General features: G+C 39.4%; 1 protein-coding gene across 1 annotated transcript; it reads right to left on the minus strand.

Annotated features, from left to right (window-relative positions):
• Positions 1 to 960: 960 nt before the first annotated feature.
• Positions 961 to 107,825, minus strand: TNRC6A (trinucleotide repeat containing adaptor 6A). The gene is made up of 26 exons (XM_090279391.1): positions 107,814 to 107,825; positions 105,909 to 106,060; positions 105,551 to 105,598; positions 80,214 to 80,298; positions 70,850 to 70,871; positions 42,554 to 42,943; positions 28,964 to 31,552; positions 27,507 to 27,683; positions 26,435 to 26,610; positions 25,262 to 25,294; positions 23,646 to 23,726; positions 23,302 to 23,353; positions 20,541 to 20,683; positions 20,016 to 20,162; positions 19,727 to 19,864; positions 19,159 to 19,287; positions 18,743 to 18,817; positions 18,274 to 18,484; positions 15,495 to 15,626; positions 8,636 to 8,794; positions 7,932 to 8,072; positions 6,206 to 6,313; positions 4,522 to 4,743; positions 2,916 to 2,986; positions 2,009 to 2,148; positions 961 to 1,617 (listed from the first exon to the last, which is right to left on the minus strand). Exons 1-26 carry the CDS (start codon positions 107,823 to 107,825, stop codon positions 1,242 to 1,244), a joined length of 6,009 nt encoding a protein of 2,002 aa, XP_090135517.1. The 3' UTR covers positions 961 to 1,241.
• Between the last annotated feature and the right edge of the window lie 36,354 nt (positions 107,826 to 144,179).

Consider the following 144,179-nt stretch of genomic DNA (forward strand, 5'->3'; position numbering starts at 1 on the left):
ACTGATTTCGGCTTTAAGGTACAACAGTTAAACATTAACACAGTCACGAGAGCAGGAACAGAGAGAGCCACTTGATGGAATTACAAAAATTACCTATTGATTATTAGCAAACCATCATCACTCACTAATAAAAAGAGAGCATCTGAAAGCAGAATGTCAAACTCCAGCTTGAAGCGTTTTTTTTTGTTTTTTTCTTTTTCTTTTTTGGCAGAGAAAATTCTTTAACAGAGCAATATGTAGTATCAGTGCTAAAAGTTGGGTTTTTTTCTTTTTTCCTATAAGAAACTACAAGGAATTTTTTTTTCTTTAAACTGGGGAACTGGTTTTCCTGAGAACCATGCTCTTTGATTTAGGACAGGAATAGAAAACAAAAGAACATGGCCAAATGCTGCTCCTTTTTCCCAGAGATAGAAAGCATCTTTTAAATCACCCTCCTTTTTTTTGTCTTTTAAATTTTTTTTAAATGATGGAAGAGTAAACATTTTTTTTCTTCAAAAAACAAACAAACAAAAAAATCTGTAAACAAGAAGGTTCAACGTGGGAGCCTTCAAAACAAAATGGAAAGCCTATTGAAAGTGCAGGGCCCGTCCTGGGTGGCAGGTGGGCTGCAAGTCACAGCTGTGGCCACAGTTTTTCAAACTGCAGAGCGAAATTCTTTAGTTTTATAACATGAAGAAACGGTGCAATACTTTCACTTATAGTCCTAAGTCAGCATCATAACGTGATCTCAAACTCCATGACACCACAGTAAGGTAGGCGGACATCAAGGCATAGTAGAGCGCGCACACCTTAAGAACATCCTTGAGTAAACATTACACCGGAACAGCTGCCCCCCCCATATTGCCGATTAGATGGAGAGAACATCATTCAGTGCAAAGGTAAAAGCTCATACATCATCAGCCCAAACAATGTTTTTTTGGGGGGTGGGGGGTGGGAGGGGGAGGTGAGGACAGGAAAAAAAAAGAACCCAAAGGCTAAACATGATGAATACGCACAAGTGAGCTCACTACGCGGGTCAACACGTATGGCGCCAGTGGGAGTGTAACTAGAGACACCTTCACATTATAATATTGGCCTGCATGATTCAAGTATTCAAACTGATATGTTTCGGGGAAAACAAAGTGGAAAATGTGCAGAGAAGAGCTGTTCCCACAGGTGGCCCCGGCTGCAGGCGGCGAGCTCAACTTAGTGCCCCTTTCCTTCGTATCTTGAGGTCACGGTTGCAAGTCTACATCTACCTGTCATATGGACTCTCCAGCCCCACCCAGGTGGTCAACAGAAAGAAAAGCATTAATGGGGGATGGGCTGCTCATTCCACGGGAGTCACTGCTGCTTGGAGGACCCCACAGGCTTGTGGAATAGTGTGGGGTCCCCCAGAGGGAAGTGCCATGAAGGTCTCCACAGTTAGTTCCCGCCAGCCCAGCACCATTCCAGTGATTGAGATCAGTCCGGCTGGAGAACGAGTGGGAACAGTCGAGGGAGCCCAGCCGGCTCTGGCTGGACCCGAGGGACTGCCAGCCGGGAGAAGGGGTCAGAGACTGACTTTGTGCAAAGAAACGACTGATCTCCTCTTCACTGGCAAACTCAGCAAGAATAGTAGTGTTCCCCAATACACACCTGGGGAGAGAAGTGGGCATGGTGAAGACTCAGCAACCTGAGGATCTGATTCAAAAGTGAAGGTAATACTAAAGTATCCAGGGCACACCAGGTACTCAGCATGTCCTCCTGACCTCCCCTCTGTGAGAACATGCCTGAAGAACACCCCACTCCCCACCCCATGCAACTGTGCCTTCCACAGCCTTTCTGTCCCCTCCGGGCAACGTAAGGGATTTCTTAGGGCCACCTGATCAGGGTGATGCTTCCCCTTATGAGTACCAAGCATGGAAGCCAAGGAACAGTGAAGCCACAGCTGTGAGGAAGTGCCCTCACTAGGGGGCCATGCTGCCTGGAGGTGGTGCTCTCCTACGGAAGTTCTCATCAGGTGTCACACACGGAACAGCTAACTTACATGTGCAGAGACTTCTGTGCCTTCACTACCTCTTCTTTTGAACTGTAACGGACCAAAGCATTTCCATGTGGGAGGTTCAGGTGGAATGTTATTAGTGGGCCATGTTGCATGCACAGGGTGCGCAGAGTTGAGCCATCAATCTAGGACAAAGTGGGGAGCGGCCAGTTAGCTGTGCTGCCATGAGGACCACCCAAGGAGATCGTCCCAGGATGGGACTCTCGCCCTCTTTCTCTTGCCCAAGGTTCTTCACGCCTGATGCCACTTTTCACTGGGACTCACTATGACGGGGTACAGTGCCCCCCTCCCCACCTCCACTGGTCCCAGAGCCATACCTCTGTGGCCTCTAGACTCCGGGACATTCCCCAGATCCCCAATTCCTTAGTTAGCCATTGCCCCTGCTGTTGCTTCAAGTCTTCTCTCTTCCCTGCCCTGAGGACAGGATTCATCAAGGCACTGCTCCCTGGGAGAGGAGGGGTGGGTTCTTAACATCCAGCCTCCAGAAGGGGCGGTCCAGGGACTGAGAAAATGTTCTACCTGGAAAGGGCAGCCCAGGGCTTCTCAAAGTGTAATACGAGGGCTGCCTGCACCAAATTTATCTGAATGCCCTTGTGAAAACACAGAGCCCCAATCCTAGCCCACATCCACTACACCAGAGTTTGATCAGGGGATCTATGTTTCTGGAAGGCTCCCACACACGTTATACAGGGTAAGAATGGCTGGACCAGACCACACCCTGCCTGAGGACCTGAAGACTGTCCTCTGCCATCTCCTCTGCCCAGCCTTGACTGCTACTTAGCACCAGTTAAGTAGGCCTGGGCAGCCCTCACCTCAACTCAAACAAGTCTGAAACCTTCACTCCCATGCCACCTGGTATATCTGTATAAACCAGAATACCTGGTATTATTACCTGAGGTGTAAGGTTTTTTAGAACAAGCCAGTTTGTTATTCTCCCTGAGCTGCTCTCGCCCCAGCTGGACCCTAAACAAGGAAGAAAAAGGTCAAGTCAGTTTTCAGAGACTGTAGCCTGAAAGATGATGTAGAACAAGTATATCCCAGTCAAATTATAGGTATGTGGGAGGGTCATGGGGTGGGCTCCTGGCTAGTGATCCACAAAGAAAGATATTTCTTTGGGACCTTTTCATTTATGAAGCTAGAACTATCTCAAAACAGTACCATCTGGGGGAAGGCCTCAGTTGTGGTCCTCTCAGGTGTCATTTGATGAATTGGCATGCATGTCCCACAGGGGTGAAGCTCTGAGGGGACATAAGAGCTGGCAATTGCGCGGGCATCCACAGGAGCTTGCCACCTGGTCTTCCTGCTTTCTCTCCCCACAGCAGATCTTGAAAAAGTGACCAAGTCAGCCCCGTTTACAACTATTTAAAGGTGCCTCACATACACTTCAGTGCAGCTTATGACACAGCTCATGCCTACTCATTTCTGCCTAAACACTGCCCCCACCCCAAAACCTCTTCTAAGTCCAACAGGGAGCCCTAGCGCTTCCCAGGCTCTGTGCCTTGGCACGTGCAGTTTCCTCTGCTTTGCTTGGCTTAGGGCTTTCTGATCCCACTCAACCCTACCAACCCTGCTCAGGGTGGGGGTTCGCAGGCCACTGCTATTACATCCCCTCACTTTATACTACCCTACGTCTGGCACCCAGGTGTCTGTGGCCTGAAAAAATGACTTATAAGTAACACTCATTACATTATTTTGTAGTTAGTAGCTTAAAACAGACTCAAATATTTTCATATAATCAAAACCTCCCCCCATAGGGAACACTGTAAGTTTTATTTTAGCCAATCACCTGTCTAAAGATCAGGTTGTTTGGGGGCAGGGCATAACGAAGATAAGACTGTTTTTACTGGGAGAACTGGTAGATAGCTCTGGGGCTGCATGTGTTGGGAAGGCGGGCAGGGGCATGATACCAGTACAAGTCCAGTGCTAGGAAGTTATAGGAGTAGAGGTAGGAGAACTTGTCCCAGTTTCCTAAGACAGTCTACTACATGCCAGCTGGCCCTGTAGGATTAACAGCACCTGTCACTCTCAAATGTCTAAGTAATATATTTTATGTTAATCTGTGTCTAGGCCAAGCTTTCACCCAGAAAGGCCTCATTATTCAAGGCCCAAATGAGCTGCTCCCACCCTCCCTGTCATCACATAACAGCTTCCACTGTGTGTGACATGGTGTATTCTGAAAGCCTGCCATGAGCAAGAAGTCACTACCTATTTTAAAATGAGCAGCTGAGGAACTTCTGAAAGGAGACCCCACTCCATTCACTTACCACTGAGTGCTGTGCATCTTTAAGTAAGTGTTCTTAGGTAAACCAGGCAAAATGTAAAGTAAAACTTAAGACTCTCACAGACATATGACAATGCACTAGGAGCAGCATGTTTACTTAAGTCCTAACCCTACTTTACAGTGGGTACTGCTTAGGTCTCTGTTACACCGGACTGCTGGTGCTGGTCAGTGTTCAGCAAAAAAGTGACAAGAAACCATTTCATGTACCTCATCTTACCTGGGGTATACCTGGCATCAGAATTTCCCCATCCTCCACCTACACGAAGGGGAGAATTATCCCACGTAGACAAGGGTGGCTTCTGACCAGTGAGCCCGGGGGGCGGGCGGGATGGAGCAGTGATGTTTTTAGGTGGCAAAGGGACCTTCCACAGCTCATGGGCCAGAGAGGTGTTTGTGACTGAACCTGGAGACCATGTCAATTTGGAATCACTATTCCTGGCTACACAAAAAGGGGAAAAAAAGTTGGAGGGTGGAGATAATGCTTTTAGAAAACAGAAAATTTAAATAAAGATAACATCTACTTTTCCACTGAAACCAAATCAGCTTCCAGGCACCTCTCCCACTTCTGCACTGGACTGGCGCCCCTCTAGCTGCTGCCCTGGCTGTGGTTCCCAGAGTGGGTGGGTCTGCGGATGTTTTAGGACCATTGGGGTCCTTTAAACACGTGGACTCTGCTGAGAGACCAGCAGTTTTTGCCTCCACCCCAACCCCCACTGGTCTGCTCAGTCAGAGGCAATGAGGCTTGATTCCCCCCCCCCACCCCCCCCACCCCCGGTGCTGGGACCGTGAGCTTCGAGGTCCAATGAGGGAACAGGATTTGAGAGATGAAGTGATTTGCCCAAAGCCACACAGATGTCACCAGCCCTCCAGAGTGAGGGATCTACACCTTCAGTATGATGGATCCTCTCCTGAAGACATTCCACAGACAATTTTAGAAAGAAAATTTGACTACAAAAACTGCTTTCACATCTAGTTTTGATCAATTATACGATAAAATGATGATGAGAAAAGTCCTCAAAGGGAAACATTTTGCCGATGTGGAAGAGGTGGAAAAAAAAAAGCAGAACCACTAAAAGACATCAAAATCGCTGAGTTTAAAAATTGTTTTGAGAAGTGGGAAAAACATATCTTGACGGGTGTATTGCATCAAATGGAGAGTACTTTAAAGGTGACTGAAGTTTAAACATGTAAGAATACACATTTTTTAATACAAAACAAACAAAAAAAAACACCCCAAATCAAATTAACAAAATGAAACTCTATTAAAAACCCCTAAATCAAACCAAAGTGCCAAAGAAAAGCCAAAAGCCAAAAGGAAAGTGCTCCTTCACCTCAAAACCCCCAGACTACTCATCTGTTACATAAGTTTAAGACCTGTGAGATTCTTCTTAGTCCAGTGTACAAAACTTACTTTAACTGAAATCAAAACAAAGCAAAAAATACTGCTTTGAATTGCTCTGAAATAACAATTGGGGTGTCACTCAAGATTGTCACATAGGCCATTAAACAGATTTTAGAGCTTTGTTGCTTACTCATGGAAAAAAGGACTACAAAGATAGCTCCCATTCACAAAGTCATCACAGCAGGTATCACCAGGTACCTCTCTGTGCCAAAGGCACCTGGCATCTACTCTCAAATCCTGACACACATACTAAGGGTCACAGCAGTTAAGCCACTTGCTTATGGGTCCAGAGCCAGGATTCAAATGCAGGCTCATCTGGCTTTAAAAAAAAAAAATTACACAAAACAAAAACAAAACAAGAGAGCACGCATGCAGAAGCAAGGTGTGGGTGATCAGGCACACAGCAAGCACTTAACAGTGGAGCTGAAAGCTCTCAGTGAAAGCTGGTTATTTCAGCAGATAAGGAAGACGAACTACACAACCGCCCAGACTGGCCCACCTGAAGTGCTTTGTGCTGTACTGCTGAGGGGAACGTTGTAGTTGGAGGCACGAATGGATGACCAGGCACTAGTTGAAGGCAGCGTGGTGTTCAAGGATGAGGATGACCCTACGTGGGGGAAGAGCCCAATTAGTTATCCCCAGAACAAGAGACATGACATTTGAGGACAAGCAAAAGCATCCAGTAAAACTGCAACTTCACAACATGCCACAAGAAAGGGAAGAGGTATGCTCAGGGTCACAGATGGTACCCAAGACTGCACCTTCTTTCTTGCCCCCAAAACAGCATGCTGAAAGGTGGCTCACTGTTCTCACCATGGCTCAGAGAGGCACCTTCTCTTGTACTCCTGTTTTCTCACAATGGTCTGTGAGAATACGCTCCAACAGTGATTATGGCCTTGAGACACCCTTGGCTTTATCCCTCCCCTCGCTCCCCACAGGACTGGGCTGCAAAAGGATGGCTATTCTGACTGCTCACAATTCCTGTCTTTAAACCCCAATGCCTTCTTACTGGAGAGTTCACCACGGCTCCCAAGCACTACCAGTTAGCCAGGCCTTTATCCTTCTCCATCATGCCCCATATTCGGCCTCTAAAACCTTTTGCCCTGTTTTCTAGTTTAGCTCCAGACTTGACCATCATCTGTTCACTGTAACAGCTCCTAACTGATCTCCCACTGCAATCCATCTGTTCGCCACTGTCAGGTTACCCACCTTAAATGTCAATTCTTCTACTCAAAACCTTAAGTGGTTTGTTTCTCTTAATATCAAACCTGAATTCCTCTCCTGACTTTCAGAATCTTCTGACAAGAAGCCCAAGTTCCTGCGTGCACCCGAGTCTTTCATAAACTACCAGGACATGAGTGAGGGTGCCTGCTGGGCTCTATCCCCGACTCCTTTCTCCTGTGAATGTAGTGGCTTTAACTACTTCTGCATAGCTGTCTGCTAAACCCAGTCGTGTTAGAATGACGGCAATTCTTTCTTACCACCGTGATATGGCAAACACCGGCTCACCAATTATACATTTAATTTAAGATGCTAACCGGTGGACATTTTGTTTATTATAACTTATTTTAAGGGACAGATGGAAGGAAGATGTTACAGAAACAGAAAATATTCTCATTCATTTCATTCTCCTTTCTTACAGAGCATGCAAGAAATACCTGCAAATGCCTGTGGTGAAAAATAACCACATGGTAGGTAGTAGGATGATTTTATTTGATAATCCATTAAAAAGTGCATCTAGTCTACAGGGATCCTTAATATTGTATTATTTTCACTCTCTGGGACATAGAAAGCCAAACTGCTTCTCCAGATAAAGTTCTTTAATAACCAGAGTATAAACAAATAATAACAAAGTATCTCTTACAAAAAAACACCCATTTCTTAATAACCTCAATACTGCAAGTTGTTATAAAGTAGGCAACAACCCGCAGCTGCTAATACAATTACTCAAAAGCAAATTGTGTTGGTCCTCTGTTAAACGCTATTAACTTTTTAAGTTCATACGCATGTTTACCATATCAAGTGATAATAAATCTTCATCATTTAAAAAGTGGCTTAAAGTCACCCATGAGAAAACTAATAATTCCGTTCTCACTGTCATGACTTCCCTGGCTGTCAGGTGTTGTGAGGTGCTGGAGTGACTTTTGCTGCTGAAGGTTTCACACCTCCTTTGAGCCATTCTTAAACCACGCTGTCCAGAAACTGATGTGTGCCCGCCTACATACCACTGTTCCTGTCCCTGAGGTGGTCAACTTCCCGCACAGTATTAATTGAAAGATTGTTTATGACACTGCCAGGAGTGACGTAAGGGTCAGTTTCAGGGTCAATGTTTGGATAACCTTTCCATGGTTCACCAGGGCGAAATTCTGAAAATGAAAATTTAAAATTAGTTGCAGCTTAATCACCCTTTTAAAACCCATTATTAAATATGTAAAACTTTACTACTAAGGTCTGCAAGTCTCAAATATTTTGATTCATAATAAAATGAATAAGCTATTACTTATTAACAACTTGCAAGTTTTTATAATAGAAATCAATGATTTATGTTTATGGATTTTGAACAGTAACATCCTAAAGTGCTTTCTTACAAGTCACAAAGCCCCAAAGCCACAGCAACTTGAGTAGGACAATGCAGGCCATGGGAGCATCTCTGCTAATTCCTTAGCACAATTGAGACAATATCAAGGTGGTTTCATGACACAGCTGAAGAGGGACAACAAATGAAGGTTTTTATATTATCCTTCACACCAGCCCAGGGGACCAGTCCCACTTTCACTGTTGGGAGCATAAAGGCACTGGTAAGAGGACAGACTTGATGCTTGACTTTTCATTGTCCTTGCTTCACTTCGTATCATGAGCACAGTCAGTCCAATCAGATAGAACTGGGCTAAATCACTAATAAGTCATGAAGAAAGCTGTTGCATGTTACCTGGTGGCCAATTAACACTGCTAGAGCCATTGGGTGATTTGGCACGTGGCCAGCCATCTCCCACTGAACCGGGAGGACTGGCTGGTGAAGTACTGCTGTTCATGAAGTCGTAGGGAACAAACGGAGACTCTTCCAGCCTAAAACCACTTGAAATAGCACCTAAAAGGGGGAAAATGACCATGAGATGGGACCAAATATATGACCAATGTATTTCCTGTGTTCTGTGGTTGTGTGAAGAGGCAGAGAGGAAAGAAAGGTCTGCCTTCTCTTGCAGACCTTCACCACTTTGACTCTCTTATGGCTGAGATCTAATATTATCATGGTTCACTGTATTTAAAGAAAGATGTTAAGTGACCGGAATGAGTACAAAATTATTTTCAAATCATGAAAACACTTGTATGGTGGCCTAAACTGAGAACAAGCACAGTGCGCCCTTTTGTGGGACGATTCACTGAGGAGCACTGGGTTCAGGAAGAAAGGGCTGTGGTAGAGAACATCCTGAGTGACAAAGAGCAGTGCCTAGGAACCCAAGATATTGCTACACCCACAATATAATGTGCAGGTAGTAAGACAATGAAGGTCTTTCCCATCAGGACATTTACATTTCTACCCTACACTCCACCCTGCAAAACTACACAGCATTGATAAAAGATATCTGTTACTAGAATTGGTGAGAAAGCCCATAAAAACACAACTTACACTTAGAAATGATTACCTGTGTTGTGATTTATTCTCTATACCCATCACTGAGTGCATCTTAGAATGATTAATGCTTTACACAAGTGGCAAACATAGCATTTTCTCATTTGGACAGTCCAGTCACAGAAAGCTGAGTGAGATGAATGGGGTCCTTGCCCTAAATGACAGTATGTTCTAACAAAAATGTGACAGATAGTAGGGACAGAGTATAAGGAAAGGAGGGGCAGAGCTAGCATGCAAAGAAAGGGTTGGGGAGGGATTCTAGGTGGTGGGTATAGACTCCTAAGACCTGAAGAGAGAAACAGCTCAGCACACCTGAGGAACTGAAATACAATTTTGTGAACAACATGAAGGATGGGGTCCTGATTTTGAAGGGAGGGATGACCAACTATGTTCTGTTTTAAATGTTTGGAATCAAAAGCTGCAGGTATGGTGTGCATACTCAAACTGCAGACTGGCCTATTCCTAGAAGGCACCAGAATCTGCAATACTCTCCAGCAGGACTCTGCAGGATGCAGCAAGGAGGACTTTATGTCAAAGGGTTTTAAGAGAAATGATACTGCTGGGTTTATTTTGAGATCACTTTGCTGCATTGTAAAAATTGAAAGGAACGTGAATGTGGAAGCGGGGAGACATCAGTAGGCTGTGCAGACAGTAAAACACAATGGATGCCTGCACTATGCATTTGGGAAGTGAGAGGAACAGTAGTCACAGGTGGGACTGGATGTGGGAGGTGGGAGAAAGGAAGAACTCAAGAAAATCTCCTAGATCCAAACAGCCATCGACTGCTGAACGCATTAACAATAAATAGTAAAACGGAATGAAGTGCTTAGGCATGTTACAGCATGAATGAACCTTAAAAACACTATGCTAAGCCAAAATGCTTGTCACAAAGGATCAGACAGTACCTGCTGCCATTTATATAGAATAACCAGTATAGACAAATCTATTGAACACAGAAAGATGAGCTCTTACAGCTACAGCTAGGAGAGATGAAAAAGTAGAGGTGGGAGGAGTGGTAACTGAGGGTCCTTGTGGGGTCAAGAAAATGTTCGGAAATTGATTGTGGTGACAGATACATAAATCTGAGAATATATTAAGAGCCACTGAATCATACTTTAAACGAAGTTGTATTATATGTAAATTATCTCAATAAACTTTTATTAAAAAGAGAATGCCTCTAAGTTTCTAGCTTCAATAATAACTTAATGGAAGGAGATACAATTTATTGAAATGGGAGAAGTGAGGGCGAAAAAGAAGAACTAAGTATCTGGTCCACTCACGTAGAATTTAAAATAGGTAGGGAAAAGCCCTGGTTCGCGGAGGACTCAAGCCCACTCTAGCTTGAGCTTCTGGTAAAAGACAACAGAGCCCTGAAGGCTGTTTTAGCCTTGTTCACTTGTGACACCGGTTCTCCTGGAGGCAGGTTACAACATCCAAACTTTTGTTATCAGTCACTCAGAGATGACAGAGCAGGACCACTACGGGCCCTCATGCCCCTAACCAGTGGATATTTACCTACCCCTGACCTGATGTAGTCATTCCACCAACTCCCTTTCCTCTCTTCTCTGGCTTCCTCATCTGGCTAACTTTCATTTGAGTAAACCACATTTCTTGAGTAAACGACGTTTCTTTTGTAAGCAGAATTAAAACCACTTGGGAGTGAAGTGGGATAGAAATAAAAGTAGCAGGTGCAAGTAATACAGTAATTAAGCATAGTTGCCAAATTTCAAGTAATCAATTTTTATGTAGGAACCCGAGATAATAACAGTATTCTGCCCCCCCCTTTTTAGTAATAAACAATCTCTATTTATTAGAACTTCATTTTATTAAAAAAGAAAACAGGCCTGGCATAAAAAGTAACTACAGGCCCTGGCCAGGTAGCTCCACTGGTTAGAACATTGTCCTGATACGCCAAGGTTGCAGGTTTAATCCCTGATCAGGGCACATATAAGAATTAACCAATGAATGCATAACTAAGTGGAACAACAAAACCCATGTCTTGGTACTGGGAGACTTCCGACCAAGATGGAGGCTTAGACTGACGCTCTGTCTCCCTCCACAACTAAGAAGGACTACAACTACCACAAAACCAGAAATGACCAGAAGTTCCAGAAAATAAAGCTACATGGAAGTCCAGCATACGAAGTTATAAACAAGTGGTGCTTGTCCAAATGGGTAGGAGGGGCAAAGCCAGGGTGGAGAGACCAAGCTGTGCTGGCAGTGGCAGAATAGCGACGAGTGGCAGGACTGCAATAAGCACAGACACCCGTATTTAAGGGGAGGCGAGAATCACCTGGGGAGCACCCCCGGCTGCAGTCCAGACCCATCAGCTCACGATTCCAATGCCGGGGAAGGCAGACCCCCATTGCCTCTGACTGTGAGGCCCAGAGGGCGTGGGGACGGAGGAGAAGGCTCCCAGACTCTCAGCGGAGAGTAACGGCAGGAATCCATTTTGGACCCCCGCCCCCACACAAAGCACCACAGCGGGGTGAGAAAGGTCACCTGGTAGTGACAAGTGTGCAGGGCTCTGCCCCCGATAGTGTAGGAGGTGTGACAGTCCCGCCCAAGAAGGAAAAGATAAATGAAAACGGTCACGATGGCAGGAATCATGATTGAAATACCAATCACGCAGCTGACCAATAAGCAACACGTGAATTAACCGATGACCAAATAGATAATCTTTCTGAGGCTCCATTCAGAGCTACAGTCATAAGGCAGCTTACAGAATTAATAAAAGATATTGAACAAGATGGGGAAGGAATGAAGGCTAGTCCTGCTGAAATGAATGAGAACACATATGAGACAAGTGATGAGGAAACGAAAACCAGGAATCAAATCAACAAATCGGAACATAGGGAAGGAACAAACAGTCGACCAGTGCAGAAAGAGGAAACAAAAAGGGAGGAATATGAGGAGAGGGTCAGAAACCTCTGGGACAGGTATAAGCGAACGATCACCTGAATTATAGGATTGCCAGAAGGTGAAGAAGAACTAGAAATTGAAAAATTATGTGAAAAGATAATGAAGCAGAGCTTCCCTAACTTGGGGAAGGAAATAGACTTGCAGGTCCAGGAAACACAGAGAGTTCCAGAAAAACTGGACCCAGGGAGAACCACTCTAAGACACATTATAATCAAAATATCAAAAATTAAGGATAAAGAGAGAATCTTAAAAGCAGCGAGAGAAGAAAAGAATCATGTACAAAGGAGTCCCAATTAGACTATGAGTGATTTCTCAAAGGAGACCCTGCAGGTAAGAAGGGACTGGCAAGAAATATTCAAAGTAATGAAGATCAAAAACCTACAGCCATGATTCCTCTATCCAGTGAAGTTGTCCTTCAGAATAGAAGGGCAGAGAAAGTGCTTCCAGGACAAAGTAAAACTGAAGGAGTTCATTAGATCCAAATGACTGTTATGTGACATGTTAAAGGGACTTGTTTAGAAGAAGGAGGATCAAAACTATGAACACTGAAGTGAAGACTGTATCACAACAACCAACAACAGAAGCTAGGAAACTAAAACAAAGGCAAACTAAGTAGGCAGCGAGAGTGGAAAAAGAATTATAGGTATGGGGAATATATTGGGGGGAAGTCATCAGGGAAGGGGAAGGGTGAAAAGGGAGGGAGATGATACAGGAATTAAGAAGTATAGTAGGAGGGAATGGAGTAGACAGGAAGATGTTGAGAAGAACTCTATGCACAACCAATGGGCATGGACTAAGGGGGGGACGACTAAGGGGGGAGGGTCAACTGGAGAAGGGGGTCACTGGGTGGAGGGGAGCAGAAGGAAAAGAAATTGGAACAACTGTAACAGCATAATCAATAAAACATATTTAAATAAATAAATAATCCCTCCAAAAAAACAAAACACCATGTCTCTCCCCACCTGCCCTTTTATGTTCTCAAATCAATAAAAAAAAAAAAATTAATAAAGCAATCACAGTCCAACTATATTCTACTGCTGACTGAATGAAATGTAAAATGTATGCAGTAGGTTTAGCTTAAGGAAACAGTTGTGTTAGAGGCAGGCAGGCATCTCCTGAGGTAACAGTGAAGCCAAGAACAAGAATGAAGACTGCCCCAGGTAAGTGTACTGAGCACTTGAGAATATAGCCGATGTTGGAACAACATGAGTTTGAATCATGTGGGTCTACGTATATGGGGATATTTTTCAAATAAATACTGTAAAATGCATTTTCTCTTCCTTATGATTAGTAATATTTTTTCTCTAGCTTACTTTATTGTAAGAATACAGATATAATATACGTGTTAATCAACCATTATCTGTAAGGCAGCCTATCAATAAATTTCAGAGGAGTCAAAAGTTATACATGGACTTTCAACTGCACAGTGGCAAGGGGGTGGGGTTGGTGCCTCACCCCCGTGTTGTTCAAGGGTCAACAGTAGATGATATACATTACATTTACAACAGTTAAAGGGATTATTCCATTTTTACAAAGAAGCTGAGGTTCATATATGCAAAACAGACATGGAAAACTTATTTTAGCCCTAGAAGACAGAAAACTGTATGGTAGAAACATTTTCTGGGTCTCCATGTCCTATTTCCCTAGACATTGCTTTTCAGGTTTCTTCAGTACCTCTAGTTCTTTTCTCTCTATGCTCCCTCCTTCTGGGCAACCTTATCCATGGCCATGACCTCAATATCCTGATGAACACCAAATCTTATTTTAGCCCAGATTTTCCTTCTGAGTAGTAGGCCTCTATCTCTAATTTCTTACTGGGCTTTTCCACACTGAGCTCTCCCCCTGAACACCACACTCAATAAGTCTAACATCAATTCATTATCTGTCACACCAGGCCTGCTTTCCTTTCTGCATTTACTCTGCCATTAATTGCATTACCATCCACTCATCCTCTCATCCAGCAAATGTTCCCTGAGTGCTGAACTGTGCTCAATGGGGCTGCAGAATAAGCAAAGCCTGGGCATGCCCCTCCAGGAGTTAATGGCCTGTGAACGAGACAGACCTAAATGAATACATACAAGATAAGAGATATATAAAGAGCATGGAGCCTGGAGAATACTTCCCGGAAATGATTTTTGAACTAAGTCTTAAAAGATATAGGAGTTACACTGAAGGGAGTTGGAGGCATAAGAGGCACATTACAGACACGTTAACATTTGCAGTTCAGTTAGTCTGAATTCCAGCACTTTCTTCGATGCACTCCCCTGTGCCCACCACCCCCTTCCTCTCACTTACACTTCTTTAAGTCTTACATGCCTCTAAATAGCAAGCCACCCTTTTCATGTTTAAAATAATCAGTGACATAAAAGTTCTCCATTATTTGTTTTATACCTACTATTCCAGCTTCATCTTCCTTCTTTCTTTCACTGATGAAATTTCATCTCTAGATATGCCCACACAGAACACTTACCATGCTGCCCTGTCTTTGACCTTTTCATGTGCTATACTCTATTTATTGTCTTCTCTCTACTCATTCATTTGGTGAACTCAAAGGCTCTGCTCACGATTGCTCACAATATGCCTCTCTAAGCCTCTGAAGACCCGCCACACCTGTGGTTGTTATTCCCAACTTAATCCTCCAGTGGGTTTCACATTATTATACTACATGTATCGAAATTTTTACTTGCTTACATAGACTCAATTGTGCATTCCAGGTACTTAGACAGTCCTGGGAAAGCAGAAAATACTCCATTAACATTGCCTAGATGAATGGATAATATTAAATAAAAGGAAAATGACATTTCAAAACACAACTGAAGAAAATATTGAATCTGTGATTTACACATATCAACAAAATATATAAAGAAAACGTATCGATATATAAAAAACTGATAGAAATCAAATTGTGGTGACTGTTTTTAATACCCCACATCAGATTAAATTGTATAAATGTGAACAAGTAGAACGTTAGAACAATGAAGCCAATTGCAAACACCTACAAGACCATCAAAAAGGAAATTAAAAAAAAAAGTATAATCTGATTTCTATTTTGTACAATAACATAAGAAAGTTTAATTTTGCTTTTTTTGTTTTTAACTAAGATTTACTAATGAAGCATTTTTAAAAACGAGGAAAGGTTCTAAGAGATTTCAGCTTTTAAAAAATATATATTTACTATAAAGGCCTAAATTTAGTATTCCACAGGTTTGTTTTTAAGAAAGAATGTATTTTATACCATGTTTGCTGGAGTTCTGATCCAAAGATGTGTTCACAGAAATGCTGTCCACTGTAGTCCACTTCCTTAGTCTTGACTGTGGCTCTTTAATACTGTTCATGTCCATATTTACATTCAAGTTTGAGTTCAAGCCTTAAAAATAACATAACAATTTTTAAAAACTTTATAAAATATAGCATATTCTTCTTCTGCTATAACTTCTACTTCCTAGAAAAATATATGTAATAATTTAACATTTTCAATCCTGCCTAAGTCCCTTAATAAATGTGGCCCAGCCAAATGATGACAAGATATCTGGGACTCCCATCCAAGGTCATGCAGAAACAGGATGGGGAAAGAGTCACAGCTGGGTTACCAAAAAGCAACATACAGAAATCCCAAGTAGCTATTCTGACAGTCAATACAATATTTTCAAACCACAAAACTGTTACTATTCTAAAACTGCTTTAACTGTGGGAAACTATTTCTCTATATAATTTTGATTTTTAAATTCCTTGGCAAAATAAGAGAAAAAAATTTAAGAAGGCTAAATATTAAGGCTTATAAATTTATCTCTAATAAGACATATCTCTTTAGCTACTTCCCAAGAGTACCAAGCAAGAATTATTATCTATGATCACTTCCAGCTCTTATCTTTTGCTTGCAAACTGAACAATTTTCAACTGACTGATGATCAGCTAAAGACTGTCATTCAAAAATAAAACTGTCCTGCTCTAACAATTGTGCCTCAGGGTCAGATCCACATAACCTAAGGTGCAATTTACTCCAACTCTGAAGATGACAAGTCAGACTTATTCTCATGGAACAAGGATAAAGATTTCTATCTTCAGTACTGTGGTCAGAAAACTGACCCATTACTCCAGAGTTTCTTAAAATGTGATCCAGGGAAAATCAATACCAGAATCATTTGAGATGCTTATTAAAAATAAAGCCAGAATCTTGTAAAATTTCAAAACACATGGTTTTAAATACTTCCATCTGAGAGTCCCTGGGATATTAAGTCAGTGAGACTTAAGAACTTTAATAATACAAACTCTCTAATATCATACCTATTTTTTTAAAAATGTTTATTGACTAGAGAAAGAGGAAGGGGAAGAGAAAGAGAAACATCAGTGTGAGACAGAAACACTGATTGGTGGCTCCCATACATGTCCCAACTGGGGATCGAACTTACAACGTAGGTATGTGCCCTGACTGGGAATCGAACCCCCAACCTTTTTGGTGTACCAGATGAAGCTCTGACCAACTGAACCACACCACCCAGGGCTCATACCTACTTTTGAAGAGATCAATTACAGTTGCTGCTCTTTGGACCCATCAATTAGACCCAAGAGTTGGCAAATTCCTTTAATGATTCAGAGAGTAAATATCTCAGGCTCAGCAGGCCACAAGGTCTCCATGTTTCTATTGTGACTCTGTTTTTATAGCACAAAAGTAGCCATAGAAGATACATTAACAAAAGAGCATGTGTAGCCCTGGCTGGTGAGGCTCAGTTGATTGGAGTGTCATCCTGTTGTGGGTTCAATTCCCAGTCAGGGCACAAGCCTGGGTTGTGAATTTGATCCCCAGTCCAGGTGTGTACGATTCCGTCTGGGCACGTACGGGAGGCAACTGAACAATGGTTCTCTCTCATATTGATGTTTTTCTCTCTCCCTTCCTCTCTCTAAAAGCAGTGAAAAAAACGACGTAGGGTGAAAATTAAAAAAAAGAGCATGGCTGTTATTCTAATAAAACTTTATTTACAAAATGAGGCAAGTGGCCAAATTCAGGAAACAGGCTATAGTTTTCCAATGGCTGATTTAGAGAACCATACTGGTGTTTGCATAGGTTAAGCAGCAGACTTATTTTGATCAGGAAAAAGAAGCTCTCGCTATAAAGCCTTCCTGGACAGGAAATGCATATACAGAAAGTTATCTCCTAATTGGCTCAATATATCTGTCAAATACGCAATCAAACTGTGAATTATTTCTCTTAATTGGTGAGACCAAAACCTCTCAATGTCCTTGGGTATTGTTCTGCTACCATTACATATACTGTTTGTTAGCTCTGCAAGCACCTGGTCACTGCCAAATGGCTTCTACAATATTCACCTGCAGGGGTAACTAACAAGGAAACTGCTTCTGGGACTGTAAAGAGACAGCTAAAGTCCCAAGGGCTCAAAGTGCAATTTAGGGTCCAAGAAATATTGTAAGGGAAAAGGGAAAGAAAAAGCAAAATGAACAGGATGTGAACAAACAAGGTCAGATAGAATCAAAGGGACCCAAATAAAATTCTGTAGACATAAGGAAAAAAGCAGAAAGCTATAGCAAATGTGATAAAAGGGAATCCCTTCTCTCACCCCTATTTTCTACATTTATTCAAGTAATTATTTATAAATATTTAGACAGTAATCAAATTTTCACAGTCTGAAAACTACAATGTTACCATTCTAAGTTGTTTTGCCAAAGCAGCACTGCTCAAAATCTATCTGTTGTGCTGCTTTTAAATAATAGTAACTTTGGCCTACCCCTTCATACCCTGTTATTAAGATAGCTGAATCTTAAACAGAAATATTTTCACTTTAACCTACTTCAAATACGAGTCTGGGAATTTTAAAATAGTGTGGTTTTCTTGAATGGAGAGCATGAAGCATGTTTCCTGAAGCATGAAGACAGGTTAAACCTAGAAGAGGGAACAGCTAAAGCACATGTGTGGCTTTCACAAGGGAACAGAGACGTAAAAGGATTTAAGCTTGTGAGACCCATGCATCAGCTGAGCGACTGACCAACGAGATACCCACCTATAGGAAAGTTGCTGAAAGCATTTATTGGTGATGGCCCTTTTTGCAGCTCAGGTGTAGTGTGGGGCATGACATTTTCAAGGAAAGATTTCATGGCTGGCTGATGGAGTGACTGCTGCTGAGATGGCGGCGCTTGCTGCTTCACCAACAGGTTTGGATCAAGTTGACGAGACTGTTGCATCATTTGCTGCTGCACACTAAGAGGCCGACCCTTAAAATGACAAAACAATTGGGAAAAATTATGGAGAAGCGTCTTTCCAGATACCCACATATTCTTCATTTTTTCATTCCCTTTCCTCTCCTCAGGAAGGTGAGCAGTCACCATGTACCACCAGCTGGTATAACTCTAGGCAAACAGGACTTAATAAACAACATATTTCATTATGTTTTGATAAAGGCACTTTGAGTCTTGTTACAAGGGAAGCGACATGAGTTTCAGCACAGCAAGGGGAAGGCTCTGTTGTCCTACCTGCTGGTCTTGCTGCCGGTTTCCAGAAGGCACGCTTCTCTGACTTTGCGTCCTTTGCTGCTGTGCTAACAACCGCTGCAGGGAAGATTGCAGAGATGTTGTCAGTATCATGCTACTGCAGATCAGCAATCTAAAGAGTGACTGTGGTAGGTCAGCCTTCAGCCAGTCTGCTGAATTCAGGCTTCCATTCAATCTAAACTTCCACTTCATCAGGGAAATTATTCCTGATCATCCTCCCCTCAACACCACCCTATACTCAGCTGGATTGGCTCTCATAGCCTCCTGCCCTCTGGGTTCACCATCTTCTTCAATGACAAGACTGGGAGCTTCATGAGGACCATGACTGCAATACTTCCTGTACAGCCCAGCACACCAGTGGACACGTATACTGAGTAAGAGGTTATTAGTCTACTTACCTGTAACTGGGAGATCTGAGAAAGCTGGTTTAGTTGGGATAGCTGGTTCAGCATGGCTACCTGTTGAGGGCCAAAGAGCGGATTCAGGCCACCGTTGTTTGGTGCATACTTCAGCAATGAAACTGGAACCTTAGGATCACAATGGTAAGTTAATAATTTAACAAAATAACTCAAAATACTGTGTATTTTAAATTATCAATAGATCAATTAAATTTGTGGAGCATTATTTGGGGGGTTATGTACCTTCTGTTTGCTTTACTAATTTATTGTTCACATATGCTTTCATGAGTTAAAGATGACAGAGATGAATCTTAAATCAGCAAATGTACTTTGCTATTGTCTTCCTCAAGATGTTTTATGAAAGGTAACGGTAAATTTTAAATTACCTTTGATTCATTTTCTTCACACTCCCCTATGTCCTTTTGTAATAACAGCTAATTCTGAATTAGCTGTATTTCAAAGATGCCAATAAAAATTACGATGACTAACAAGTCATCTCATTCAAATGTAAAATTATTCATGGTTCTTTTCAGGTAAATAGAAGGGAATATCATGAAAGTTTATTAACCTGAGGGGAGATTAATGGAGGAGGCACTTGAGCGCGGAGGTTAGGCTGAGATGAACTGAGAGGTTGTGCTGGAGGCTGCTGCAGGCCCCGGGGTTGTGCTGCTGTGTTTCCAACACCAAAAATACTGGGATTGCCATTCTACAAAAACCAACAGCCAGGTGTTTTTCAGGGACTACCAGCTCATTACCATTATCATAATACTGATTTAAACACAGTAACTACACATAAGAGAGAGCTTATTGCTTCTATAAATCATTCAACAGAGCCTAAAACACACACATGGACTTACCTGTCTAACAGAATTCAAGTTTTGCATACCCAGCCCTGCTATGGAGCCGAGGGCCTGGTTAGGTAGTGCACTATTTGAAGGGGGTAGCTTCATGCTCTGACTGGACATAAACTGCAAGTTTTGGGATTCATCTGCTACAATGCCATCCTGATTGGACAGACAGAAAGATGTGCAACACCAGCCAAGCAAACAAGTGGAAGGGAGAAATCATTGCAGGAACAGGAGAGAAGTCACATGACATTCCAGCATCAACAGGAAACAGGCAGAAAACAGAAGAGATCAGATTAGTGTTAATTCTAGAGTACATAAAAAGAACCAAATATATTTTATGGGATTAAGAAGAAAATATAAATTCAATCCCTATGATAAACTTAACACACAGAAAGGACAATGAATTACAAATCCAGTAAGAGGGCTTGGCAGTGGTTTATATTATATTAAATGTTCTAAAACAGTAATGAGAAAATTTTGCTATTAAGTGTATTGGTTTATTAGCCACAGAGGTAAAACAAACAAACAACTTACCTTATCAAAATAAGGACTGCGCTCCATGGAAGACTCTTTGGAAATCTGAGGCCGAGAACCAGGGCCTTTCCCGACCGTTCGATTATAATCACCGATATTTAGGCTATGTTTATCTATGTCCATTCGTTTGTCTTGTAATATTCCTAACAAATGCAGGAAACTGTCATCAAGTAGGAAGACAATTAACCTGTTTGGTTTCAGATAAATTTGCAGTGGAAATCAAACTACTACCCTCCCAGACTGAATTGACCTCTGCTGTGATAAGGACATGAGAAATGCACTTGCCTTTAGTTCATCTTGCATTCCTCACAACGAAAGCTGGGTTTAGCAAATACTGTTATTTTACTCAACCAATGAACTTGAAAATAGACCACTAAAGAGGAGGTTAAGACATTTCTGGTCATCTCATCTATATCTGGTTAATTTTATAACATAGTTCCTAGTAACCAGTAACAGCAGTAGTAGCACAGCCTACTGCTGCCTAGTAAGTGCTCACTACATGCCAGGCACCCCTCCATGTGCTTCATGCCTTCCAGTCCAGTGCCTGCAACTCCTACTACTGACCCTGCCAGCACAAACAGAGGCTGGAGGCCAAACAGGCCTTGCTCTGTCCATTAATCTCCTCATTCTGATTTCTCTGCAACAAATATGATCTCCTTTCATGGAAATCCCCATCCTGCAAAAATCACCTTTGTTTGAAACACCCTACTTCAACTAATCTTTTAAACATGAACAGTGCTCTCTGCCTCCAGGACCTTACCACACGCCCATCCTGGTTTCTTTCCTCTCTCTACAGCTGGGCCTACTTCCTTGTGTTTCTTCAATGCTGGGATATACCAAGGCTGATTCAATCAAAACAGAGACACTGAGTATACTCTCTCTCTAAAAATGTGCTTCCCTTAGACTTCTTTGCTACCAAGGTGTTGGCAGCCACTCCCATTCACGTGCTTGTCAAGTACAAACGTTGCTTTGACTTTACTCCTGAGCTCAGTCCCACATCTTTAACTGCCTGCTAATAAGCACAGCCATTTGAATGTATCACTGTCACTATCACAGGTGACACCAAGCACCTTTCCCCACAGGACCTGATCTTCCTTCACAAGACCTGAGAGTAGCATCTTTCTTCTAGTCATATAGACTTTGAAATCTCTTTCTCCATCTCCCAGGCCCTCCTTCTCCATATTTTCCATTCTCTAATTTCATCCGTCATTTTGTGGCAATTGCTGTCCTTTGAGATGTCTGTTACTACCACCACCACCACCATAATACTTCCTACCCTCATTCCAGGCAAGTGGAAAAGAAAATCTTAGAATAGGTTCATTTTAGAAATGTGGTTGGTTTCCTGAAGTACTTTATATATATTTTTTCTTTGCCAGGGTGACATGAATCTCTGTCAGTAGAGGGTGCAGGAGAGACACTGTAGGAAGAAAGGTCGTCTACTGGTTCCAGAGCTCTCTCCTACAGCACAGGCAGTCTTCTCGGCCCCTGATTCCTGCCATGCTCGCTCACCGCTGGCTAGCAGCTCCCACCAGCAGCCCCAGGTGGTTATGTAGCAGAATGCCTCCAGTGAGATACCTCTCCTAGAAGGTGGGCTTTCCATAATCCAACAGGGAGGGCACCTCAGTGACTTTTCTGTCATGCACTGAGCCAAAGCCATGTCCAAGAGTCTAGATATCACAGTCCTGAGGTGAGGCAGAGTAGGGGCAGGGACTCTCCTTGGGGATGCTAACACAGACCTAAATAAAGTTAGTGACTTCATATATTCTGTAGAGTATTCACATATTCTTTCTCTTTACCTCTTAATGGCCAAACCATTATTACTCTTAATACTATTCAATAATTCTTAATACATTTTTAAACATCCTCACCCAAGGATATGTTTATTGATTTCAGAGAGACAGGAAGGAAAGAGGGAGACAGAAAAGAAGAAGAAGGAAGAAGGAAAGAAGAAGAAGAAGGGAGTGAGGGAGGGAGAGAAGGAGAGAGAGAAAGAAAGACTGATTGGCTGCTTCCTATATATATGCGCCCCAACCCAGGATCAAACCAATAGCCTGGGCATGTGTCCTGACCAGGAATCAAACCTGTAACCTTCTGGTGTATAGGATGATGCTCTCACCAACTAAGCCACCAGGTCAGGGCTCTAATACTAATTCTTTATATTTATATTAAACTTTCCCTGTTCAAATTACTCTGTAGTTTCTCTCTCTGGCCTAGACTCAGATTTAATACAACCATTGCTAAACTGCCCAGGCAAGAACACAGGGGATAACCTTTTAACAAATCCACTCCCTCACATTCCACAACAAATTGGCTCAAGTTTTGTTGATTCTAATTGCCACATCTCCACTGAATTAGATTTTTTACACCTACCGTCTTAATTTGGAGCTTAGAAAGTTCTCACTGGTTACTGCAACAAATCTCTAACTGGTTTTGCTATGTTCAGTATCTTTCTGTCTGTCCTCTGCTGCCAATGTTTTCTGTCCAAAGATACCTTCAATCTACAGCCAAGATTATTTTCTAAAACAAATCCAAATAATGCCATTCTCCTGCTTAAAACTCTTTAATTCCATGCTTCAGACTACTGTTACCACTACCTTAGTTTTGCAGTGATTCACACTTCAAAGGCACATCAATTCTGCAATGGGAACCTAAGTTTCCTCTCTCATGCCCTAGGTGAGTGCTCTTTTAGTAGAATTATGTCACAGACATGTCTGTCCATCAAGGATGAGTACAAACTCAAACTGATTTAAGTTTTTCTTACCTCCAGGAAGGTCCACCTTATTGCTCTGCACATTTTCTTCTGGTGAATCTCTCTGAAGTTAAGGAAAAGTAGCATGTTAGCAGACCTTAATTTATCAATGAAAATAAATAAAACATCAATATTTTACTTTATTCATTATCTGTAAAATTCAAGTGAATCATAAAGCCATATTTTTCACTAATAAAATTCTTTTTAAATAAAATATGTGGTCACAGTTCTTTAGCTCAAACTATAAAAACAAAGGCTTTGTGGCCAATTTTACTCTAACTTGAAAACAAAAAAATGAAATTAAGGTAAATTTATGAAGCGCCATTAAAAGAGGAGGCTGTTAGGAAAACACTTACCGAAAAACTAATACTTGAAAACTGTTTAACAAATGGATTTATCCACGCTTCTTCTTGTTTGTTTCCACCCTTCATCATTCCCTTCATAAAATAAAAGAGTAGAAAGATGCCATAGCTATTTCTATTTATCTGGGTATAGTGATAGATTAATAAACTTCAAGACAATTCCCAACTCTCTTTTTTAGCCAATTCTCTTCCAATCAATTCTTAACAGAGTTGTTAACAATTTAAAATCAACTTATTTGGCTTTCAACTTCCTTTGCTTCAGTCCTCTGGTATAGCTGTAATGTACAGAAAAATCTCTAAAGGCAAGCAGTCAGAAGGAAAAGACAGAAGCAAAGGGCTTCAGTGATCCATAAAAAAGAGAACTATTTATGAGTTCAATTTACAAATGGACAGTGTTCTGAAGGAAAATTATACTTTGGATTTGTGGAACTCTCCAACCAAACCAAACCAAAGTTAAAACAGTCATTAGGTTTCCAGGTTAGTCCAAAGAATTTAACTTAATTTAATTATGCTATGCGCCCTACACTGAAAAAACACCACGTTTCCATATGGTATTTTAAAATTTCAGTTTGTGTTGCCAAGAACCCACTATCCCCAGCAACAACTAAAGCTGGGGTTCTTTCTACTTGGTGTTGGCTTTCTGATGGTGGTTGGGGTTTGGGCTGTACAGAATCTACATTGAAACATGTGTTGACAGAATGAATGCTCCATGATTAGCAGGGTGGTACACAGGGAGGCTAAAAGCCACAGAGACCAATGTGCCCCCACTTATGTGAAGCTCACAGGACCATTCTCTCAGTCTGCTACCTTAATTTCACTTCCCCAGTGCTACTAACTTTTCCTTCTGACTGGAACAGAACACAGCTTAATTTCCCCTCGAAAGGCAGGTCTCTGAAGCAAGCACCTAATCCTTTGTGAGGTTCTAAAGTTGTCTTTGATTCCTTTCCTCTTTTACGCCAACCCCCAGACTAACTGGTTGCCAAGGCATTCTGCCCTTCAATTACAAATGTCTCTCAAATCAGTCCCTTTCACTATGGATTCATTCTTGCTTCCCAATCCAGGCCATCCTCTCTAACCTGAGTGAATGCAGAAACTTCTCAACTTAGATCCCTAACTCTGGTCTTTCCTCTGCTTCAATACATCTTTCATTTTATCACTGGTTAACATTCTTTAAAGAAATTAACCTTAAAAATCAACTGATGTTAACTTCTATTCAGTTTCACTGGCTCCATATTTATACAAACTCAAGTTCAAATTCTTGGGCATGGTATTGAAAACCCTTTACAATCTGCACTTAATCTAACTACAGAGCCAGATCTCTCTTCTTTCCAGAAATTCTACATTTTGGTGATGTCAGGTTACTGTTTTCCTTAACACACCCAACCCCCAAGCATGTTCCAAGTTCAAGCTGACAGAGCTCACAGGGCTCCTAATGACCCAAACTGGACTCTGAGCTCCTTGATGGTGCAGCTCATATCTTAAGTGTTTTGAACCCCCAGCACCAAGCACAGTACCTGGCACACAGCAGAGGCTAAATAAATGTTTGCAGTTGCTTTCTAAAAGATTTTTACTAGTAGAAATAAAGGAGAAAGAGTAAAAAGGCTACACACCCTTTCCCTTCTCCTTTTTTTGCCACTCAGACCCTGTAAGGAAAGACAAAGTCACAAAACAGCATGGTCCAGTGGGAAGAACACAGGGTTTGGAATTGGAAGACCTAAACTTAAGTCCTTGTTCTGTCATTACTACTTATGCAACTTTGGGCAAATCACCACTTTTCCTAGTCTCAATTTCATCAGTATTGTATGTCAGTAGATTATGAAGATCAAATGATTTATGTAAAATATGGGGAAGCACTTCATAAGCTACATGGTGAGGCAACAGGCAAATTCAGCCAAATAAAAAAAATTTTTTTTTAATGAAAATGACGGGTCCTAGACTTAGAATCCCAGGATTAAAAGAGAGGGACCCTGGCATCAGCTGATTCTTAGGGTCTCTCAGAAAGGAATGGTTTTCAAACAGGGTAGGGAAGCTGTATTAGAATCACTTGGGAGACTGGGCACATATTTTGAAAAGGGTCTCCAGGAGAATAACACACCAGCATCCAACACCACCTCTAAAGAGCCAGAGCTCTAAACCCGTGGTTCTTAAGCCTGGCTCTGCAGCAGAAACATTGGACAAGAAACGTGGTTCAATTTCCAAACTACAGTAGATGTGGGATGCAGGAAGCTGTATTTTTAACAAATTCCACATGTTTCTGATGTACAGCCAGGTTTAGGAATAAGATTTGTCCATTTTAAAAGCAAAATCGAGCTTGGCTCATTCCTAGGAATTTTTGTCACAGGACCTTTGGGGATGGGACAGGGACAAAGATAACAGACAGATAAGGAGGAGGATGAATCTGGGTACAGGGGAGTTTGGGGACTCCAATGAGGAGGTGGAATGGGAGATGAACTTGGAGTGGGATGGCAAGAGTCAACATGGAGATTTGCCCTTCTCTTCTTCCTCACCACTGCAGGCACCACCCTAGGGTGAAGGGTTGTCCCAGGCAGCACTGGTGGAGGGGAGGGGGAGAGAAATCCCAAGCTGTAGCAGTGGGTTGAGAAAGGAAGTTCCTGTGGTCTTATGTCTTCCTAGGTGGCTGCCCATATAGGAGGCTATATCTAAGTTGGGGACTGCCTGAACTATACTGATTGCCATAAATGGGGAGGCAGAACATTAATTTTCTCTGGGTGAACTACCTTTGGAATTTAAAGTTTCAAGGACATTGCCCTTGAAATGTTTACCTTCGATGACATTTTCTTTGTATATGGTGGCCAATTTAAAGATGAGTTAAGATCTTGAGACGAATTACTATTCCACATTCCAATCTCCACATCCTCTTCCTCTTCCCAGCCAGTGGGGCGATTTCCAGGCAATGGCATATCATCACCACACCAGCCATCTTGCATAGATTTTGGCCCTGGTTGTGGATTTGTTATACAAAGAGAAACATGCTTTAATAAAACAATTCTTTCTGGAGGATGAGCATACATTAAAGGGGGAGGGTGCAGGAACAACCTAAAAAAACCCACTTTTATTTCCCTTCCCAAATTTGCATAGCAGGAATTTATGTTTTACACTGAGTTTCAAGTTTCATCAAACAAGAATTTATTTTTATTAAAAATTCCAAAAAATATCTTCCATGCTTTTACAAATCAGTGTTTCTAAAAATGGGACTATGGTGGGTGACATTTTTGTTTACATTCACTTAATCTGGATGGTGATGCACAGGAAAAAGAGGATAGCTGAAATTTAGAAGAGTTCATTTCAGGTATATTTTCAGAAAGTATTGCAAGTCATATGCAGAAAAGTTTCCTGAGTCTATACTCGGCCTTTGCGATTTCTATGGGGTGTTCCATACACAATCTATGACACAGTGACAACGTTCATCTGAATAATGGGGTCCTTCCTAAAGTTTGCTCATTTTCTGTATAATTTTCAGGGAATCATCTGGAACCTGAGCCAGATAGTTTGCATCTATTTCCCTGTGACTATTATATTTAGTCTCTCATGCTGGATAGCCTGAAAGCTGCTTGATTATTTCCAGATAATCTAATTTGGTAAAATATAACATAATATAATGTGGTGAAGTATATGCAAATCATTAATAGTTGCAGTTCTAAGGAAAATGAGAAAAGAGAAATTCAGAAAGATAAAAGAGCAAACCATGCTACAAAATTAAAAAGCCAAATAGTATCATCTAGTACAATGATACATCAATACCTTAACAATGACACAGACATTATCCAATTAATTATATTCAATGAGAGATCACCACTGCTACAGAAGAGCTATCAGGGATTATCAATAACTTACCAGATTTGCTTAACGCTTGTGGACCAACAGAGCTGGAACCCCACGTGGATGTGCTGGATGCCACTGCAATGGGTTCCCCCCAGCTGGGACCACTGTCTATGGGTTTTCCCCATGCTGAAGTACCATTATCCACAGTTGTGGCTGGAGTAGAAGGCTCCCCCCAGGGTTCACCCCAGCCTTTAGAAAGTATGGGAAAAGAAGTCATCAGCACATGGCAGGGAGGTACAGTGGAATCAGAGGCAATAAGGAATACTCAGGGAACAAAAGATGAAGAACTTCACATTTATGTATTAAAGAGTGATGGGCAAAAAAAAAAAATGGCATCAGTTTTATGTAAAGAAGACAAATAATTTCCCAGTATTTAATTTAACTGTTTTGTGTGAATATTTTCTTCACCTCTTCTTTCATAATTGCCCTCTGGGTATAGAATAGGTTCTTTTGAATAACTTTAATTATGGCAACACATCCTTCTTTGAAGATAAATTTGATTACTGGAAAGTCAAGTCAGTCTGAACCAAACCTAGTGAATTGAAGCATGTGATCTAGCTGGGGAATAGTGAGCGTACAGAATTTTTACCATAAGTGCAAATTTCAACATCACTGTTCTGGAAAAACACATCTTACATTTACAGGTGCTGAATAATGCTTCTTAAAAATCTTGAACTATTATCACGTTGTCCAAAGCAAAGAAAGGTAAAGCCATAAACATGTTTAAAAAAACCAAAACATCCTTCCCGTTAGATACACAGATGTTTCTTTAAAGAATTAAAACTAATCAATACAATAAACTATACTCAAGGAAAAAATTAGGTGCTGAAAGGTTGGCTCATGAAAACACTCCTATCTCCATGTCTAATTAACTAAGACAGTATGTTCCAATGACACTTAATGAAAACGTCACTGTCAAGATCATCTGTGGAGACAGAAACCAGTTCTTTGTTATAAGAGGAAAGTGGGAATATACTCAAAAGGTAGTGTCAAATGTTATAGGCACACACACACATACATTGTATCTGACAGGCTTGGATTTCACGCCTTCTTAAAAAAATCCCTTCTAAGGCCAAATATAGTATAAGAGTATTTAGAGTACTGTTGTTAACACCTGTTTTGTTTCTGGGGATATTTCAGTCAAAGAATAAAAACAAAAAGTTCAACTTGACTCTGAAGAACCGAGGAAAGTGTACAGCATCCCCACTTAACACCACCTTTCCAACTATGCCTTCTGTAGCATTCCTAATAGAGAACAGAGTATGTAGGATTCACAGCTGATGCTGTCAAAGGCAGAGCTGTTTCCTGCTTGTGAACACCTTCCCTTTAATTCAAAAGCTTTTCCTGGATTGGAGTAAAATAGGCCTCTGTATGCCAAGTGAATACTCTGTTAAACACATTTCATCATAAAGTAAACTGAAAAAAGACTCAGTTCTGTGAAGGAACAACTCCACAAAGTAATAACTCACCGGAGCCACTGCCTGTCTCTGGGGTTGAGATGGCACTTGCAGATGGCAGCAGTTGGTGCACCTGTGCTTGCTGGTCTGAGCGGCTGCTGCCATTTGGGACATTTTTGTTCCACATGTTCACATTCTTGTAGTTGTATTTGCTGGGATCTCCCCAAGCTGAGGTTCCATCATCAATTTCCATTTTGCGCCGTATGGACTCTGGCGATGGTTCCTCCCAGCCTGTGGGTCCTTCTTCTTTCGTTGGGGCTGGAATAGGTCCTCCCAGCCAGCCTGTACCAGAGGGTTTGCCTGGAGCCGGAGGGACTCCCCAAGACCCAACAATGTCTGGCTGCTTGTTCCAGTCTGGAGAGCTGACTGGCTTTGCCAAGTCTCCCCAACCCAGCGACTGACTAGACTTTGGAGGATCTCCCCACCCCTGGGAAGAGTTAGGTTTAGAAGATTCATCCCATCCTGATGAATTATTTGGATTTATATTATTTCCCCAAGTAAAAGAACTAGGTTTACCAAGTTCATTCCAACCAGAAACAGACCTGTCACTGTCACTACCTCCTGAGCTAGACTTCTTGTTAGTCTCACCCCAATGGTCACTCCTTGACGTGTCTCCCCAGTTATCACTGGCAGAAATGGACCACCCTTGGTTTGATTTTTGTCCATCACCCCAGCCTTGTTTGTTCTTTTGCGAATCATTCCATGTGGACTTTTCTTCTTTGCAATTCCCCCACTGATTGCTCTTGACCATTCCTGTAGCAGCAGAATCATCTTCCCATCCCCCCTGGCAGTTTGAGCCTTTGGAATCTCCCCACCTCAGAGCAGGCTTGGGATCTCCCCACCCTGGTACAGATGAGGCATCATTATTGTTAGGGCTAGTCTTGTCTATACATGCCCCTGAGTTAAAAGTCTGTGTTTCAGAGCTCCCCCAGGCCTCTGTCCCATTGTCAGTCTTTCTTTCCCCTCTAGGTGACATCTCGGTATCCCAGGCAGTATTCTGCTTAATAGGAGTCTGTCCCCAACCAGAGTTGGACAGGACACGTGGATCTAAGTCAGTTCTGTTAACAATGCTTTGAAGTAATGTGTACTGATCAATTTTTCTTCTCTCTCTACTCTGAGTCTCACCAGTGACTTTTTCCTCGAGGTGTCCAGTGCTTTCTGTACTACCTTCACTGTCAACTGTACCTCCTGTTTTGGCCCACACACTGTTTTGCTCATTTGTCTGAGATGTGGCAGAACCCTGATCCTCTTCCTCAGTAGAATTCCATCCATTTGTAAACTTCTTACCATTGCCATTTGCACTGTCACTGGAATGCTGATTGCCAGGCAGTTTGCTCCACTCCACGCTGGGTACATTAGTGCCAGTATTTTGTGCAGGAGTTCCCCAGCCTCTTCGACTCCCTCCAGCGTTTGCACCATTTCCACTTCCCCATGATGGACTCTGGGAATTCGTGGCCCCAGACTCCCACATACTCCCTCCTTTATTTGTGTTAACTTGAAAGTTAGTGCCCACAGGCACATTTATGCCAGGCTGCATTAGAGTTGCATTCACAGTGTCACCATTAGCTTGGCTGTTAGGGCTTAAAGATTTGTCTCCAGAGTAGTTAGAACCATAGGCACCCCATGTAGTACCGTAAGAGCCTGCACTTTTTGACTCTCCATTGCTAAGGTGAGAAAGGGAAGTGCCATTCATAACCGATGGAGCCTGTATCTGAGGATGATTCATTGTGCTCACACGCCAGGCCCCCGTGTTACTAGGCAGTTCGTTATTCTGTACTGAACCAGAGTTTGGTAAACTAGAGGTCATACAGTTAGTAGTGTTATTTGGTCCAGTCACTTCAGTGGTGATATTCTGAGGTTGACCACTGAATGAAACCTTCTGTGTACCACTTACTTCAGATTCACAAGTTTCCTGAAGGCTTCCCCAGGTACCATGGGTAGAAGAACCACCCACTTTAGAGTTAATACTCTGATTGTTAGACATCTGGCCTATGGTACTGCACTGAATATTGATGCTAGAACTACTATTCCCTATAGGCCCTTTTAGGGCAAGTCCACTGTTCTCTAATACTGGCCAGGCACCATGGTTGCTAACTGAAGTCAAAGTGCTTGGATTTACCCCTCCATTTGATGAAGAGCTTACAGTGCCCCAAGCATTCACTCTATTGTTGCTACTTTCTGACTTGTTTTCAGGAGCATCCACAGAGACCTGACATGTGCTTGTTACAACTCCATGGGAGAAGCCCCAGGGCCCAGTACTACTTCCACGGCCCACACTATTGCTGCTGCCACCGCCAACCACAAATTTGTTCTGGGAGCCAAGTCCAATGCTGTTCCGAAGGCCATCTTTTTCACCACTTGTGCTCCCTGAAGCCATGATAGTGATGTTTCTTTCTGATTCAGAAATGAAGGCAGAATCAGCATCCATACATTCTGAAGCCAACTCTGGATCACTGCCAGGGACCAAGGGCCATGCTTCTTTTTCAGAGTAGTCGTTTACAACAGCATCCTGACAGTCTGTGTTACAGTCACTTGTAGAAGACACAGGTCCCTGATGCAAATTTTCATAATGAGATCCAGAAGTATTATTATGGTTTGTATCTAGAATAAAAGAAAAGCATAAAATTTTATGAACTGCTTGCAAAACTGATGACTATATGATAAATGTATGTGGTTACCCAATATCAAAAGATATACTACTTGGCAGTATGGTTACAAGGGCACTGGTTAAATCCCAGCCACTTTCAATATCCAATCAGTTCCACACAGGAAGGGAGTTCTGCACTTTGTTCACTGATGCTGTTTTGAATGCCTAGAGCAACACCTGGAACATTAAGTGCTCCTCAGTAAGTATGTGCTGAATGAATGAACTGCTAACTTATCAGAAAGTAAAAGAATATTGGTGTCAGGAAGGAAGAGGTGATAGTAATGTATTAGTATTTACGAAGCAACCCAGGCTTAGAGGCCTTACATGGGAAGAAGCGGCAGAGATGTAGATGGGTAAGAACAAGTGAACAGGCCAAATTTTTAGAAATATAGGAATGGGCAAAAGTAGATTTACAGTTGTAATAGAAATAAATAATAATTACTAAATAATAATATAAGAATAAACGCTGTTCCATACACTCACAACTATAAAACCTACTTTTGCCCACCCCTGTATATTAGGAATTCTTTTCTAGACTTTCTTTCTTACAATTGCTTTTTCACATATCTGTTTTGGGTAGTATGACAAGTTTATAAAAATTACAAAGTTTTTTCCATTATGTGTCCATTTATTAGTGGACAACCTGAAATATTCCAGACAAGTTTATGAAGTCTTTGCTATTATATTTCCATATCATTAGTGGTCATAATATTTTAAATTCTTCCCTTCTTCATAAAAATTGTTAATTATATGTTGAAAATCACAGAATTACTATAATTAAAAATCAACTGCTCACACTAAAGACAATTAACGACCAGTCATATAATCTTATAGTCTTAGACTTACTGCTATAGGTTATCTTGTTATTTTACAGCAGGTAGGGCAGGCTTCTGATTCAGTTTAAGGACTGGTACAGTTAGAAATTCCTCACAGGTAATAAGCTACAGAAGATGATTGCATGTAGATTGTCCTTAGGGGTTGCTTATATTGTCGTTCTCTTTGGAGGGGTCATCAGAATCATCATATGCAGTGCTTTTAAATAACTCACACACACACTCAAGTCATACCCTAGACCTACTGAAATCACCACTGGGTTGTAGGCCTAGAAAATAAATGTAATTCACTATTAAGAGTATTGCTAGCAGGAAAATCAGGTTCACCTCACATCATTTTTTCTCAAAGCACAATTGTTAAGCACCTAAAGGTGATGGAACTAGAAAGAATAACTGGAAAAAAGGACTAGGCAGACACCAAAAATATATATATAATTCAAATATAAATATTTTAAAGTTTAATAAGTGACTTATTTTCAATCCCTGTTAAAGAATCGTTTTTTTTAAGCAGACACAAAGTTTGTCATCTTTCAGTGCCTACAAAGTAATAAAAGAATATCATAAAGTCAGTCAATCTTACTGGATAAAAACAAATCAATATGCCAGCACCTGCACTACCAGCAACACTGCTCAACACTATGGCCCATGTGCATCATGTGCACTGTCACTGAATCCTTGAACTCAGGTACCCCCACAAGTACCTCTTCTGCCAAAGGGAAAAAAATAATTTCATGTATTTATTATTTTTCCTTTTCTCAGTAAGCTTCCTAAAACCTAAGATTTAGCCTTGATTTCTTACTATGCACACGCACACGCACACACACACGCGCGCGCACACATACACACATACACTCTCACACTCACGCAATCCAAACATCACAAGTCCCAAATTCACCCACTTTTCTCCATATCTAAAACAATGAAGCCACCACATCATCTCCTTATGGGCTATAGCAAAAGGAATTTTTAAGATTGGAAATGTTAGATAAAATTACCCAAGTCAAAAATAAAAGCAGGGGCCTGGAATTTAACAATGAAACATCAGACGCATTTCTCATAACAGGAAAAAGATGGTATATTTATTATCAACAACGTTGTGCTGGAAGTACTAACCAATGAAATGTGACCCCCAAATGAGGTAAAGATAGCAGAAAAGAAACAAATGGTTAACATGTAAAAAGCAATAGCTTTCTATACTACAGGAATAATCAACAAGAAAGTGCAATGGAAAAAAGATCCTCATTTTAACAGTCATAAAAAACTATAAAGCAACTTGGAACAAAGCTACAAACCTTTAAAGCCATATATGATTAAATTTTATTGCAGGCCATAGAAGATGACTTGATTAAGTATGGAAATTTTCTGAAAAGGAAACTGTGACAATATGTGAGTTTTAACTCAATTGTTAGAAATTGCTAACAAGCCTCTAACTTGATTAAAGTGATTTAAAAATTCATATAAAACCAAATGAAAATTTTTAAATCTCAAAAAGAGGAGTAACAGAGTGTAAAGGGGGAGGGAGAGTTATATTATCATGCAGTTAAACAGCACTGTACTATCAGAGTATATAAGCACTTCAATTAAACAGAAAAAGTAATCCAGAAATATACAAGTATGTATCAAAGATTATATGTCGCCCTGGCTGGAGTGGCTCAGTGGATTGAGTGCTGGCCTGTGAACCAGAGGGGTCACTGGTTCAGTTCCCACTCAGGGCACATGCCTGGGTTGTGGGCCGGATCCCCAGTTGGGGGTGCATGAGAGGCGACCACACATTGATGTTTCTCCCCCTCTCTTTCTCCCTCCCTTCCCCTCTCTCTAATAATAACTAAATAACTAACTGAATAAATAATATCTTTTAAAAAAAGATGAAAACATGAAGTTATCAGTGAATGAGAACTTTTTATACATAAAAGCAAAGAAAGAAACCATAAAAAAAGACTTGATTGTAAGAAAAACAAAGTTTTTTATGTCAGAATACACAAACACACACACACACACAGCCAGCAAAATACACATTTTGCAAACTAACTCTATCACCTTTAATGTTAGTGAAAATTTCTCTCAGAATCTGGTCCTGAAGGTGGTGGTGGTGGTGATCTAAATTTGTCTTCTGCAATATATTCCTATGTATTTTAGAAAAATAAGGAGAGCTACCACAGGCAATTATTTGATAAAATTCCATTTTTAATCTGGTACTTAACTTGATACTTCCAAAAAACTAAATTAAAAGACTATTGCTTTTTTTTTTTTTTTTTTTTTTTTTTTAAGATTTTTATTTATTTATTTTTAGAGAGAAGGGAAGGGAGGGAGAAAGAGACGGAGATAAACATGGATGGGTGAGAAAAACACTGACCGTTTGCCTCTCACATGCCCCCAACTGGGACCTGGCCTATAACCCAGGTATGTGCCCTGACTGGGAATTGAACCAGTGACCTTTTGGTTTGCGGGATGATGCTGAACCAACTGAGCCACAATAGGGCAAAAAGTTTTTCAAAAATTGTATTTACCAAGGATGGATCACAAGCACCTTTTTAGTTATGAAAAATGTTATAGCTTAGCTAGAAAAATCTAAGAGATGTGTGTGTGTGTGTGTGTGTGTGTAGATACTAGTCTAACTGAAGTTGTAGAAAGAATGAGACTCTTCAGCAATGACAACTAAAGTGTTTTATAGTCAGCCTACTTCAGAAATGAAAGAAGACAAATAATCCATTTCCCTTAAAGACAAGGAAGCCAAATCCCATCCCTACAAATGATCTGGAGAATAAACATATGAAAACATGATTAAGTAGAAGATGATCATTAAGCTTTTACAGGAAACAATGAGAAACAGTAAGATTGTTAAGTCCCTGTGCAGGTGCGAGCAAAGGGGACAGTCGAGTTTTACTGAGTGTACACAAAATACAAATTTTTACACTGTTCTGCCAAGGCAACTAAAGTCTAGATGACTGCACTACACTGAAGAACATCTGAAGTCCAAAATATCAGCAGCACCCTGCTCTCATACACAATTACCTTAGGACAGCAGGAGCAGCTCAAGCACTACACAGGAGAAAGGATGTGACAGTGCATTACACAGTACCTGCTTAGGAAGACCAAAGGGCATGACTTATCCAGGAAGAACTTAAATCTAGGAAAATTCATGTATTTTTCTTATTAAATTTTTATCATTTAACAAAATAGTTAAATATTATGTGCTTTCTGCCTTAAAGACTTTCAATCTCTCCAGAAAGGAAAGACCTTCAGAAATAAACAGTACTTGGGTTTTATAGCATTTCCATTAAGTATGAAATGGTATCATTGGAAATGAGAGAATTTTAGATGCACATTTCAAATATCACCTAAGTGAGAAAGTACAAAATGTTTCTTTCAGTTATTTTAGCCTCTAGTCCAGAGGTTGGCAAACTTCTGTAAAAGTCCAATTAGTAAATATTTTAGGTTTTGCTCGTAAGATGGTCTCTGTGGCAATACTCTGCCATCGGATACTCTGTCACTGTAACTTAAAAGCAGCCACAGACAGCATGCAAAGGAATGGGAGTAGTGACCAACAGGCTACAAGCCAACCTCTCTTCTAGATTAAAGAAGACAATGGCAATACCCCAACCAAGTGTAACATGTGGATCATGACTGGTTTCTGGTTTGAGAGCTGGGGTGAGGGTGGTAGGAGACAGTTACAAGACATTCTGCTGCTGTTGCTCTAGGCCAGATGGTGAGTGCCTCAGCCAAGCCAAGGGATGGTGGCAGCAGTGCAGATGGGAAAGAAAAGTTCAAAGATATTTTAGAGTTAAAATCAGCACGGCATGGCAAACCAGTGGCCTGAGATAGTAAGAAGAAAAAGGGAGAGTCAAGCAAGATTTAAAGATTTTTAGATGGGTGATTGGATGAATGGGGGTGCCAATACTTTAAACAATGGAATCCAGGAAAAACTGGCATTTGGCAAGATAATGAGTTCAGTTTTGGACATGTCGAGTATGAGGGACCCAAAATCCTCTGGAGACATCTAGACCAGAACACATGAACCTAAAAATGTGGAGTGATTTGAAACAAAGCCATGGGAGGAAATAAAATCTGAAAACCGGTCAAAGAAAAATGAAAAAAATGAAAGAGCTTTAAGAAGGAGAAAGTGATCAACAATAAAACATGCAGATATTAAGATAAAAACACAGAAGTCTGTTTACCCTATTTGAAAATAAAACGAAGTCCCCTGGCTACTGTGGCTCAGTGGATTGAGCCTCGGCCTGCGAGCCAAGTGTCGCTGGTTCGATTCCCAGTCAGGGCACATGACTAGGTTGCATGTCAGGTCGCCAGTTGGGGGCGTGAGAGGCAACCACACAGTGATGTTTCTCTCCCTCTCTTTCTCCTTTCCCCTCTCTCTAAAAATAAATAAACAAATTATAAAAAAAATAAATAAATAAAAATAAAAATAAAACGAAGTCTGTACTTGACATTCACAAGACCACTGACCTAGTAAGAGCTATGCTAGTCAAGTGAGCAGGATCTAGATTACAGAGGACTGCAGTAATGTATTAGAGGTTGCAATTATAGAATACTTCTTTCACTCAAGAGACAAAGTGGAGGAAAGAAATTCTGTAATAGCCTCGAGAGAATGGGGGTTTAAAGGAATTTATTTTAAAGGATGATAGACTTGAGTATGTTTACAGACTAAGGGGAAGGTACGAGTTGAGAACAAGTAGAAGTTACAGGACAGCAAGGATGTATACCATACGGAAAAGACAGCGAAGAGCACAGGTGGATGGAGAATACTTTAATCTTTAAACTTCACTAGAAATTTTAATGTGTACATTTTTCTTCAAAATAGTCCCAATTCTTGGCATTTCCCCATTATTGCTCAAATGTCCCTGAGCTTTTTAAAACAAGTTCAAAAGCAGAAAAGGCTATAAGGAGTAATATAAAAAACATCCACATACCACTTACCTCAAGAAATATACTACTAATTACAGTATAAAACTAGTGTAACCCCTCTGATTAGATCTCCTTCCTTCCGCACTAGGTAATCAAGTGGTAACTTCTCAAAACGCTATATTTTAATTCCTCCCTAAGCAATACATAATGTTGTTTTGCATGCTTTATATTCTATATAAGTGACACCATATTGTAAACAAACAAAAAGACATTCTTGGAAAAACCAGTGGAAATGTGAGCACAAACAATGTATTAGAGGGTGTTGTTAAGTATGACCCCCTTGGGTTGTTTATAGCATCATGGTTGTATCTGAGACTGTCCTTATTCTTAAAATTACCTGTGTAAGTACTAAAGGTGAAGAAAAATGTATACACATGCAAATGTATTGGGTTGGCCAAAAGGTTTGTTTGCTTTTTTCCATAAGATGGCTCTAGTAGCGATTAACTGTCTTTAACTTCATTTGAAGCAATTTTGTTAGATTGTATTGTGACTGCTGTCATATCAGCATACATTTAAAAAAAATCAAAATTGGTGATTTTCTGTCCAGCAATTTTAATACTGAAATGAAAAAAATACACATTTTCAGTGTATTATGCATTCTTATTTCAAGAAAGGTAAAAAAACGCAACTGAAATGCAAAGGTTTGTGCAGTGTATGGAGAAGGTGCTGTGACTGATCGAAGTTGTCAAAGTGGTTTGAGAAATTTCGTGCTGGAGATTTCTCACTGGGTCATGCTCCATTGTGGGCAACCACTCCTCGTGGTTTAAGGAATTGTAGCCCTGACCTGAGCATGGTGAGCTGCCAGCTTTCTGGTCGCGCTTGCCTCTAAGTCTCAACATAAGGCTGTGTGGGGAACATGACTGACAACCACTCAGGGGGTTGCCATGGGAATTGGATCAAAGGATGCTCATTATGCTCATTATATTTTAGAACTTGCTCTGCTTTCCTTATCAGCAATGTAGTGTGAGCTATCTTTAGCAAGGAGTATATGAAACCCTGCACCTGGTCAAGATGCTTTATGGACCCTGACACAGACTGGTCACTGCGACCCCTGTACTGGTATGTGTAATCTGTTACTGTCAAACGCCTAATGGCTATTGACGATTTATAAATTTTAGCCTTGTATCTCTTGTATGTATCCTCCTCAATAAAAGGCATGAAGAATGAAGGTTTGGCTGCTGGTCTCCACTAGAGGGGCAGTCACCTTCCTTCCCCCAGACATAATAAAGTGTCCTGGGTAAAAAGTTTGTTCCATCGTGGTCACGAAGCCTCTGCTGGACAGAGCAACTTCCAACCGAGCCTAGGGTGTGTGTGGCACCTCTGCCATACTCCATGATCAGGTAGAACAGTTGAAGTTGATAGTCATCAAATCAAGACATTGAGAACAATCAACGTTATACCACGTGGGGGATAGCCAACATTCTCAAAATCAATAAAAGTTATTGGTGAAAATGAAAAATGTGTTTTGTTTTATGGAAAAACCATTCAGACTTCTGGCTAATAAATCTGTTACAACAAAAATGTTGCATATTGTCACAATACAAACTAACAAAATTATTTCAAGAAGTTAGACAACTAAGCACTACTAGAGCTATGGTACTAAAAAAACATAGCAGACTTTTGGTGCAACTCAATATGATGGGGGTAAAGGACAGTGTGTGGTGTGCATGTGTAAAAATATGAGTAAGTACTAACAACTGATGGATTTGGGTTGGAGGGCATGTGGGGGTTTGCTGTCCTATATGTTTAAGGTCTTTGTATTTATTATGTAAATTGGGTGATAAAATGTGGGTTGGAACCCTTTGGCCCATAAAAACAATACTGTTGCTAGCCCTGTTAAGCATCATTCCCTCCAAATTCTAGTGTCATTTGTGCAGTAGCAGGGCCTGATGCCTTATTGATCTGAAGAATCAACTGTAAGAGGACTTAGAGCATTAACTGAAACCATAATTAAGTGTTTGGGCTCAGCCTGCAGAGTTGTCTAGTTTGACCAGCACATGGTTCTAAAATAGCTTAACAAGAGAATGTAAAGGTATTTTAGGCAGGGTACAAAATCAATACATTTACCCCTGTTCTCATCACTCCTTTTCATCTTTTACTTCACTTACCTGCAGGTCCATGAAGGTATTTTAAGTTTGTGACCTCTGATTTATAAATTACTCAATCTTGTGTAGGTACTATCCCTACTCCCTGACTGCACAAATGAGTAAGTGAGAAATGCATTATATGAGAAGGGAGACACATCCAGCATTTCTCATTGTTACCACAGAAACTTAAAATACATTTCTATGTAAGTATTGTATATATTAATCCAAATATCAACTCTCTTCAGGAATCAAAAAGCCAATGTAAAATACAAATAGACAAAACTAAGAACAGATCTGTCCCCACCATTCTGAACTGCATGTCGTTCACAACACGGAACTCTGGGTTTCTGGGCTACGGCTCATGCTGTCCACAGCCCTGCTCCTCACTAATCACCAGGCTAACCTCTAATCCGTGAGATGAAGGTAATTTCTGTGGTCTGAAAAATGAGGATTAAATGTAGTAATACAGTAAGTGGATCACAGTAAGCACCCCATAAGGGTTAATCACTATATTGTTTTATTAACCTTTCATGAACCAGGAAAGAGATAACTGTTTAGAAGTCTTCCCTTATTCACAGATACCCAATGGTCATTTGGTGGCTAAAGTTTCTATTATCATTCCTAGCAGTACCTACGAAGAAATTTTTATATAAATAAGTGACATAGGCTGGTAGGTGGAAATTCGCAGATGTTTAAAAAAAGGCAGAAGAACAAATCTCGTTCTTCAGTAGAATGCTTTCCTTCAGTATCTATACTCCAGTTGTTTGGGGACTTAACTACAAACCTCAGACTGTTGCACCCTCCTGACTTCCATCTTACCCTCCACATTAATGATGTTCACCCTTGTAAAGTCCTTTTAGAAGGGGTGGGATATTTTTTCCTTCTCAGACTTTTTTGAAGACTTCTTCCTATGCCACATCTTAGGCCTTCTTGTCATCTGAATTACACCTGTAACAACTTATGGATTTTTTTGACCTGTATCCATTTTTGAGAACCAAGACTCTTACACTCCTGTTGTTTCCATTTCAAAAACAGTGTTGGCCTTTCATGTCCCAAATTGAAAAGCAAATGCAACATATATCATTTCTAAATTTACCATCCACTTCTCTATTTAATTAGCATACACCTCCACTGCTTAGCTTGCAGTAGGTACTCAAACATTTGTTGTATAATAACCTCTCCTAAGGTTTTAACTGCATTTTTTATTATGCAGTATTGAATACATCTGCTTCCAATCTGACTTCCCAGATGAACTTCAAACCACAGTAATGTTTGGCATTAGATGGATTATGTCTAAAGCAGACTCTTCTCCTGAAAAGTGGAGGTTCTCTGTACAACTTTTGGAAAATCATTCCATGCCAAAATGTTCAGCACTAAGCTATTTATTTTAACATGTCACATAATCTAATACTCAAAGCAACCTTATAGGTTGGGTACTACTGTCCACACATTACAGGTTAGGAAAGAGGCTCAGGTGAGTTGATGACTTGGCTAAGCTCACTTGGTAATAAGTGTCTGAAGGGGAGAGAGTATTAAATCAGGATGATAATTCAAGTTTTTACCTTCCCAATAATAATGTGCTGCTCTAATTACCTATGCCAGAAAAACCACATTTTTGTCCTCTTCCTCCTTACCTATCACATTCAGAATGTTGCGAAGGCATAGCATGGTTGTTATGAGCAGAGCCCTGGAGTCAGACAGATCCTGCTTTAAGTCTAAACTCTGCTAGTTATTAGCTATGAAATACCGTAATATGCACAGAGTAGCTTCTGCTTTATACATAGAGCATAGAGGTAGAAAGTGAGTATCTACTTGGGACAGTTAGAAAGGACTGCTTGGGTGAGACTCAGACACATGGAGCTAGGATTTAAAAACCAGGTGCATTTGGCTCCAGAGACTTTATTCATTACCAGTATGCTAATATTTTCATGTGTGGGAACCTTGATTCTCCTCAATTCTCTATCTGGCTTGTGATAAAAGCTTCAAAATATTGGGCTGGCAAAAATGTCCATTATGTTTTTTCTGTATGATGGTTCTAATAGTGCTTAGTTGTCTTTTAACACCATTCAAAACAATTTTGTTAAGACGGTATTGTGATAGCTGTCATATCAGCATGCATTAAAAAAACTTGTCAAAACTGGTGAATTTTTACGTGCCCATTTTAATTCTGAAGCTGGAAGAGAACACATTTTGGCATATTATGCTTTATTATTTCAAGAAAGATAAAAACGCTACTGAAACACAAAAAAAAGATTTCTGCAGTGTTTCAAGAAGGTGTTGGTTGAATGTGCCAAAGTGGTTTGTAGAGTTTCTTGGTACTATTGACATTCTGATAAAATAAGTTCTTTGCTGTGGGGCTGTCTTATGCATTGGAAGATGTTTAGCAGCACCCCTGGCCTCTACCCACTAGAAGCCAAATAGCAAGAGATAGTGGACCTACACAAAATATGCAAATCAATAGTTATTAGTGAAAATAAAAAATTTGTATTTTACAGAAAAAATGTAATGGACTTTTTGGGCAACCCAATATTTTGATAAAAGAATGGACAAACCAATGAACCATCAGAATCTATCAGAACATGTCAAAACACACTGGGCTTCAAGAAAATTGTAATCACATACTGGATGTATTTTCTGCCTCACAATCATTACTGAGATGAGAAAAGCCATTCTGAGGCAAGAATTGAATGTATGTGCTGTTTGAATATAATTTTCATGAGTGGTAGTCTTTCTATGGCACATGGTAACTGAGTGATCTGTACAAGTTATTTCATGTCTTAGCACCTCAGTTTCCTCTACTGAAAAGTAGAGACAAGAGCACCTTACACCTCACAGAGTTACTCAATTTTAGCTATAGTCTTATAATCAATTTTAGCAATAAGCTGCTTATTAAAATAGGTATAACCTATTTTATAAAGAGTGATTAAAATAATCATTTTAAATATAGGATGGGCAGTGACCTTATAGGCAACATTTCAAGACTCCCTGTACAGATTCTTATTTTGCAATCCAGATACTAATGAATACAAATACATCATCCCAAAGCCATGGATTTATAAATCTGCTACACCGCTAGTGATGACAGCTAAAGTCTCAAAGAAATGCCTTCTCTCACCTGACTGGTTTTTGCTGTTCTGCACCTCTCCGTTACTTTGTGGCTGTTGATTTGTTAAAGCACTGCTTTCTGACTGGCTGCTTAACGCTTTAACAGCAGATCCCAGGTTTGCTGCTATGACAGGAAAATGCTGACCCCTCTTTAGAAGCTGTTTATGTTCCTGGTGGCGAAATCGTGGTGGTACTTCACGAGGATACCGAGGCAAGGCCTGTGGTGGCTGTGGCTGCGGCTGCTGTGGCTGCTGTGGCTGATGCCGTGGTGGTTGCAGTTGCTGCTGACTGTTGGCTGTGGCTCGCTTGGCATTATTATTAGTGCTGGTTGCTGTGGAAGTGCCGTTATTACAGTTGGCAGGCTGAGGCTCGCTTACACTGGGCTTTATCTGTTCTGGCACTGATCCCAACAAAAGAAAAGGGGTGAAAAAAATTAGCCAGTAAAGTGTACCTCCATGGTTAGCTATCTAAGTAAAAAGGCCCTAAGAAAAACAATACTAAAGGAACAGAACTTTAAGTGTGCGGGGACACCCTCATTCACAGGCTCCAGATTTCCTAGGAGAGATCATTGCCAAGAGTCAGTTTGCCTTCTGCTATCTCCCTATCCAGTGAGGTCATGGAGACTACCACACTCCTGGGCCTGTGTGACAAACCATGTTCACCATCCCTATCCCATGTTATTCCCTGATCAGAGAACAAGCATTGATTATACAACTATGGAACTCATAATAACTAAAGAACAAATATGGCAAATCAAGTTTTGGTAATCCTAAAATAATCCTCAATTTCTTGGTAACTGTTCTTAATCTGACTCATTTTTAAGGTATTTGGTCTCTATTTTTCATCTTTGACAGACAATACAAGAATAAAGGTAGAAAACAATATGTCAGTTTCCTTATAAAAAGGCAACGTTAACAATGTTTTGTTATTAAAATGTAAAATCTGAATCAAATAAACTGAGAACAGAGAAGATAATAGGATGATATCTATGAGACTAATCAAAGTTGAAGAAATAGATCTCAGAAATAGCCACTTGTGTACTGTATGAATAATCAGAAACTACAGATAGTTAATTTTTGAACTCCTGGAAGATATTAAATAAGTAAATAAACTGACAGAAATTCCTTAAGTCAGTTAAGATATGACCAATTTCTAAAACTACAGAGAGGTGGTAGGGCTATATGAAATTCTGATACCAGACGGATCTAGGTTTCCAGCCTAGGTTTGCCTTTCCTAAGCTGTGTGTCTTTGGGCAAGTAGCATAAATCTGACTGAGCCTGTATAGTTTCCTCTGTGAAATGGGGTAACTCCACGTAGAGCTGTCTTAAGGTTAAACAGGTGAAATGTTCACAGAGCACCAAACACAATGCTATATAAATAGTGGCTATTTTTTACGTGTGGCACAATACCACCTTAAACTTCTGTAGCCCTTTAACATTTCTGAGATTTTGACACATCTTCACAGATGCCATTGTCACATAAAGTGAGACGTCTCCACATGAGTGGTGAGGACACTCAGAGAAAACTCTGTTCAAGGTTTAAGAGCTCCAGGCCTGAAATTAAAATAGCCCATCTCTCACTAGCTGAGTTTTCTCTGTCTTTCTTCTTGTTTATACAGTACAGTCTTGCTCTAGTACCCAGAATGTAAACAATCAATAAACAGAAGCTATCACTGTGGCCCAAATGAAAAGTGTTTATCAAATTCCTACAATGCATATGATGCTGTAACAAAGTGTTAGTCACCTGTGTTGTTTCCAACAGTCACCCAATTTCCACTAACACACTCTCAGGTCTACAGCCTCCTCTCATTTACAGTCTAGCCCCACTAGTGTCTCCTTTCTCTGAACTGATGGATTTAGATTATATCACTAAAACTAATAATTTTTAACATATGACTTCTGGTCTCTTAATTTTTAATTGTAACTTTGACTTTTCAAAGTAACACAAACTATCGTCGTCGGCAGCCGTCCGTCTCGAGAGACGATGGTGTAGCTTCTTAAGAGTCTATCTGCACCGCCGAGAATGGCTGTGCAGTCCGACTCGGGAGTGACATGGTATCTGTCTCCTCCCGTGTTGAATCGACATCTTGTGATGACGCTGAAGCTACAGAGCCTGGGCAGGGTAATATGGAGGGTCTGCTGTTGCCCATGCAGCAGACCCCCCCTCTCTTCGCAGCTGAAGGGTCCAAGGGAAAGACGGAGTCGATACAGCTTGGGTTCAGGTGCGCCGCAGGAGTTGCCGGTGTTGACTACAACGTCAAACCGCCTTAGGGACTCCGGCTCCGGATTTTCTGTCGGGGTTTACTCCCTTAGCCTTTCCCCTGAAGAGGTATGCCGCAAGGCAGCGGAGGTTTTTTGGAGTCAGAGTTTTCCTTCTCTGATGTACCCTGACTGGAAGATCGAACCAGCGACACTTAGCTCGCAGGCCGACGCTCAATCCACTGAGCTAAACCAGCCAGGGCAAACACAAACTATAGTTCAGGAGGAATGACAATAAAATTTACATTTTCTCTATTTCTCAGAATCTTTTCTATTCATTTTAGAAGCAACTGAAAAACCTCTTATTCATCATCTGGGCCAAGTACATTCTAGGTCTAATTTCTTTATGAATGAAAATTTTGTCTCACAGGCAATTTAATGATCCCAGAATGCAGCAATAAGGTCTATTCCTTTCTCATGAAGAAAATAGGGCACTGGATATTTCTAAAGTGCCTCTAAAACCAAAATGGAAAAAAAAAAATCCAAAAGAGTATATGATTGTAATTATAAAATTATAAGGAAAATAAAAACTAACTCAGCTTTTACATGCTTAGTACTGAGCTCAGCATGGTATCGCACTTGAATATACCAAGTGTATATTCAAGGGGTATAGTTGTCCGCTGCTAAAAAAAACCAGGCTTGTCTGCCATTTTGTTAAAAGAATATGATGGTGACAGCAATTTAATACCCAAACAAGATTTTATTTGTGTGGGACAGCAACAGAAAAGCATTCTTTAATGCATCCAAGGAATCAGAAGGTGACCTACATGAAGACATGTATGAGAACGCAAACACTACATCAAAAGTAACGAGGAATTCAAAAGCAGGATTTACATGCCACACAGTAACCCACTCCTACTTCAAACAACTGCTGTTCTTATCAGGAAACTGCCACAAGGAAAATAAGGCTGAGATAGGTACTAACTCCTGGAGCCTGAAAACTTCACTGAAATCAGTAAAAAAATAAGAATGTAATTATTAATTATAAAATGAAACTAAATAAGTTGAACTAAAATATCACACTAAAATCAGTAAAAAAAAATTACAATAATGTAATTAGTAATTATAAAATGAAACTAAATAATCTGAACTAAAATCTCAGGTGTAAACATGGGATGGAGCAGTGAACAGTAAAGGAGAAGCTAACAATGCATGCAGGTGGAGGGTAAGGGTGAAGTTACTTTGTAACAAATATAAATAAATACTGTATGATATTGGCTATTCTACAATGTAGTTAATTTAGGTTAATTATGTCAGTAAATATCCAAATCACTGGGAGAAGAAAAAAATGAAAATAAGAAAACTTGATCCATTCAACAGATACAGAAACTGCAATAAAAATTATTCCAGGAGATCCAAAATGGCGGAGGAGTAAGTGGAAGCTACACTAACCTCCTCCTAGGACCAGTCTCGATTTAAAATTTAATTTTGGAGAAATCATCTGGAATAACCAACTGAACACTAGCTGGAGAGAAGTCTTATAACCACAAAGAGACAGAAAAGGCTGCTTCATCACAATGTGACTCGTAGGAAGTGCAGAGATGCGAAAGGGCTGGCTGGGCTCCCATGGGTGGCAGCTGAAGGGAATGAGAAACAGCTCAGCAGCCCCAGAGTTCCCGCTGAGAAGGGCAGAATCTAAACCCCCAGCTGGGCTTCCCAGCCTACAGCAACAGAGTGGAAAGTAAAATAGTATCGAGCTGAGAAAAGCGAAAAGCCACAGGGTTTCTTGCTAGCTGGAGAAAAAAAGTTCTTAAGTGGGTCACGTACGAAAATATTTTGGCCCCCGCTTACCCTGAGCTCAAGCAGAGGGAAGGCAGAGAGGACTAGAGACGCCTGGGGAGAATTTGGGGTAGTGGCTTTAAGAGAACTGGGGGAGCAGACGACCGGGTCCCAGTGCTGACTGACTCCCCATACTGCAGGCAGACCATTCCCCTCCAAGTGGCTTCATCCTGAGGGGAAGAAAAAGCCCTGCCTACAGGAATTAAGCTGCCACACCCACGGTCCTTAAGCCTGAAAGCTAATCACAGATTGAAGAGATTAACAACTAAAGGAGACAGACAAAGGGTGTAGATTCCTGGAAGTCTCCAACAGGCTGCCTACGGCCAGACTGGTACACTATCTGCCACCACCAGGGGCAGATCCAGGAAGTGCAGATCATTCTAAGAAACAGGAACAAACAATAAGAGTCAAAAATGAGAAGACAGAGAAACAAGCCCCCATCAAAAGGAAAGGCAGAATCCCCAGAAAGAGTGCTAAATGAAATAGAGGAAAGCAAACTATCAGATATGGAATTCAAAACGTGGATTATGGGGAAGATCAATGAGCTCACCGAGCTCAAGGAAAACTACAAAGAACTCCAGGGAAAGTACAAAGAACTCCAGGGAAACTACAAGGAACTTACTGAGAATTACACCAGCATGAAAAACGACATAGAAGCTATCAATAAGAGCCAGGAGGAAATTAAGAATACAATCTCTGAATTGAAGAACACAATAGAAGGAATTAAAATCAGGCTAGAGGAAGCAGAAGATGGAATCAGCGAGCTGGAGGACAATGTAGAAAAAAACTCCCAGACAGTGCAACAAAATGAAAAAACACTGAACAAGAATGAAGAGGTTTTAAGACAGCTGCAGGACAACATGAAACGTACTAATATCCGTATCATAGAAATTCCAGAAGGAGAAGAAGAGGACCAAGGGATAGAAAACCTGTTTGAAAAACTAAAGACAGAAAACTTCCCTAACATGATGACAGAAAGAGCCATACAAGTCCATGAAGCACAGAGGGTCCCAATGAAGATGAATCCCAACGGGCCCATTTCAAGACACATCATAATTAAAATGGCAACATTCAAAGACAAAAAGAGAATCCTAAAGGCGGCAAGAGAAAAACTAATAACATACAAGGGAGCTCCAATAAGGTTACCATCAGATTTCTTGGCAGAAACACTACAAGCCAGAAGGGAATGGCAAAAAATATTCCAAACAAAGAAAAACAAAGGCCTACAACCAAGAATACTCTACCCAGCAAGGCTCTCATTCAAAATGGAGGTGAAATAAGGAGTTTCCAAGACAAAAGAAGGCTAAAAGAATACATCTCCACCAAACCAGCACTGCAAGAGATGCTAAAGGGTCTGCTTTAAGAAGATGAAGAAACAGAGAGAGACAGAAAGGAACACAAGTACAAAAGGGGAAAAAAGACAATGAATAAGTACCTATCAGTAATAACCTTAAATGTAAATGAATTAAATGCTCCAATCAAAAGACACAGGGAAGCTGAATGATTAGAAAGCAGGAGCCACATATATGCTGTCTACAAGAGACACACCTTAGAACAAAAGATCTACACAGACTGAAAGTGAAGGGATGGAAAAAAGTATTTCAAGCAAATGGACCTGAAAAAGAAGCTGGGGTAGCAATACTTATGTCAGACAAAACAGATTTCACAGCAAAGGCCATAAAAAGAGACATAGGACATTTCATAATACTTAAGGGAAAAATCTGTCAAGAAGATATAACCCTGGTAAAAATATATGCAACCAACTCAGAAGCACCCAAATATGTAAGAAAAAATTTGAAAGACTTCAGAAATGATATAGACAGCAACACACACATAGTAGGGAACTTTAACATCCCACTGTCAACAATAGAAAGATCTTTGAAGCAAAGAAACACCAAAGATATTGAGGCATTGAACAACACTCTAGATCAAAAGGACTTAGTTGATATATATATAGAACTTTTCATCCCAAAGAAGCAGAATATACATTCTTTTCAAGTGCACATGGAACATTTTCAAAGCTAGAGCACATGGTAGGACACAAAACAAGCCTCAACAAATTGAAGAACATTGAAATTATGTCAAGGATCTTCTCAGATCACAATGGCTTAAAATTGGAAATCAACCTCCAGGAAAAAATTCAAAAACATTCAAACGCATGGAGAATGAATAACACGCTATTAAATAATGAATGGGTAACAATGACATCAAAGAAGAAATCAAAAAGTTTCTAGAAACGAATGATAATGAACACATAACAACCCAAAACCAATGGAATACAGCAAAAGCAGTCCTGAGAGCCAAGTTCATAGCAATAAAGGCCTACCTAAAAAGGACAGAAGAATCTCTAATAAAAAATTTAACCCTACAGCTACGAGAACTAGAGGGAACAACAACAAACAATGCCCAAGCCCAGTAGAAGGAAGGAAATCATCATGATCAGAGCACAATTAAATGACATAGAGACTAAACAAACAATTCAAAATATCAACAAAAGTAGGAGCTGGTTCTTTGAAAAGATAAACAAAATCGACAGGCCTTTAACCAGGCTCATCAAGAAAAAAAGAGAGGACCCAAATAAATAAAATCAGAAATGAAAGAGGAGAAATCACAACTGATACCACAGAAATACAAATGATTGTAAGAAATTATTACGAACAATTGTATGGCAAGAAATTTGACAACCTAGAGGAAATGGACAAATTTCTGGAAACATATAATATTCCAAAAGTGAATCACGAAGCAGCAGAAAGCCTGAATAGACCAATAACAACTAGTGAAATTGAAGCAGCAATCAAAAAAACTCCCGAGACATGAAAGCCCTGGGCCGGAAGGCTTCTCAGGTGAATTTTACAAAACATTTAGGAATGAACTAACTCCTATCCTCCTCAGACTATTCCAAAAAATCCAAAAAGAGGGCAGACTCCCAAACTCGTTTTATGAAGCCAGTAGTACCCTAATTCCATAACCAGGTCAAGATACAACAAAGAAAGAAAACCACCAGCCAAAACTGCTGATGAACACAGATGCTAAAATCCTCAACAAAATATTGGCAAACGGGATCTAGCAACACACTAGAAAGATTATACACCACGATCAACTGGGATTCATCTTGGGGATGCAAGGATGGTTTAATATTTGCAAGTCAATAAACGTAATAAACCACATAAACAAAATGAAGGACAAAAACCACATGATCATATCAATAAATGCAGAAAAACCATTTCATAAAGCACAGCACCCATTTATGATGAAAACTCTCAGAAAAATGGGATTAGTGGGAGCATACCTCAACCTAATAAAGGCCATATATGAGAAACCTGAAGCCAACATCATACTCAATGGGCAAAAACTGAGAGCATTCTCCAAAAGAACAGGAACAAGACAAGGTTGTCCACTGTCTCCACTCCTATTCAGCATAGACTTGGAAGTCCTAGCCACAGCAATCAGAGAAAAAAAGAAATAAAATGCACCCAAATTGAAAAAGTAGAAGTAAAACTCACTATTTGCAGATGACATGATAGGGTACATAGAAAACCCTATAGACTCCACAGAAAAACTACTCGACCTAATAAATGAATTTGGGAAAATAGCAGGGTACAAAGTCAATATTCAGAAATCAAAGGCATTTCTGTACACCAACAATAAAGTTTCAGAGATAGAAACTAAAAGAAAAATCCCATTTACCATAGTAACAAGAAAAATAAAAGCACCTAGGAATAAACTTAAACAAGGAGGTAAAAGACCTGTACTTAGAAAACTACATAACACTGAAGAAAGAAATTAGGGAAGATACAAATAAATGGAAGCATATACCATGTTCATGGATGGGAAGAATCAACATCATTAAAATGTCCATACTACCCAAAGCAATGTATAGATTCAATGCAATCCCTATTAAAATATCAATCACATATTTCACAGACCTAGAACAAATACTTAAAAAATTCATATGGAACCAAAAAAGAGCCCGAATAGCCACAGCAATCTTGAGGAAGAAGAATAGAGTAGGAGGAATCACAATACCTGATATCAAACTGTACAAGGCCACGGTAATCAAAACTGTCTGGTACTGGCATAAAAACAGACATATAGACCAGTGGAACAGAATACAGAGCCCAGAAATAAACCCCAGGTCTATATGGTCAACTAGTATTTGACAAAGGGGGAAAGAACACAAAATGGAGTGAGAAGAGCCTTTTCAACAAATGGTGTTCGAAGAACTGGACAGGGACGTGCAAAAAAATGAAACTAGACCACCAACTTACACCGTACACCAGAATAAATTTAATTCAATCAAAGACTTAAATGTAAGCTGTGGAACCATAAAAGTCCTAGAGGAAAACATAGGCAGGAAAATTTCAGATATCCCACATAGCAACATTTTCACTTAATATATCTCCTAAGGCAAGGGAAATAAGGGAAAGAATAAACAAATGGGACTACATCAAACCAGAGTTTCTGCTCAGCAGAATAAAACATCAGCAAGATGAAACGGGAACCAATTGCATGGGAAACTATATTTGCCAATGATACCTCAGACAAGGGTTTGATCTCCAAAATATATAAAGAGCTTATACGACTCAACACCAAGACAGGCAACCCAATTCAACAATGGGCAAAGGACCTGAACAAACACTTCTCCAAAAAGGACATACAGATGGTCCACAGACATATGAAAGAATAGTCAACATCACTAGTCATCAGAGAGATGCAAATAAGAACCACAATGAGATATCACCTCACACCAGTCAGAATGGCCATCATCAACAAATCAACAAACAACTTGTGCTGGCGAGGATGCGGACAAAAGGGAACCCTGGTGCCCTGCTGGTGGGAATGCAGACTGGTGCAGCCACTACGGAAAACATCATGGAATTTCCTCAAAAAACTAAAAATGGAACTGCCTTTTGAACCAGCAATTCCATTGCTAGGATTATATCTGAAGAATCTTGAAACACCAATTCAAAAGAACCTATGCACCCCAATGTTCGTAGCAGCACTATTTATAATAGCCAAGTGCTGGAAACAACCTAAGTGCCCATCTGTAGATGAGTGGATCAAAAAACTGTGGTACATTTACACAATGGAGTTCTATGTAGCAGAAGAAAGAAGGAACTTCTACCATTTGCAACAACATGGATGGAACTAGACAGAATTATGCTTAGCGAAATAAGCCAGGCAACAAAAGAAAAATACCTTATGCTATCACCTATTACAGGGGACTAATGAACAACACAAACAAATGAGCAAAACAGAACCAGAGGTATGTAAACAAGGTGTAGACTAACAATGACAAGGGGGGAGGGGGGAGGGAGAGAAGGGGAAAAGGGGAAGGGTCTAGTCAAAGATCATGTATAAATGACCCATGGACATGGACAACTGGGTAGGGACTGACTGTGGAAGAAGGGGTGGGCAGGGTGCAAGGAATCAAGAGGGGAAAAAGGTGGGACAACTGTAATGGAAAAACAAACAAAAAAATTTTTAGTGGGGGAACAAGAAAATATAAAGAATAGAAATGCAATTTTAGTGAATACTAGAAGGACAAGGATTTTCCTTCACACTGTATATTTTTCTCCCTATCTGACCCCTCCAGAGTTTGGCATTCTGAAGAAGTAAGTAATGACATAATGTTCTTTGCATAAAACTAATAAGACCAGTTGTCAATAGAGGTTTTTTTTTTTGACCAAGACTTTGACTGGAATATCATGCCTAAAGGAGACACGCTTGGGCTCTGGTTGTTACTAAAAAGTCCTGAGGAACTAAGATTGACTTTAGAAGGTAATAAAAACTCATGAGAAAAGAGGCCTGGTACCTTGGTTGGCTGTGCGGTCCATGGCAATCTTTCCAGGGAAGGAATGAAGGTTGCTTTCCTGAAAGATGGTTAGAAGGAACCTTAAGGCACAATGGAAAACCTGAAGGACTTGGAAAAGACAGGTTACAGGCAAGGCTGAATGGCAAGTATGTGGCTCAGTTTCTGTGCCCTGAAGGGCAGACTGAATGAAGGTCACCCTAAATGTTCCTTGTGTAAGTTCCAGCAAAGCAGAACTAAAGATCATAAGTGACCTTTTGCTGCTCTTGTTGTGTTTATGCAAATGAACAGGATAAATTAAAAGTGGACCTAATGCAGTCCCTTTAATGACATGGAGAGTAATCTTAGGAGAAAAATCGTGATTCAAGAAAAATCACAATTCTCTGTGTAGACTATAAAGTAGTGCAGCTAACCATCTTTAAGTTTATTTTCATTTAAAGTTTCTTTTCATTTGTAAGTTAAACTACGTCTGAGGCATCACCAAAGATGCTTAATTTACAGGCAAGAAGAATGTCAAATGCCTTGCAACTGGATGTCTTTCCAATAAGAGTCTTGCAGATTTAGAGACTGGTTTGTGAGTTATATTGCATAAGTTAACATGTGTTTTCTGTTTTCAAAGGGCATAAGCCTGTGTATGATCTCATTACCTGAGTGATTGTCTGTACATATAGGCCTCACTTAATCCTGTCTGCATTGCTGCCTCCTGAGATTCAATGGTTTGGCTGAACTAAGTGGCTGGGTTGGTGAAATATGGGATGGTCTGTGGGCTTCACTTTAAAATTGGTTTTCTTTTCTATCCTAATGCCTTCAACAGAAAGGGCCCAGAGGTCTGAGAGGAGGATAACTTAAAATATTTCCCTCATCCCAAAGTAAGTATGATGGGCCAAAGGGTTTTGGACAGGTGTGACGTGCCTGGCACACCTTCCTCCAAAGCAGCCCTTTTTCCCCGTAATGTGGGACATTGAAAAATTAATCTCTGCCTTTTTCCTCTAGTGGTTGTGGTTTTAATGATGCCTTTTAACCCTGTTGCCAAATCTGCTGCCCCCAGAATACAACAAGGACGCCAGCCTGTTAAACCAAGCATGCTGTTGTCCGGGGACAGCCAACTGACCTGGAGTCTGCCAGATCCTTCCCCATGTGGGAAGGCCACCCTCCCCTCCACACCCCCACACTTATTAGGGATTTCTGGACCCAAGGGTAGGTAGGACTGCAACCACGTCCAGCTTGAAGCAGCCAGAGGAGCACAAGAACTTCGCCCATTGTCCTTTATAAGATTGTAAAGGGTCTTAAGTCTGAGAGGGAGGGATTGTTATTTTTTATTGTTAAAAAAATAAATTATTTAGAAAACAGAAGGAAAAATAAAATAACATAGGAAAGGGTGAAGCCAGAGAACTTGTATGTACGACCCATAGGTATGCACTGAGGGGGTGGGGGGATTTCCGGGGGAGGTGTGGTGCTGGGCAGAGGAGAGCAAAGGGGAAAAAATTGGAACTGTTGTAACAATATAATCAATAAAATATACTTAAAAAAATCATTCCAAAATTGTGGTTAACATGTGACACAAAATGAGATGTTGAGCATAAGCCTGAAAACATCTGTAATCACAATAAATGTGCAATGGTTAAATTCACTTGTTTATAAAAATTCTTAAATTGGGTTAGAAAAAGAAAATTCAAACTTAAGGAATGTACTTTGCAAAAATTTCTACTGAAACAAAACAATACAGGAAAATTGGGGTAGGGGGATATAGAGACAGATATTACTAAGAAATACTAACAAAATTTAAAGAAAGCAATAGATTTTTAAAATTCAAGGAGAAAAACATTATAAGGGATGAGATATTCATATTCATAAGAGAAACCAATTATAAAGGCAAACAGCTAAGAACCTTTATATACCAAATCTTAGTCTCAAAACATGTAAAACCAAATGGAGACAAGAGAAAAACTGAAAAAAAGCAAATATACCCTGATAACAAATATTAACACCTTTTTGACAAATGCCCATGAAATAGTCATAAAAAATATAGTCTCTCTCTAAAGAAAACATCAACTGAAAAAAGTAGAAATGATACAAATATTTCTCATCACAATCTAATCACACTAGAACAAAACTATCAAGTAAAATTGCTTTAAATTTTGAGTTGAGTAAATAAATACCAAAACTGCATGGTTATCAAGAAAATAAGAGTCAAAACAATATACATAATAAATTTTGAGCTATGGCTAAAAGAAAAATTCACAGCCTTAATTACTTTCTGCAAATGAGATGGAATATAATGTAACCAGCTAAGTTAAAAACAAACCAAAGGAACCAAAAGAATTAGTAAAGATAAAAGAAGTCAGTAACTTTAAATGTGAACCAATAAATCCAAAGCATGGTTCGATTAAAAAAAAAAGAAAGAAAAAAACTTCTGGTTAACCTAATTTAAAAATGTTTTAATGGAAGAGATGATTTTCTAAAATTAAATATTTATTTAGGTTCAACTCTATAAATAATTTGAAAAGGTGGGGGAGGGATATATTTAACAACGATCCCAAAAGGAGGAAAAATACACAAATTAATTAGCATAGAAGAATTGGAGAAATTTAGAAAATCACCATCAGAAGCAGATAGTTTCAATGATCATTACAACCCTACATTCTCTATTCTTTATTAGCACTAAGATGGAACACCAATGTAACACTACTACCAATATTTCAGACAAAATTTTAAGTGTTCCCAAACAATGGGGGTGGGGGATGGGGGAAGAGAAATAGTACTAAGAATTAAAAAAAATAGAATTTCAAATGTAGAGATTCTGGAAAGACAAGAAAAACACAATGTACAATCTATGCGAATAAAACAAACCCCAGCTAAACTGAACAACATTTATAATGTGGTTGGACAAATCTTTTCTGTGAAGAGCCAGATAGTAAACATTTTGGGCTTTGCAGGTCATACAGTCTCTGATGCAGCTACTCAACTCTGCTGTTGTAGCACATGTGCACATGCGTGCATGCGTGAGCACACACACAAAACCCAGCCATAGACAACATGAATGGGTATGACTGTGTTCCAATAAAACTTCATATAAAAAAATATGCAGTGGGCTAGATTTGGCCTTCTTCAGGCTGTAGTTTTTCAGCCTCTGCTCTATAAAATACAATTTATCAAAATGAGCTTATGGGAGTCAAAGATCATATAGAAAAATAACAGCAGAAGTACTGAAAATTTCCTTTTAAGATTTACCTTCCTAAAAAGCCCCAGGCCCAGATGACTTCATAGGGAGTATGAATATAAAACCCTTAAATATGTAATATAAATCTTATATAAAATGTTCCAGAACAAAGAAGTACAATTTTGAAAGACTGGCTGGATTCAAATCTTGGCTCTGTAACTTACCAGTTGCATAACCATGAGCAAGGTATTTAAATTGCTCTGTATTGTATCTCTACTTCCTACCTGTATAACTGGGGATGGGGAGGATTAATACCTACCATGATAGGGTCGTTGTGAGGCTTTAACAAGATAATCAATACAAAGCACTCAATGAATGTCAGTGATTACTATTACTATTTAGGTTAAGAAAAGAAGGGGAAATATGGATGACCCCCAAGCAGCTGGCCTAAAATCTGCACAGACAGTGGTACTATTTACCAAAATATAAAATAGAACACAAAAATTAAGTCTGGGAAGTATTGAGAGAGAACGAGTTTAGTTTTTAATATGTTAGGTTTGTTTTTACAGTAGGACAGCAATTCTCAAATTTTTTGGTCTCAAAAGACCCTTTTACACTTCTAAAAGTTACTGAGAACACTAAAGATCTTTTATGTGGCTTACATCTATAAATATTTACCATACCAGAAACTTAAACACTTTAAAATAATAATTAATTCATTTAACACACTGCGTACCAGGGTATTTAAATGCCTTTTAGAAATGAGAATTCTTGCCACCTGTACACGATGTGTTAAAAATAAACCCTTTACATATTAAAATAAATACATTAAAAAATAACTTTCCCAAAACAAAATGTTAGTGAGAAGCTTGCACTGTTTTACATTTTGCAATCTCTTTTTAAATCCTCACTTGAGGATATGTTTATTGATTTTAGAGAGTGAGGAAGGGAAAGAGAAACATTGATGTGAGAAAGAAACATTGATTGATTGGTTGCCTCCCATAGGCACTCCAACCAGGGATTGAACCCACAATTGAAGTATGTGCCCTGCCTGACCAGGAATCAAACCTGCAACCTTTTTGGTGTACGGGAAGACAATTCAACTAACTGACCCACCTGGCTAGGGTTGTATTTTTACAATCTCTTTAATATCTAGCTTAACAAAAGGCAGGTGGATTTCCACATTTCCTTCTGAATCCAATTTATTGATATCCGTATCATGTAACCTCTAGAATACTCCACTATATACTGATGAGAGATTAGAATGAACAGAATAGTTTTTCTCATATGAAAATAATTTTGACCTTGTCAGTCTCAGGAGAGGTTTCAAGCAGCCTCTTAGGAGGTCTCAGATAAACTGAAAACCATGTTAAAGGATATCCTTGTGTAGAATACAACCGAATAGACAGTTCTAGAGTTCAGTAAAAATCTGAACTAAAAGTATGGGTTTAGGAGTCAGCATTAAGGTGGAAAAGAAGTTATTCGGTTGGCCAAAAGAGTCCGTTATGTTTTTCTCTGTACCACAGCTCTACTAGTGCTTAGTTGTCTTGAACTTCACTTGAAACAATTTTGTTAAGAATGTATTGTGACAGCTGTCATATCAGCATGCATTTTTAAAAAATTTACCAAAATTGGTGAATTTTTGTGCAGCCATTTTAATACTGAAGATGGAAGATATGCAACATTTTTGGCGCATTATGCTTTATTATTTCAAGCAAGGTAAAAACGCAACTGAAACACAAAGATTTGTGCAGTGTATGGAGAAGGTGCTGTGACTGATCACATGTGTCAAAAGTGGTTTGTGAAGTTTCTTGGTACTATTGACATTTTGGCCAACTAATTCTTTGCTGTGGGGCTGTCTTATCCAATGGCTGGAGACAGCTGACATACTCAAAACATCCAAATCAATCAAGTTATTGGTGAAAATGAGAAGTTATTTATTTCAGTTAACAGCCTCACTATCTATCTCGTTATTCAAGCAGGGATATCTTCCTCCAGTTCTCTCTATCCCACTAGATCTAGTCCGTCAACAGGTGCAGTAGGTAACTCCTTGAGAGAATCCAAATGCATGCTTCTATCTCCAATGGCACTGCTGTGATTTAGGGCTGAAACAATTTACTCTTACAAAAGCCTAACTTGTCTCCCTGGCTCAAGGCTTGATCTCTCCCTCCCTCCACACACTTTCACTTCTCCTCATATCTACCATCTCTCAGCCCCAAGTTATCTATATCATTAAAAGTGCTTTTAGAATTAATCTAAAGTCCCTAGCATGACTGCTATTTACCACTTTTCCAGATTCATATCCTGCTACACCCATTACTACATTTCCTGCTCCTCTACACCAAACACCTGCAATTCTCTTAACAGGTTATCATGCTCCTTTCATAGTATTTCTTTTGCCTAAAATGCCTTGATACCTTTCTTGCAAATCTTACTGTCCAGCTTTCCTAGGAAACAACTAATCACTCACCTTCCAGATTCAGCTAATCTTAGAAGCATTTTATGCTTGATTCCCATAAAACTTATTTTATTTTTATTGTTTTTCTATTACAATTGTCCCACTTTTTTCCCTCATTGCTAACCCCCCACCCAGCCCACCCCTTCTCCCACAGTCCATGTTCATGGGTTATTTATACTAGTTCCTTTGCTAAACCCTTTCCCTACTTACCCCATTCCCTCCCTTCCCCCTCCCCTGTGATAACTGTTACTCTGTTCCTTGTTCAATTTTGTTCATTTGTTTGTGCTGTTCATTAGTTTCCTGTATTGGGTGATAGCATATGGTATTTTTCTTTCTTTGCCTGGCTTATTTCGCTAAGCATAATTCTCTCTAGTTCCATCCATGTTGTCGCAAATGGCATAGTTCCTTCTTTCTTTCTGCTGCATAGTATTCCGTTGTGTAAATGTACCACAGTTTTTTGATCCACTCATGTACAGATGGGCACTTGGGTTGTTTCCAGCACTTGGCTATTGTAAACAGTGCTGCTATGAACATTGGGGTGCATAGGTTCTTTTGAATTGAGGTTTCAGGATTCTTCAGGTATAATCCTAGCAGTTATGCATCTCTTAAACTGCACGTGTTCCTAGCTCCTAAGCGCTGGTTTCTTATTTTACCTCTTTATCGCAGGCATTTCAAACCCTAAACACAGCAAATGCTGCAGAACTATAGGATGAATGAAAAAGGTATGAATATATGAGGTGACTGAATCCAAAGAATACAGAATGATACTGAGGATGAAACATTGCAGAACACTGACATTCAAGACACAGAATAATTAAGAACCAGTAAATGAGAGGCAGAAAGATGTTAGGAGAAGTAGAAAGGGTAAGGCAATAATGGTAGGTTATTAATATGCAGTTGAATAACGAATCTCTGCTCTAAAATAAGATAGTCAGAAGAAAACAAGTTTAGTCAGTGTGATTATTAATGTAGAGAGATACCTTGAATAGCCACAACACTGTACTGTCTATAATACCAAATATTTTGCAAGAATTTCATTCAGCTAGTATAAAATATACAAAGATCCAGTAAAATCTTTTTTACATTTTTCTTGCCATACTGTGACTTAACTTGTCTTCCGTAGAGTTTAAAGGAGATGAGCAAAATTTGAATTGACCCAGAAATAAACTTTTTAATTTTTAAGAATGAAAACATTACTCAAAGAATTTAAACCAACATTTTCCTAAATTTGCTCCAAATCAGACTCCACAATTTGTGAAACAGTGAAAGAATCAATATTACAATTAAATTATTAATTTTGCTAATTTTTGCTACCTTTATGCATTTCTGATGACATTCTTATGTAAAAACATTTTATCATTCTGTAAACCTAAAACTGTTCTAAAAAAGTCTATTAATTAAAAAAATACACAGCAATTGTCTATGTTCAAGTAAGAGTTATTTAATATCCAAAGTTCTAAGTATAACAAGTTCTAAATTTATAAAAGTAAATTATTTATTCTTACTCAATGATTAAAATTATTTTAAATTAATATTTTTCTAAATCTTTAAAGATTTTTAATAATGCCATTTTAATAAATTTATTTCAGGAAATATTAAGGAAATGAACTTCTCTTTGCCTGTAAGATTAATAGAAACAAAGAGTTAAAATATGAAACAGTCATTAGTCACCTCAGATTCCTTGCAAAGTCCCCCCAAAACATCAATCACCAGGCCTTCATACCCCAAGCCCTTCCTTGGTTCTTATCTCAAACAAATGAGATTAGGCATAATCAACAAGATAAAGGCAAAATTTCTACACTGTCATGTAATTAGGTTAAACACCAAATGCTCAATGTTTACAAAAGTCCTTATAATTGTTCAAATGCTATTCTTAAAAGCAAGTATCATCTATATATAGTCTTTAAAGTCTTTATTATTGGGAATTATTTTATGCTCTTAAAAGCCACCAAAAAAATAAAATAACTTGGAAGAAAAGTTAACATGTAACAAACAAGTATATTTAAATGTTAACTGTTAATCAGGCAATATCCATATATTTCTTTTTTCTCTGCTGTTAGTATTTCTAAAATGTACTTATAACCTCTTTAAGCCTAAACTCTCAAATCAATTATTCTAGCTGCTGTGCTAAAATAAGGTAGCTTTCCATAATATTCCCTTTAAAGAATCTACCTCAGGATCAGAAGAAGAGCAAGTATGGGTGAAGTCAATTTTTCCAGCTTTCCTGAGGAGCAGCAGCAGTATTATCACATTGGGACACAGATTTTTAAAAGGCAAAAACCTGATGAAAACTTAAAAGTACATCAGAAAATTCTCTACACCAAGAAATTTCAAAGAAAGGTGTTTCCAACTTTTGCTGCTTTTCCACTCTATGGCTTTCATTATAGACAATGGAGAAAAGGCAGGGTCATTTTATTGCTATGAGGTACTGCTTGCCAACCTGCTGGTATCTGGGGCCCAATAACCTGAATTCCGTCTGTATATTTTAAGGCGGGTAGGAGCAGAAGGAAGCCAACTGGTTGAACAATGCAAAGAGCAGTTCTATTCGATTAAAATTAGCTTGTAAACAAACTTTATTTTAAATGGGGCCAAACATTATACTACTACAAAAATCCTCTTCTTACCCATCAATAGCATACTGGATGATTTATAATATACTGTACTTCCTCTGTATACTATTCATTCCCCGTCCTGTACTAATATCAATGATTTCTAGAATGCTGAAGGGCACCGAGGGGAAAGTCTGGCTTTCAAATTGATACAGATGTAGCTGTAGAATTTTCATTGTGGATAAATGGTTGTAGTTTTAAGTGCTACTAGTCAACCTGAAAAATACCAAAATGCTTGCCAATCCATTAACTTCTGCTAATCCTTGGCAAGTAGATTGAACTAAATGGCTGTTTGAAAACTTAAAAAAAACAAAAAAGAAAAACTTCAAAACTAATAAGAAATATAACAAACTGTAAAGTCGGCCCAAATTATGCTGCTGATGTGTTAAGAACATTAACAATTAGTTAAGTCTATGATGGCTGTGTCTGTACTGAACATTTTCCTTGTCACTATTCCCTAAACAATAGAGTAAAACAACTATTTACATAGCACTTACATTGTATTAGGTACTACAAGCTATCTAGACATGATTTAAAGCCTACAGGAGGGCTTTTTTCCTCCCTGGCTACTTGAGGATTGGCTGCCATCATCAATGATACAGTCACTATCCAGACCAGGAAGTTCATGACCAACCAACTACTTCAGCTGAAAGACACAGTCAACAACAGCCTTCATGGGTACGCTTTAATACCTAAGACAGAAATTTGGGGAAAACTAGTAAAATGTCCAAGATCACACCAGATGTCATCTTCGTATTTGGAATCAGAACCAATTTTGGGGTGGTCAGACGATACAAAGAAGAACTAAAACATGGCCAATATGAGAAGAAAAACACCTTAGGAAAATAGTGAAAGAAACAAAAGAACAGAATGAAAAAGTCAGGGGAATTGCAAGGGCCATGCTAGTGCTGGCAAAAAATGGAATAAAGATTTTTCAGTGACTTTATCTACCATGACTGTGCAGATTTTTCATGAGAGGCTCAATAAACTAAAAACCTTTATGTGGAAAAATAAAAAATAAAGTACAGGGAAGGATGTGTGTAGATTATATGCACACACTATACCATTTTATCTAAGAGACTTGAGCATCCATGAATTTTAGTATCTGAGGGGATCCCCGAGGACAGTGAGAAATGACTGTATTTCTATTTTATACATGTAAAAGCAAATCTTAACATTTCTGTTGAAAGTTCCTAAGGAAAAACACAAAACAGCAAGATATCACAAATAATCAGTTCACAATTAGGTATCAAATTTAAAATAAGCATTAAGTTGAATTTAATTTTAATCCACTTCACAATTCTAGAGAAATGTTCTCTCTCCTATGCAAACATCTCCACCTGAAATTCCTAACACAGAGAAACGGCTGATTTATTTCACTATTACCCTCTAGGTTTACATCATTGAGTAAGTTATTTCCCTGAGCTACATTAATGAAATTCAGTATGAAACCAATTAACAAATTCTGCTTCCAGCAAAATATCTGAGTAAGGAATTTCTGTTCTAAAGTACAGAACTTCTTTAAGAGCTGGAGGATGCTGAACAATATTCACAATGCAGTTAACCTACCCATCAAATCTTGTTCAAACAGGTGAGATTCAGAAATGTGGACTAATGAAAGATATATTTTCAGGCAGAGGCACATGCTTTAAAAGAAAAAGAAAAAAAAAAGGCAGACTGCCCTTAAGTCTCTCTTTCATAACTTACAATTCTAGAAACAAACCCCAAATTTCTTTAATAAGAACTGCTCTATGGGGCACTTGTTAACAAAACAGATTCTACAGCCTCACAGATTTATTAAATCAGAATCTGTATTTTTTAAAACAACTGTACCACGTGGTTCTCATGTCTGAGTAAGTCTGGAAAACTCTTCTAGTAGATTCTGTAGCATCATGTAGAGAGCTTCTGATAAGACCTAACAATCAACAAAAGTGTGAGAACAAGAAAAAAGTCCCAAACACATTGAAATTTAAAAAAAAAATAAAAAAAAAGATTTTAAGAAGGGTCAAAAAGTTATACAATAAAGGAACTGTCATAAATCACTAAAGATACAAATTATTTAACAATTACAGATGGTTAATTGATGTTTTAAGTAGAAAAAGCCTCAAATATTTAAAAATAAAGTTTAGATAAATCAAATAATACTATAAAATGCTGAAATTTTTAAGTTTTAAAAAAAAGGCAAAATTTTTTTTTTCTATATCTGGAAAAATGGTAGGTTTTTTTTTTTTTAGCTAAGAGTCAAAAAATCAAAAAGAAAAAATTAAGTTTGACCAAATAAAATTATGCAGAGTGTGTGTGTGTGTGTGTGTGTGTGTGTGTGTATTTTTTTAAGGGCAGTGTGTGTGTTTACTTCAAAGTAAAAGGAAAACTGAAAAATATTTGTTCTTTGGAACAAGTTAAAGAGATGCATTCTCTCCCTTTCACTGCCCAACTGTTTTCCCTAACTAAAGGAAATGAGGGACAGTTTTGGTTAAGGCTGCCAAGCCTAACACAGGGAAGCATTCAACAGAATCACTAGAGTTCAGGACTGGAGTTCAAGCTAAGACTATAACATATAATTCTGCTTTACTTCTTCTGAACATACATTGCATTTTCTGTGTATGCATTCCTTATGGTGTCTCATATTGGGCAAAAGTTAGATATTTCTACCTTGTATTTCATCCTCAGAACAACTTCCAACATATAATATAGTCCATAGTGTTGAAAATATTTGCATCAAACACATCAGATGGAACGTTAACGAGCGTCTTATACAAGAAACTCACATAAATTGATAATAAAAACTCCAGGCCCAAGACATAAATGGGTAAAGAGCAAGAATGGGTAATTCAAAAAAGAAAAAAGGTATAAATAATTAAATACGTAATATTTCATTTTACCAATAAATAAACTAAATATCAAAGCAACAGGACACCACTTTTGGCCTACCAAATTCATAAAGATGATATATCCTATTCTTGTGTTGTAAGACATACTTCTTGTACTATGACAGAGACACTGCAACTGTGATTCACCCATGCTAGAATGGGCTCTGCTTTAATGTGAGGAAAAAGCAAGTCACTGTCTGGGTGAAGAGAAACTGAAATAACTGGGAAAACTGCTGGTATGTTGTTTCAAGGGGCTGAAAGGCTGCTAGGATACTGCAAATCAATGGTAGAAATTAAAATGTATGAAATATTAGCTGGATGCCAGACAATATAACTAATAACTCTTTATCCTCATATCATGATTCTATAAATTTGAAATATTTCCATTTTACAGATGAGAAAGCTAAAGCTCAAAAGGCTACTCATGATCAAACATCTAGTAAATGGCAGAAGTGAAATGTAACATCAAATCTGACCATCAACCCAACGTTCCTTCTTGTATAAATTAAGTTTCATCTTACTTGAAAAAGCAAATTTAAACTCTCCAAGAATAGGGGCTAATTATATGGCTCAATCACTTTGATACAAAGTCACTTAGTATCTATAAGATTAGATCTATTACATACTTAGCAACTACTACCCTCTGGATCCTGTGATTTATGTTCTACGTTATTTCATTCCCACAACATTAATAGCCTGGATTATCTTCCTTTAACAAAGTCAAAGTAAGGCTTAGAGGTTAAGGAACTTGCCCAAGTCATAGAAAATAAGAACTACAAAGGCAATAAAATTCGAGTCTATCTGACTCAGAAGCCTGGACTTTTAACTACTATGCTGAGTTTGTGCTAAAATTCCAGCGTTATCTTTAGTAGATAATTCAATGCTTTTTGCTTCTGGCCAAATCTGCCTTTAAGTACAGCAGTACCCCTCTAGCGCTCCAACTTATCTGTAGTTTTGTTTTCCATGATTTCAGTTACCTGCAATCAACCACGGTTCTAATAACATTAAATGGGAAATTAAAAAAAATAAGTAAGTTTTAAATTGCATGTTGTTCTGAGTACAGTACCTCATTTCTTCTCATCATGCAGGTATTGTATCATCTCACTTCATTACAAGTATGAGTACAGTGAAATAAGATACTTAAAGAGAAACTACCTTTCACCTAACTTTTATTACAGTATATTGTTACAACTGTTCTATTTTATTGTTGTTGTTAATCTTTTACTGTGTGTAATTTATAAATTAAACTTTATCATAGATACATATGTATAGGAACAAACATAGTATATGAGGTCTGGCCATTGTTAGTGTAACAAGAATGGTTTGCACATCGATGGAATCTGACAGCCAAGGAGAGTGGACTGGATTGCGCATGCATGAACAATGACGATTTCACTGTACTGGTCAGTGAGGGTTCTAGAGGCCATTGAGTGAGCATGTATACCATGTGGCTGTTGCATTCAAAATGAGTGAGCGAGTAGAGCAATGAATCTACATCAAATATTGCGTTAAGCTTTAACATTCCTCAGTGGAAACTATCTGGATGATTCAGAAGGCCGCAGCTACGAGCAACTGGTAATTGGTAGCTTTATGACAAGACGCCTGTGCATGTATCATGTCTCAGGTCAAGTTTTTTTGAGAAACATCAAATCACCCAGGTGACTCAGCCTCGCTACAGCCCAGATTTGGTACCCTACGACTTCTGGCTTTTCCCAAACAAAAATCACCTTTGAAAGAGAAGAGATTTCAGACCATAGGTGAGATGCAGGAAAATATGAGGGGGCAGCTGATGGCAACTGAGAACTCTGTGAGGTCCCAAGGTGACTACTTTGAAGGGGACTGAGGCATCATAGTCCTATGTATAATGTTTCTTGCATCTTCTTCAAAAAAAGTCTCTATTTTTCATATTACATGGCTGGATACCTTCTAAACAGGCCTCATATATAGGGTTCGGTACTATCTGTGGTTTCAGGCATCTACTGGGTGTCTTGGAAAAACCCCCTGCAGATAAGAGGGGACTACTGTACTGTTTTAATAAGTACATTTGTGCTAAGGATACAGCACTGACTAACAGCTCTCAGGATGCATTCTGAGGCACAACTACTATTCTTATTAAAACTAAATGAATGAAAGTGCAAATTATAACATATACAGTGTTTTTTCCCTAATTTTGAGCTTTCTCTCACCTAGTTATAACTGATAAAGCTATTCTTGCTAATCCAGTATTTAAACTAGAAGATTCCTGACTTGTTTGCTTTGAAAGTGAAGACCTACTGCAGCCAAGGTACTCTCAGTGTTCAGGACACAGCCCCAGTATGCTACCACAAGCCTCCAACAACTGTGAGCTCTTTAATCCCTAAATTAGGTTTTAAACAATAATTTAAAACTATTTTTCATAACCAAACAGCCTCACAAACACTATTTACTACACATGCCATCATGTGAACAAGGTTAGGCAATGTTCTCCCAGTAACAACCAATCTGGGCCTCAATTATCTCCTCTGAAAATCTATGTAGTACAGTAATCCCTTGTCAAGCCACTGAAGTTCCTGAATTTCCTTACTACAGGAGGCTTTCTGATTAAGAAACTTAAGACTTTACAGAGAAAATGAAGTGGTAAGCTGAGATCACAGGTACATATATTTACCTTTACTAAACAAAGACAAAGGTGAGAATAGAAGGGCAGTGGGGACAAGGACTTGGATTTGTTCTGTTCACGCACAAGAGTGTATGAAACAGGGTCAGAACACAATAAATACTTCATAAATGTTGAATGAAGAAAACAATGGTACTTTCTTGATCCTACGTTTGGGATGATCTATTACTACACAATTATTTTTCATTATTCTTTGTTTCCCAAGACAACCTCATGAAATTGTAAAAAATAGCTGATACTGGCAGTGACTATTAAAAGAAAAAGTAAGAAATACAATTTTTATTAATAAGACAGGGTAAATAAAACACTTTTCTTCCTTGAACTCCAACTGAGTCATCTCAGTAGTATTCTAAGACTTAACCTGTGTCCTATACTTTATCAAATTTATCCGTCAATAAACATTTAGAAAGGGATTACTGCCCAAGCCCATCAGAAGGTGCTTTCTATTTTTTTTAATCCTCACCAAAGGACACTTTTTCATTGCTTTCAGAGAGAGAGGAAAGGAGAGAAACATTGATGTGAGAGAGAAGCATCAATTGGTTGCCTCCCATATGCACCCGGACCAGCGATCATACTCACCCATACCTGAACCAGGGAATGAACTTGCAATCTAGGCATGTGCCCTGACCAGGGATCAAACCCTCAATCCTTTGGTTATGGGTCACCACTCCAACCAACTGAACCACACCGTCCTGGGTAGAAGGTGGCTTTCATATCTTTCTGAAGAACGCATGAAACTGAGACTATGTGACTTTTTTTGTCAAAAGTCTCTACATCTTCCTTAAACAGCTGGAGCAAGGGATTTCATTCACATTTAATGAGCAGTCAAGTTTTTCTGCTCTATACAGTATCAATTTTTAGAGAGGTGTGAGGCATGGCGAAAGCTTTTAGAATCAGCTTTTTGCTTGGTCCTCAAAACTCCTATTCTTTTTCATCAATACTCAAAGATATAAGAAACAATTTAAAAGCTTTCTCTAATGATTCCTGAAAAGCCAACCACTTCACACATGGCAAAGTTGTCAAATCCTCCCTGGCTCATAAAATTATGCTGGTGATACAATTTTATTTATTTGTGCTCAATCAGAAGAAAAATACTATAAAATCTAAGATTTTTCTGAAATATTTTAAAAAGACACTAGGTTTAGTTCATTCATTGAATATTATTAAAACATGGGCAGTGGTATAACCTTCCTATTTTAACTTGCACAAAACTACAGAGCTGTTTTCAAAGAAAAGGAAATAGTAGAGCCCAGTGAGTTAGTTACTTAATTTTTTCTTGGCCTTGACTTGACCAATAAATGGTGATACTACCTACTTTCAGAGGGCTGCTGAAGGGATTACATGCAGACTTATATTATGCTTGTACACACTGATAAAGCCCCACTTGCACTTTAGTTCTTGAATATCAACTGCATAACATCTCAAGAGCTGCCATGGTTCCTCCCCTGAGTTTTTAATCCAGAATGAGAACAGTAGTAATAAACTATGCTTTCTCATGTGACCACCAGAAAACAAAAAAATGTTTTTCTCTATTCCTGCTTCCACCCCTGGCTCCCCTCTCCTACAGGAGCTCTGGAGTTTGTTAGTCTCTGGAATATAACTTGTCTATGAAGTCACCTGAAGAAAGTACTGGGATGATAAAAAGATAGATACATAAATACAGACAAAAATAAATATTACCTGTCAAAAACTATCAGTGCATAATCTTTTAAAAGGACTGTGCAATCAGCATGCTTCCAAAACAAGCCAGTGTCAGAGCTAAAAAGCTGTTTTTTAAAAAATGACCTGTATTCTTAACCAGGTTTCCAAGGATATTCTAAAGAGGGGACATTAACTCCTTCTCTGCCTTAACATTTATCCATCTATTCCTAAACCTCATAGTATATTTTTCAGCATTTCACTCCCCTGCTGTTTCAAAGAAATACATATTTTTAAGAAAATATTTCAAATATTCAAACATTAAACCATTCATGCTCGTTACAGTATTTCATAGTTCAAGTCACAAGGTAAGAATAAAACTTTTAAAAATTTCATTGCCACTCATTATAGTAGACCACATTTTTATCAGATGAATCATGTATCCACTGCAACAAGAAGTCAACATTTAATCATGTGCATATAAGAAAGCTGATCAAGAATTTAATTTATGATATTTTACAAAAATCCAGTCTTTCATATAAACAGTTGTACCACTGAGCAGCAGCATTAGTGGGTGTTACTTAAACAGAAATAGGAGCAGCCTTAGAAAGAGCTCATTAACACAATTCCACAGGGTTGCTGCAGCCTAAGTAGTTATGCTCAATTTGAGCATTAAAATCCTGACTCAATAATCAAGAAGATTCTAAGAGCTATGTGGTCCAATAAAACTAAAATTCTGCTACTCAGTCACATTTCAAGGACTCTATAACCACATGTGCCTAAACTTGGGCTTTATATGCTAATACAGAAAGACCAAAAAAAAAAAAAAAAAAGATGTTAACAGTACAAGCTTCAAGACAAACTGCAATTTTGGATTAGGCAGGTTCTCCTGATTTTTAAATGCTGGAAATAAAAAATTTTAAGGATAATAATAATAAAAACACAGTGTAGAGACCAGAGGAGACTGGGGAGATATGACAACTAAATGCACCATCATGTATCTTGCAATGGATCCTAGAACAGAAAGACATTAATGGAAGAGATGGTGAAATCTAAATACTGTCTGGAGTTCAGTTTGTATCATTGTTGGCGTCTTAGTTTTGACAAATGTACCACAGAAATGTGTAAGATGTTAATAATGGAAAAACTGGGTGAGGTATATATAAGAAACTGTAGTATTTTTTTCAACTTTTCTGTAAATCATAAATTATTCCAAAATACAGAGTTTAGTAAACACAGTCAACTATGGGCCAAACCTGTCCCATGAGCCACCAGTTGGTAATCTCTAATTCCTGTGAACCCAAACCACAAGCGCACCACATAGATATTACATACAGCACAAATGTTAAGTAATATGCTTTCATGAATCGGAACAAACATGACCAATTATGAAGGGAGCTGCCACCAAAGTAAGAATGAAGTGAGTAAAAGAGCTGGCAAAACAACATAACGCATTTTGAAGCAACTTTTGTATACTCGGCTCAAATCTTCATTACCCTCTCTGATACTGCCTCTGTTGGTGACACTGGACACTACTGACAAAGAAATGTTCCTAAAGTGCAGCTTATAACCATGACCTCTAAATGCAGAAACCTTTGCTGGCTTTCCACTCTCTAGCCAGCATAAGCCCTCCAGTCTGCCTACTTCCAGGCCTATAATATTCTGTCATTTCTCCCAACACCCCTATAGTCACTCTTAAATATTTCATCTTCTTGTCCATCTGCCTCCTCTGCTCAGAGTACCTCGCTTTTCTCAGCTCTGTCTTTCAGCCAACACTTTCTATATGCAGTGACTGAGAGCTTTAAAAAAAGAACAAAAAACCAAACCATATCACTCCTCTACTTATACTCTTCAGTGGCTACTAATTGCCTCTAAAATAAAAGTCCCATTTCCTTGGTACGTGCAGGATATGAGGCCTTCTTTTACGTGACCCCTACCTATCTCTTCAGAGAAACCCTTCCACCTGTCCAGTTATCAATGAGTATTTATTGTTCTAGAAATTCCAACACTACATGTAACATCACATTATTTCTTATCTCTGTGCCTTCACCATGCTGATCCCTCCGACATTTCTTTTCTCTTTTTGGACTATTTCATTATTTAAGATTCATAATCTCAAGGTTTTCCTCAAGAGGACTTCCTTAACTCCCTGTGTTAAGCTAATATCACCTCGCTAGTCTCTAGGACAATGTAGGCATTTTTACTTTAATCAAATCACATATTATACTGTGTTTGAGCATGTCCTTCTATTGCTATTTTCTCCAGTAAAGCATAATCTACAACTGTTCTTGTTCACTCTTATACAATTGTTACCTTCACCAATGCTTACCTCAAGTTAAAACAGGCACTACTGACTGTGTATATCAACCAAATGCAAAGACTGTACTTTTGATACAGCTCAAAATAAAAATTCAGAATCTTTAGGTCTAAAGAGTTCAGCATCTGAGAGCCCTATACATTTCATTACCAGGTAGTTAATTCCTGAAAGAGTAAATAATTCCTGATTTAGTATCTGAGAGGAATTCAGTTCCTCCTACCTTATCTCCCTGAAGTCTTTTGCTTGCTATGTACTGGGAGCTGTTCAACCTGGTGCAATGACCAAACGGTTAGCAATCTACTATCTTCAGTGATAATAAAGAGTGGATGTCACTGTCTGCCTAAAGGAAGGAGTGGGGGACAATAGAATACAGAGAACAAGGATTAAATCAAGGAACAGGGTGAGTCCTGGAGGTAGCCCCAGGTAAGACTTTTAATGGAGGACTGTAGGAATCGCACCTATGCTCACACTTAAATCAAAGGAGTTTGTTAAGAAGTGGTGTTCATCTTCAGAGACCATTGTAAAAGAGGTCATGAGGCAGTATATTCTAAAAGCGTAATATCCACCATAATAAGAGCATGAACTCCAAAGAATGACTCCAATGTAGTGTCACTGAAGAAGTCTCCCCACCCCTGAGTCTTTCATTCTCCTTCTCTCCCACCCTAGAGGTGAATAAAAATACATATCAACAACCTTGCTTTAATGAAAAAAAAAAAAAAAAGAATAAAAAATAGCTTTAAATAACGTACCTTTGATTTTTTGTTCAGTGGCCTAAAAACAAACAAAAAACAATGTAAATATGAAACTGAAAGAAATGAGTTGTTCTGATAAAATGCTCATAGATTACTATTATATAAAACATACACTTTTATTAAATAAGGAATTTGTCATTTAGATGAACTACAAAGGAAAAGTTATGCAAAGAGAGAATGCTTTTCCCATAGATATGCTCAAGTGTCCCTGATACAATATTTAGTAATAAAACTTTTTTTAAATGCTCCCGTAGACAAAATGCAGAGAAGACATTGTATGGAGATGTACAACAAAAAAATGGGACTGCACTTTTCTCATCATTTAGTTTTTAAATGATTTGTATGTAATTGTCACCTTTTCATTATTGGATCTAATGAGTTTTGCACATGTTTAAATGGCTTCAAAAAGTTCTGTTTCAAATGATAAAAAAGTTTTCAGGAAGAAAAGCGCAAGATAACCACTTTAGCCAAACTAGTAATAATTAGGCTGCTAATACAGTTAAACACAGTTAACTTTAAAATATTTTTGATTGGAAAACTTATCAAAACAAATGACACTTCTGATACATCCGACAAGTCATTAAAATTACCATGTTCGGAAGGTAAACTCACATGGACATGAACCCTCCTTTCCATGTCTGTCCCTACCTTCCACTGTCTGTGACACAACAGGGAGAGGGGCTTAGGAACTACCTCACGGGACCTCAAAAAGAGAGACTGATTATAGACAGAGGCCACAGCAAAAATCAACTTTCTGATTAAGACCAATGGTATGGGAGTTCTATAGATACAAGGATTGGCAGGGAGTTGAGGGAAGATTGGATAATTGTATGTGATAACCAGGAATTGTTTCTAAATAAAGATAAAACATTTCTTTACTGCCTGGCATGAGGTTTGATAATTCACTTTGCTTAGTCACACAAAATTGTTAGTGAAAATACTAATTTTTAATTATATCATTATATAGCTATATGGCAATTACCCTAATATTGAAGGCACACCAAACAATTGTTCCCTGAAGAGCCAGGGTCAGTCCAGGCACTGAAGTGCTTACCAACTTTTAGAGCACTAGTGAAATGTCAAATAGTGGAGGACCATCTTTTATCTTATGTGGCAAGTGTTTTTAAAAAACTGATGGAAGGACAATGGCAAAAGACCAGTCAACTAGCTTGAACACTTAATTTATTTTTGGAGAAACTGTTTTAAAAATCTAATAGCAGTAAAACAATCTTATTAGAGAGAACCCAGTATACAAGGAGGAACACTGCCCCACCCCCCAAAAAAACCCAGAATTATCTTCTGGAGGGCAAGCCCCTTATAGCATAGGCTTCCCCGACTAGGTTAGTATTCTGGGAACTCATCTGTGCATTACCAACCGATGTTGTTGTGAAAGGCTGTGTTTGGCTTCAGTGAATTTTTTTGAAGACTCTTTCAACGTGTTTACCCATTTCATGATGGGCGTTTTACAAACACACTTGCCCACACTGCACTGCACTGTGTTCAACAGTTTTTAAACCAAAAAAACCAAAAACGAACAAAAAACCTGGCATGACTGCCATGCCCCATCCTCCCTATTTGTCTGATCTTGCTCCAAGCTATTTTTTGTTCCCCCCCACAAATGAAAAAAGTCTTCAAAGGGAAACGTTTTGCTGATGTGGAAGAGGTGAAACAAACAACAACAACAACAACAACAACAACAACAACAACAAAATGGCAGAAGCACTAAAAGGCATAAAAATCGAAGAGTTCAAAAACTGTTTGAAGCAGTGGAAAAAAAACATCTGAATAGGTATGTTGCATCAAATGGAGAGCTCTTTGAAGGTGACTTCAGTTTAAACATGCAAAAATAAACACATGATATTTTATAAATAGATACTGGGTTTTTTGGGTCCCCCCTCATATGAATACTTTTAAGTATTAGAAATGTCATATTAAACAATAACATACATAATTTTCTGAAGCCAAAATGTTAGCATAAAAACCATTTTACAAGTTGAAAAGTTTTTTTTAACTCTACTGTCTCTTCCACAGTTTACTTCCATGACTACATTACTAAATTCCTGTTCTGCAACTTCTTTGAAAAAACTTCATGTTGCTTTAGGATAATGATTAATCTCATCCAGTTTGCTGCCATCTATGGAGAATGGCACCAAAGAGACACCTGAAGGTGTATGCCCATCAGAACACTGATTAATATAGTGAATAAATGTAACAGAATCCAGGAGCTCCTGACTAAGCGAAACAGAACTGATAAGAATTCCATTTCATTAAAATAGGTTTTCGTGGGTTGGTTCAGGACCTAGTATATTACTCAAACTATTTAAGAGTGTTTGCGCTGTTCAAAATGGTAGCCACTATTTTATGTGGCTACTGACCGCTGAAAAACAGCTAGTCCAAATTGATACCTATAAAATGCATAGCAGGTTTCTATTATTTAGTGTTTAAAAAAAAGGGAAATATCAATATTTTATACTGATTAATGTTAAAATACTAATGTTTTGGTTACATATTGGGTTACATAGGGTACATTAAAATTAACTTCAACTGTTTCTTTTTTTGCTTTTAAATGACCTTGTCATTTAAACTTTCTGGGTCTCCGTTTCCTAATTCTTCAATGTAAGAAAAAAAATCTGTACTGCATACCTTTCAGGGCTATCATGAGGCTCAAGTAAAATATAAAAGCATCTTTTGTGGAAAAATATACACCTCTATTCAAATGTCCCAGCTCCTCCCTCCCTAAGCACACTTGTGGTTAAGAAGTCAGAGCCTGGTTTTGAATCCTGACTCCACCACTTATACTGTGTAACCTTGGTCAAAATCAGTTAACTTCTCTAAAGGTTGGTCTCCTCGTCTATACGGCAAGAACAAAAACACCTACCTAGTGTGGTAGTGAGGGTAAAATGGTTTAACTCATATACAGTGTCTGGCAAACAAAGAACATTGAAAAAATAATCAGTAGCTATTGCTGCTATAAGACCCACCTTGCCTATGCTTTGGCTCAGTCCTTTCTCATATTTGCAAATAACCTGACTCGAACTCACTTCCAGTTCCCAAAATCTTGCTTTTTAAAATCTTTTTCTAATCATCTACAATGTCTTACCAGTGCCAGGTATTAGAATCAGGAATTAATAGTTAAACTCACCTGTTTTAAATGACATAATAGTCAGGGAGCCTTTTCTGATTTTCTTAGCAAGCAGCACCAAGTGTAGAACCAGGTCTGCTGCATAAAAATTAGTTTAAGAAGAAAAAAGGAAAAAGAGTCACGTGCCACTTAACAATGGGGATCCATTCTGAGAACTGCGTTGTTGAGGTGAGAGGGTTGTGAAACCATAGAGGTACTTAGACAAACCTAGATGGTACAGCCTACACTGCACACCTGGGCTGTATGGTATCGGGTTGGCCAAAAAGTTTATGTTTTTTTCCATAAAATAAAAGACATTTTTCATTTTCACCAGTAACTTGATTGATTTGGATATTCTGAGTATGTCAGCTGTCTCCCACCATTGGCTTCTATCGGGTAGAGGCCAGGCTGCTGCTAAACATCTTCCAATGCGTAAGACAGCCCCACAGCTAAGAATTAGTTGGTCAAAATCTCAAGAGTACCAAGAAACTTTGCAAACCACCTTTAGACACATTCAGTCAGTCACAGCACCTTCTCCATACACTGCACAAATTTTTGCATTTCAGTAGCATTTTTACCTTTCTTGAAATAATAAAGCATAATATGCTGAAAATGTGTATTTTCTTCCATCTTCAATATTAAAATGGCTACATAAAAATTCACCAATTTTGATAAGTTTTTTAAAACACATGCTGATATGACAGCTGTTACAATACAATCTACCAAAATTGTTTTAAATGAAGTTAAAGACAACTAAGCACTACTAGAGCTATCGTACTGAAAAAAACACCAACGAACTTCTTGGCTAACCCAGTATAACCTATTGCTGTCGGAGAGGAAATGTAACTTTCCCTCTACTAGTCTAGGTTCTTAACTGAGACAACCCTGTAATACAAGACAGATTAACAAGAGAAAAACAAAAATGTTTAATAACATATACTTTCTTTATATATGGGAGAGACCCAGGAAAACCAGGTAACTCACCAAAGTAGATGAACCCACAACCTTAAATACCACCTTCAGCTAAAAATAGAAGATGTTGGGGTTGGTGGGAGTCAGTTATTGAAGTTCCCAGGAAAAGCAAAGAAAGCCAGAGTAAGGTGGTTAAGCAGACTTAAGTAATCACCATCTACACTAAGATCATCCACTCCTTCCTGTTAGAGGGAGGAAGACACCCTGATAAATGAAAATTCTCCTTACAATGTAAATGTCTTTTACATAGGGTAACTTTTACTTGGTTTTCAGAGATTCTCCCAGATCTGTTTCTTAAAATTAACCAGCCTAAAATAATCTTTATGCCACAGAGACATATTTGGGAGTGACAAATTCTGTTCCCCCATAGCTCCTAGGCTACAAACCTGTACTACATACTACTTGTACTGAAATACTGTAGGAAATTGTAACAAATGGTATCTGTGTAATATACTGTGCTACAACCATACCACCTCATAGATGATAGTAATTTTTCAACAGTCTTATGGTACCACTGTTGTATATGCAGTCAGTTGTCTATCCAAATGTCATTATGGGGCACATGATTGTAGGAAGCTGAAATAAGGGGCAGGACTGTAAGGGGCACACCAGATGAGTGCAATGCTCCAGGCTTGGTTTTATTACCGCCCAGCTTACTGGGAAAAACAAAAACAAAAACAAAAAACTGCTACTTGACTGCCGAATATGATCCCTAGCCTCAGAACAAAATGGCTTTGGGAGGCATGAAAAGTAAACTGAAATTTCCAAAAGAGAATGAAGTTGAGGTTTTTTACATCCTAAGTCTCATTTAAACTCAAACTGAGTACATATGAATCAACAAAGTCTATAAAAGTCCCTTCAGCTATTAACACAATAACAAAACTGCCTCAATAAAAAGATTCCAATTTGTATTGTTGCTTCCCTCCAGCCCTCAACAATTACATGCTTTCTAGGAACTACAATTACAAGCTAAAGGCTACAGTAAATTATACCCTCTATAATCAACCCATTTCTCAACCTCCTTTTTCCTCCTCACTGCATTCCCTCAAGATTCCTTCTAAAAATTTCTTCTATAAACAGAACCTGTAAATAAATCTATGGTAACAACCTTTTGCTACTAATGTTCCCCCTTTTTAAGTACAGAAACTATATTCCCAACGCTACATCAAATTATTTTCTAAGTCTTAGAATCAGAAGGTAAGTAAATAGCCATGCTTCTTTGATGTGAAATAAAATCTGCAAAAATAAGAAATAATTTTTTTTCAACAAAGCCATCCAGTTATTAATCTCTATCATTAGAGATGTATTGGGGCTGAAACATAATAAAAATAATGTAATTTTTGTGTAATATTTCTTTAAAGAGGAATTTAAATAAATTAATATTTAAATAAGTCAAAATAAGAAAAACTACTAAATAAAAATATTGTAGTAAGCCTTGCTGATGTCTGATTGTTTATACAAAGAGTTTTTTATTTAAAATAAAAATATAACCTGAAGTTAAATTTCCTTAAAAGTCTACAGAGTGGCTACTAGAGACCATGTTTTCTGTATTCATAACATAAAGACCTTTTAAATGCCTAATAAAATGACCATAACACATTATTTCCAGCTTAACAGTTCACCTTTAGATTGTGAAAAATAAAGCAAACGTATAAGAAGGTTCTGTACCATAAGGAGAAAGACATGGCACTGAGTTCTGGAAAAGCACCACCTGAGGGAATTACAAGATTTCAATGCTATTCTTGATAAAACCATGGTTAGCCACTTAACTAATTTTAATGCTTGGGTTCCTTATGTATATATAGTATCTGAAGTCTTTTTCAGATATAAAATATATAATTTTTAAAAAGTATACATAGAGTACATAAAACAGGCAGATTGTTTTTCCTTTAGTGGGTTTATGTTCCAACATTTAAGGAATGGGCCTGCCTACCTGGCTTATGTAGATGTCTGCCACCTACCCAGATACACCTGCTTGCTCCTACAACAGATAAGCTGGAGGAAACTTGTCTTAAAACTCCTGTGACTCAATCTTTCATATGGGCTGAAAGTGTGCCACCTTGAGTTTTTTGTTTTGTTTCATTTTTTTAAAAGCTAGTTGGTAACAGCCTATAGAAATACCAGCTGTCTTCACTTCACCAATGGTTTGCATTTAAGTTCAGTTGTAAGCTGATTATTTAGAATTTAAAGAACAGTTTTATAGCAGCAGTCTAGCCTACTAAACTTAACATCGGAGGTATTAAACTTCCCTTTATCTGTGTTGTGACTATAGGTCTTACTGTGTCTATGGGACACACAGAATATCCTACCAATGCAAAAGAAGAAAACACTTCCCCCATATCTCTAAACCTCTGATGATGGTTCTAGTGGGACATGGTTGAGATGACAGACTAGAACCATACAGTGAGGCAGGAATGGAGTTGGAGAGAATAAAAAAAGCTGTCACTTAAGATCTGGTAAGAAGCCAAATGGCACAAAAAACATCATTCACGTGTTAAGGATGCTGACTTGGTGATTTAGAAACTGGATATACAAAATATAAACTTCAACAACTCTAGCGATAATTTTTATGTTATAACCTAAAAATTATACATACATTACATATTTTAAAAACACAATATTCAAAGAAATTCTAGTGAACCCTCCTTTTCCTAGAATTTCCTCAGTGAATAAGGTCAATTCCAAATAAATATGCTTCATTACATAATACCTTAGGCCTGTTCTCTAAACATTTCACATACATCCCGACTTACCAGCTACATCTTAGAAGCAGGGATCAATAAGGCCTAATGCAACATTCAGATGCTTACCAAACTATTAACTCTATGTACGGTATACCCAAGTATCTTCCTCAATAAATCTCTTAAGTTGCTTATAAATTCTTTTCATTAAATAAATGGCCTTCACACCATGGAAGAGAGTCTGATAAGCCTTCCTCCAAACTTAAGACATACATAGGACACAACATTTTCACAACAAATCCTGAGCAAAGATTGATCGGATTGCAAAGACTATCCTGTATCAACAGGCCTCTGAAACACAATGTCAAAACTCTCTAGTACTTATGTAGGTCATTCATAGAAGCTAAACGGTGTAATATAAACTTTCAAAAAGCAGGGATACCTGCACTAGAAACCTATTCCAAACCCTAACTACAACAATTACTCATGCAGCTCTTTCCAATAACTCCTGAGAGCAACCAAAAAGCCTGAGGCTGGAGTCACCTATCATCTCAATCTTACCCCTCCTCCACAGTGCTCTGTACTCTGCCTCTCCTCAGGATTTGCTGATCACACCCTAAGCTCAGCACATTCAGAGCCAAATTACAGTAATTCCTCACTTAACGTCTTGAATAGGTTCTTGACTTTGGTATTTACCATAGGCTAACTGAAATAAACAAGAGTTAAGTTCCTACATCTCATCAACACATTGTTTCAGGACCAGCTGTATATCTCTTCTCCCCATTCTGTGTATCCCCTGAACTGGTTAACTGCTCCCAAAATGTATTGAGTCACTAAATCTGGAACCTAAGAATCAATCTAGGTTCCTCTCCCTTGGTATCCTTTCAAAAACTTCTGTGGATTTTTAAAACACTCCTTTCACCAGTATCTCAGCTTCTAGTTCCTACTCCTTCCAATCCAATTCTACAATTTGCCAAGGTAAACCCAATGGCCCAAACCCCTATAAGAGCTGACAGCTACCACCACCCTCTTCAGTCTCATCCCCTGAAATTCCCACCCCTGGCTCCCTCTCCATCAAAACCCATACTTTACCTAACAAAGGCTATGGATGCTCGCCTCTGAGGTAATTCTGCTTGGAATCCTTTCATATTCTGCTCCTTCTTCACTTGATTAATTTCTATTCTAAAAAAATTTCCCTGTCCCCTGCCCTATTTCAGGTAGAGTTAAACACTTCTCTCTGTGCTTTAACAGTTCCCTACCTACCATAGTTTTGTATCCTATGTTTTTCCACAGTAGGTATTGTTAAAGTCATAATTTTTCATTATATAGTAGTCCCTCTCTATATCGCGGTTCACTTATCACGGCCTCACTGGATCGTGTGATTTTCAAAAATATTATATTTAATTTTTCATCACGGATTTTTCGCTATATCGTGGGATTTTGCGGTACTGTATACGTATGTTGTTAAAGTTACGCAGGTTTAAGAGTGTAGAATATGTTTAAGAACATTAGTGTTTATAAAAGTGTGGAAAAGGTTAATAAGGGAATGGGAAAGGTTAATAGGGGACTGGGAACAGTTTATAAGTGTGTGGGAAGGGTTTATAAAGCCTTAAAATATATATAAATACTAAAATAAATGTAAGGCTCCTACTTCGCGGATTTTCACCTATCGTGGGGGGTGGCGTCTAGAACGTAATACCTGCAGTAAGTGAGGGAATACTGTAGTAATACAAAAATGGAAATTTACTGGATCTTTTAGAACAATGTTAAGGACCTTGAAACCTTGATACTATAAATGAAACCCAGCTTAGTTAACTGTCTTAAGTCTTAGTTTTAATTTAAAAAATTTTTATGGTTATGGACATAATCTTCTATTTTTCTTCAATTTATATTGCTTTGGTTACAGTTTCTGACAATGTACTGGCTAGAGATCTTTTGCAACAAATTATGTCTTAGATTTATTTAATATATCTTTATGTGAACTGCAAATTTGAAAATCAGTCCAGATACTAAATAAAACGTGAAAAGAAAATTAACGCTTTATTTCCTATCATGTGCATTACTATTTCCTTTATTAGTATATTCCTGTATTACTTTATTTCCAGTTGTGTATTATTATGTTCATGTATCACATTATTTCATCTAATTCTTGTTTTATATAACATAAACAAAGTTTTAAGGCCCAGAGAGGATATATAAAATTTATGGCAACACTGTCCTGCATGCCATGTGGGGGAGCCAGATTTCAAATCCCCTCTATGGAGCTACGAATTCCACACTCTTCTCACTTACAAAATGATGGATTATGAAAACCTAGCAAAAGCTAATAGAAAGATAAAGATCTTTACAAAGCACTTACCTTTGAAAAAACCACTGGCAAGATTAAATAGCTATACATTAAATTAAATTAAAATTAAATTGTATGCATTTGGCAAGTTACTATATATGCATAGTCTAAGACATTAAATGTTAAAATGAAACTCCATTAAAGTTAAAACATTAAATCAAAATTTAAAAAATTCAATTAAGAATAATTTTGAAAGTTATGTTTAAACTACTTTATATAAATAGTTTATACATATACTACCTTCTTTTGAGCAGCTTCCTTCTTTTTCTTGTCGTCTTTTTTCTTTTTCTTTTCTTCCATCAACTGTTCTTCTTGCACTAAATCCCTGAACCATACAGTTGCAATTAACTTTCCCAAAATGTATTAAGAAATAAAAATACGGTTGCATAGATTCATTTTCACTCTATTAGAAGTAAAGACATGGGAAATTATTCTTTTATCATTCACTGAAATAAACACAAATTTCAACCTAAATCTAACTATACAGCCACTAAATACATAGTACTATTCTTTAGTAAGCCACAAGTAGTATATAAAGCTTTATCTTAATGTCATATAAAGGAAGACAACCTAAAATTAGCAAATGTTATATCGGGAAACAACTCTAGAATGCAAATAACATCACGTGAGCCAGAGTTATCTTCTGGCCCCAATTTTCAATTATTAGTAGCTAATGGCAATACCTGGAACCACCCCACAATACTCTGGAGTATCTTTGGCTGTCCTTGCTCTAAAAAACTATAACTATTTTTAGAACACAAGTTATTCATACATAGATGATGTACTTCAGGATTACAATAATTTCACATTCTTTAAGCTTTCCGAACTAGTCTATAAATACTTGGGAAACTATAATGTACTCATTAAATAAGTTTGTTTCAATTTTTAAAATCACAAATACTAAAGTTGTCAAAAGAACCTCTGGCTCAGGATTTCAAAATGATAGACAGATTAGGCAAATGTGTTTGCCTCTTCCTTTCCATTCTACCATAGTGAAATGATTGGAGGAAAAAAAAAAAAAGGAGTAAATCTATTCAGAGCTGAGGAATAAACAGGACCAAAGGAAGCTCCAACCCAAGAATAAACAAAAAGTCCTAAAGGAATGTATGTGTCATCCTCTGGTGGGGCTCTAGAGGCTTCAAGATCTGGGTGGGAGAGCAGAAATTGGAATAGAGCAGAGAGACTGACTAAGGGTTAGAAAAACCGCTACTCAACTCCTTCCACACACTTTTCATTCCCATGCCTATGTAGCTAAAGATGCAGCTACATTTGAACTCAGCCTAAAACCAAACACTTTCTAAAAACCCTAAATCTTTACATTTTAAACATACTAAATTTATACTTTACTGGATAAAGATGTGTTCCCAGCTCCCAGGGTGGCATCTGTCAAATAAAGGTGTTTAAAATTTTAAAAAGAAAAAAATAAACTAGACCTTTGTCAGGCAGCAGGTTTGGTGCCCCTAGATCGAAGCCTTTCTTGTTGAAAACTACTGCCACTCCCCTTCCTTACACCCTTCACAGAGAGAATCAGCATCAGCCCTCTGGTTCATGGGAGGAGCCTAATGGATAATAAAAGCTAAGCAAAGTTAAGGGGAGCCCACTCCAGTTACTTACATTAATTGCCTAGAACCTAAACCTTTATTTGTAACATCAACAGACAACCAAAAGTCATTAGATACTTGAAGAAAATCAATAACAAAGAGAAAGTACCTAAACTCTGCCTTGAGGAAAGCTTTCCAGAAGAGACATTATGAATATCAGGCAGACAGAGAAATTAAAGGAATATGAACTAGAAGATAAGATGAGAGAGCCAGGCAAATACATAAGAATCTGTAAAGGGAGCTGTGGGTATACTGCCATGCTATTACAAGTTGGCTCTGCTTGAAGGAGGTGGAGAGTGGAGATGCAAGTAGAGTGAACAACTAAACATGTGACACTAAGTATGACTTGATGATAATTAGTACAGTGAAGTATGACTACTAAAATCAGGAGATGGCGGAAAAGTATGACAACTTGTTATATTTCATTGTCATTTGTTCTAAGTAGAACCGTCATGTGGCTAACAGAGTAGCAAAACATATTGGTGCCAACTGTAACCATGACTCACTCACCCTATTATCCTGGGAAGTCGAGGATCAAGCCAGCCACATAGCATGAGAGGAAGAGAGTGTGATTAGCAAACAAAAGTAATTGAATTATACCATTGTCATGTTACTCATCAAAAGCTAATTATAGCTCTAAGTACATAAAAGCTAATTATAGCTCTAAGTACATAACTGTCTTCAGTTTCAGTTTCTTTATTAAAATTGGGGATGTTACCGTATACATCTACTTCATAGTATCTTAATAAGGATTAAATAAGGAATGGTTACAGTGCCTCTAGGAAGCATTCAAATGCCTAGTCATGAACTCCTCTCACCAATTCTCAGTGGCACCCCCAAAACTGCATTTATTCTACTTTTCTCAGGATACTCTGGCACTTATTTTGTAGAAAGGTCAGGAATCTTCAGCACCTGTTCTTTGTTTTCCGGGAGCCATAGGCACATCCTTCACTGATCTCGTTCTGTGTCACTAATTTTACTCTATAGGACATGCCCTAACTACCTACCTGGAATTTTTTCTCCCTTCTCAAAGTTTATTTTAAAGGCTTTTTGATGAGGTTAGCAAGTGTTTTCCTGGCCAAAAATGGTCTCTTTAGTACTAAAAGAGGTACTACATTTCCTCTCAAGGAAATTACAGTAACAGTTGATACTTTTAAGCCTAGGGGGAAAACTTCTGTTCTTCAATACTATCATCAAGGCCACCTAACAACTTTTCCCACATCTCCTTCAGAAAGCCAACTGGAAAAAATATATAAATATGCCACCTGTGCTCAAACACTTCAGCTTTCAGGATTGAAATGCTAGTAGAGATTTATTTAATCCATCTGGCTCATATCATTTATGGTATCTGTCAAAAGGCTTAAGGTTGATGGACTCAATATGTCTAAGTGGTCATCATATTGATACATGCTTCACACGGACAACATTTCAGTAAGCAATCACTCATGCCAGAAGGTTAGTAGCAGGATACCTAAATCTGCAAGTTCTGGACCTAGGAATGAGAACAAACGTCTCAATAATTAAATGTGGGTACTTCATGTATATTTCCTCATTTAATTATCACTTTAAAAAATATTATGGAAACATATTTCCCTTTTACAGATGAAGAAATTGAAGCTCAAAAGGTTAAGTGACTGGTCCAAAGTCATACAGCTCGTAGAGGGTGGAGTCAGGATTCAAATTTGATTTTCAAGGTCATGGTCTTTCCTTTCCCCTCCCGAGCAAAGTACTTGCTCTGTTCAGGAGCCACAGAAAATAAATCCTTTGCATTAAGTGACACATCTTACTTATAGTAAATCTTTGTCCCAGACTGCACTTTCCAAACCTTATTTACTTCCACCTTTCATAAGAACATGTAACAGTATGCACTACAAAAACCACAAAGTATTAAAGTTCCAAGAAGCATGAAGTGTGTGATCTGGGGCAAGAACAGCAAATGAATAAAAAACAAAGACTGAAGAGCCACTGGTTTTGACAAGAGAAAAGAGGCACTGGTAGTCTTTAAAGAGAGCAATTCCAGTATTTTTTATTTTGTGAATGTCTGTGGGAGGGTGCTGTGCAAGAAACAACTAGACCAGAACTAGTGAATAGCTAAGTTGTAAGGTCCCACATTTAAAGAATTAAATGTGAAATTTAATTTAATGAGAAAAATCAGAAGCTATAAGAAATGAGCAAAAATATCCTTTTTAAAAAACTCACCGGGAAAACGGAAGGTGCGTGACCAAGTACACAGTACATATGCTACCATTTGTGTAAAAAGGAAGAGTTGCCTGTATGTATATAAAAATGATGCTGAAAAAACACCAAAGAAACTAAAAGTGATTGTGGGGGAGGAAGCAAGAGGAAAGAGGTACACTGGAGACAAGAGGCAGGGAGATCTCACTGTATAAATCAAATTGGTTATATGATTTTTGACTTTTCATTGCTGATATAATTGTCTCAAGGGATTTTCTAGCAAGTTAGTGGGTTTTCTTTTTAATAAAGGCAAATTCAAGCTGTAATGCTATACCATGCTTTTTACTTATTTTAATTGGCAAAAATGCTCAAAAGTAATAATACCCAGTGCTAGCAAGAATGAAAGAGGGTCTATTTTTTTAATATGTTTATTGATTATGCTGTTACAGTTGTCCCAATTTCTTTTCCCTTTGTTCCTCTACCCCGTGACACTCCTCCCTCCAGTTGTCTTCTGCCCCTAGTCCATGCCCACTGGTTGTGCATATAGTTCTTCTCAACATCTTCCTATCTACTGCATTCCCTCCTACTATGCTTCCTGATTCCTGTACCATCTCCCTCCATCCCCCTCCCCGCTAACCTCCCCCCATAATGTTCCCCATACCTATAATTCTTTTCCCACTTTTGTTTCCAACTTAGTCTGCCTCTGTTTCAAAAACCTAGCTTCTGTTGTTGGTTCTTGTGGTGCAGTTTTCATTTTAATGTTCATAGTTTTGATCCTCCTCCTAAACAAGTTCCTTTAACATTTCATATAATAGTGGTTTGTATCTGATGAACTCCTTCAGTTTTACTTTGTCCTGGAAGCACTTTCTCTGCCCTTCTATTCTGAATGACAGCTTCTCTGTATAGAGTAATCATGGTTGTAGGTTTTTCCTTTTCATTACTTTGAATATTTCTTGCCAGTCCCTTCTAGCCTGCAGGGTTTCTTTTGAGAAATCAGCTGAAAGTCTTATTGGGACCACTTTGTATATAATTCTCTGCTTTTCTCTTGCTGCTTTTAAGAGTCTCTTTATCCTTAATTTTTAACATTTTGATTATAATGTGTCTTGGTGTGGTTCTCCCTGGGTCCAGGTTTTTTGGAACGCTGTGCATCCTGAACCTGTAAGTCTATTTCCTTCCCCAAGTTAGGTAAGTTCTGCTTCATAATTTTTTCACATAATTTTTCAATTTCTAGTTCTTCTTTACCTTCTGGCAACCTTATGATTCAGATGTTGGCCCGCTTATAGCTGTCCCATAGGTTTCTGAGCCTCTCCTCATTTTCCTCACTTTTTGTTTCCTCCTTCTGCACTGGTTGACTGTTTGTTCCTTCCCTATGTTCCGATTTGTTGATTTCATCCCTGGTTTTCTTTCCCTCACCACTAGTTTTGTATGTGTTTTCATTCATTTCAGCAGGACTAGCCTTCATTCCTGCCCCGCTGGTAGGTCTGTAAGCATTTTTATGACCAAAGCTCTGAACTCTGCCTCAGAAAGATTTCCTATCTACTGCTTCATTAGATTAGATATTGCTGGCTGGTCAGCTGCATCACCACGATCTCTATCATGATCTGTGCCATCCTGACAGTTTTGTGTTTACCTTTGCTTCCTGGGCGGGGCTGTCACACCTCCTATGCTATAGGGGGTGGAGCCCCATGCACTCATCACAACCGGACGATCTATCTCACCACTCTGTGGTGTTTTCTGTGGGGGTGGAGGTACAAAATGGATTCCTCCCATTCCCTCTCCGCTGAGAGACTGGGAGCCGCCTCCTCCATCGCCATGCCCTCCAGGCCTCACAGTCCAAGGCAGTGGTGGTCTGCCTTCCCCGGTGTTGGAATCGCAAGCTGACGAGTCTGGTCTGTAGCTGGGGGTGCTCCCCAGGCACTTCTTGCCTCCCCTTAAATATGGGTATCTGTGCTTAGCGCCGTCCCGCTGCTGTCGCCGCAGCTGCCACTGCCAGCACAGCTTGATCTCTCTGCCCTGGCTTCACCCCTCCTACCCGTCCAGACAAGTCACTTCTTTGTAACTTCATACACTGGACTTCCATTTATTTTCTGGAACTTCTGGTTGTTTCTAGTTTTGAGGTAGTTGTATTCCTTCTTAGTTGTGGAGGGAGATGGAGCGTGTCAGTCTAGGCCTCCATCTTGGCCAGAAATCTAAGAGGGTCTCTTTTATATTGCTGGTAGAAAACTACTAAAACTTCTTGGAAAGTATTGTGGTAAGCCAGACATATTTTAACCAGCCACCCCATTCTTCAGCATGTATCTTACAATAATAAAGCGCAATTACATGAGGCCATATGTACATGAAAGTTCAAAAAGTCTAAAAAGCAGAAAAACACTAAATGTCCATCAGTATAGATGACTGTCAAATAATAGCATAGCATATTGTATTAAAAAGGAGTTGTTCTGTTTTTTAATGTGAAGGAATGGTCCTGACATATGATTAAATGGAAAAAGCAAGTTACGGAACTATGAACAATGTTATTCTATTTTTTAAGTTGTCTGTTTGTATAACTTTAAAGAAGAAATGAAGAAATGCCCTCCTGAGCTACAAACATCACAGTAACCCTTGCAGCTGGACTATGTGTTTAGGGAAATTACCATATTTTTTCGCTCAGTAAGACGCACTTTTTCCCCCTGAAAAGTGAGGGGAAATGTCTGTGCATCTTATGGAGCAAATATTGTGTCACAGACCATGATGTGTATTACCTGACCTGTCAGCGGTGGTGCCAGCTGTTAGAAGAGGAAGCGTGGGCCCATGTGAAACCTCTGGGGATGCTTAAATGTCCCACTTTACTGCTGAATCTCAGGGCAGCTGGTCAGTGGCCATCAGTCTCTGCACATCACCAGGGACCTGGGAGAGTACAGAGAGCTGCCTGACACTCCCAACTACAACCGCTGACCTGTCGAATCAGCTGAGGTTAATAAGGGGTATGAGGCACAGGGCCAATTGCCTTTTACACTGGGTGGGGTGTGTGTGTCAGTAGAACCACCTCCAATCACCAATCACTGTGTCTTAAGCTCTGCCAATCACTTCCAAAGGGTACTCTTACAAATTGCAATTGGAAGTATAGACTAGTACAGTCCTCTGGTGAGCCATTTGAAAGCATCTGTTAACACTAAATTTTTAAATGTCACTATGTTATGACCCATCAATTCCAAACTAAGCCTCTAAAAAAGGAATTGTACAAAAGATAAATACTGCAATATAAAAGCCTAAAAACCAATTAGTAGGGAAAAGTTAAATAAGGCAGAATGTATTCATACCATGGAGTACTACTCAGTAGCTAAAGAAAAGGATGGGGATTAAAGGTTCCCATGGTGTACAGAAGAGTTAACACAGCAGGTCTGTGAGGCTGGCCCTTGGCTGGTGTCATGAAACTTGGATTTCAGGGAGATTCCCACCATTCCCTAATTGATAAGGGTTAACTGTAAAAGCAATATGGTTTATGCTGAAAATCTTTCCTTCTTGGAGTCTGGAATTTTGGTACGTGTTAAACAGAGGGTGCCTACCTGACCAGCCCCCTAATACAAACCTTGGACAATGAATTTGTAATCGGCATTTCTGTAGACAATTTACACATGTCATAATGTGATGTTAAAGAAATTTAAAAATGTCTTGTGTGACACCACAGGGAGAGAACTCTTAGAAGCTTACACCTAGATGCCTCTGGATTTTGTCCCATGTGCCTGTCCCTCTGCTGATTTTTGTTTGTAATATGCTGAGTCCTATGAGTCTTCCTACTAAATAATCAAATCTGAGTGTGGTCTTGGGGACCCCAGACAAACATGGCTTTATAGAGAAAGATCTCTAGGACACATCACTGAGCCAAAGGTCAAGGTTTGAATCAATGGATAAAATAAGAATCCATGAGTCCCACCTGGTACTAATGAATGAATGATGGGTATATAAATAGGGTAAAGGGAAAGATCTTACAGTAGAATATCAAATAACAGAGAAAGAAAAATAGACTTAGAAAATCACTGTTTGGCAATCCACAGATTCATGCAAGAATCTTGATGAGAAACCAGATATCCACATAGCCTTAAAGGTCTCCCAAAAATATCACTATTGAATACAAAGGGAAAAAATACTCACTTTACAGTGACAAAACCTGACATATACACCTTAACCAAGTATAGCTGAAGTTACCATGAACGGTAATGGAATAAATAGACATCATGAACCTCCTGATCTGATCCACTAAGCAAAACACAGTATCAGTTCTGTGCTATTCCTGCCAAAAAATGCACAACCTGAATCTGATCAAGAGGAAGCAACAAATACAGACCTAAGGGAATTTATATTAAATAACTAGCCCATACTCTTTAAAAAATATTAAGGTCTTCAAAAACAAAGAAAGACTGGGAAACTGTTCCAAAATGCAAATAACTAAACAAACATGAAAAATAGATGCAACCTGTGTTCCTGCACTGAATCTCCAACCAGAAAAAATATTATTTGCTCTGAAAGCATTATTAATATAACTGGCAAAATTTGAATAAAATCTGCAATCTGCTTTAAGATTGCACCAATATTACTTTCTCAATTTTCATAATGATAATGCAGTTACTTTAAAATGTCTTTGATTTCTGAAAATAAATATTTAAACTTTTAGGGGTAAATGGTCATCATATCTCCCAGTTACTCTCAAGCAGTTTGGAGGGAAAAAAGTGTGTAAAAAGAGAGAAGGACAAAGCAGATATGGTTAAGTGTTAATAGTTGAGGAATAAAGTTGAAAGGGATTCAGGAATTCTTTGCTCTATTCTTACAAAATTTCTCTAAATCTAAAATTATTTTAAAATAAAAAGCTCAGATAGAGGACAGTTGGTGAGATTAGAAATTACACCCACCGTAATGATAGAAGTATTCTATGGTTGACAAAATGCTCTGAGATACTATCCATTTTGAACCCACAACCCTGAAACACAGACTGAAGTTATTCCCATTTGACACAAAGAAACTAAGAATCAGAAAGTCTAAGTTACTTGTATGGTAGAAGGCAGTGGTAAGGCTGACCCAAAATCTGGTTTGCTAAACTACTCTACTAAATTCTATTCCTCTTTTGAGGTTTAATTTAATTACTAGTTCCTTTCCATCTCATAACAAACCTCACCCCTGACCCCTAATTAAACAATGCTCATTTTATAATTATTTCAGATGTTAATCTCACTCTTCTAAATAAGGCTAATTGCAGCTCTGAAGTAAAAAACCACGTCTATTTGTATTGGGCACTCCACTAAATGTCAGTTCCTGCTTCTTTGCTTCTACTAACCCTCTAGCTCAGTGGTTCTCAACCTTCCTAATGCCACAACCCTTTAACACAGCTCCTCATGTTGTGGTGACCCCCAACCATAACTAAAGCATAGTGATTAATAACAAAAACAATATGTAATTATATATATGTTTTCTGATGGTCTTAGGCGACCCCTGTGAAAGGGTCATTCAACCCCCAAAGGGGTCGCGACCCACAGGTTGAGAACCGCTGCTCTACCTCCATCATGACCACAGACCATGCACTCTTCACTCTAACTTTCACTCACATTCTGCTTCTTTGAGGACCAGTTTAAATCCAATCTACCATTTAAACAAGCATTTTCCTTTAGCATAGCATGCATTTCAGAGGTCTGGCTCCAATGACAAAGAGAAGTGGGCTTACCTCTCAACTCCACTGCCTGCTGTGTTAGTGAACTGTTTATTTTCTCTGAAGTCCTCATCTCCTTCTTTATGGGAGGTGTCAAACTGTACCTCCCTTGAAGTGTTGTTGTAAAGATTAAATCAGGTAATGCAGAACCAGTGCTTAACAGGTGCACATAGTAAGTGTACACTAAATGTTAACTACAAGACACCAAATACAAAACAGTGCACTAGGCTAAGGTTGCAACCAAAGAAGGGAGAACATACAGTGGAAAATGGAATTACCACCTCTTAAAGCTGCTATAATCAAGAAATGATGCCAGAAGTATTCACAAGGATGTAGAGAAAAAGGAATTCCTTGTACACTTTTGGTGGGAATGTAAATTGGTTCACCTACTACGGAAAACAATATGAAAGTCCTCAAAAAATTTAAATGACAGCTCCCAATGACCCAGTAAACCCACTACTGCATATATATCCAAAGGAAATGAAAACAGGGTATTAGAAAGATATCTGCACTCCTACGTTTATTGCAGCATCATTCATGATGGCTAAAATATGAAAATAATCTAAATGCATGTCAATGGATGAAGAAGACACACATACATACACAATGGAATAATATTCAACCATGAGAAAGAAGGAAATTGGATGGCCCTTAAGGGCATTATGCTAAGTGAAGTAAGTCAGACAAAGGCAAATATCACTTATATGTGAAATCTACTAAAGCTGAACTTGTAGAAACTGGTGGTTACCGGGAGGTGAGGGAATTGATAAAGGGTACAAACTTGCAACTAGAAGAGGAATAAGTTCTGTAGATCCAATGCACAGAATAGTGATTAAGACAGCAAGGTATTATAGATTTCAAAGTTGCAAAGAGACTGGGTCTTAAATGTCCTCACCAAAAAAAGAAATGTTAACATTTATGTGACATGATAGAGGTATTAGCTAATGATAAGTGGTAATCATATTGAACTATTTAAATGTATCACATCACCACATCATACACTTTGAACTTACACTAAGTTAGATGTCAATTATTTCTCGAATTAAAAAAAAAAACAAAAACAAAAAACAAAAACAAACATGCCACATAAAGGCAATGCACTAACCATGGGGCTGCGGGAGGGGAACAGAATAGATGTAACTTGTTAATCATACTTTAAAAAGCTGAACAAATTTTTTTAAAAATGAAAATGGAACTCAATATGTAAAAGCAACTGTTATGAACAGAATGAGGCAAATACCAAACCAACAGCTAAAGACCCCAGATTCCAGATTCCAAATCAGACCAAACCAAAAGAAGACAAAGATCAAAAGAAAACTACAGATCTACAGATCAATAACCCTTGTACATACAAAAACAATAATCCTCAACAAAGACTAACAAATCAAATCTAGCAACATATGTAAGACAATATACCATGCCCAAGTGGGATTTATCCCAGGAATGCAGGTTGGTTTCATATGAAAGTCAACCCATATATTACAACACATTAACAGAACGAAATACAAAAACCACACAATATTTCAAAAGACAAAATCCAACACATATTCACGACAAGACAAAACACTCAAGGCATGAATAGAAGGAAATTTTAACTTAATAAAGAGCTCACATCATACTTATATTTAAGGCTGAATGCTATTCCCCTAGGATTACAGACAAGGATGTCTGCTTTTACCACTTCTATTCAATACTGTACTGTATGTACGTAGGTTCTAGTCATAAATTTGACAAGAAAAATAAATAAAAGGTATCAAGATTAGAAAGAACTTTAGAAAATTATCTCTTCACAAATGATATGATGTTACATATAGAAAGTCCTAAGCAACACACACAACATATACTACTGGAAACAATAAAGCACACAGGATTAATTGTTCAACGTGCTACAACATGGATAATTCTTTAGGATATTATGTTAAGTGAGGTAAGCTTGTCACAAAAAGACAAATACTGTGATTCCACTTATATGCAGTATGCAGAACAAATTTATAGAGACAAAGGAGAATGTGGTTGTCAGGGAAGGAGGAGAGGAGTGAATGGGGAGTTACTGTTTAATAGGTACAGAGTTTCAGTTTTGCAAGATAAAAAGACTTGTGAAGCTAGCTAGTGATGATAGTTGCACAACACTGTGAATGTGCTTGATATCTCAGAAATGTACATTCAAAAATGATTAAGATGGTAAACTAGACATACCAAAATTTAAAACTTCTGTGAAAAGGCAATCCACATAATGGGAGAAAATATTTATAAATCATATATCTAATAAATGTCTTATATCTAGAATATGTAAATAATTCTTACAACTCAACAATAAAAGCACAACCAAATTTGACTTCCAGCCAAGATGGAGGCCTAAATAGACACACACACTGCATCTCCCTCTACAACTAAGAAGGACTACAACTACCTCAAAACTAGAGACAACTAGAAGTTCCAGAAAATCGAGCTGCATGGAAGTCCAACAAACAAGATATAAAGAAGAAATACTTATCCAGACAGGTAGGAGGGGTGGAGCTGGGGCAGAAAGGACTCAGTGCGGTGGCAGCAGCAGTGGCAGCAGCACCATGCTGCCTGAAAGTGCAGTCCTAGATCTTAAAAAGTCAGAAAGGACACCTGGGGAGCGCTCTCAGCACCAGACCAGACAGCACAGCTCATGGTCCCAGCACCGGGGACAATAAACCTCATTGCTTCTGACTGTAAACCAGTGGGGCTTGGTGTGGAGGAAGAAACTGCCTGTCTCTCAGCAGTGCCTCGTGTTTAAAGGGCCATCACAGTCCTAGAACGTCCACAGACCCACCCACTCTGGGAACAACGGCCAGGGCAACAGCTAGAGGGGCACCAGTCCCATATGGAATGGGGAGAAGTGCCTGGAAAAGGGGCAAGTGCTGAGCAAGTGGCATTGATCCCTCTCAGACCCCTCCCCCACAAACAGTGCCACAACGTGGTTTAACAGATTGTCCTGTACTGACCAATACCCAAGGCTCTGCCCCTTACTATATAACAGGTGCAACAGCTCTATCTAAGACACAGAGGCAAACACAGGAGCCTGTCAAGATGAGGAGACAGAGAAGCTTGGCCCAAAAGAGGGAACGGATCAAGGTTCCAGTGGGAGAACTAAGCGAGGAGGATATACTAATCTAACAGACACAGAGTTCAAAACACTGGTGATAAAGATGCTCACAGCCTTGACAGATATGCTTAAGTATGGCAAACGCATAAGGGAAGAAGTGAAGGCTATGCTAAATGAAACGGAAGATCCACATAAAACCAATGGTGAAGGGAAGGAAATCGGGGTTCAGATCAATGATTTGCAACATAAGGAAGAAAAAAACTCCCAACGAGTACAGAGTGAGGAAACAAGAATTAAAAAATATGAGGAGAGGGTTGGGAACCTCTGGGACAACTTTTAACGTGCCAACATCCAAACCATAGCACTGCCAGAAGGAGAAGAGGAAGAGAAAAATATTGAAAGCTTATATGAGAAAATAATGAAGGAAAATTCCCCAAATTTGGCAAAGGAAATAGATATACGAGTTCAAGAAGCACAGAGTCTCAAACAAGCTAGACCCAAAGAAGACCACACCAAGACATATCACAATTAAAATGCCAAAGGTTCAGGAGAAAATCTTAAAAGCAGCAAGAGAAAAGCAGAGTTATTTAAAAACGGGTGCCTATAAGACTATCAGCTGATTTCTCAAAAGAACCTTTGCAGACAAGAAGGGGATGGTAAGAAGTATTCAAGGTGATGAAAAGCAAGGACTTACAACCAAGATTACTCTATCCAGCAAAGCTATCATTTAGAATAGAAGGGCAGATAAAGTGCTTCCCAGACATAGTAAAGCTTAAGGAGCTCATCATCACCAAACTATTATTATATGAAGTGTCAAAGGACTTACTTAAGAAAAAGATGAAAATTGTGAACATTAAATTGACAACAAACTCACAACCATCAACAACTGAAACTAAAAAATAAAAACAAAATAAATTAAGCAAACCAGAATAGGAACAGAATCATAGGTAGGGGGATCATTTAGAGGGTTATCAGCTGGGAGCGGGGAAAGGGAGAAATGGGGAAATGGTGCAGGGATTAAGAAGCATAATTGGTTGGTACAAAATAGACAAGGAAGAAGTTAAGAATAATATAGGAAAGGGTGAAGCCAAAGAACTTATATGTACAACCCATGGACATGAACTAAGGGAAGTGGGATTGCTGGAGGGAAGGGGGGCTACTGGGCAGAGGGGAGCAAATGGAAAATACATTGAGACTACTGTAACAACACAATCAATAAAATGTACTTAAAAAAAAATAGCCCACTACCAAATTTAAAAATGGGCACATTTGAATAGCCATTTCTCCAAACAAGATACACAGTGGCTAATAAGCACACAAAAAAGGTGCTTATCATTAGTTATTAAATGTAAATCAAAACCACAATGGGACCCCACTTCACACTCACTAAAATGACTATAATCAAAAAGAACAGCCCTGGCTGCGGTGCCTCAGTGGATTGAGCATTGGCCTGTGAACCAAGTGTCGCTGGTTCGATTCCCAATCAGGGCACATGGCTAGGTTGCACGCCAGATCCCCAGTTGGGGGGCGTGTGAGAGGCAACCGCACATTGATGTTTCTCTCCCTCTCCTTCTCCTTTCCCCTCTCTAAAAACAGATAAATAAAATAAAATAAAAATAAAGTAACCTTGTTAAAAAATTAAGTAAAAAAGAACAATAACAAGTGTTGGTGAGAATGTGAAGAATGAAATAGTATACATGGATGGTGGAAATGTAAAATGGTGCAGTTGCTTTGGAAACAGTCTGGGAGTTCCTCACAAGTTAAACACAGAATTACCATATGCCCTAGCAATTCCACTCCTAGGTATATGCCCAAGAGAAGTGAAAACAGATGTCCACACAAATACCTGTACACAAATATTCATGGCATCATTATTCATAATCAGCCAAACATGAAGACAACCCTAATGTTCATCAACAGATGAATGGAAACATAAAATGTAGTACATGAAATATCTTTCTCCCATGGAAAGAATGAAATAGTGACACATACTACAACATGGATGAACCTTAAAAACATGCAAAGTGAAACAAGCAAGACATAAAAGGCCACATATTATATGATTCTGTTTACATGATTCAACACGGGAGGAGACAGATACCGGTTATAAGCTCATCCGATTGGCGAAGGAAACGAGCGCCAGGGGTCTCCTCTGACGGTGGGAGAGGTCATCGCACCTCACTGGACAGCTACCGTCTCGCCATGGCTCGCCTGCCACACTGGGTGCGTGGGGATCAGAGAGGCGCCTCTCGAAAAGTGGGCCACAAAACACCCGCACCAGTTAATTCCAAGCAAACAACAAGAAAGAAGCCTCCGGCTCTTCGCCTCGCTAGCTGGAACATCAGGACCATGTGCCCCGGACTTACTGCAGACCTTCCGTGGATCAAGGGTGCCAGGAAAACCGCTGTCATCGATAGGGAACTGGCACGACTAAACATCGACATTGCGGCTCTACAGGAGACCCGGTTGGCCGACAACGGAACTATCAGAGAAACCAACTACACCTTCTACTGGCAAGGGAAGTCTCCGGACCAACCAAGACAGCACGGTGTTGGGTTCGCTGTGAAGAACACGCTTGTTAACTCCATAGAGCCACCCACAGGAGGCACAGAGAGATTACTTACCCTCCGATTGTCAACAACTTTCGGCCCAGTCAGCATTCTTAGCACGTACGCCCCAACCCTCTGCGCCACCACCGAAGAGAAAGAACAGTTCTACCATGCACTGGACAAAGCGTTATCCAAGATTCCCAGAAGTAACGCTCTCTATCTCCTTGGAGACTTCAACGCAAGAGTAGGAGCCGACCACATGGCCTGGCCCACCTGCCTTGGAAACTTTGGGAGAGGAAAGATCAATGAGAATGGTCAGCGACTGCTTGAGCTTTTGTGTCACCACGGCCTGTGCGTGACAAACACATTCTTCAAGTGCAAAGAGATCCACCAGGTGTCATGGAGGCACCCCCGCTCCCGTCATTGGCACCAGCTTGACCTCGTCATCACCAGAAGAACGGATATTGGCAGCACCCTCCTCACCCGCAGCTACCACAGTGCAGACTGCGACACGGACCATGCCCTCGTGGTAAGCAAGGTGCGCATAATGCCGAAGAGGTTGCACCACTCCAAGATGAAGGGTCGCCCACGCATCAACACCAGTTGTGCCAGCAACCCAGTTAAGATCCAGCAATTCATCAACAAGATGGAAGATGCACTCGGCGAGGGAGTGGCGGCAGATGACATTATCGAATCCAATTGGCCACGTCTCCGCGACGCCATATACAACTCCGCCATTATTGCTTACGGGAAGAAAGAGCGGAAGAACGCTGACTGGTACGAGGCTCACTGGGAAGAAATGGAACCCGTGATCGAGGCTAAGAGGAAGGCCCTACTGGCTTACAAGGTCACGCCCACTCCCAGTACACTTCAAGCTCTACGGGCTGCCAGGAACAAAGTCCAGAAGACCGCCCGCCACTGTGCCAACACCTATTGGCTAAACCTGTGCAGAAGCATTCAGGAAGCCGCCGATATAGGCAACGCACGAGGAATGTATGAGGGTATCAAGAAGGCAACAGGCCCAATCCCCTCCAAGATCACCCCCCTTAAGTCCAAGACAGGTGAGGTCATCACTGACCAGGAACAGCAAATGCAGCGGTGGACCAAGCACTACCTCGAGCTGTACGCAACGAAGAACACCGTAACAGACACTGCTCTTAACGCCATCCCAGACCTACCAGTCATGGAGGAGCTAGACCCCCCACCTACTGCGGCAGAGCTCGGCAAAGCCATCGACCGCCTTGCTTGCGGGAAAGCACCAGGAAGCGACGGAATCCCTCCAGAAATCCTAAAGAGCGGGAAACCAGTCCTGCTACAGCCGCTCCACCATCTACTCTGTCGCTGCTGGAAGGAGGGTTACATCCCCCAGGATATGAGAGACGCCAACATTATCACCATGTACAAGAACAAAGGAGACCGCAGCGACTGCAACAACTACCGGGGCATCTCTCTCCTCAGCGTCGTCGGCAAAGTATTCGCCCGGGTCGCTCTTGCCCGCCTGCAGACCCTTGCTTCCCGCGTCTACCCAGAGTCCCAGTGTGGCTTCAGAGCTGGCCGATCAACAGTGGACATGATCTTCTCCCTACGCCAGCTGCAGGAGAAGTGTCACGAGCAGCATAAACCACTCTACCTCGCCTTTATTGACCTCACGAAGGCGTTTGATCTGGTCAGTCGAAGCGGACTCTTCAGCTTGCTACGGAAGATTGGCTGTCCACCACATCTGCTTGCTGTGGTCATGTCCTTTCACGACAACATGCACAGCACGGTGTCCTACAACGGCGCAACCTCTGAGGCCTTCCCAGTCAGCAGCGGAGTAAAGCAGGGCTGCGTCCTCGCGCCTACGCTGTTCGGAATCTTCTTCTCCATGCTCCTCCAATACGCCTTTAAGGACTGCAGCGAGGGTGTCTTCATTCACACCAGATCCGATGGCAAGCTCTACAACCTGGCCCGTCTACAAGCCAAGACCAAAGTCAAAGAGGTGCTCATCCGTGAGATGCTCTTCGCCGACAACGCAGCTTTGACATCACACTCCGAAGAGGGACTCCAGCAGCTAGTCACTTGCCTTTCCCACGCATGCAAGGAGTTCGGACTAGCCATCAGCCTGACGAAGACGAATGTTATGGCTCAAGGCACGGGGACTCCCCCATGCATCACCATCGACGGATACACCCTGGAGGTTGTCAACGACTTCACTTACCTCGGGTCCACCATCTCGAGCTCTCTGTCAGTCGACTTGGAGGTCAACCGGAGAATCGCCAGGGCAGCCACAGTTATGGCCAGACTGAACCGGCGAGCGTGGAACAATTCCAGCCTCACTGAGAAAACCAGACTGCGCATCTACCAAGCCTGCGTACTCAGCACTCTCCTCTATGGCAGCGAGACGTGGACCACCTACGCAAGGCACGAAAGGAAACTCAACAGCTTCCACATGAGGTGCCTGCGACGCGTCCTGCATGTCGCCTGGCAGGATAAGGTCCCCAACACCGAGGTGCTGAAGCGAGCCAATATGAGCAGTTTGCATGCAGTTCTTAGCGAGAGACACCTCAGGTGGCTCGGCCATGTCAAAAGAATGGATGCAGGCCGTATCCCCAAAGACCTCCTCTACGGCGAGCTAGCAGAAGGCAAGAGGATGACAGGGCGCCCAAAACTGCGGTTCAAAGACATCTGCAAAAAGGACATGACACAATGCTCCATCAATCTCAACACATGGGAAGTTCAAGCAGACGACCGCCTAGCCTGGAGGCTCGCGGTCAGGCAAGGTACGTCACGCGCGGAGGCGGTCCAGAAAAGATCGAGGCGGAAGCAGCGTCAGCAGCAGCAACAACAACCATCTGCCTTCACCTGTACCAAGTGCGGCAGGGATTGTCACTCCCGAATCGGACTGCACAGCCATTCTCGGCGGTGCAGATAGACTCTCAAGAAGCTACGCCATCGTCTCTCGAGACGGACGGCTGCCGCCGACGACGACGACATGAAATGCCCAGAATAGGTAAATCCATAGAGACAGAGTGTAGATTTGTGGTTGCCAGGGGTTGGGGTTGGGGTGATATGGGGAGTAAATACTAACGGATACAGGGTTTTTGTTTGTTTGTTTACTTCAGGGGTGGAGGGGGGATGATTGAAATGTTCTGAAATTAGAGTTGTGATAATCACACAACTCTGTGACTATACAGCGCCTGTCCAGAAAGTATCCAGCCATGTACAATGAAAAAGATAAATTTAATGAAGATGATACAAGAAACATTGTACATAGGACAGTGACGCCTCAGTCCCCTTCAAAATTATGATCTCATTGAGCATATCTGGCTCATTGGTAGCTGTATGAATCAAGTCATTAGCAACTACAGCACGATGTTCCTTCTGCTCTGGTAGCAGAAGCCACAGAACGAATTTTGCCTTGACGCATTTTTATGCCATGATCCTGGGTCAAAATCTCAGACCCAGTAGTTTTTGGAATCCCTAGACCAGCTTCTAGTTCTCACAGTTGCGGATCTTTGTTGATTGCAGCCTGTACACATTCTCAGGTGTTCTACTTGTAGGCCTTCCAGACGTGGATCCCTTTCAACAGATTCTTAATCACCTTTGAAGCATTTGTGCCACACTTTTATTTGCATTGCATTCATTTCATCATCTCCCAAAATCATCCAAATAATTTCCGTGGAGGAATGTTCAAGCTTAACACAAAATTGATGCAGATTTGTTGCTCGATTCGCTCAGTCATTTTGAATGTGATGGCTACACAGTACACATACTCACTCAAAGGCGTGTACCGTCCCCATTGACTAGTAGAGTGAAGTCATAATTGTTCACGCATGTGCATACCAGGCCACTTTTCTTGGCTGCCAGGTTAGATTAATGTCACACAAACTTCTTTTTTTTCTGTTTGTTTGTTGTATTTTATTTTTTAGAGAGAGGGGAAAGGAGAAAGAGAGGGAGAGAAACATCACTGTGTGGTTGCCTCTCACTCACGCCCCCAACTGGGGACCTGACGTGCAACCTAGTCATGTGCCCTGACTAGGAATCGAACCAGTGACACTTGGCTTTCAGGCCGACGCTCAATCCACTGAGCCACAGCAGCCAGGGTAACACAAACTTATTATATTAACAATGGCTGGACTTTTTCTGGACAGACCTTATACTAAAAAGCCACTGAACTGTATTTTTTAAATGGTTAATTTTAACTCCAGAAAGCTGTTATGGGAGAAATTGAAGAGAACATTCAGAGGAAGAGGAGTTGAGGATAAGACATGAGGCAGAGAGAATAAAGCTGAAGAGGTAAGTTGAGTACAGAGTAGAGTTTGGGCTTAAATGCGACAGTCACTAGGGAGCAAGCAAAGCTCTCTAAGAAATAGTGACAAGCTCAGAAACGTTGCTTGACAATGACTAACTTGCAGCAGAGTAGAGAAGGCATACTTTATGTCCCTTCCTATCTTTACATGATAAGAGTCTCATTTGTATGCCTCACGTTACCTATGGGTTCACAAGTAGAATCTTAAGTAAAAACCTATTTCTCCAACATCCTTTGTATGGCCAGTTATCAGAGTGAAGTAATGCTTAAAAATACATTTAAAATCAGTGCATATTTAAGCACCACATAGGACTATTTCCTTGTGTTTTAGGGGACAATTTCAAAAGAATAAGAAAAAAAGAAAAAGGAACCAAAGTCAACAAAACACAGATGTCAAAATTTTGAAAGTATTCAGTACCACTGCAGCAAGCTGCTCAATAAATGCTAGCTGACTTTTAACCACTAGTAAGAACAGCAAACAAGTGACTTGGTTTAATCTTGTTTGTTATTATACAAAATCCAATCAATCACTGTTTGCAGAAAATATCTTGTAAGGGTCAAAGTATAAATTCCATAACCAGGTTTCAATCTGTTTTGAACATTCCACTGGAACCGGGAAGTCAGCTGAGTCATTGTCACATAACATACTACTGCTGCAAATTCAAAATGCTGTTCCCTAGTTTCAAGAGTAGAAATGCTAGGATTCTGCTTCACAGCCAACTCACACAGAGTATGCAAATCATTTAAAAAATAAAACTACCATAATTGAAAAACCAAAAATAAAAAATAAAACTACCTTAATAAGAAATGTAAACTATATTTTCATGTTTGTTTTGAAAAGAGAAACTATGCCTTAGTGAGATGTTACTTTCTCTCTTTTGAATCTTAAAATCTCCCCTTTACTGACACTATTCAGCTCTTCTGACATCCTCCCTATTACACAATGTTTCTTAATATTTGGGGAGCGGTGATCCTTTGCCATCTAGGTCTCTCGGTAGAATTCAGGACAAGAAACCCTGATACAATGCCACTAACTTCAATACAGCATTCTTTTGAAGAATGCCTATCACAAGCCCAGGCCCTATGTGTCTTCTTGTTCTCTTACCAGGGTTATAAGTTTATCACTAGTGAAAGCTGAAAACACGTAACTCTGATGTCCAATAGCCCCCTTCCCTATAACCCTTCAACAAGGCTGCGATCATTACAACTTATCAATTTAAACCTGAAGACCTATAATTACTGTAACCTCAACAACTTAAATTATAGCTCAACTGAAACTAAATGGCACATTGTAAAATAATAGAAACAGTGAGTTAGTGTAAAGGTAAACATACTGTGTCAACTTTGTTAATTTGCTTTAACATGGTGTTGGGGGAACAGGGGTGGGGGGATTATGCACTGAGAACAGACATATCACCTATATGATATTCCTACCAAAAAGGTCTACCTGGATCTAATCACACAAAAACAACCTGACAAATCCCAACTGAAACTTGCAAACATGACTAGTCTGAACTATTCCAAAATGTCAGTGTCATGAAAAGGAAAGAAAATGACAAGGAACTGCTCCTGATGTAAGGAATTACAGACAAGTCAACTAAATGCAGCCCTAGATTCTAAAAAACTGAGGGAAAACATATTTAAAAAGACCTTGTTGTGACAACTGGAAAAATCTGAATGTGGACCCAAGAGTCAGTAACAAAGTTAACTGACTTTCCAATGCATGATAATTACTTGTTGTTATGTAGAATGGCCTTGTTCCTGGGAAATACATGTTGTTTAGGAGTGACATGGAGTGACAAAACTAATGTGGCAAATAGCAATAATCAGTAAATATAGGTAGAGATACAGGTGTTCTTTGCACCATTCTTGCTTCTTTGCTTAGGGTTAGAATGATTTATTTTTTATTGTGAATGGCAGGACATTTTTTTTTTTTTTTGGGGGGGGGTGAGAGATGTGTCTGAGCACATACTTACTTTAGCCTTTGCAACGACAGGCAAGACTTTTGAGGTCATCATAAAACACAAGTGTAAATGACTTTACCTCATACTTGTAGACTGATGTCAGATGCCAAAGGTTACAGAATGGCACTCAGATTTTTTCATGATGTTTTTATTTAAATTTTCCAGAAAGCTGTTACGTATTTTAAAGTTAAACTTAAGAGTTTGAGATTCATTTATTCTATCAACTGACTTATTGCACAGCTGCTAAAGTAAGCAAGAAAGAAACCTATCAATATGAATTTGCCGGCCTATAAACTGTATCACAAGAAAGCAACAGGAAAGCTTAACAAAATTAGATGTTTTTTGTTTTTCCAGATAGATTGATGAATTGCAGGAGCAGGGTCCACCCTACCTAAGGAAGACTTAATGCCCTGGTTTATGTCTGTTGTTCCTCGTCTTTTCTCATTTAGCATTTGTCCCAGGCAAAAGTATCACAAATAAAAATGTCCCAGTTTAGATGCTACATTATATGGTACTATAGCATCGCTAACAATTTTTCTAATATTATGGTATTTAATAGTTGGTTTAGAAAAAACAGCTTAACATGAAACATCTAGCTTCTACTTCAGACAATAGGCCCTACATTATGGTAAATTCATTACTGGAATGGGCACAAAATATAGAGAAAAATTGTTCTTACATTTTTAAAAAGAAAGGAGAAACCAAAGTTATCTTATTTTCTATTGTGCAATGTAAAATAAAATACTGCATAGTTGGAAGAACCCTACAGTGAGAGTCAAAAAGCCTGTCACTTGTTAAGAGAATATAAGCCTAAGTTGCCAGCTCTATCTCAACCACAGCTTTCTCATTTGTAAAATGAAGGGATCAGAATGCTGACTGGGCTCTACCTAATGTAATGAACCAGCTCTAAATACTCAGTTAATTTCATGGCTTTGGCCTTCAAATATATTTTAATTAGATGAGCTGACTTAGATTTTTTTGTACCTAGAAAATGCAATTTATCATCTTCTCTCTCCAAACTCCTATTTCTGTTCTGACCCCTATTCTGTTCAGAGGCTGGGTCAATTTTCCATTCACCCAAGATCGAGAGGCATGTGTACTCCTCTCACAACTCATCCCACTTCCTCAGTACATGACACTCCTACCTTTTCTATCACCACTTCGATTCAGGTCTTCATCACCTCTTGCCTAGATAACTAGTTATCATTATTCTATCACTTCATTACTTTGCTGGAAGTACATAATAGCAGCCTACTATCTAAAGATTTATGCAAAAAGTCCTCAATCTGACATTAAGAACCTCTCCCTCTGCCCCCACCCATATATGCCAATCCAACTGAACTGCTTACTGCTATTTCAAAATTCCATGTACTTTCTGGATTGTACACCTTACTCCTGCTATGCTTACACTGCTCTTCTCTCTGTCTTTCAAAATTGATCCCATTCTTCCAAGTTCAGTTCCAATCATGATCACCCCCACCTAGACATTACAGTTCCCTCTTTTGAATGTCGATGATACTGACATAAAGATACAATTTTAATGGCCAACGGTGAAGATAGTTTACCTAGGGTGGTAAACTAAATTTATCTCTTGTGCCGATTTTGTTGATCTGGCACTGGCAACCTGGCACACTGTTTTGAGGACTTGTAACTCTTAGCAGAGGAAAAGGAGAATGGCAAGAAAACTCTAAAATTCAGAGACTATAGCTGCCAACCCGGGGGTCCACACAATGGAATTTGCACTCCCATGGTACTAAAAGATGTTCAGATTAATTTAACATTTAAAGACTTAACATTAATGTGGTTATCTTCAGGAAATACAAAGGCCTAGATAGAACAGCGGTTTTCGACTGAGGGTGATTTGGGGACCCCTGCCCAGGAGGCACGTGGTAGTATCTGAAGACATTTCTCAATGTCACAACGAGGTGGAGAGTATTACTGGCAGATACTAACAGTCTACAATACATAGGGCAGACATTACAATAAAAAACTAATCCGGTCCAATGTCAACAATGCACAGGTTCAAATTTCTCAAGATGAAGCATGTCTCTAATCAGAGACTATAGTCTGAAGCCTGACAGCTTCCCAAATTACCAGTGGTGTGGCCTCCTGAAAGTTACTTAACTATTTTGTACCACTAAGTCTTCTGTAAAACCGGAGTAATAATTGCACCTACCTCACAGAGTATTCCAAGAATCAGATGAATCCATTTTTAGTATTTGGGAAAGTATACCAGGCAGATATAAGCATTCAATAAATTTAGCTACTTTCATTCCTCTCCTCTCTAGGACCTAGTCTTGCATTTGGAACAGAGAAGATACTCAAGAAATGTTTACCAAATGAATAATTCCTGAAATTCCTGGGGAGGGTACAAATGGGTAAAGAGAGATACGTGCTCCTTACTTGGGAAAAAGGAAGAATATAAAGCTAAAGCTGAAAGGAAGCACTTGCCTAACTAACCACATCTCTCCTTCCATGGAACACTTTAATCCTTTAGGAAATAGCCCGCTGTCTCAGTCCTTAGGACACACTGCCCTAAAACCTCCTTAATACTTGCTTTTCCTTTTCGTCCCTTCTGACCAACTGAAGACCCTCAAGAATATGAATGAGATGGTATTTTCTTTGGACCGCTACCATCATCTACGCTATGTTAGTTAGTTACATACTTATACAGGCTTTCCATGGCCAGGGAAAACACCTGACTTCTTTTTATATAAACCAAGGGGTCTAGAGACCTTAGTTATTTTCTGGCCCACACCTGTAAGTGAATTGCCAAGAGTCAAGGTCATATTTTAAGTGACAGAGTTGGGATTCAAACTCTGACACATAGCTGACACAGAGACTTCAAATTCTGAGTACAATCACATATTAAAATTATACCTGTGGTAGAGATCACTTTTTAAGTCCCAGAACAACTCTGTAAGAATTATACTGATAGTTACCTGACAAAACAAAAATGGAGAGAAATAGGCCCAAACTCCAAGCTCCTTTTTGCTGCTGAAATTACACCTTAGGAACTCCATCTGTTTTGAATCTTAACATTTCCTTAACAGCTTTTGACAACAAAACTTATTTAAAAGTCCAACAAACTGTTAAGGCAGTGAAGTCAGGCTTAATTTCCTTTATATGGTCCCATAATTATTTTGAGTAACAAAAAATCTCTTATTTGGTAAGATAATGATGCCCACCGTTTCAGAAACTGAACGGAATCTTTGACGATCACCTTAACAGATTCCTATCGCAAAAACTCAAAGACCAGCAATTTGAAATGATTCCATATGGTAAAAAAAAAAAAAAAAAAAAAAAAGGCAATTTGGGTTGCGTGTAAACAACTCAGCATAAACCTAAAAGTTAAAATCATCAAGCACAAACTACATTAAGATCTGAGGCAGGAGAAATTTTATTTTATTCTGTTCGAGCAAAAGAAAGCTTCTCACTAGAAGTTTCTCTGAATGTCCCAAAACAGCAAAAGAAAGCAGCGAATAAGAAAGGAAAAGACTGTAAGGCAGGAAATGTGGAAAAAAACATTAAATACAAGGCAATGCTTTGATGCTTAAGCAATTACAGCCCAATAAAGCTAAACACGTCCATAAAGGCATCGTTTAAAAAACAAAAAACTTCCTCTGTGGTGATGATTTAAGTTAGCATTGCAAAAGTACTCCGGCCCAGTAAGAAGAATAAACACTTAGTGGGAACGAATTTTTAATTATTTTACCAGCCTATAAAAGAAACGTAGACAGGAATGTAGTTTCAAAAGAAAACAAAACGCAGGCTCTGCTTCGTAAAGTTCAAGGGCAAATCTGTTCCCAGTGCAGCACTGACTTCAGTGTTGAAAAAAATGTGAACACATAGTATCTCTTTATAAAGACAACAATTTGAGTTACAAAGTAATAACGGGGAAGCCGGAACAGTTTGACAGCCCGTCATAAGGGCCGTCTCAATCATGAGTCACACAATGCCTGCACACCTGTAACAGTGATTAATGCACAACTCCCTAATTAAACTCTAAAAGGGTGAGAATGTTTTAACTAAGTTTACAAGAATCGCCTTTAGCTGCCTCCCCCCGCGCACCCCCGAAGAAAGGCACACGCGCGTAATCACGCGCATCTCCGCATCCCTCCTTCCACGGTTCCCCGCGGCCCGGCTGCCGGGAAAGAAAATGACTCGGGGAGCCTGGGAACCGGAGCGCGGGCCAGAGTGGGAGCACGCGATTAACGGGCAGCAGGCGGCAAGCGCGCCCGTCTTACCTTCTAAGATTCCTCTCTACGTCTTTGGTAGCTTTAGCTTCCAATTCTCTGAAACAGAAAGAAAAAGGAAAAGAAGGTCGCGCGTGAAACGGAGCTGCTGCAGTGGAGGCCAGCGGCCGCGGCCGGGAGGAGGGGGGGTCGGGGCCGAGGCTGCGGGGCTGTCGCCTGACTGCGGTCAGGAAGGGCCAGACTGCAGACCCCCAGCCTAGCCCAGCCCCAGCGGCCCCTGGGCTCCCGCCCGCGTCCCCGCCCAGGCCTGAGTTCCTGGGGATGCCCCGCTCGCCGCCACCCATGGTGGCGGGCCCTGCGGCAGCACCCGAGGACCGTCCCGCCGGAGGGAGGCCCGTGTGTCCCTCACCTCATGTGTGTAAAGTGCACGAGCGAGTGGGGCGCGGTGAGTGAGGCTGCGAGACTCAAGCCCTCAGCGGCGCCGCGGGGACAAGCCCAGACCGCCACGCCAGCGCCATTTTCTACACCGACCCGCCGCCGCCGCCGCCGCCACCGCAGGCCCTAGGCCGGAAGTGAACGCTCAGCTCCACAACTTCTTCCGGGGCGCCGCGGTCAGCGGTCTCAAGATGGACGCCCTAGCAACTGGACTAGCAGCTTGAACAGGCTCATGGCAACGGCCAAGCGCGGCGCGTGGCCTCCCGCCAGGCCTCTAGGTGGTGGGGCGAGTAGGGAGGGGGCGGTGGTAGCCGCCAAGACGCCCCGCAGGGTGCTGGGGGCCCATAGAGCCCGGGCTCCAGTTTGTGTCGCAGCGCACGCTCCGATCTGACTAGAATTCTTCCCTCTTCCCCCTTCTCCTTAGCTGCGACAGGAGTTCCCTTTCCTGCCGCCCGGCCCCTCCCCCACCGAATTTTAAACACACACACACGGCCCCTCCCCCACCGAGTTTCACACACACACCGCAGCACCACAACCAGCTCCCAGCCTACCCAGTTGGCGCGCGCGCAAATCTAAACTGCAAATTCTGTCCCCGCAGCAGCCTGATGAGCCCAAGCGGTGGTGATTATGTTTGACCTTGAGCCTTGAACCGGTTATTTAATCTCTGCTCTTCAGTTCTGTCCTCGGGTAAGAAATGCATACCCGAGTGAGAATCGGAGGTTTAAAAAAGGTTTTTTCCACCTAATCTGACAGACCCTTGGACTCAGCCGTTGCATTTGCACGGGTTTCTGTCCAGAAAGTAATCTTTAATATCTACAAATATTTCACCACCCAGATATGAAGTCCTGGCATTGAGGATGGTGGTGAAACATTGTAAACGGCCAAAATGTCCAACATGATGAGGGAGTAGTAAAAACTGAAAGACTGGTATTTCTAAGGACTCCAATTTTCAACCTTTTTAATCTCCTAGCACACATAAACTAATTACTAAAATTCTGCAGCACCCCCCTGTTGTGGAGCAATTGCGAGAACCAAACGGTCAGAGACAATCAAATTAGAATTTAAAGAGCCTTTATTAGCTGGCCAGCGACTGCCCACCTGTCCACAAGCCGGACTTAGGTGGACAACCCCGACCTTAGGGATTGGGGGGTTTATAAAGTATTTCAGGTGCATTCTTGTTCCTGCAGGTGCAGAAACTTGGACAGAAATACAGCTTGTATAGACAAAAATTTCCCACTATTCCCAGGTCATTGCTCAAAGGAAAAGGTCACTGCTATTCCCTAAGTCATTGCTCAAAGGAACAGGTCACTGCTCAAAGGAATAACAGTTAGGTCAAGTTCCTTGTTCTGCTTGGTCGGAGCATGCAACCGTGGGTGTCTGGTTCCCGGGACCCAAGTTCAGCTTATTACCCTACTGGCTGGACATCTAAGAAATACCCTTTAACAACCCCCTCAATTTTTTTTACCTCTTTGACCAAGAAAAAAAAGTATAATTTTGATTAATTCACCTGAGATAGCTGTTGTCTTTTTTTTTAATCTGACATCCCAAGAGAAAAATAGGTTGGTGCCCCTGACCAAATAGTCAGGTATTGCACGTTAAAAAAATTCTGGCACACTCCTGGCACACTAGTGTGCCTGTTGTGGCAAGGCGTAACCACCTGGGGAAAATAGTTACAATAAGTGAAAAGTCAGGTTCCAAGGGAGCTCACACCAAAGGAACATACAATATTTGAGATGCTACTTATGTAGACACAATAAGATACATACGTGTAGTTATAGCGAGAAAAGAAATGCACATGTAGGTAGATACAAGGTAGAGACAAATCAACAGATTGGTAGATATACAATATACACACAGGTAAATACAATTAGATACATACATTCGTGTGCATTCTCTTACAACACTTGTTTTCCTAATCTGAAAATGATTCTTCCTCTGTGCTTAAAATCCATTCTTAATTCTCAGAAAGAAGGGATTTCTTTCTTATCCATTTTCCTCTTTTTTTAAAACTAGGTCCTTCCACTGAGTTTAAAACATGCCCAAACCTCTTCCATTATAAGGAAATAAAACCACCCCTGACTGCCCAGGTCCTATCCTCTCTCAGGGAGATGTGTAATAAAAACTTAAAGAATAAATGAATATGTGAATGCACAAAGTGTCCTAAAGCATGTGCATCAAAATGTTTATTTTCTACTCTTATCAACATTTGCACAGCTGTCAAGATTTGCTTTCTTTTTTTCTTTGAATTAGACTTAGCTTTGAATAAGTCAGTGGTTCTTAATTGGGGCAATGTGTCCCCTCCTCCCAAGGGACATTTAGCAATGTCCAGTTTTTGTTGTCACAACTGCATGCTGCTGATATCTAGTAGGTAGAGGCCAGGGATTCTGCTAAACATCCTACAAGGCACAGGACAGTCCCCACAACACAAGAATATCCGAATTGAAGTGCCAATAGCACTCAAGGCTGAGAAACCCTGGAACTAATTCCCAGCCTTAGGGAAGCCAAGAAGATACGAGTTCTTTAAGATTTTTTTCAGTGTGGTTTTTATATCCTATATGATACCTCCAGAGTTACATAATGAACTCATGCTAACTACTTTTTAAATTATCTCTTACTTAAGTTTGGTGTATAGCAGTAGCCCAAAGACGCATGACAACACACTGTAAGACCAGAACTGATTCCTTAGCAGGAACCTACTAAAGGATCTTCTCTTGTTATCTATCCTTTTTCTTTACTAAATAGTCTCTATTGAATATTTTCTATCACCATATAAACATGTTCTAGTGACTTCCACTAAAAAAAAAAAAAAACGCACACATATACACACAAAAGAAAACAAAACAAAACAAAACAAAACAAAACTTGTTGATGCCCATTCCTCTCCAGCTCCATTTTTCTGCTCTCCTTCCCAGCAAACTGAGGGTGGGGAAAAAAAAGTATTCCACACAAGCTGCTTGCAGTTGCTCACCTCCCTTTCCAATCCACTCTAACCTGACATCCCTGCTCCTACTGTTACAGAATGGGGGTCTCCAAAAATCCCCAAAGCCTGTGGGTTGGGGGATGGAGAAAAGAAAACAGCTTTTAAGATGTTTTAAATGCCTGTGGCTAGTGGCTAGTGTCTTTGTTACACAAATGGCTTTGATACTTCCAAGGCCCCAGGAAGATGGGAGGAGTTTTTGGACCAGAGAATGGTACAGAAAGAACAGACAGCCTGTGGAAGGTGCTGTGAATGGCCAGAACTGAGTGCCGTGCTCACTGCATCACAGGACACAGTCAGGAATTTAAAAATAAGCAGCAGACATTTTAGCTAGGTTCTCCATGTGGTTTTAAGAAGGGAAAATACCATGCGGCTTTAAAAGGGCAAAGGAAGAACCATGTGTGATCCAGTGCAACATAGCACATGTTTTCCTGGACTGTTTTACGGAGGCTGATGACATGGTACCCCAGATCCTGAAGGAGACAACTGACAGATAAGGGATGGGGCACTTCTGGGTATGTTTTTAGCTTCTAGCCTTTTTGGGGAGCAAGGGAAGTGCTGGGTCCCGTGGGAGAACAGGGCTCTGAGCTGAAGTGCTCACTGCCCTCCCCAGGTTGGAATACTGTAAATAAAGACCTGTTTTCCTCAACACTAGTTGTTGGGTTTTACACAAAGGCACCACATGAAAGAACCCTCCTTCGCTCTGTAACACTGCTCCAAAATTGTTCTTGTCAAGATCACAAATGACCTTGAAGATGCCAAACTCAGTGGTAACACTTCCGTCCTGATGTGGATTTCCTTATTAGCTGCATTTGCCAAAACTGACACACCACCTCCTTAAGAGAGAGACTCTTTTTTTGGCTGTCTTGACAGCACATTCTCCTGAATTTCTTTTCCCCTTTCTAACCATTCCTTTTCTGTATCCTATACATAATAAATGTTGAAGGTCCCTCAGGCTCTGTTCCAGACTTTCCCATCTCTCTCCACAGTCTCCTTGGGATGGGTAATTTCATCCATTCTTTTATTTTTAAATACTATTTAAATGCAGATGACTCTCAAATTCATTTCTTTAGCCCATATTCACCTATGTACTCCAGAATGCCAAAATGACAATTCACCCCACACAACAAATATTTACTGAGCACCTATTATGTGCCACATTCTGTGCTAGGGCCTTGTTCTCTGGCAATGTGAGGAACTATCCTAGTAGATTAAGTCTAAGAGGGCAAACAGGTTTTTTTAAGCAAACTATAAAGTGTATAATTACAAACTATGACAAGCGCACAGAAAAAAAAGGAATGTTGTTTTAGAAAGTGAAAAACAAATGAAAAATTACATAGATTGTGTGGTCAAAAAAGGTTTCTTTGAAAATGTAAAGCTTTAGGTTGAGGGGCAGCCAACCTGAGACCTTAAAGCAGAGGAGAGGTCTCAGGATGGAGGTCTAAATTTGTGGGTCCTCCTTATTGACAAAACAGTCTTCATACTTTAGATCCACTGGAACCACCATTTTTCTTTTATTTGCATAAATTAGGAACAAAACCAGAAACAGAGTTCTCTATAGAGTAATGGGTTTCATTAACACAGCTCATTTAAGTAACCAAATACCGTGTTCTACAAAAAGCACATACCCTAGATTAAATAAATATTAGAATTTTTGCAGGCCTCATGGTTGAAGTCTACAGATAGAGAATTTAATGTATGTGATGTTAAGTGCTTTTTCAATGATAACTTTTTATGGAATAGTTCAGGAAGAACCTATACCTATCTAAGGAAGATTCTTGCTTCTTCTCAGTAAGTGTAATAAGAAATATAGATTTTATAAATTTAAATTTAAATAATACCTTTTCTCTATTTGTCTTTCTTTCTTGGGTTCTTTGTTCCTTTGCTTTCTGAAGTCACCAGAATATAAATGTTCTCCAATCCTTTCTTCTTATTTTACTGAGAAAAGCAAATGACTAACCTAATAGCTGGGAAATTATGTACTTGAAAGATGATTTTTTTTTCCTCCCATGGTTTTGCCATAAAATACCATCACGAGATGTGTATGTATTTTTTAGGTAAAGCTCACTCAATGTATGTTTAAATTTAGAAAAATTTCCATAATAATGTATAAATGAAAATTGAGATGGGAACATGAACAAAATCCCTGGAGAGTGTTGGGTGTTTTAATTAAAATTTATTTGGTACTTAATATGTGCCAGTTATGCACATATTAATTACTTTACAAATATTAACTAATCATTATTATTGTCCTCATATAGTTCTATGAGGTAGGAATGCTATCCCCATTTTGGAGATGAAGATAATTAACTTGCCCAAAGTTACATACATTGTACAGTAGAGCCAGGCATTTTGGTTCCCAAGCCCAGGTCACTAACTACTACATTGTAGATCTCTTTTTCTCAATCATATTGGACCCTGCAGCCCCTTTGATAAATATTTTATAACACCACCCCTTACTATATCCAAATGGTAAACAGACAACATAATCTACCTAACACATAATTTCAAAATACATGTATGACTTATGTCTGATATAAAGGAGAAATGAGAGAAAAGTACTTTAAAAAAATGTCTTTCACTAGGTAAGTGCTTGGGGATGGTCTACACTGGAAGGTAGGCAGATGCTGGCCCCTTGGTGTAGAATCACTACTACAAACGCTGATTGACACAGCAGTGCCATGTTGATTATTCACATGCCGAGACCCGTGGTGATGTTGGAGGCATAGTTTTTCTGGAATATAGAATAATGCCCAGTCAAGTTCTGAACAACTAGGAAACGATTCTCCCTCAATTTATGTGGTAATTTCATTACTGAAAATTTCAGTATCTATTACAACTGCAAAAGTAAGGCATTAGGTCCTCAGATCATTATACACATGTCTTTTACCTATGCAAATGTCCAGTGAGAGGGGGAATTCTCCATTTTGTGGGTCTATTCTTGTCCAGCAACCATGGTTAGCACTGCCCCCCACACACTTCTTTGTGACAACCAAAAATACTTCAATGGTTTTCCCAAATCCTCTGAGGAGTAGTGGTAAAGTATTGCTTTACTGAGAGCCACTGTTATGGAGTGAGAAAAATGGAGGAATGATTCCTGAGGAAGTCTGATACTCCAGTAAAGAATCTAGCAAGATAGGAAGAAAAAAAGGTAGGGCTAGTATAATGCGCCAAATGATGCCTCCAAGGCTGACATGTCAAAACATAGCCTCCTTAAGCCTTCTTGCTCCCTTCCCCCACTACACACAAATATCCCCAAAGGGACTATTTCCCCCAGGTAAGTAATAACACTATCAGTCACTAAGCTGCCCCACCCAGAAAACTAAGAGTCAATTTTGACTCTACCCTCGCCTCATCCAATCCATCAATGAGTTCTTTTGTCTCCAAACCTCTCTTTTATTCTTCATTTCCTCTGTTTTTCTACTGTACATCCTGAAAGCTCTGCAGTTTCTCTCTTTTCCACTTCTTTTTTGTTGTGGTGGTGTAGTTTACATACAATAAAATGCACACATCTGAAGTGAAAAATTCAATGAGTTTTGACAAATAAATAAACCCATGTAATGGCTGTCACCATCGATATATAGAACACCCCCATCATCTCAGAAAATGCCTTTGTGTCTCAGTCACTCACTTGCTCTCCCCAATGCACATACCTGACACCAGGACACCACTTTTCTGATTGATATTATAAATTACCAGTCTGTTTAGAACCTTGCAAAGGATGGGGCAAAAGGTGGTTTATAGTTGTGAGTTTGCAACACAGAGTTTATCCTTGTATTATTTATTAATATTGTATTATTTTCCATATGAACAACTGTAATCCTATTTTTGCCCCACCCTGTATAAACGGAGTCATACAATATATATCCTTTTGTGTCTGGCTTCTCTTGCTGAACACAGTGTCTGTGAGAGTCATTCATATCATTGCAAGTATCAGAACTTCATTCTTTCTTTTTTTAAAAAGAATATGTTATTGATTATGCTATTACAGTTTCCCAATTATCCCAAGTTGTGTACTTGTAGCAATTTTATTGTCCATAGTTTTGACTTCTTGTCCTTAAATAAGTCCCTCTAACATTTCATATAATAATGGCTTGGTGTTGATGAACTCTTATAGTTTTACCTTGTCTGCTTTATCTGCCTTTCAATTCTAAAGGATAGACTTTGCTGGATAGAGTGATCTAGGTTGTAGTCCCTTGCTTTTCATCACTTTGAATACTTCTTGCGAGTCTCTTCTAGCCTGTAAAGTACCTTTTAAGAAGTCAGCTGACAGTCTTATGGGGTCTCCTTTGTGACAACTCTGCTTTTCTCTTGCTCCTTTTAAGATTCTCTCTTTGTCTTTAACTTAGGCATTTTTTAAAGTATATTTTATTGATTATGTTGTTACAGTAGTCCCAAATTCTTTTCCCTTTGCTCCCCTCTGCCCAGTACCTCCCTCCCTCCAGCAATCCGATCACCCCTTAGTCCATGTTCATGGGTCATGCATATAAATTCTTTGGCTGCACCATTTTCTATACTATTCTTAACTTCACCCTCTCTATTTCGTACCAACCGATTATGCTTCTTAATCCCTGCACCATTTCCCCATTTCTCCCCCTTCCCCCTCCCAGCTGATAACCTTCCAAATGATCCCCATACCTAAGATCCTGTTCCTATTCTGGTTTGCTTAGTTGGATTTTGTTTTTATTTTTTAGATTCAGTTGTTGATAGCTGTGAGTTTGTTGTCATTTTAGTGTTCATAGTTTTGATCTTCTTTTTCTTAAATAAGTCCCTTTGACATCTCATATAATAATGGCTTGGTGATGATGAACTCCTTTAGCTTTACCTTGTCTGGGAAGCACTTCATCTGCCTTTGCATTCTAAATGATAGCTTTGCTGAATAGAGTAATCCTGGTTGCATGTTGCCTTCCATCACATTGAATACTGCTTGCCAGTCCCTTACTGCCTGCAGTGTCCTTTGAGAAATCAGCTGATAGTCCTATAGGCACCCCCTGTAGGCAACTCTCCGCCTCTCTCTTGCTGCCCTCAGGACTTTCTCTTTATCTTTCACCTTTGGCATCTCAGTCATGATGTGTCCTGGTGTGCTCCCCTCTGGGTCCAGCTCGCTCGGGACTCTCCGTGCTTCCCAGACCTGTATGTCCATCTCTTTCGCAAAATTTGGGAAGTTTTTCTCATTTTTTTCAATTCTTGCTTCCTCATTCTGCACTGGTTGACTGTTTTTCTCTTCCTTATGTTCCAAATCATTGTTTTGAACCCTGGTTTCCTTCCCTTCACCATGGTTTTGTGTGGTGGATTTTCCTTCGTTTCACTTAGCATAGCCTTCACTCCTTCACTTATGCATCTGCCATACTCAAGCATTTCTGTCAAGCCTGTGAGCATCTTTATCACCAGTGGTTTGAATTCTGTGTCTGTTAGGATGTCTATCTCCTCATCTGTTAGGTTGGCTATCTCCTCATCGCTTAGTTCTCCACTGGAACCTTGATCTGTTTCCCCTTTGGGGCCATACTTCTCTGTCTCCTCATTCTGATAGGATCCTGTTTGTTTGCCTCCGTGTCCCAAGTAGAGCTGTCGCTCCTGTTACGTTGTAAGGGGTGGAGCCTTAGGGTTTCGCCAGTACAGGGCGACCCGTTTCACCATGTTGTGGTGCTGTATGTGGGGGAAGGGTCAAAGAGGGAACAATGCCACTTGCCCAGCACTCGACCCTTTCCAGGCACTTCTCTCACTTCCATATGAGACTAGTGCCTCTCTAGCTGCTGCCTTAGCTGTCGTTCCCAGAGTGGGTGGGTCTGTGGATGTTCTAGGACTGTGGGGGCCCTTTAAACAAGTGGACTCTGCTGAGAGACTGACAGTTTCTGCCTCCACCCCAACCCCCACTGGTCTGCACAGTCAGAAGTAATGAGGCTTGATTTTCCCTGGTGCTGGGACCATGAACTGCACTGTCTGGTCAGGAGCTGGGCACGCTCCCCAGGTGTCCCTCTTGAATTTTTAAAATGTGTGACAGCACTGTCTACCAGCCTACCACTGCTGCTGCCACCACCGCACCACGTTTTCTCCGCCCCAGCTCTGCCCCTCCTACCTGTCTGGATGAGTATTTCTTCTTTGTATCTTTGTTTGCTGGACTTCCTTGTAGTTTGATTTTCTGGAACTTCTGGTTGTTTCTAGTTTTGAGGTAGTTGTATTTCTTCTTAGTTGTGGAGGGAGGCGCAGCAGGTCTAATGTTCATAGTTTTCATCTTCTTTTTCTTAAACAAGTCCCTTTAACATTTCATATAATAATGATTTAGTGATGAAGAACTTCTTTAGCTTTACCTTGTCTGGGAAGCACTTGATCTGCCCTTCCATTCTAAATGATAGCTTTGCTGGATAGAGTCATCTCGGTTGTAGGTGCTTGCTTTTAATTACATTGAATACTTCTTGCCAGTCCCTTCTTGCCTGCAAAGTTTCTTTTGAGAAATCAGCTGAGAGTCTTATAGGCATCCCTTTGTAGGTAACTCTCTGCCTTCCTCTTTCTGCTTTTAAGATTCTCTCTTTATCTTTCACCTTTGGCATTTTAATCATGATGTGTCTTGGTGTGGTCCTTTCTGGGTCAAGCTTGTTTGGGGCTCTCTGTGCTCCTGGACTTGTATGTGTATTTCCTTTGCCAAATTTGAGAAATTTTCCTTTATTATTTTCTCACATAAGCTTTCAATTTCTTGCTCTTCCTCTTCTTCTTCTGGCACCCCTATGATTCATATGTTGGCGCATTTAAAGTTGTCCCAGAAGTTCCGAAGCCTCTCATCATTTTTTTCAATTCTTGTTTCCTAATTCTGTACTGGTTGACTCTTTATTTCTTCCTTATGTTCCAAATCATTCATCTGAATTCCAGTTTTCTTCCCTTCACCATTGGTTTTGTGTGGGTTTTCCTTTGTTTCATTTATCATAGCCTTCACTTTTTCCCTTATGCATTTGCTGTACTTAAGCATATTTGTCAAGCCTGTGGGCATCTTTATCACCAGTGTTTTGAACTCTGTGTCTGTTAGGTTAGCTATCTCCTCCTTGCTTAGTTCTCCCACTGGAACCTTGATCCGTTCCCTCTTTTGGGCCATACTTCTCTGTCTCCTCATCTTGACAGGCTCCTGTGTCTTAGGTAGAGCTATCGCACCTGTTACATTGTAAGGGGCGGAGCCTTAGGTATTCATCGATACGAGCTACCCATTTCACCACTTTGTGGCGTTGTGTGTGGAGAAGGGGTCTGAGAGAGAACAATGCCACTTGCTCGGCACTTGCCCCTTTTCCAGGCATTCTCCTGCTTTCCATATGGGACTGAAGCCTCTGTAGCTGTTGCCCTGGCCATTGTTCTGAGAGTGGGTGGGTCTGCAGAAGTTCTAAGACTGTGAGGGCCCTCTAGTCAAATGCACTCTGCTGAGAGACCAGCAGTTTCTTCTTCCACCTCAACCCCCACTGGTTTACACAGTCAGAAGCAATGAGGCTTTATTTTCCCTGGCGTTGAAACTGTGAGCTGTGTGGTCTGATGCTGAGAGTGCTTCCCAGGTGTCCCTCCATACTTTTTTAAATGTATGACTGCACTTTCCATTAGCCTGCCACTGCCACCACCACACCAGGTCCTCTCCACCCCAGCTCCTCCTCTCTTACCTGTGGATGAGTATTTTTTCTTTATATCTTTGTTTGTTGGACTTCCATGCAGCTTAATGTTCTAGAACTTCTAGTTGTCTCTAGGTTTGAGGTAGTTGTATTCCTTCTTACTTGTGGAGGGAGATACAGCATGTCTGTCTAGACCCAACCTTTGGCATTTTAATTATGATGTGCCTTGGTGTGGTCCTCTTTTGTTCCAACTTGTTTGGGACTCTGTGCTTCCTGGACTTGTATGTCTATTTCCTTCACAAATTTAGGGAAATTTTCTTTCATTATTTTTTCAAATAAGTTTTCAATTTCTTACTCTTCCTCTTTTTTTTCTCGCACCACTATGATCCAAATGTTGGTGCATTTGGAGATGTCCCAGAGGCTCCCTAAACTATCCTCTTTTTTTTTTTTTTGAACTTTTTTCTTCTTCTTGCTGTTCTGACTGAATGCTTTGCTCTTCATTATGTTCTAAATCATTTATTTGAATCTCAGCTTCTTTTCCTCTACTGTTGGTTCCCTGTATACTTTTCTTTATTTCACTTTGTATAACCTTCATTTCGTCCTTTATTTTGTTGCCATACTTAATCATTTCTCTGAGCATCCTTATCACCAATGTTTTGAACTCTGCATCTGATAGGTTGCCTATCTCCATTTCGCTTAGGTTTTTTTTCTGGAGTTTTGATCTGCTCTTTCATTTGGGCCATATTTCTTTGCCTCTTCAATTTGACAGCCTTGCTGTGTTTGTTTCTCTGTGTTAGTAGAGCTTCTTTGACTCCCTTTCATAGTAATGTGGCCTGTTGTAGAAAAGGCAGAGCCTTAGGTAGTCCCCGGGGTGGAGCAATTGGTTTCACTGCTTTGTGGCTCTGTGTGGGGAGGGTTCAGAGAGGGAACAATGCCACTTCTTGGCCTCTGGAGATTGCCTGAAGGGAAGTAATCTCACCTGCCCTGCCCCCTTGCCAGTCACTTCATTTTCTCATTTTCTCCCCATAGGCCACTGGTGCCCTTCCAGCTGTTGCCCTGGTGCTGAATCCCAGAGGGAGTGTGTCTGCGTGAGTTCTCAGTTCTTTGTGAGCCCTTTAAGAGAAGTCTATTGAGAATCTTCAGTATCTTCTACCACTCCAACCCCCACTGGTTTTTGCAGCCAGAAGTTATGGGGACTTAATCTTCCTAGCTCTGGAACCCTGGGCTGGTCTGGGGCTGGGATTGCTCACTCCTGAAGTGTCCCTCCCAATCTTTATCCACACAGGTGAATGTGGGGCCATCAGTTCTATCGTCTCTTTGCACCTCTCTGTGCATCTCCATGCCTCAGCAACTCTGCCCCTCCAACCCATCTGGATGAATGTGACTCTAAAATCCTTGATTGTTGGATTTCCATACGGCTTAATTTTCTGATGAACCTGGATGAAATTTGTTTTGTAGTCTAGTTGTAATTTTTGCTGTAGTTGTGCACAGAGACAAAGCGTGTTTACCTATGCCTCCATTTTGGCTGGAAGTCTCAATCTTGATATATAGTTTTATGATATGCATGCACTACTCAGTTCTCAGTTAAAGATCCAAGTATGACCCTCAAACCTGGAGCTTTCATCTGTGTTGTTCTCTCCATTCTGGTACCCTGATTTGTGAACTCTAGCCACCTTGATCTCTCCAGACTCTCAGTTACATTGCCTCTATTGATGAAGTCCACTCTGCTTGGGTTTCATCTTCCATACCACTGTACCACTGTCAGGAAACTCTCCTCAGGCAGTAATCTAGGGAAATCATAGGGCTTGTCTTCTTTGTTTCCCATCTCTCTGAGATCACTCTCTTTTATTATTTGATGTTCAATTTCTTGAAAACTCTTGTTTCATAAATTTTGTCTGTATTTTTGTTTGTTTTGAAGGGAGAGTAGAGTTTCTTTAAAAAGATTTTATGTATTTATTTTTTAGAGAGGGGGAGGGGAGGAGAAAAACATCAATGTGTGGTTGCCTCTCATGTGCCCTCAACGGGGGACCTGGCCCACAACTCAGGCATGTGCCCTGACTGGGAATCAAACCAGAGACACTTTGGTTCACAGGCCAGTGCTCAATCCACTGAGCCACACCAGTCAGGGTGTAAACAGAGTTTTTGTTGCTGCATTTGGTTGGAAGTGAAAGGACTTATTCTTCACTTAATGTTTAATGAATGAATGAATGATATACATGTATGTCTATACAGAAATATAGTTTTATACTTGTTTGAGTGGGTTGTAATCCCTACTATAATTATTTATTTTAATGTTCAAATTATCCTAAATTTTGTCAGTGGGTATAAAAAATTTTTTAATATAAAAATGCTCACTGTAGCATTTCTCCACCAAAGTTAATGTACTGAGAGTGTAGGACGTTGACTCTTAAGAAAAAACAGGGTGCCATTATTTCTTGTTCCATTCAGAGAAAAAATAAGGAAACAACAACTTATTATTTTAGCAATAAATGTTGAGGGACCTAATGAGAGGTAGAAATACCCACTTTGTCGTCAACAAAACAATAAAGGCAAATGCTGGGTCTGATGGCAAACAACAGCATTACAGAAAGAAAATTATTTTCATCTGTAAGATAAAGCAAAGCCCAGCAGTTTTAAGAAACCAAGCAGGTTTCTAGGAGAATCCAGATGGATCTTGCTAGAAGTCAAGATGGTAACAAGCAGGTACATGGGAGAACAATGATGCTCCTTGACACACACTATAAAGCTGCTTGAACAAAAGACAATATTCACTCTTTATATTCAACGAATATTAATTCAATGTTCAATATCTCCTGTGCACTGCTCTAGGTACTAGAAAATATAACACTGGACACAACAGACAAGTTTCTGCTCTCAGGGGACTTACATGCCAGGAGTGACTGGATGAAAATGAGTTATCTCATGAGAACATGAGAGATTCAGCCCTAAATACTCAAGGGGTTCTTGTGAGATGGCTGAGTTTCTACCTTAATAGGAAGGAACAAGAGTCAATAAAGCTTTAGTGTTGGTATTTGAATACCATCTATATTATGATGAGGTCCAGAGAATCTCAAGAAAGGCTTGTCAAAGGAGGAAACATTTGAAATGAGCTTTACAGTTGGAGTTTGTTAGGTAGACATAATAAGGGAGGTATTCCACTCAGAGGAAATAACATGTTCAAGTCATAGAGGCATTGAAAACACAAGAAAATATCAATAACTCAGTATCACTGGAGCCCAAAATAGGAATTCTGGGAAATGAGGCAGATAAGTACTAAGGATTCAGGTAATATTCTATAGAATATTGAGAGCCATTCAAGATTTTAAGCATCAGCAGGATGTGAATAGATTTACTTGTCAGAAAGACCATTTTGGTAGCAATGTGAATATTTGACTAGAGGAAGGTAAGCAGAGCATAGAAAAATTATTCTTTCATTTCATAAATATTATTAAGGATCCAAATGTACTAGGCATTGTGCTGTATGGTAAAAATACAGTGAGGACAAGGTAGACATGATCCTTGCTGTCTTGGAGCTTACAAAGAATCCGGATAATCAAAGGTTAAAAAAATAATGGCAGATACCTTATACAGATGCAATCATGCTATGAAGATGAAGTAGAAGTTGCCTTTAAAATACATTAGTGATAGACCAAATAAAGTCCAAAAAGATGATGGAGGTTAAGAGCTGAAGAATAGTTAGAAGCAGGCTGGGTGATAGAGTGGGGCACCTTTGAGTACATGAAAGAAAAACCTTGAATTGTCTGGAGCTTGGGTGTGGTGACTGGTGATAACATTAGAAAGATACTGCAGACCACGTTAAAGATATTAGGCTGTGAATCAAGGGCCCTGGAAAGCCTTTGAATTTTTTTAAGCTGGAGAGTAAGATGATCTAATTTTTATTTTAAAAAAGAACTCTCAGGCTGTTATTTAGGGAATAATTTTTAAGAGGCTAAGAGTAGACATGTGCAGTGCTGGCGAGAACATGGAGCAAACAGAACTCTTTCTGGAATTGGACATATAACCTGGTGTAACCATTTTAGAAACATTTTATAGTTTCTTATAGAGCTTTTTAAAATACTCTTATGCTGTGATTCAGTAATTCTATTCCTAGCTATTTATCCAAGAGAAATAAAAATATATGTTTGCTGTTCACACACACACAAAAGACTTGTACAAGAATGTTTATAGCAGCTTTATTTATAATAACACCAAACTGGATATAACCCAAATGTCAGTCAACTGAAGGATGGGAATCAAATTGTGGTACATTCATTCAATGGAATATTTTTTCAGTATTAAAAAGGAATAAACTTCTGACTCCTGGTCAAGATGGAGGCATAAATAAATATACTTCACCTTCTTATGCAACCATAAGAAGGATCACAATTAACCTCAAAGTAAAAACACCCAGAACTGTCAGAAAATCAAACTGTATGGAAGTCTGACAAACAAGGATTTAAAGAAGCCATATTCATCCAGATAGGTAGGAGGGGAGGAGATAGGGAGATGGGGTAGAGAGGAGGCAGTGTGGTAGTGGCAAAGTGACAGTGGCAGGCAGTGAAATGGATGGTCCCATATTCAAGTGTGATGGGTAAAAATAGGGAGGAATGCCTTGGGAGAGAGTGATTCCAGTCCCAGGCCAGACCACACAGTGCTGAGTCCCAATGCTGGGAAAATAAAGCCTCATAACTTCTGGCTGTGAAAACCAGTGAGGGTTGGGGTGGTGGAAAAAACTGTCAGTCTCTCAGGATAGTCCATTTAAAGGACCCTTAAGGTGCTGGAATGTATGCAAAGCCACCCACTCTGGGAACCACCACCAGGGCAACAGCCAGAAGGGCTCCAGTTGCATACTGGAAGGGGGTGAAATGACTGAAAATGGGAAGAGCATCAAGCAAGCCTCCAGCAGCCAAGCAGCGGCATTGTCCCCTCTCCAACCCATCCCCTACATACAGGGACACAGAGTGGTGAAGTGGGTTGTACCACCCTGGTGAAACCTAAGGTTCCTCCCCATACAACTTAACAGGGGCACTAAGATGGGGAGTCAAAGTAGCTGTACCAACCCAATACACAGAAACAAACACAGGGAGGCTGCCAAATTAAAGAGACAAAAAAATATGACCCAAATGAGAGAACAGAACAAAACTCCATAAAAAGAACTAAATGAAACAGAAATAGCCAAGCTATCAGATGTTGAGTTCAAAACACTGGTGATAAGGATGCTCAGAGAACTCACTGAGTACAGCAAAAGCACAAGGGAAGAAATGAAGCCTACATTAAGTAAAATAAATCAAGATCCACAGGGAAGCAACAGTGAATGGAAGGGAGCCAGGATTCAAATCAACAATTAGGAACAAAAGGAAGAAATTAACAGTGGACCAGAACAGAAAGAAGAAACAAGAATTCAAAAAACTAAGGAAAGAATAAGAAGACTGGAACATCTCCAAATGTACCCACATTTGAATAATAGGAGTGCCAGAAGGAGAAGAAGAAGAGCAAGAAATTGAAAACTTACTTGAAAAAGTAAGAAATAAAAATTTCCCTAATTTGTTGAATGAAATAGACAAACAGTCCAGGAAGCACAGAGAGTCCCAAACAAGTTGGACCCAAAGAGGACCATTCCAAGACACATCATAATTAAAATGTCAAAGGTTAAAGATAAAGAGAAAATCTTGAAAGGAGCAAGAAAGAAGCAGAGAGTTGCCTACAAAGGAGACACCATAAGACTGTGAGCTGATTTCTCAAAAGATTTTTTACAGGCTAGGAGAGACTGTCAAGAAGTATTTAAAGTGATGAAAAGCAAAGACCTACAACCTAGATTACTCTATCCAGCAAAGCTATCATTTAGAATTCAAGGAGCATAATAGGGAGGTATGAAATAGACATGGGGATGTTAAGAACAGTATAGGAAATGGAGTAGCAAAAGAACTTATATGCATGACTCATGGACATGAACTAATGGAGGGGGTTGCTGGAGGGAATGGGAGTACCAGGAGGAGGGAGGCAAAGTAGGAAAATTGAGACAACTGTAATAGTATAATCAATAAAATCTATTTTAAAAAAAGATTGAGGAAGAACCACAGAAAAAAATTGAAGGAACAATATTTGGAGCTCACAGAGAGCTTGGAATAGTTTCTGTTCCCATCAAACACAGTAAAAAACCCGGGGCCTCAAGTGAAATACCCATGATGATTTTGCATCACTATTGGGCCAAAATTAGCTCTAAACAAACACTGCTCTGCTACTACTTAACAAAGCTTAAAAGAAATATTTAAAAGGTTCAAATTATATTCAGGCAACTTAACTACACCCCAGAATAAAACCTAAGAACATTTATATGAATACAAAAAGATTCAACACTGAACAAGGTAAAATTCACAATGTCTGACTTCAATAAAAAATTACCAGATATCAAAAAAGTAGGAAAATGTGATTGAAATGAGGATAAAAATTAATCAATTGATACTGAATCAGAAATTTCATGGATGTTAAAATTAGGAAGAAAGGACATTAAAATTTATTACAACTGTATTCTATATGTTTTAAAGTTAAGTCGAATGAGGAAGATGGCGGAGGAGTGAGGGGAGGCTGCACTCTCAGGCTCATGAGACCCGTCTGCAGTTTGGGCTAATTGCAGACAGAACATCTCAGTGAGCAGCTGGACACTGGCAGGAGTCAAGCCAAGGCACTGCTGGATTAGAGAAAATCCACCTGGGAACAACCTGTTTAGTGAGGATAGCGGAGGAAAAGGGGATGAAACGGGATTCCTGACTGGGGTGGCTGCCTGAGCTGTGGCTGAAAGGACACAAAGGCGTTTTGGCGACCACAGGCTACCCGGGAGAGGAGTTGGGAGGAGAGCGGATCTCTGCCCGCTGGCAGAGATGGGACTCGACCAAGTGGCATTGGCGCTGAAGGACAGGAGACAGCGTGTTGCCGGGCAAGTGAAATCGTAATTTTTTTTCTTTATATTTTTCTCTTGTGAACTGCGGAGAGGGGGGGAAAGTTTGGGGGCGATAGGACATTCTTGAGAAGGGCCGGTGCAGAAGTGCGCACGCTCACTCCCCAACCCTCCCCTTGGGTTGCGGGCGCGCATAGGGAAGTGCCCTCATTCACTGGCCCAGGTGCACAGGGCCGAGAGTCCAGGGGCCCCTCAGACACACCCCAACAGACATAAGATCAGTGCCCAAACGAGCGCAGGGAGGGACCTCTGGATACACAGAAGACTGTGCGCAGTCGCCCCTGGCCAGCTCCAGTGGGAGCCAGGCCCAAGTGCCAGGCCAGAGCGCAAAGCATTCACTCAGGCTCTGCTCGTGCCCGCCCAGGAAGGTGCAGAAACGGTGGGCGGCTGTGGCCCTGGAACAGCAAGCAGAAGTGACTCAGAGGCAGTCACCCGGAGCACTGCGTGGAGGCTAGCTCCCCAGCTGCCTTGGGAGAACCTGGGCACGCAAGTGCAAAAACACCTCGCTGACATCAATAGGCACCAATCGCTCACTTCCACTCTACACGAGTGTCTGGGGCCCAGCACTGACAGGCGAGAGACCATCTCCTGGAGCACAGTGCGGCAGACCTCAGGATAACTCCCTGGCCACCTTGGGAAACTCCCAGAGCGCTGCACAGCAGGCCTGAGGCAAGCTCTCGGGCCACCTTACCCGCTCACAGGCGTGCCTGCAAAGACACCTTGGCTAGCTCCAACAGACACCGAAGGAACGCGCAGTGCGGGGGCCCACTGCTGCAAGGAACAGGAACCTCTGACCCATCTCATTAGACCAGCTGTGGATACAAAAAAAACAAGACAACACACAAAGGCTGAACTGACATCTCCACAAAAGAATTCAAGATAAAGTGGATAGAGTGACTCTCAATCAACTAGCCAGAGGGAAGATCCTAACAAAAAACATCTGAAATATAACCAGACAGCATGAACAAATGATATAAAAGTTTCCCCAAGAACATCAGGCTCAGGAGATCAAAGAGACTGCACCACTGAAACCCCCAGATCTACCATAAAGAATCTCATACCACAAAGGTGAGAAGGCAAAGCAGACAAATCCAAATAACAAAAGCAAACAAGAAGAATCCAACATGGTAAGATGCAGAAACAACCTCTCAATGAAAATAAAAGAGGAATCCCCAGAAAGAGAGGTAGATGGAATAGATATAGCCCAAATGTCAGACATGGAATTCAAAACAATGGTAGTGAAGAAGCTCAATATGCTCGACAACCTCAAAAGCAACTATGACAACCTCCAAGGAAGTTACCAGCAGCTCCAAGAAAATTACAGGGAACTTGCAGAGAACTACACCAGCATAAAAAAAGACATAGAAACTACCAACGAGAACCAGGAAGGAATGAAGAATGCAATCTCTGAACTGAAAAACACAGTAGAATCAGTCAAAAGCAGACTAAACAAAGCAGAGGATCATATTAGTAAGTTAGAGGATAATGTAGGAAAAAATTCTCAAATGATACAGCAAAATGAAAAAAGATTGAAAATATATGAACAAGATGTAAGGGAATTACAGGATAGCATGAGAAGAAATAATATCAGGATCATCAGAATAAGAGAGGAAGAAGTAAAGGAGCATGGAATTGAAAACTGATAGGAGAAATAGTGACAGAAAATTTTCCAAACCTGATGAGAGAAAAAGTTATGCAAGTCCAGGAAGCACAGAGAGTTCCAATAAAGCGGAATCCCCAAAAACCCACTCCAAGGCACATCATAGTTAAAATGGCAACATTCACAGACAAAGAGAGAATCCTAAAAGCAGCAAGAGAAAAACAGCAAATAACTTACAAGGGAGCTCCAATAAGACTATCGACCGATTTCTCAACAGAAACATTACAAGCCAGAAGGGAATGGTCAAAAATATATCAAGTAATGAAAAACAAAGGCCTACAACCAAGAATACTCTACCCAGAAAGGCTCTCATTCAAAATAGAAGGTGAAATAAGGAGTTTCTCAGACAAAGGAAGACTAAAAGAATATATCTCCACCAAACCAGCATTGCAAGAGATGCTAAAGGGAATATTCTAAGAAAAAGGAAGAGAAAAAACAAAAAAAGAGTAGAGGAACAGAGATACAAAGGGAAATGAATAAATACATGTCAATAATAACCTTAAATGTAAATGGATTAAATGCTCCAATTAAAAGACATAGGGTAACGGAATGGATAAGAAAACAGGACCCACATATTTGCTGTCTACAAGAAACACACCTCAAAACAAAAGATTTACATAGATTGAAAGTAAAGAGATATAAAAAAATATTCCAAGCAAACGGACCAAAAAAAAAAAAAAAAGCTGGGGTAGCAGTCCTCATATCAGACAAAACGGATTTCAAAGCAAGGGCAATAAAAAGAGACAAAGAAGGACACTTCATAATACTTAAGGGAACAATCCATCAAGAAGATATAACACTGATAAACATATATGCACCCAACATAGGAGCACCCAAATACATAAAGCAAATATTAGAAGACCACAAGAAAGATATTAACAACAGCACACTCATAGTAGGGGACTTCAACACTCCATTATCAACAATAGACAGATCATCCAAGCAAAGAAACACCAAGGATATACAGGCATTGAACAACACACTAAACCACATGGACTTAACTGATATATATAGAACTTTCCACCCCAAAGAAGCAAAATATACATTCTTTTCAACGGCACACGGGACATTTTCAAAGATAGACCACATAATAGGACACAAAACAAGCCTCAACAAATTCAAGAAAATTGAAATATCAAGCATCTTTTCAGACCACAATGCCTTGAAACTAAAAATCAACCTCAGGGAAAAATATCAAAGACATCCAAACTCATGGAGACTGAATAACACGCTATTAAATAATGAATGGGTTAACAATTACATCAAAGAGGAAATCAAGAAATTTCTAGAAACTAATGACAATGAACACACAACAGCCCAAAACCTATGGGACACAGCAAAAGCAGTCCTAAAAGGGAAGTTCATAGCAATACAGGCATATCTGAAAAGGACAGAAGAATCTCAAATAAAAAATCTAATCCTAAAGCTACAAGAACTAGAACAACAACAACAAGCAAAGCCTAGGACAAGAAGAAGAAAGGAAATCATCAAGATCAAAGCAGAATTAAATGGCATAGAAACTAAACAAACAATCCAAAAAAATCAACAAAACTAGGAGCTGGTTCTTTGAAAAAATAAACAAAATCGACAAGCCTCTAGCCAGGATCATCAAGAAAAAAAGAGAGAAGACCCAAATAAACAAAATCAGAAATGAAAGAGGAGAAATCACGACTCAGACCTCAGAAATACAAACAATTATAAGAAATTACTACAGACAACTGTATGGCAAGAAATTTGACAACCTAGAAGAAATGGACAGATTTCTAGAAACATATAGCCTTCCAAAACTGAATCAAGAAGAAGTAGAAAGTCTCAACAGACCAATAACAAAGAAGGAAATTGAAACACTAATCAAAAATCTCCCTGCACACAAAAGCCCTGGACCAGATGGCTTCACAGGCAAATTTTACAAAACATTTAGGGAAGAACTAACTCCTATCCTCCTCAAACTATTCCAAAAAATCCAAGAAGAGGGAAAAATCCCAAACTCTTTCTATGAAGCCAGTATTACCCTAATCCCGAAACGAGGTGAAGACACAGCAAAGAAAGAAAACTACAGGCCAATATCACTGATGAACATAGATGCTAAAATCCTCAATAAAATTTTGGCAAACAGGATCCAGCAATACATCAAAAAGATCATACACCACGATCAAGTGGGATTCATCCCAGGGATGCAAGGATGGTTTAATATTCGCAAATCAATAAATATAATACATCACCTAAACAAAATGAAAGACAAAAATCACATGATCATATCAATAGATGCAGAAAAAGCATTTGATAAAGTACAACACCCATTTATGATGAAAACACTCAGCAAAATGGGAATAAAGGGAGCATACCTAAACATAATTAAGGCTATATATGAGAAGCCTGAAGCCAACATCATACTCAATGGACAAAAACTGAAAGCATTTCCCCTGAAATCAGGAACTAGACAAGGCTGTCCACTCTCCCCACTTCTATTCAACATAGTGTTGGAAGTCCTAGCCACAGCAATCAGACAAGACAAAGAAATAAAAGGTATCCAAATTGGGAAAGAAGAAGTAAAACTATCACTATTTGCAGACGACATGATAGTATACCTAGAAAACCCTATAAACTCCACTAAAAGACCACTCGATAGAATAAGTGAATTTGGCAAAATAGCAGGGTACAAAATAAATATACAGAAATCTAAGGCATTTCTGTACACCAACAATAAAATATCAGAGACAGAGGCAAAAAAGAAAATACCATATACTATAGCAACAAGAAAAATAAAGTACCTAGGACTAAACTTAACCAAAGAGATAAAAGACCTGTACACTAAAAATTATGCAACATTAAAGAAAGAAATTAAGGAAGATACAAATAAATGGAAGCAAATACCATGTTCTTGGATGGGAGGAATCAACATCATCAAAATGGCCATACTACCCAAAGCAATTTACAGATTCAATGCAATCCCTATTAAAATACCAATGACATATTTCACTGACCTAGAACAAATCCTCCAAAATTTCATATGGAACCAAAAAAGACCCCGAATAGCAAAAGCAATCTTGATATAGAAGAACACAGCAGGAGGAATCACGATACCAGACATCAAACAATACTACAAAGCCACTGTGATCAAAACAGTCTGGTACTGGCATAAGAACAGACATACAGATCAGTGGAACAGAATAGAGAGCCCAGAAATAAACCCAGGCCTCTATGGCCAACTAATCTTTGATAAAGGAGGAAGGAACATAAAATGGAGTGAGAAGAGCCTCTTTAACAAATGGTGTTGGGAGAACTGGACAGGGAAGTGCAAAAAAATGAAACTAGACCACCAACTTACACCACACACAAGAATAAACTCATCCATCTATGAAAGACTTAAATGTAAGCTGTGACACCATAAAAGTCCTAGAGGAAAACATAGGCAGGAAAATTTCAGATATCCCACGTAACAGTATCTTCACGGATACATCTCCTAAAGCAAGATAAATAAAGGAAAAAATAAACAAATGGGACTACATCAAACTAAAAAGTTTCTGCTCATCAAAAGAAAACATCAGCAAGATTAAAAGGAAACCAACCATATGGGAAAACATATTTGCCAATGATATCACAGACAGGAGACTGACCTCCAAAATATATAAAGAGCTTATACAACTCAATATCAAGAAAACAAACAACCCAATTAAAAAATGGGCAAAGGACCTGAACAAACACTTCTCTGAAGAGGACATACAGAAAGTCCATAGACACATGAAAAAAATGCTCAACATCATTGGCCATCAGAGAGATGCAAGTAAAAACCACAATGACATACCACTTTACACCAGTCAGAATGGCCATCATCAACAAGTCAACAAACAACAAATGCTGGCGAGGATGTGGAGAAACGGGAACCCTACTGCACTGTTGGTGGGAATGCAGACCGGTGAAGCCACTCTGGAAAACATCATGGAATTACCTCAAAAAACTAAAAATGGAACTGCCTTTTGAACCAGTGATACCACTGCTAGGATTATACCTGAAAAATCCTAAAACCCTAATCCAAAAATCCGATGCACCCCTATGTTCATAGCAGCCCTGTTTACAATAGCTAAGTGCTGGAAACAGCCTAAGTGCCATCTATAGATGAGTGGATCAAAAAACTGTGGTACATTTACACAATGGAATACTATGTAGCAGAAAGAAAGAAGGAACTCCTGCCATTTGCGACAACATGGATGGAACTAGAAGGAATTATGCTTAGTGAAATAAGCCAGGCAAAGAAAGAAAAATATCATATGATATCACCTAATACAGAAAACTAAAGAGCAACACAAACAAACGAACTAAATAGGCAAAGACTAGAATAGTAGTCAGTAGGGGATAGGGGGGAGGGAGAGAAGGGGGATAAGTAAGGGTAGGGTCTAGTCAAGGAACGTGTATGAATTACTCATGGACACGGACAACAGGGAGGGATATGATTGTGGGGGAAGGGATGGGCTGGGTGGGGGGAGCAATGGGGGAAAAATGGGACAACTGTAATTGAAAAATGAAAATAAAAAATAAAAATAAAAATAAATAAATTTAAGTCACAACTTGGAAGATATTTTTAAAAGGAAGACTTTTTTTTTTGGAAATGTCTGAGAAAAATATAATGAATGGGATTAACAGCAGACTAGATATTGCTAAAGAAAAGACTAGTGAACTTGAACACATAGCAACAGAAACTATCTAAAATAAAGCAGGTAAGAAAAAAGTCTTAAAAATAAATAGATTATCAGTGAGCTGTAAAACAATGTAAAAGCCTAATATATAGCCTTGGCAGGTGTAGCTCAGTTGGTTGCACATCGTCCCACTAAGAAAAAGGTGGCTGGTTTGATTCTTGGACAGCACACAAGCCTTGGTTACAAGAGGCAACTGACTGATGTTTCTCTCTCACATCAATGTTTCCCTCCCTTCCTTTCTCCCTCCCCTCCCCTGCATACAAAAGATAGATAGATAGGTAGATAAATAAATAAATAAATAAAGTCTAATATATGTGCTATTGGAGTCTCGGCATGAGAGAACTATTTGTAGAAATAATAGTAAAAATATTTTCCAAATTTGATGACTATTATAAACACAGATCCAAGCATATCAACAAACCCCAAACATATATACACACACACCAAGGATAAATGGCAATGAGCATAATTAAATTATTTAAATACAATGATTCAGAGAAACATCTTAAAAGCAGCCAGAGATGAAAACATGTTATAGACAACAGAATAAAGACTCAGATGACAACAGAATTCTTGTTAGAAAGAGCAAGCAACAAGACCATGGAGCAATATATTTCAAGAATTTATATGGAAAAAAAGATCATCCTAGAATTCTATTAGCTGCAAAAATACTTTCAAAATTAAAGATAAAATAAAGACTTTTAAGAATCAGATAATTCAAAAGAATCATCACCAGCAGGCCTGTACTACGAAAAAAAAAAAAAAAAAAAAAAAGGATAAATGAAGTCCTTCAGGCAGGATAATGAGATGAGATGAAAATCTAGTTATATAAAAGAATGAGTAATATTTTTAGTAAATAGGTAAATTATGGAGGTGGTGCCACACACAACCTAGGCTCTGTTGGAAGTTGCTCTGTCCAGCAGAGGCTTTGTGACCACGGTGAAACAAACTTTTACCCAGGACACTTTATTACATCTGGGGGAAGGAAGGTGACTGTCTCTCTAGTAGAGACCAGCAGCCAAACCTTCATTTCTCATGTCTTATATTGTGGAGAATACATACGAGAGATACAAGGCTAAAATTCATAAATCATCTATTGTATTCAGGCGCTTGACAGTAACAGATAACATACACTAATTTGGGAGTCACACTGACTGATTAGAGTGAAGGTCTATAAAACATTTGGACCAGGTGCAGGGTTTCATATACTCCCTGCTAAAGTTAGCTTACACTACATTGCTGATAAGGAAAGCAGAGCAAGTTCTAAAGCACAATGAGCTTCATAAGCGCTCTTTGATCTAATTCCCATGTCAACCCTCTGAGTGGTTGACAGTTATGTTTCACACACAGCCTTATGTTGAGACCTAGAGACAAGTGCAGCCAGGAAGCTGGTGGCTCGTCATGCTCAGGCCGGGTCTACAATTTCTTAAACCATGAGAAGCGGTTGCCCACAGTAAATCATAGATAAATTAAAAAAAAACATTTTTCCTATTAATTAAATGTTATTGAAAGATAATTATTTAAAACAAAAATGAGAAAAATGTGTATTGTGAGGTTTACAACATATGTGGAAGTAAAACAAAAGGCAATAATAGCACAAAATCTAGGAGGGGAAAAATGAATGTACTGTTGTAACATCTATTTACCAAGATGTATACTGTTGCTTAAGGCTATGAGTTAAGGCAGATGTTAACTATAATTTTAAAGTGTATATATAAACCCTGCAGCAACCACTAAAATAGCACAATAAAGAATTATACCTTATAAGCCAACAAAGGAGTAAAATGGTGTAAGGTAACTGTCCAACTTTGTTTTTTTGCATGTGGATATTTAATTTTCTAATCATGATTTGTTGAAAGATTGCCCTCCAACTATTGAATGGTTCTGATAACCTAAAAGGTAGTAAAGTAGAATTATAAAAGTAATCAATTAAAAGGATGCCTTCAAAGAAGAAAAAAAAAGAACAAATAGAAAGTAGTCAAATTAAAATTTTTTAAAATTTTGATTTATTGCTTTTACATTACAGTTGTCCCACTTCGTCCCCAATTCTATGCCCCCCACCCAGCCCACCCCTTCTCCCACAGTCAATCCCCACCTCGTTGTACATGTCTATGGGTTATTTATACTAGTTCCTTTATTAAACCCTTCCCCTATTTACCTCCCTCCGCTCCCTCACCCCTCCTACCCTGGTAACTATTAGTCCGCTCCTTATCTACATGCCTCTGGTTCAATTTTGCACATTTGTTTGTGTTGTTCATTAGTTTCCTGTATTAGGTGATATCATATGGTATTTGTCTTTTGTCCCCTGGCTTATTTTGCTAAGCATAATTCTCTTTAATTCCATCCATATTATTGCAAATGGCAGAAGTTCTTTCTCTCTCTCTGCTGCATAGTATTCCATTGTGTAAAGGTACCATATTTTTTGATCCGCTAATCTACAGATGAGCACTTAGGCTGCTTCCAGAACTTGACTATTGTAAACAGCACTGCTATGAACATAGGGGTGCATAAGTTCTTTTAAATTCAGGATTCTTTGGGTATAATCCTAGCAGTGGAATTGCTGGTTCAAAAGGCAATTGCATATTTAGTTTTTTGAGGAAGTTCTATATTGTTTTCCATAGTGGCTGCACCAGTCTGAATTCCCACCGACAGTGAACTATGGTTCCCTTTTCACCACATCCTTGCCAGCACTTGTTGTTTGTTGACTTGTTGATGATGGCCATTGTGACTGGTGTAAAGTGGTATCTCATTGTGCTTTTTATTTGCATCTCTCTTTTGGCTAGTGATGTTGAGCATTCTTTCATATGACTATGGACCCTCTGTATGTCCTCTTCAGAGAAGTGTTTGTTCAGGTCCTTTGGCCATTTTTTAATTGGTCTGTCTGTCTTCTTATGTTGAGATGTATAAGTTCTTTATATATTTTGGAGATCAATCACTTGTCTGAGGTATCATTGGCAAATATGTTTTCCCATATGGTTGGTTCCCTTTTCATCTTGCTGATGTCTTCTTCTGCTGAGCAGAAACTCTTTAGTTTGATGTAATCCCATTTGTTTATTCTTTCCTTTATTTCCCTTGCCTTAGGAGATATATCAGTGAAAATATTGCTACATGGGGTATCTGAAAATTTCCTGCCTATGTTATACTTTGGAACTCTTATGGTGTCACAACTTACATTTAAGTCTTTGATCCATCTTGAATTTATTCTGGTGTATGGTGTAAGTTGGTGGTCTAGTTTCATTTTTTTGCATGTCCCTGTCCAATTCTCCCAGCACCATTTGTTGAAGAGGCTCTTCTTACTCCATTTAATGTTTCTTCCCCCATTGTCGAATATTAGTTGACCATATAGACCAGGATATATTTTGGGCTCTCTATTCTGTTCCATTGATCTATATGTCAGTTCTATGCTCATACCAGCTTGTTTTGATTACCGTGGCCTTGTAGTATAGTTTGGTGTCAGGTAGTGTGATTTCTCCTACTGTGTTCCTCTGTCTAAAGATTGCTGTGGCTATTCGGGCTCTTTCTTGGTTCCATATAAATTTTTGAAGTATTTGTTCTAGGTCTGTGAAATATGTCATTGGTATTTTAATAGGGATTGCGTTGAATCTATAAATTGCTTTGGGTAGGATGAACATTTTAATGGTGTTGATTCTTCCCATTCATGAACATGGTATATGCTCCCATTTATTTGTATCTTCCTTAATTTCTTTCTTCAGTGTTATGTAGTTTTACGAGTACAGATCTTTAATCTCTTTGGTTAAGTTTATTCCTAGGTACTTTATTTTTCTTGTTGCTATAGTGAATGAAATTTCTTTTCTAATTTCTATCTCTGAAATTTTATTGTTGGTGTACAGAAATGGCTTTGATTCTGAATATTGACTTTGTATCCTGCTATTTTGTTAAATTCACTTATTATGTCGAGTAGTTTTATCGTGGAGTCTATAGGGTTTTCTATGTACACTATCATGTCGTCTGCAAATAATGACAGTTTTACTTCCTCTTTTCCAATTTGGATGCCTCTTTTATCATTTTCTTGTCTAATTGCTGTGGGTAGCACTTCCAAGACTATGTTGAATAGGAGTGGAGATAGTGGACATCCTTGTCTTGTTCCTGATTTCAGGGAGAATGCTTTCAGTTTTTGTGAACTGAGTATGATGTTGGCTTCAGGTTTCTCATATATGGCCTTTATTATGTTGAGGTATGCTCCCTCTATTTTCATTTTGCTGAGTGCTTTCATCATAAATGGGTGTTGTACTTTATCAATTTTTTTCAGCATCTATTGATAATGATCATGTGGTTTTCGTCTTTAATTTTGTTTTTGTGGTGTATGACATTTTTTGATTTGTGAATATTAAACCATCATTGCGTCCCTGGGATGAATCCCACTTGATCATGGTGCATGGTCTTTTTAATGTATTGCTGGATCCGGTTTGTCAATATTTTGTTGAGGATTTTAGCATCTATGTTCATCAGAGATATTGGCCTGCAGTTATCTTTGTTATGTGTTGACCTGGTTTTGGATTTAGGATAATACTGGCCTCATAGAAAATGTTTGGAAGTCTTCCCTCTTCTTGGATTTTTTGAAATAGTTTGAGAAGAGTAGGCATTAGTGCTTCCTTAAGTGTTTTGTAAAATTTGCCTGTGAAACCATCTGGTCCAGGGCTTTTGTGTGCTGGGAGGTTTTTGATTACTGCTTCAATTTCACTAGTTGTTATTGGTCTATTCAGGCTTTCTTCTTCTTCTTGATTCAGTTTTGAGAGATTTTATGTTTCTAGAAATTTGTCCATTTCTACTAGATTATCAAGTTTCTTGCCATACAGTTGTTTGTAGTAATTTCTTATAATCCTTTGTATTTCTGTGATAGCAGTTGTGATTTCTCCTTTTTATTTTTGATTTTAGTTCTTTGGGTCTTTTCTCTTTTTTTCTTGATGAGCCTGGCTAAAGGCTTGTCAATTTCATTTTGTTTTTAAAAGAACCAACTCTTAGTTTTATTGATCTCTTGAATTGTTTGTTTAGTCTCTATGTCATTTAATTCTGCTCTGATCTTGATGACTTCCTTCCTGCTACTTGCTTGGGGATTTGTTTGTTGTTGTCCCTCTAGTTCTTGTAGCTGTAGGGTTAGATTTTTTATTTGAGATTCTTCTATCTTTTTTAGGTAGGCCTGTATTGCTATGAACTTTCCTCTCAGGACAGCTTTCGCTGTGTCCCATAGGTTTTGGGCTGTTGTGTGTTCATTATCATTTGTTTCCAGAAACTTCTTGATTTCTTCCTTAATGTCATTGTTAACTTCTTCATTATTTAATAACATATTATTCATTCTCCATGAGTTTGAATGTTTTTGAGTTTTTTTTTTTAGGTTGATTTCCAGTTTCAAGGCTTTGTGATCTGAGAAGATGCTTGATATAATTTTAATTTTCTTGAATTTGTTGAGGCTTGTTTTGTATTCTATCATGTGGTTTATCTTTGAAAATGTTCCATGTGCGCTTTAAAAGAATGTATATTTTGCTCTTTGGGGTGAAAAGTTCTTTATATATCAACTAAGTCCATTTAATCTAGAATGTTGTTCAATGCTTCAATATCCTTGTTGATTCTTTGCTTCGAAGATCTGTCCATTGTTGACAATGGGGTGTTAAAGTCCCCTAATATGAGTGTGTTGCTGTTGATAATTTTATTGTAGTCCTCCAATATTTTCCTTATATATTTGGGTGCTCCTAAGTTGGGTGCATATATGTTTACCAGGATTATATATTCTTGATGGATTGCTCCCTTAAGTATTATAAAATGTACTTCTTTGTCTCTTTTTATGGCCTTTGCTGTGAAATCTGTTTTGTCTAATATAAGTATTGCTACTCCAGTTACTTTTTTCTTGTCCATTTGCTTAGAATACTTTTTCCCATCCATTCACTTTCAGTGTGTGTAGATCTTTTATTTTGAGGTGTGTCTCTTGTAGTCAACATATATGTGGATCATGTTTTCGTATCCTCTCTGCTACCCTATTTCTTTGAATGGATCATTTAATCCTTTTACATTTAAGATTATTATTGATGGATATTGATTCATTTCCCTTTGTACCTGTATTCTCTCCCTCTCTCTTTTTCTTCTTTGTCTTAAAGCAGAACCTTTAGCATCTCTTGCAATGCTGGTTTGGTGGATATGTATTCTTTTAGTCTTCCTTTGTCTGGGAAACTTCTTATTTCACCTCCCATTTTGAAAGAGAGCCTTGCTGGGTAGAATGGTCTTGGTTGTAGGCCTTTGTTTTTCATTGCTTGGAATATTTTTTTGCCATTCCCTTCTGGCGTGTAGTGTTTCTGTTGGGAAATCAGCTAATAGCCTTATCAGAGCTCCCTTGTATGTTACTTGCTGTTTTTCTTTTGCTGCCTTTAGGCTTCTCTCTCTGTCTTTGAATGTTGCCTATTTAATTATGAAGTGTCTTGGAGTGGACTTCCTTGGGTTTATCTTCACTGGGACCCTCTGTGCTTCCTGGACTTGTAAGACTTTTTCTCTCCTCATGTTCAAGAAGTTTTCTGTCATTACTTTTTCAATCAGGTTTTCTATACCTTTCTCCTTTTCTCCTTCTGGTATTTTTATGATATGGTTATTGTTGCATTTCAAATTGTCCTGAAGCTCTCTTAAGCCCTCTTCATTCTTCTTTAGCCTTTTTTTCATTTTGTTGCAGTGTCTGGGAAGTTTTTTCTATGTTGTCCTCTAGCTCATTGATCTGGTTGTCTGCTTCATTTAGCCTGCTTTTGATTGATTCTATTGCATTCTTCAGTTCAGAAATTGTATTCTTCATTTCTTCCTGGCTCTTATTGTTAGTTTTGATGTCCTTTTTCATGCTGGTGTAGTTCTCAGTAAGTTCCTTGTAGCTTCCCTGGAGTTATTTGTAGTTTCCCTGGTGTTCTTTGTAGTTCCCCTGGAATTCATTGTAGTTTTCTCCAAGTTTGTTGAGTTCATTGAGGTTTCTCATTGCCATTGTTTTGAATTCCATGTTTGATAGTTTGCTTGCCTATATTTCATTTATCCTTCCTTCTGAGAATTCCTTTTTGTCTTTTGTTGGGGTGTTCTTTCTTCTTCTCCCCATTTTGGGTGGCTCCTCTTGTTGTTTCTGTTCTTAGACTGATCTGCTTTTATTTCATGCCTTTGTGGTGTCACCTTCTTGTATATAGTTGTTGAGCTGCTGCCTCTGGCTGATGCCACTTGAAGGGGAGTAGTGTGCTTATGAGATTTCTCTTGTAGCACTGGACGATTCTGCACTGGGATCTATTCTGCTGCTTTCCCAGCTCATTGTCCAGAACCAGTACCCAAAACTTTTTACAAAGTGCCTCTAATTCACTTCACCCTCCTTTGGCCTCATCCAGGGGTGAGTGTGCTCCCTCAGGCAGGCCAGGGGTGGGCTGACTGGTTGTGCCCCATGCCAGGTGGGTCACTGGCTCTTCTGTGCACTGGAGTGGGGCTGTCAGTGGTCGGACTGGTTGTGCCCCAGAGAGCGCAAACTGCAGGCACCTCTGCTTGCTGGTCAGGGGGCTGGCTATGCACCTGGGTGGGTGGGCCAGGGCACTTCCGTTTGTTTACTCGCACTACTCTGGTGGAGGGTTGGGGAATGGGTGAGTGCACTTCTGCACCTGTGTTCCTCAAGAATTTTGGCCCACCCCTAGCCCTTTTTCCCTTGTCCACAAAAACAATCAAAAGAGAGGAAGAAAAAAAAAACCCATTCACACAGACACAAAATATACGCTGTTCCTTGCCTCTCAGAGCCAGATGCCACGTGGCCCACTCCTGGCTCTGCCAGTGGGAAGAGCCTCGCTCTCCACCCGTGACTCCTCTCAAGGGGAACCTAGGGCCACTAAGAAATCTTTGTGCACTGCCAGCTGCAGAAATCCCATCTCGCTCCCTTCTCCTCTGCTATCCTCATCAGACAGGTTGCTCCCAAACGGTCTTCTCTGATCCAGCAGCACCAAGGCTCAACTCCTGCCAGTATCCAGATATTAACTGAGATGTTCTGTCCACAATTCACCTAAACTACAGACAGGTCTCCAGAGCAAGCAAGCACAGTCTCCCCTCACTCCTCTGCCATCGTTGTAAATGTAAATTTAAAATCTACTAAGTCACATCAAATGTAAGCAGTCTAAGGTTCCCAATTCGATGTCGGAGACAGTCAGATTGGATAAAAAGAAAGATCTAATTGTAAGCTGCCTATGAGAAACTCCCTTGAAGAAATACTAAGACACAAATAGGTTAAAAGCAAAAGGATGGAAAAAATAAACTAAGCTAACACTAATAAAAAGAAAGCTAAAGTGGTTATATTAATATTAGAAAAAATTGATTTTTGAGCAAAGACTATTACTAGGGGGAAAAGGGTTCAATTCACAAGCAGGGAATAACAATCCTAAGTTTATGCAGCTACCAGAAGAGATGTATAATACAACAAAAATGATATAACTGCAAGGAGAAACAGACAAATCCACAATTGTAGCAAAAAGATTTCAACGGTCTTCTCTCAATATTTGACAGAATCGTCGGCAGCCGTCCATCTCGAGAGACGATGGTGTAGCTTCTTAAGAGTCTATCTGCACCGCCGAGGATGGCTGTGCAGTCCAACTCGGGAGTGACACGGTATCTGTCTCCTCCCGTGTTGAATCGACATCTTGTGATGACACTGGAGTGTCCTCTCCAGTGAAGCTGAAGCTACAGAGCCTGGGCAGGGTGATATGGAGGGTCTGCTGTTGCCCATGCAGCAGACCCCCCCTCTCTTCGCAGCTTAAGGGTCCAAGGGAAAGACGGAGTCAATACAGCTTGGGTTCAGGTGCGCCGCAGGAGTTGCCAGTGTTGACTACAACGTCAAACCGCCTTAGGGACTCCGGCTCCGGATTTTCTGTCGGGGTTTACTCCCTTAGACTTTCCCCTGAAGAGGTATGCCGCAAGGCAGCGGAGGTTTTTTGGAGTCAGAGTTTTCCTTCTCTGATTTGACAGAATAAGTAGACAGTAAATCAGTAAGAATATAGAATATATGAACAAGACTGTCAACCAACTTGAGTTAATTGACACTCCATATCTTAGTACCAGAATACAAACTTTTCACTCACATGCTCAACATTTACCAAAATAAATAATATTCTGAGTCATAAAACACACATCCTATTAAAAAGAATTCCCATCATAACAATATGTTCCATACCTTAGTAAAATAAAATTAGAATTTAACATTGGAAAGAGATCTGTGAAATTCTTAACAATTTGGAAAAAAAATAGCACACTTTTAAATAACTCAAAGATCAAAGGAGAAAGAAAAGGGGTAATTAAAGTGTATGAATAAATGAAAATGAAAACATGACATACCAAAAAGTTTAGAATGTAGCAAATGCAGTACTTAAGGAGATATCAATAGCACTCCAAATAGCTGTGTTAGGAAGGGTCTCAAATCAGTGATCAGTTTCTATCTTAAGACACTAGGAAAAGCAAATGGAACCCAAAAAAGAGAGAAGAAAGGAAATGATAAAAATCAGAATGAAAATAAGTGAAACAGAATATAAATAAAGAAAAATCAGTGAATCCAAAATTTGAGATCAATAAAATTCATAAATTTTTAGCCAAGAAAGAAGATGGAAAGCACAAAGTAGTAATATCAGAAATGAATGAGGTGATATTATTACAAATTTTGTAGATACTAAAGTGGCAATAAAGGAATATCATAGACTAGTTTATGTCAGAAAGTTTAATAACTGAAGTGGAAAAATTCTTTGAAAGGTACAAACTACAAAAACTCACTCAAGAAGAACTAGATGACCTGAATAAGCCTATATCTATGTAAAAATTTAGCTTTGTAGTTCAAAACCTTTCCATAAAGAAAACCCCAAGTCAATATGGTTTCATTTATTCTACCATATAATTAAGAAAGAAATCATGCAAATTCTACCAGACTCTTCCATATAATTAAAGAGGAGGCATTTTTCCCCCAATTACTTCTATGAGATTAACATTACTCCAGTTCCAAAGACTAAAGCAATTTTTTAAAAGGAAAACCACAGACCAATATTTCTAATAAACACAAATGCACAAATTTAAAAAATGTTGCAATTCTAGCCAAGATGGAGGCTTAGAATGACACGCTCTGTCTCCCTCCACAACTAAGAAGGAATACATCCACTGCAAAACCAGAAATAACCAGAAGTTTCAGAAAATAAAGCTACATGGAAGTCCAACATACAAAGTCATAAAGAAGTGGTGCTCATCCATACGGGTAGAAGGGGTGAAGCTGGAGTGGAGAAGTCAAGCTGTGCTGGTGGTGGCAGCTGTGGTAATGATAGTGGGATTGGTGATAAGTACAGACACCCATATTTAAAAGGAGGCGAGGGAGACTTCTGGCCAAGATGGATGCGTAGACAGACATGCTGCATCTCCCTCCACAACTAAGAAGGAATACAAAACTAGAGACAACCAGAAGTTCCAGAAAATCAAATGGCATGGAAGTCCAACAAACGAAGATATACAAAAGAAATACTCATCCAGACAGGAGTGGCAGCTCTGCCTAAGACACAGAGGCAAACACACTTAGGAGACTTCTGGCCAAGATGGAGGCCTAGATTGACATGCTCCATCTCCCTCCACAGCTAAGAAGGAATACAACTACCGTAAAACCAGAAATAACCAGAAGTTCTAGAAAATAAATGTAAGTCCAACATATGAAGTTATAAAAAAGTAGTGCTTGTCTGGACAGGAAGGAGGGGTGAAGCCAGGGTGGAGAGGTCAAGCTATGTTGGCAGCGATGGCGGCAGGACAATGGTAAGCACAGACACCCATATTTAAGGGGAGGTGATAAGCACTGGGGAGCACCCCTAGTTGCAGACCAGACCCATCAGCCTGCAATTCCAACACCAGGGAAGGCAGACCCCCATTGCCTTCGACTGTGAGCCCCCGACGGGGTGGGGACAGAGGAGGAGGCTCCCAGTCTCTCAGCGGAGAGTGAACGGCAGAAGTCCAACTTGGACCCCCGCCCCCACAGAAAACACCACAGAGTGGTGAGAAGGGTCCCCTGGTTGTGAAGAGCACATGGGGCTCTGCCCCCTATAGTGTAGGAGGTGTGACAGCCCCTCCCAGGAAGCAAAGGTAAACACAAAACTGTCAGGATGGCGCAGATCATGATAGAGATCTCGGTGACGCAGTTGACCAGACAGCAAATATCTAATCTAAGGAAGTAGTAGATAGAAAATCTTTCTGAGGTTCAGTTCAGAGCTTTGGTTATAAAAATGCTTACAGACCTAACAGCAGATCTTAAACAAGATGGGGAAGGAATGAAGGCTAGTCCTGCTGAAATGAACAAAAACACATACGAAACTAGTGGTGAGGGCAAGAAAACCAGAAATCAAATCAACAAATTGGAACATAGGGAAGGAACAAACAGTCAACCAGTGCAGAAAGAGGAAATGAAAAGTGAGGAAAATGAGGAGAGGCTCAGAAACCTATGGGACAGCTATACATCTGAATCATAAGGTTGCCAGAAGGTGAAGAAGAGGAACTAGAAATTGAAAAATTATGTGAAAATATTATGAAGCAGAACTTCCCTAACTTGGGGAAGGAAATAGACTTACAGGTCCAGGATGCACAGAGTTCCAAAAAACATGGACCCAGGGAGAACCACACCAAGACACATTATAATCAAAATGTCAAAAGTTAAAGATAAAGAGAGAATCTTAAAAGCAGCAAGAGAGAAGAAGAGAATTATGTACAACAGGGTCCCAATTAGACTATCAGCTGATTTCTCAAAGGAGACTCTGAGGGCAAGAAGGGACTGGCAAGAAATATTAAAAGTAATGAAAAGCAAAAATCTATAATTAGGATTATTCTATCCAGCGAAGTTGTCATTCAGAATAGAAGGGCAGAGAAAGTGCTTCCAGGACAAAGTAAAACTGAAGGAGTTCATCAGAACCAAACCATTGTTATATGAAATGTTAGAGGGACTTGTTTAGGAGAAAGAGGGTCAAAACTATGAACATTAAAATGAAAACTGTATCACAACAACCAACAGCAGAAGCTAGGGGATTGAAACAAAGGCAAACTAAGTAGGCAACGAGAGTCGGAAAAAATTATACATATGGGGAACATTTTGGAGGGAGGTCAGTCGGGAGGGGGGAGGGGGAAAAGGGAAGGAGATGGCACAGGAATTAAGAAGCATAGTAGAAGGGAGTGGAGTAGATAGAAAGATGTTGAGAACTATAAGTACAACCAGTGGGCATGGACTGGGGGTGGGAGACAACTGGAGAGAAGGGGTTCATTAAGTGGAGGGGAACAAAGGGGCAAGAAATTAAAACAACTGTAACAGCATAATCAATAAAGCATGTTAAAAAATGTTGCAAATCCCCAGTCATATATAAATATGGTGGAATTTCAGAAACAAGTGGTGTTATTCCAGAATTGCAATCAATGTAACTGATCATATTATAAAACTGAAAAGGAAAAACCATATGATCATCTCAATAAATGCAAAGAAAGCTTTTGACAAAATTTAATACTTATGTCTGATTTTAAAACAAAACCTCATAGCAAACTTGGAATAGAAGGAAACTTCTTCAACATGATGAAGGCATCTACAAAAATTCTACAACTACATCATACTCAGTGGTGAAATGCTGGATATTTTTCCTCTAATATCAGGAACAAGAAGAACATGTCTGCTTAGACCTTTTCTATCCTCCATTATTCCAGAGGTTCTAACCAATGCAAAAGCATAGTAAGAACAAAGTACAACTGTCTATTCATACATAGCATTTCATCTATGCAGAAAATTCTATGGCATCTACAAATCAACACTACTGGATTTAATGTGAGTTTAGCAAAGTTGTAGGACACAAAAGCAATATGCAAAAACCAATTGCATTTCTATTCAATAACAATTGAATATTGGAATTAAAAATCAACTATTTTCAATGGCATAAAGTATGAAATATTTATAAATTTGACAAAAATGTGAAAAACCTAAATATACACTGAGAACTACAAAATACTACTAAGAAAATTAAAGAATACCTAAATCAACTGAGAGATATATAGTGTTTATGGATTAGAAAACTCAGCATTGTTAAGATGCCAGCTCTTCCCAAACTGATGTATAGATTTAGTGCAATAAAAATCAATATCCCAGAGGGCTTTTTTTTTGTTTGTTTGGTAAAAATTGACAAGTTGATTCTAAATGTCATATAGAACTGCAAAGGACATAGAAGAGCCAAAACAATTGTGAAAAAGACTCAAATTGGAGGATGTAGACAATCTGACTTTAAGACATTAGAAAGTTGCAGTAATCAAGACAGCGTGGCACTGGCATGAAAATAGACAAATAGATCAATGTAGCAGACCAGAAAGTCTAGAAATAAACCTATATACATATGGTCAACTTATTTTCATAAAAGAATGTAAAGGCTATTTAGTGAAGCAAAGGAAGTCTTTTCAATAAAATTAGCTGGATACCATATGTAAAAGAAGTACCTCAAACCATACCTTACATCATGTACAAAAATTAACTCCAAGTAAATCAGAAACATAAATATGAAAACTCAAGCTATGAAACTTCTAGAAGAAAATGTAGGAGAAATATTTGTGGCCTTGGATTAGGCAATGATTTCATAGTCACCAAAAGCACAATACATAAAACATCAAATTTAAGAGCTTCAGCTTTTTTAAATACCCTTTTCAGAGAATAAAAGGACATGCTACAGACTGGGAGAAAATACTTGCAAAACACATATTCAATAAAGAATTTGCATCCAGAATATATAAAGGAGCAACAAAACTCAGTAGTAAGAAAATCTATTCTTTAAATGGGCCAAAGATTTGAACAGACACATCAGTAAGTAAGATATATACATGCTTAACATTTCCAGTAATTAGGAAAATGCAAACTAAAACACAATAAGCTACCATTACACAACTATAAGAACGTTGTTCATTGGTGAAGATGTGAAGGAACTGTAGCTCTCATACACTGCTGACTGGAATGTAAAAACTATTCAACTACTTTGGAAAGCCATTTTGATAGTTTCTTAAAAAGGTAAGCATACACCTGCCATATGATCCAGTCATTACATGTCTAGATACTCACCCAAGAGATATGAAAGCATTTGTCCAAAGACTTGTGCATGAATGTTCATAAATGCTTCATTTGTAAAACCCCAAAACTAGCAAGTTGCCCATCAACATAAAAACAAATAGACAAATTGGCCTATATCCATATCTTGGAATATTCTTTAGCATTTAAAAGAAATGACCTATACAGAACATGGATGAAAATAATGCTGATTGAAAGAACTCAGGTCAGGAAAATGTATGAAGTATATGATTCAACTTATATAAAATTCTAGAAAACGCAACTTATTCTGTAGTAATAGAAAGCAG

This window comes from Furipterus horrens, unplaced genomic scaffold (genome assembly GCF_987537825.1).
Source record: "Furipterus horrens unplaced genomic scaffold, mFurHor1.1.pri manual_scaffold_5, whole genome shotgun sequence".
Taxonomy (NCBI): Eukaryota; Metazoa; Chordata; class Mammalia; order Chiroptera; family Furipteridae; genus Furipterus; species Furipterus horrens.

Coding starts and splice junctions, on each gene's coding strand:
- TNRC6A (XM_090279391.1), bottom strand. Junction 8,795..15,494: donor TCAGAACTCCAGCAAACATG/GTATAAAATACA, acceptor TCCCCCTTTTAG/GTGCTATTTCAAGTGGTTTT. Junction 4,744..6,205: donor TACAGCACAAAGCACTTCAG/GTGGGCCAGTCT, acceptor CTTTTTGTGTAG/CCAGGAATAGTGATTCCAAA.